The following is a 144179-nucleotide window of genomic DNA, read 5'->3' on the forward strand; positions in this document are numbered from 1 at the left end:
TCTTCACTAGTTGCTATTATTTACCTTCCTTAGACCCAGAAAAAGAGGGACAGAGTGCAAATCAGAGTGCTCAACCGGAGTTAGGACAGCTCCACTCTGCAGCCAGCTCAGCCCTTCACTCTGTGTGTGATGCTGGGCAAACCCCTCCCTGACCCTCAGACTCCACATTTGTCAAAGGAGGCAGGTGACTAGCTGGCTTCAGAAGTCCATCCCAGTCCCATCATTCTGTGCACACCAGTCTACTGACTCCATGGGCAGGGGTGTGGATCCTCATGTCACAGCTGCTGCTGGTGACTTTTCCCAAGGCTCCTCCTTTCTGGGTGTCGCCCCCCTGTAGGCTCTGTTTTGCAGCCAAGAGAGCTGTGTAGGAGTGCCTTTCTGCCTATCCCTTCTGGGTTCTCCCGTTCAGGATGTTTTTTCACACCTCCAAGTGCTGGGTGGGAGTGGACATCCCACATGTTTGGCTCTGATGAGACACCTTCTTTCCCTTCCATGGGATGCTTGCAGCAGAGGACCTAGGGATCGATGCTTCTCTTCTGACCCCTTGTGAGCTGCTCGGGGATGTCTCCACAGCAGCAATCCATCATCGCTGCTGGGTGAACCATTCTTCCCTGATTCCCAAAGGCCAGAGGAAATGACTCCTTTGCCAGAGCCTGTCCCTACACTATGAAGGAGGTGAAAAGATTGTGCAGACTGGGTCATGTTGCATCTCCTCTCTCGGCCTCAGGTTTCACATTTGTAAAATGAAAGGATTGGACTAGACTGCTCCCTAAGATCCTCCCAACTCGACTACTGTCGGGTGTGTTTCATTTCTGTGTTTGTTTCAAGTGCATCCTGGTTTTCTCATATCCTCCATGACCTGTGTACATTATATCTGCTGATTGGGACGTTAAACTGCTTTGAACGCCCTGCTGGAGGGATATATCTCAGCATACTGGGCTGGATGGAATTTTGGTGGAATAGCTTGGTATTAAAATATGGTTAATAGTGAAGTTTTCTTTATGAAGTAACACTGCATGAAAAAGACAAAACAGCAAAGAGGATGCACGCATTGGTTGGAACGGGGGGGAAACGTGTCTGACAGCGCTCCAGAAGGAAATCAGACATGAGCTGCTTGTTTTGTACTCAACTGGTTCTTTTGGCTGTAGTGTTACTTAAGTTAATAATTTCTAAAAATTGTGGCTGATGAGACTAAGGGGCCTTTCAAATTTCATCAAGGAGCCTGTGGGGCTTCCCTAAAATTTCATTAGAAGAGACCAATTTAAAGATTAACTCATGTAAGAGATGCGGTTTATCTAATTAATTGCAGCGGGCTCATGAGGTAACCTAGAGAGCGAGGTTCCTGGCAGCTGATAGAGACCCAAAAGGGAAGAGCTGAGGAGGAAAGAATCAGTGCGTCCATAGTCCATGTTCAGGGTGGAAGGTTCTCTTTCCAAGTGAGTCCCAGTAGTCCGAAAAGGGATGCCCTTGAAACTGAAACTCCTCCATACTGGTGGAATGAGGATAACCTTGAGATGACATTCAACTTCCTTTCACTTATTTAAAATTCATTAATAACGTTTTAATCAAATTTCGCTTCTGGGCAAACCTGCCCAACAGGAAGAACCACCCTGAGCAAATATTGCTGTTAAATTGCCAGATACATGTCCCAATACAGATAATGGGGTATGGTGTTTCTGATTTAAAGATATTTCACATGCATTTAACTATAATTTTTATAATAGCCCTGCAAGGTGGATAGTAATGTTTCAGGGTTACCATGGCCAGCCCTGCAGATTATGCATTGCACAACTCTGCACACGTGAATGGCATCTTCTAAAGTTGTATAGTACACATCCTATACTACTGTACTGGTTTAATCACAAAACAACAAGACTTCTACAGTGTCTTGTACTATTCTAAATACTTACACACATGTCAGCTCATTTAACCTGCATACCCCACATGCAAGGTGCCTGGGTTCAAAATATACATTGTGACTTGGGAAATTATTTTAAGACATCATCTTGTAGTCTCCAGGCCATCCTCTGCCTGTGACTACCATGCATCTGCCGAATGTGACTGTACTGAGTTCGTGAAACTGAGAAGCTAAGAACCCAGTGTTCAATCACCCACCAAGGCAGATGATGTGGGAGGATCTCTCTGGCCACCCAGGAAGCCAATCTCTTATTCATTAATTGCCAAGTTCACCATTCACCACTGCCCCTTATCAAGGAAGATGCATGTGTTCTACTGTTTCTGCAGTAAGAACATAAACCATTGTGAAAGATTATTGGTTGACTCCATAATAAGACTTAAGTGGGGGGATAATCTGACAACTACCCCTACCAAACCTTATATCTGAGGTGACCGACGAGGGTGACAAGACAATCTTTAGATCATTTGATTTTTAAGACTCACCTCTGGCTAGATTTAGCACATTGTGTCCCAGAAGAAGGCAGACAGCTTTATGTTGGTCCTTCGAGAGCCCTGGTCCTAGCTTCTCTTCTCACTCCCATGCTGGTATGATGTGTCTGTCCTACAAATGGCTGGAGGAATTATTTTGTGGTTAAATTATTTTGTGGTTAAATTATTTTGTGGTTAAACATCAAAAAATCTTCCAAGAAAAGGACACACCTCCAAGAAAAAAATGTATACCTGTTCATGGAATGAATAGAGAGGGTCATCACTCATTCCCTGGACATATACATGCGATGGGGGTTGCCCTCCCCGGCCCAGCTCCAACCTGTCTCCTCTGCTGCCCCTGCTGGCCAGCTGTCAGTATAACAGACACCTGCCTCCCTCAGCTGGGAGGGCTTCTCTGGTCTGTGTCGGCGCAGCCCCCTCTGATTCCAACAAATCTTGCTGTTGCCATAGTAACTCTACCCAGCCTGCTTGCTGCACATTTCTGAGGCAGATTGCATCCTGTCATCTTGTCCAAATGCCTGGGGCCAGCTTGATTTGGGAGGGAGGGGAGAGGGTGGGGTTTCAGTCAGATTGGACAACTTCATGTCCCTCAGCCACGTAGGTTTGGTGGGGAAAAGCAGAATGGCTCAGTGTGGTTTCTAATGCCCATTAGCCCTTTATATCCCATCCACACTGTGAGACATTCCCCCGCCTGAGTCAGATCCAGAAGTGTGAGGCTTGTGTCAAAAGAACTGAAGTAGGACCTTAAGAACAGAAAACCTAGTTCTCTGGGCAAAACTCCAAAGTCCCCCAGCCTGAGATTTTGTCTCTGCACAAGGGCAAAAAAAAAAAAAAAAAAAAAAAAAAAAAAAGAGAGAGAGAGAAAGAGATACAAAGGTATATAAAAATCATCAACCTTATTTATTCCCAAATGATAGTCTTCCAGGACTCTTAATTTTCCTTAAGTCATTTCCAGGATTTCTCTCAGGTATTGACATTAACCCCACTTTTTTCCCTCTTCAAATTAAGTATTTTGTCATAGTTACCTTGCTGAAAACTGAATGTATTCTTTTTGTTTAATCTCTCACCAGGATCTCAAACTGTTCTGACCCTTAATATATTAATGTACCCAATTCCTAACCACTCTTCAGAACCAACGCAAACCCATCTCTCTTCCTTGCCCCTCAAACGACTTCTTTAGGCAGGAGAAGAGCCTGTGGAGAGGGTGGCTGGCAGCCTTTTGAGAGGACCCTGCATAGTAGCTTCAGAGCTAGTGTTGGATGCTCAAAGTTGTAGTGCACAAATATATACTTCAAAACCATTTGAAATTGACATACATGCCTTTTTTTTAATTGTTGTTCTCACTGCGCCACATTGTCTTTTTGCACTCTGATATGTCACTAAGTAACCTCCTTGATCTGCAAAGGCGTTCTTGTTCGCACCCTCTGGAACAAGGACTAGTTACGCTTTGGTCAATGGCAGTATGTCTTGGCCTTGCTGTGAATCTTTTCCTGCACTGAGCTCAGTGGACTCCCACTTGCTAAATAAAGATCCATCTTTTGGAGCCAAAGTCTGAGACACAAGCTATTATTCATATGCAGGGTCAGATACTAAAAAAGTTTCTGCTTTAAATAGGGACAGGTTCTCTGTCACGTTATTAATACTCTGAGATAATTACAGGTCTCCTGACACAAATCCAGGGTAAGAATAATTTATTTAGGGACTGCTTAGAGTCCAGGCCAAGCTTCCCCTTGATACAATGTCCCCAGAAACTTGGGAAGCATTGTTACTGAGGCTGTCTCCCAGATACTGGCAGGCATGGGCCCCTGATGGACTGACCACAAGGTCAGGTGAGAGAGGTAGGTGGAAGGCCACAGCAAATTTTTGGAGGCAAGACACACAAAATTCACAGAACTAGACTCAGTAAATAAAGCTTCAGAGTCTGGAAGGATGAGCCAGGAAAGGAAATGCTTAATGTGTAGATAGCTCTCGAGAGCAGGGGCCCTTAAAGTGGGGTCTGTGAACTTGAATGGGGAAAAAAGTCACATCCCTCATTTGGCTGACTTCTAACTGTAATCTAGCATTTGCTTCAATTATAAATGCAGACAAACCGCATTAGAGTTAGTGGGAACAGAGACATTTCCGCCAATGGAAATCAACTATTTTCATCATGGTACAATTTTTACAGATACCTCAAAATAGTGTTTATATTTAGCACTAAATTCTAAATTATTTATTAAACCTCCTTCTAGATTTTATTTAATGGGTTAAACACATATATTGCTATATTCTAAATTAAAAATTTTGGTATTATATGTCATATATATTATATATTTGGATATATATATTTGATATACTTTCAATTTTATATATAGACACATACTAGTTTCCTTTGTAGTCCTATCCATTTTACTTTGTAAACATTATTATTTTTTTTATTTTTATTTACTTTGAAAACATTATTCAAGAAGGCGTCCCGTGCTCATCACCACAGTGGGAAGGGTTCCATGTCACAAGGAAGGGTAGCAACCACTACTCTAGAATTCCATTTAAAAGGAGAATTAATTTCTGGAACTTATAGGGAAGGCCAGACTGGGAGGGAAAAGACTTAGAAATCCAGTTTTGTTTTCAAGATTCTTCCTAAGAAGATTCTTTCCCTCTTAAAAAGAACCTTGGGAAGACAATGCTTAAACCATAGGAATAAAATTCAAATGGCAGCATCTCAGGCATTGTGAAGAGAGGTTTTAGTGGAGGGCTTTAAAATATCCCTGTAAAAATACAGCTCAGGCAAACGCCCACTCTGCAGGCACCTAAATTCTATCTCAGTTCAGGTGGGGGGTCAAAAGGGTGAATGAAGGATGGATATGGAAGGAAGTAACAAGGAAAGACCTTCAAATCACCCCATGGTGCAGGGAGGGGAGAGCATCTGTGAAATTCCCAAGTGTGTGTATCTCACAGTTCTCTTTCATGGACTGGTGTGGTGGGGACACTGGATTTCACCTTGAGTCCAGCAACCTTAGGACTTGGGCACCCTCAGTGTCCAGGAAGCCCCCTTCTCCTGCACCCCACCATACCCTGAGCCCCCTGAGAGCTCTCCTCCAGTTGACCTCAACATCTCCTCTCACTGGAAGTGCAAACAAAACAGATGGCTAGGCTTCCAAAGTTTGGCCAGAACATTCTGTAAAGAATTATTTTCCCAGCAGCAGGTAGCAACTTATCACAGAGTCATAAAATCACATTAGTGGACCACAATAAACATTAAAATAATAGGAAATAATACGTCACACCAGAGTTCGGTATTATCTTGCATGGCTGGTTTTTGGTTCATACATGTGTATGCATGTGAGTATTGGGTGTAGAGTGTGATTTGCTCCTCACTGCAGGTCACAGCCAAGAGTTTGAAAAACAGTGCTGTCACGATGCCTCTGAGGCCCCACAGAGAACCCACAGCAGTGGGAAGAAGTGTATGCTTACGTGATGATGAATTCAAGGACTTAATAATTACTTTAATGAAAAATGAGCATAGGGAAAATGAGCATACCAGACTCATGGGAATCCTGTATGGGGCTCAACACCACGCTCCCGTCGGGACCTCAGCTGACACAGAGCTCAGTAGTCTGCGGGGTGGTGCTGGGTGAACAAAACTCCACACACCCAGAGGCTCTGAGAATGACCTCATCATGGGGAACTCTGAGAAGGGAGAAGACATGAGGTAAGTTGATAGAACAGAGAGGGCAAACCTGAGAGTAGACAGAACACAGCCTCTGCCCTTGTTGTATTCATTTAAACTGGTGTCCTGATCTCTCAAATGGGAACAATTACACCAGGCTGGCTGATCCCATGGGGCTGGGAAAGCCATGTAGAGTGTTTAAGGCATCAGGAATTATTGCTGTCAAAAAGAGAGGTGAGTTTCTCCAGCAGAGATCAGAGATGGCTAGCAAATGTTTAGAGCTATTTGCATGACAAGGAGAGAAAGGGTGGGTGCTGGCTAGGCTCCAGGCAAGCAGTCCTAGAGCCTCTTCCTGCTCTCTCTCTCTCATTTCTTCGAGTACCATTCCAGGTGCCTACATGGAGGTGGAGTGGTCACAGCATGTGGTGGGGCCTGCTACCTGCGATGTGGACATTACAAGAATAATGACCAGTGCCAAGTCAGCTGCTCCTCTATCAGCAATTTGTCACCCTTCTCCGAAGTGGGCCCTGCTTATCACTGGTGTTGACACAGGGTCCTCACAAAGATGGGTGCTGATGTCCACATCCCCAGACCCATGTCATGGTGATCCCTGCTGCACAAGGAGTCTCTGGTTCATCACCTGCAAGGCCATAGGTCCCCTCAGGAAGCCAGGCAGAGGGAATATAAAACAGGAAAAAGAGTAAGAAGGGTGCAGAGGGAGAGGTGTGAGAATAGTCTGTTCTCACAAGAAAGAGGCTGACAAGGTGCTATGTGCTGACCTGAGTCCTCCCAAATTCCCATGTGGAAGTCCTGACCCTGACGACCTCAGAATGTGCCTGTATTTGGAAATTTTAGAAATCCAGTTTTGTTTTCAAGATTTGGGGGTCTTTAAAGAGTTATTTGAGTTAAAGGGGGTCATTAGGATGGACACCCAATACCACTGGTGTCCTTATAAGAGGAAAATTGGAACTCCGGGAGAACAGTCATCTACAAGCCAAGGAGAGAGGACTCTATCCTGCAGAAAGACCTCTCCTGCAGACACCTTGATCTCAGCCTTCCGGCTTCTAGGCCTGTGAGAAGTACATTTCTATTGTTTAAGCCACTCAGCCTGTGGTGTTTTGTTATGGCAGCCCAAGAAAACTCATACAGACAGCAAGTCCTGTGGTCAAGGGAGGATGGGTGCTACAAGATGGGTTGTGGGCTGCAAACCAAGGTGGGGCATACCCAGGCCAGTGTGCATAGAGCAGTGCTGCTCTAGACTTAGGAGAGAAAATGAACCAGTGTTAGGAGCTTGTGATTAGCAACTGTGCACTCATGGACATGCTGTACACATAGTCTATACTGTATACATATTTGAGACTAGGCGGGTCTCAGTGTAGGTCCCAGACCAAGAGCCTCAATAGCACCTGGGAACCTGTTGGAAATGCATGTTTTCAGGCATCCCCCAAATCCACTAAATCAGTAACTCAGCAGGGGGGTGTGGAGTGGTGGCCACCATTCTGTCCTCTAGCAAGACCTGTAGGTGATTCTGATACACTGATACACAAGTTGGCAGGACGACTGCCAACTTGTTGATAATGCACCAAGAGTTTATCAAGTTGAGTCATACAGAGAGTCGGGGAAAGTGATTGTCACATGACTCCGACCCATGATGGGGCTCCTGTGACATGGGGCTCCTGTGACATGCAGGTGGAAAGAAGAAATACCAAGTGGGAGAGAGACCACTTCAGTCTCCCAGCTCAAGTTGCTCTTGTCTCAAACAGAAGTAAGAGAGCTGGGGTGACCGCAGGACCTTAGAACTTGACTCATTCAAACCCCTCTCAATCCTTTTTTTTTTTTCCTTCCCAATCCTTTTTCTGACCAAATCTTCACCCACTATAAATACAGTCTTAAATAATGACACTGGTCCCTCTAAGATTTATACACTAGGAGGAAGTAGGGGTGGAGGAAGATAAGCGCAAGGACGTTCTTATTTAAGGAGGGCCTATGTTATGCCAAATGTCACAAGGTGGCTTATGAAGTGGCTCAATAAATGTTATTTTCTTTCTCCTTCCCTCTTATTATCTACTAGCTAGAAGCACACCACTATCTCAGGAGAGAAGGCAGTTACTCTAAAGCCACTTGTGGCTCTCTTTACATGGGACAAAAATGACTATTAAGACATATGTAAATATGGTTCTTTTACCTAATCTCAATTTTAAAGAGATTGGGGTGTAATGATAAACTAGTTTTTTTTTTTTAAGATTTTATTTATTTGTCAGAGAGAGAGAGACAGCAAGAGGGGGAATACAAGCAGGGGAAGTGGGAGAGGGAGAAGCAAGCTCTCTGCTGAGCAGGGAGCCAGATGTGGGACTCAATCCCAGGACTCTGGGATCATGACCCCAGCCAAAGGCAGACAACTAACTGACTGAGCCACCCAGGCATCCTGATAAACTAGTTTTGAAAAGGCATCTTCGGGGCACCTGGGTGGCTCAGTGGGTTAAAGCCTCTGCCTTTGGCTCAGGTCATGATCTGGAGTCCTGGGGTTGAGCCCTGCATCGGGCTCTCTGCTCAGTGGAGAGCCTGCTTCCTCCCCTCTCTCTCTCTCTCTCTGCCTGCCTCTCTGCCTACTTGTGATCTCTGTCTGTCTAATAAATAAATAAATAAATAAAAATTAAAAAAAAAAAAAAGAAAAGGCATCTTCATGTGAGGCTAAAATAATGCCATTCTAGAATGTAGCTTTTTGGCATTCTAGCTAGATTCAAGGATTCTGGAGGAATGGATGTTTGGGGAGTCTTTTTTATACTCTAAGTGCCCACAATCTGTGTGGACAGAGGCTGCAGGGACGCTTTCCCTGTTCTCAGTGATGTCCACCAAGTTTCCTGTAGCTCTAGAGAGAACATTTGAGTCCAAGGATTCTGGCAAAGGTCTGAAGTGCAAGCAGTGGACACAGACAAGGGGTCCATCTGCTAAGCACATAGGTGGCTAACTTGGTAATGATAATTGGGACTCCGGTTCCCTGTCAGTTTCTCCTGACTCTGTTGGAGTTGGACTCTCTCCAAAGGCACATTAGTCATAAGGGCAGCTAATGCCGGCTGGGCACTTGCTAGGAGTGTCACATACTCCACAACAAATTTGTTTTTTTTTTTTTTTTAAACTGCATTCCAGCTTTTTTCCTTGTTTTCCTTTTTTTTTTCTTTAAGTATGGAAGCTCAAGTATAAGACTGATGTAGATTTTTTGAAAGGTTTACCAAAAAATAAATAAGTAAAACAAAAAAACTTCTTTTGCATTTCATAAAAATTAACAGAAAAGCATTTGGCCAGAAGAGCAGAACAAAAATGGGACAAGGACCAGTGTGGACAGGACCATGCTGAGGGCCATCTCTCCTTTCTGCCAAAGATCCGTGAGTTAAGTAACTTTCTAGATAACACAGCTGCTGACTAGTCAAATCTGACCTAGAAAGTGTTTTGTAGACAACACAGTGCCAGTTGTCAACCAGCATACGGTGACTCCAGGAGCATGGAGTGGCATTCTGGGAAGGCTGGAGAGGAAAAGAGAAAGTGCACCAAGGGTCCGTGATGCCCAAAGGGACAAAGCAGGTTAGGAGATGGTAAGATTTTCTACCAAGTCCGGGTTGGGTTGGTGTGATTACTGCAAGAAGGGAGCTGTTGGCTCCCTTGAGAACCTCAGAGACCATGTGGAGGCATGGAGACAGAAGCCAGCATGCTCAGAAGTCTGAAGCTGAGCAGGAAGTAGAAATGGCCCACCATGAGGAGGCACAGGAGATGCGGGATTTATGAATGAGGAGGTCCTCTGGACTACTACCCTTTCTCCTACGAGTACCCTGGACAGAGGACAGGCTATTCTAGCACCCCTCCCCAGCCTCCGTAATTACGTCCAAAGGCTTCCCAAGCTCCTGCATCCCTTCACCATAGAGTCTCATGTTGACTGCTCTACTTCCAAACTTCCTTGACCTTCACCTCACCTTTTAGGACCTATTTTAATATCTAGTGTTTTTGTTCACTGTTGGGACCAGACAAAGGACCTTCAGCACATCACACACCTTGAGATGTCTCCTCACCGAGGGATCAGACCCATCTCTGTTGCTTTGTACACGCAAGATATCTGTGTTTAACTCCGTATGAAGGCCCGTGCTACCTCTTCATTTAAGTTCACAGTAATTACTTAAAACTACCTTAGGAGTTCTACCACCAGACGGACAGTTGGCTTTTGTAAGTCAGTGACTTCTTTTTTCTTTTTTAAGATTTAAATTTTTTTATTTGTTTGAGAGAGAGAGAAAGAGAGGGAGAAAGTGCAAGCTGGGGGAGGAGCAGAAGGGGAGAGAGAAGGAGGTGGAAAGAATCTCGAGCAGACTCTGAGCAGACTCTAGAGCAGAATCTTGAGCATGGAGCCCCATTAAGCTCAATCTCATGACCCGGAGATCATGTAAGTCAGTGACTTCTGACTTTATTTTTATAAACATCAATTTCCACCCAAAATGTAGTAGTTCATCCCTTTATTTCTTGCTTTTTTTCCCTCACAGACACTTATTGCATTGTCTTCTCTTACAACGAACCCACCTGCTTTCCCAAACCTTTACTCCGTTGTCAGTCTCCTTCATTCTACATGTTCACAGAAGCTCTGCCCCCAAACACCACAGTGTCCTCCAAGCCCAGTGTGGGCTGTGTTCTCACAGAGGTGCCAAGGCAATGGGTGGTCCACTTTCTCCTCACATCATCATGACCCCCAGTGCGTTTCATCCTTGTTCCTTAGGTACTTGAGCCTGGTCCTTCAACTGTATCCTTTCTTGCTTCTCTCCCTCTAGAATCTTGCTCCATTAACCTTGCTTCTTCAATAGCTTCGATACCCTTTTAAATGTTCTCATTCTCATGTGAATTTGGCCAGTTTTTCTCATGACTCCCACCAAAACCTTCCTTGAGCCTCTCCCTAATGCGACTTACTTTCTTAATCTCAAACTTGGCCTTCACTTCTCAGTTTCTGCTCACATCTTCATTCTGCTGTATCTTGGTATAATCAAGCTCTCAATCCCTCATAACTTCATGGAAACTGTTCTGGCTAAGTTCACCAATAATCTCCTAATGGTAAAGTTCAATAAATTATCCAGTCTCTATGGTCCACCCTGCTTCATTTGGTCTGTTGGTCACTCTTCTTTTCTGAAAATTGACACCATAGAATCACGTGTTATTATACAATTTATTGCTCCCTTGTGGTTTCTTCTTTCATGATCTTAGACCCTAGGGACTCTAAGCCCTGTTATAGCTGTGCACCACACAGCCACAAATGGTGCTAGTTTAGAAATGTATAATATATATTATAATATGTAAATGGTGTGGGTCTCCTCTTGCTGTTCACCACTTCCCATGAGGCTTGTGAGTATGCTCTGGTCCTGTATTCCTGGCAGAACCTGGCAGTGTGGACCTTTGGTTGAGAAAAGAAGGGAAGCTGAAGGGACACGAGAATGACCCATGTAAACGACCCTCTTGGTCAGACTTCAGTTCTCTCTTAAGATGTTCAGGAGAACAGAACATGTTCCTTTTCACTTGCAACAATGTTAGGACAATACTCAAAATACTATCCATTCTCTGGATACTGTAATCTTTTGAGGCATAAAGCCTTCTGTGTGAGCTGGGACAGTATCAAAATATTTCCTGGAAAGCATTTTGAGGGATAGCGGTAGAGACAAATGTCTGGAACTAGACAGTTCTTCCTGGTATCCTCCCCATGAGTTCTATTCTGTCCTTCTTCTCCAGCCAGAAGAGCCCTCCTGAAGTAGTGTTCCAGTATCTCAGTTACCCAAACATCTCTCATGGATCTTGTATTTCATGTGGCTCATGGTATAATGGCTTGGTCTCTTCTGCTTCCAACAGGCTTGTATATGCAAAATCACATTAAACATAATTCTCATCACATGCAGGGATTCTCAGTGACTGCCTGGGGGGAGAAAAAGAAAAAAAATTCTGTTGGTTGCTATTTTATATATATTTGTGTATATATATGTATATATACATATATACACACATATATACATATATATGAAGTATAAATAATTTGAAAAATCCAACTCCTTCTAACAGATTTGAGCAATGTGTCCATTCACCATACATACAGAGATTTATGTTTGTACAAGCATTTCCTGGAGATATTTTAACGAATGGTATCATCTCTGATAGCTTACGTGATAAAGGACAAAGATGAAAAATATGGGAAAAACATTTATGGAATGCAGTTGTACCTTGAGGGTAGATATCTCTTTGTCATTTCATAAATCATGGCTATCTTTGTTTACATTCAGATCCTGTTCTTGTGCGTGGTTCTTCTGAGCTTGCCTCTCCTAGCTATGATTTTCTATCTCCCTCAAATACATGTCTCTCTTATCCCAGTAGGACAGGAGACCCTACCAGAACAGGAGAAAAGCCAGGACCTCAAGATTTTTGACATTTGTTGGTGGCTTTCTTTCTCCTACCCCTCTGGGCTCCTTGTCTGCAGTCTCTCTACTGCCTTCTGCAGAGTGGAAAGTTTTAATATCCTTCATCTCTTTAGAAATTAACACAAAAATTCTGCTGACAAGACTTACCCTTTCTGAGGTTTAAATCACAGGGCTCGTGAGCTATGACAATGTAAATGAGCAAGATTTCCAAAAACTGATGAGTGAGGCTTTAAATGTCTCAAAGAAGCAAGTTGCCAAGTCCTCCTTAAAGACTTCTGTAGGACAAAGTAGATGGTGAATAGTTGCTTGCGATAGCATTCATGTGCATGTGCAGTAGCGGTGGGGAAGCTATCTTTGAAGAATAATTACTAAGCAAAAGAGCTGGGAGAAACCTTAGGAACTAATACACCAACAAAAGCATTTTTAAGGATGAACAAAACAGAGCTGGAGAAGGTTAGATCATTTGTTCAAGGACATGTGTCAACTGCAACTTATGTCTCCTGAATCTGAACCTAGCACTCTTTCTTATTTCATAAGGCAGTGGGGCACAAAATATGTAAGAATGATCAGGCACTGATCAGAAAGATTAACTTAGCTCACTGTGGAAAGAAATGTTAGGTGTCAACACAAGTCTATACATCTATTTTGGTCTACTTGCTGTCATTTGCTATTCTCCCGGACAGCTTTCTGATGGCATCATCTCCATTCCCTCTCCCTTCCAAAGGTTAACCTTACTATAAAAGGTTCATATTATTTAAGGATAAATTTAAACTTTATTCTAAGGAAGTGAATTTATGTAAATGTGGGAAAACTCTTAAGCTACATGCTGTAATTGCAAAGAGCAGTTAAAATCCACTTAGTCATTTCCACTTCTGGAGAAGATAGAGTAGACACACTTTTCTCTCTTCCTCCCAGTAAGTACAAGCAAATACCCTGGCTTTACATATAAAACACACATAAGTTTCCGAAAGGAAGGGAGCCTATGGCTGACCAACTAGGAAACTCAGGACTGGAGAAGCAACATGGCAGTGAATTCCCTGGGTTCACTTTTTGCCTTCTACATCCCATGTTTGAACTGGAACAAGCCATCAACTTGGAAATGTCAATGGGCACAGACAACAAAAACCCCCCAAGAAAAGCCTGTTCTCTTTATCCAAAGGACCAGGAAAGGGGAAGCCTGGCAAGACAGTAAACTTTTGAATAATAAGTGCTCAACTTTAGCCAAACACAACAGATAAACGGTAGCTCTACTCCTTGGCAGAGGCTGAGTGGGCAGTTTAGGTTTTTATTCTCTCCCAGAAGTAATAATGGGCTTCGACATTCACACTGGGTAGTGTCAGAGAAGGCCAAGTGGGGAGTTAAGATTTGCTTTCCTACCCAGGCAGTAATGAGCACTTCCATCCCATGGTGACAGTGGTGGCCACATGGAGAGTAGTAACAAGGTATCCTTTCCCCTCCCAGCTAAGATGGCATCAACTGGGAGGCCTAAGGGGGAGGCTGAAATCCTACCATCACCCAGCACTAACAAGGAAGGAGCCCCCTTCCATCTTCCCTCCCCATGTCAATGAAAGCTGAGTGGTAATGATGAGTAAGTGCCCCCTCATTTACCCACTAGCATGATGTCAGAGTTTTGCTAGAACAGGAGATCTTTTTAAAGAATATCCAGAGTTTCATAATATAATAGTAAAAAATACAAAATTTAATTTAAAAAAATCACTCATCATATCAAGAACCAGGAAAATATCAACTTGAATGAGAAAAGACAACAACATTGAGATGACACAGATGAGAAATTATCTGACAAGCCACCTATCAGTCACCACAAAAATAATTCAATAAGCAATTAGAAACATATTAAAAAATATGTTTGAAACATATAAAAAAATAGAAAGTCTTAGCAAGGAAATAGAAGATATAAAGAAGAAGCAAAAGGAAAACTTAATATAACTAAAATTAAAAACTCACTGGATGAACCCAACAACAGGATGGAGGAGACAGAGAAAATGATCAGTTAACCTGAAGATAAAGCAATAGAAATGACCCAGTCTGAGCAAAAGAGAACAACAAAATAGACTGAAAAAAAAAAAAAGAAAAGAAAAGAAAAGAAAAGAAAAGAAACTCAGAGACCTCTGGGCCTAATAACAAAAGATCTAACATTTGTGTCAATGGAATCCCAGAAGGAGACAAGAAAGAGAGTGAAGCTGAGAAGTTTTCGAAAAAATAATGCCCCCCAAATCCCCCAATTTGGTAAAAAACATAAACATACAGATTCAGGAAACTGTGTAGCCCCAAACAGGATAATCCTAAAGAATCCTTACCAAGACACATCATAATCAAACTTCTGAAAACCTGCAAAGAATAAATCTTGGAAGCATCAAGAGATAAATAATACCTTACTTACTGAATAAAAACAATTTGAATGACAATAGATTTCTTGTGGGGTGCTATAAAGAAGTGGCACTTCACTTTTCAAGTGCTGAAAAAGAACCCTCAACCCAGAAGTCCACAACCAGTGAACATAGCTAGGAATGAATGGGGAATCAAGACATTCTTAGAGGAGGGAAATGAAGGAAACTTATTATGAGCAGACCTATCCTAAAATAGAAGTTAAAGGGAGTTCTTGAAACGGAAAGAGAATTAACAAAAGATGAAATGTTGGAACTTCAGGAAGGAAACAAGAAAAAAGGAAGGAGTAAAAATACGTAAATAAAATACACTTGCCTTCTCCTCTTGAGTTATATATTACATTTAATGGTTGAAGCAAAAAATATAATGCTGTTTGATGTGATTCTCAATATATGTATAGGAAATACTTAAGAAAATTATATACAGGAGAGGAGAGGGAGAAGCAGAATTTCTATACTTCTATATTTCACTCAAACTGGTAAAATGATGACACCAGTAGATTGTGATGTCATGGTATATTATGTAATATCTAGAACAATCAATTAAAAAAACTATACAAAGAGATACATTAAGAAACACTATAGATAGAGGCGTGTGGGTAGCTCAGTCAGTTAAGTGTCCAACTTTTGATTTTAGCTCAGGTCATGATCTTAGGGTCCTGAGATCTAGCCTGGCATTGAGTTCCATGCTAAGTGTAGAGCCTGCTTAGGACTGTCTTCTTCTCCCTCTGCCTCTCCCCTCTCCCCGACCCCTTAAAAAATAATCCATTTTAAGCTCCACACCCAGCTTGGGTCAGACTGAGGGCCTGACTGAGGGCCTGACTGAGGGCCTGACGTGGAGCTCATTGTGACCTGAGCTGAAATCAAGAGTTGAAGGCTTAACTAACTGAGGCACCCAGGTACCCCTCAAAATGAATTCTTAAAAATGTTAAAGTAATTCTCAGGAAGTCAGGAAAAAGAAAATAGAGAAAAAGAGAACAAACAGAATATAAAAAATAAAATGGGAGACTTAAATCTGAAGATATCAATAATCTCCTTAAAGGTAAATGCTCTAGATATACCAATTATAAGACAGAATAGTTAACTAGATAAAAAGATGTAGCCCAACTATATGCTGTCTATAAGAAACTTACTTCAATAATAATAATAATGTAGGTAGGTTGAAAGCAAAAGGATTGTAAAAGTTATACCATGCAAACATTAATCAAATGAAAACAAGGGTAGCATTTTAATATCAGAAAAAGTAGACTCCGGGGCAAAAAAACTTACCAGGGACAAAACATGATGATAAAAGGGTCAGTATATCAAGAACATATTGTAATTGTTAAGTGTATAGGTCCAAAGAACAGAACTGAAAAATGTGTGAAGCAAAAATGGAAAGAACTGAAAGGAGAAATAGACAAATGCAAAATTACAGTTGGAGATTTCAGCACTCAGCTACCAACAGCTGACAGAACAACCAGACAGAAAACTATACCAGCTAGACCAGCACAGATATAGAAGTCAGTAGTGCTATCAAGCAACAGGAATAGACATTTATAGAACACTTTACTCAACAACAACAGAATATACATTTTGAAGTGCCCATGGAACAAATACCAAGGTATACCACACTCTGGGTCGCAAAAGTGACCTCAACAAATTTTTTTTTTAAAAATTGAAATCATCCAGACTGTGTTCTTCAACCACAATCGGATTAAACTAAAAATAAAAACAAGAAAATAAAATGAAAGTCTCTAAGCACTTGTAAACTAAACAAACATACTTAAAAAAATCCACATTTCAAAAAGGAAGTCTCAAAGCAAAAAGAAAAAAAGAAAAACATATATAGTATACACACACATTCTCACCCACACACTCAAACACACTCATGCACACACACACACACACACACACACACACACACACAAGCAGTACTGAAAAGGAAACTTATAGAACTTAAACTTTATATTATAAAAGAAGAGAAGTCTCAAATCAATCATCTAAGTTCCCACTTTAAAAACCTAGAAAATAAAAAAAACAAAATAACACAAAGCAAGCATGAGGAAGGAAATAACAAAGAAAAGAGCAGGAAAATCTATGAAATTGGAAACAGAAAAACAACAGAGGAAACCAATAAAAAAGCTATTTTTTTTCTTTATTAAGATTAATACAATTGACAGACCTCTAGCAAGACTAACAAAAGAAAAAAGAACCTTCAACTTACCAGCATCAGGAACGAAATATTGGCTATCACCACAGACCCTGTGGTCATCAGGGGATGCTGTGAAAATACTATGAACAGCTCACAAATGTAAATTTAACAAGTTAGTTGAAATGGACCAATTCCTTCTAGAGCATAAACTACCACAACTTTCCCAAAATAAGAGAAAAATTTGAATAGCCCCATTGCCATAAAGAAAATAGATTTTATAAGCTAAAAACTCCTAAAAAAGTATTCTCTAGGGCCAGATAATTTTACTGATGAACTCTACCAAACATTTAAATATCAATGCTATACAATCTCTTCCAGAAAATGGAAGAGAGAACACTTCTCAATTCATTTAAGAAGCCAATATTACTTTGATACTAACACCAGACAAAGACAGTACAAAGAAAAAAAAAAGTAAAAATCAGAATCCCTCATCAATATGGATATAAAAAATTCTTAACAAAATTATCAGCAAATAGAATTCACTAATACATAAAAAGCTAACCTCAAAAGGTTATGTACTATATGATGTTGTTTGTGTAACATTTTCAGAATGACAAAATTATAGAGATGGAGAACATGTTAGTGATTGCCAAGGGTTAGGAATGGTGTCATGGTGATGAGGGGTAGGACAATCATTGGGTAGCATGGGGGACACCTTTGTGGCAATGGAATAGTTCTAATCTTGACTGAGGTGATGGTTACACAAATCTACACACATGAGAAAATGACATAAAACTATGCTGCATTGTACCAATTTATTTCCTGGTTTTGCTACTGTGTTATGTAAGATGTAACCATTAGGGGAAACCGGGGTGGTGGTACATGGTACTATGTACCCTCTTTGCACTTTCCTACAGATCTGTGATTATTTTAAAATAAAGAGCTTCAACATCACTTTGTATCTCAGCCAGCAGACTCATCATGCTAGTCTCTGTGTTCACCCCATTGCTGTTTCAATGCCCTAGGGAGTGTCAGTTCCCACCAAACTTTTTCTCAAGTCTTAATATTCACAGCTGTTTCTTCCCCTTAATAAACTGGAACTCTGCAGCAAGGTAACAGTGAAGCTGTAATTTTGTCCTTAGCTCATAAAGTCAATATTTTTCCTTTCTCTTTTTGGTCTCTGCTTCACCATCTGGTGAGCCGAAACCAGAAAGGCCATGGAGAGGAAAGTGTTCTTGGCGGCATCAGGCCTGGACGTGGTGGCGTCTGTAGCCTTTCTCCCGGAGACGATCCAGAGCTCAAGCCAGAGTTCACATGGTTGGGTCTAGTGTCTCAGCTGTGTATTTGGAAGGTGAAGAAAAGCCAACATTGCTGGCTGGAGAGCAGATTTTGGGAGCCCAAAGTGTCAAAGCTGCAGACTGGAGATGGGCCTGAGGCAGATGGGAGACCAGGAACACCAGGTGCAGATCAAAACCCAATTACTTCTATAATCAATCTTCTTATCAGGGCCCTAATTGCTCTAAGGATAGATACTGAAAGTAGCAGGCTCCTGCAAGGTGATCTCATTTATTCCTAACAGGCACCCCTGAACCGTTTACATGTATGCAGCATGATACAAGCTAACAGAGCGCTTGCACAGGTACGAGTGCACGTCCATCTTCCAACCTATGTGCGCAAAGTAACCAGGGTAGAGTTAACAGGCTAAGTAAGTGGTCAAGGCCAGGGCTGACCACACAAGGAAGCTGCTGCTGAGGACTGGGGACAGCACAGACAAAGATTTTCCCCCACTTCAACCACTGCATGCATTCTGACCATGCTTGAGTGTTTTTTGGGGAGAAAGGCAAAAGGAAATCATAGTGGACTCACAAAGACTGACCTTTGGAATCTTTATTCCACTGAAAGCTGATTCACTCCCAGAGCTGCATTTGACCAAGAGGGAGAGCCATTCATTGTGTATTTCCACTAAAATAGCTTCTTAGAAGTCAAGCTAATTATATGCCAAGATATGTCTTTGATATCCTAATTCAGTCTAGGGCTCTCTTTTCCGTTATACCTCAAAGCCTGTCTCCACACTGGAATCCCATTGTCAGTCATCCCTCAGCCCTCAGCGCTGCTGTGCGGGTAAAGGAGGACACATGTATTATGGTTTTATTGGCTGCTAAAACTGGGTGATGGGAGAGCCCATCCCTGCCTAAGCATCCCTGGACAACTGGGACCTTTTTGTCAGGACGATTGACTCCTGTCAGCAACCTCATTACAAGTTAGACTCATCTCAGTGACCAGTGTTCAGTTTCTTCAACTTCTCACCTCAATTAAAGCTTCAGACTCCGTCTGCCCCACAGGGAATGAGCTTGTGCAGAGTCTGGAGAACTGAACTTAAAAGCCGCTAGGTATTGACACCAGTGAAGCAGCTTAAGCCAGTCTGAAGCAAGGCATTTGCAAAGCTTAATAATGAAACTCCAGCTCCCAAGAATAAGGCTGAAAGACAGCATCTTAAGAGACCTTTCAGAAACTCCTAGTATATAACTTGCAAGGATCACAACTACAAAACACCAAGTTTCTTTCAGCATTTTCAGCATATCTGCACATGTTTGACCTCAAAATTCTGAGACCGGGCAAATTCAGGAACATGAGTACCAGCACTTGTATGTAACACACACTCTAGAATTTATGAAAAATGCTCACATACACCACACTCCTTTGGTCCTCAACCAAGCCTGTGAGGGAGGCAGAACAGGCCTGCAAGTATAAGAACCTTGCCCATTAGCGCATGGACGCTTCACTGTCTTAGCGTTAAGTACTGACCTTTTCGTCTCCCCCTCCACCTCTGAGAGCAAAATGCTCCATCTAGTTCTTAAGGAAATACGCCACACAGTGAAACCAATAACTATCCATTTTTAGGGAGTTTTTTTTATATATAGTTTTCATTTGATGAATCATAAAAATCACTCACAAATACATTTAATTCCTATTATTTCTTTTCAACCAATATCACCAAATAATATAATGCACCAGTAAGACTCTCTAACTGATTTAAATTGTGCTCAGTGATTTATGCCTTTGAAAATACCTAGCTTTTCTTCTTTTTCTTTTCTTTCTTTTTTAAAAATCTTTTATCTTTTTTTTTTTTTTTTTTTTTTTTTTTTTTTTTTTTTTTTGTAGTTTTAGAGTCAATAGGAAGCAGAAGCCGAGAAAGTTGAGAGGAAAAATGCTTAAGTACAAAGCCTGGAGCTGGGTGGGCAGAAGTAAAATAGCTCCAGGCGATTGCTTAGTGCTCCTGGCAGCTCTACTTAATCCTAGGGAGTCCAAGGACACAGCATTTCTCCTATACCCAACATTTACCACTCAGCAATCTTCTGAATAATCACAAAAGTCAGGGGGCAGAGGCAGGGTGGTTAGTTAAAATCCAAAGTTCTACAATTCCTTTGTTAACTTTTCAGTAGGGAAAAAAAAAAATCTATACTAGCCATAATGCTATAAGCAGGAATTCCAAGTTCCTGTTCAATTGCACATCAAGGAAGTTATCACTCAATAAAAAGCATGCCATCTATATATTAGGTGTTATTCTACAGCCATTTCAAAGTCTCACTAAAATATTTCCTTTGTAATGATTAAATTAATAATTAAAAATTCAAAATTTGGGGGGCACCTGGGTGGCTCAGTGGGTTAAGCCTCTGCCTTCGGCTCAGGTCATGATCTCAGGGTCCTGGGATCAAGCCCCACATTGGGCTCTCTGCTCAGCAAGGAGCTTGCTTCCCCCCCCTCTCTCTGCCTCTCTGCCTACTTGTGGTCTCTGTCTGTCAAATAAATAGATAAAATCTTTAAAAGAACAAAAAAAATTCAAAATTTTGAATGGATAACTCAGGATTGAAAAATGGAAAGCATACAGGGAAATAATCTTCTTGACACTCGGTTTCCTGCCCCGGAGGACTCTAGCATTAACAGTATCTTTAGTATAGCATGGCAGAATGGAAGCAAATCTGTAACATATTCTTAACTTTTTAATTTTTTTTTACTAAATGAACATCGTTTTACAAATGGCAGTTTCACCACCACTTTTACCTTTTAACCCTTTACTTAATGTAGCTTCAAGATTTCAAAGGACCTGAAGGAATTCATCTTTCTCTCATGACTGTATAGTATTTCATTGTATGGATGCACCGTATTTAACCAGTACCCTACACATGGCCTTGTTTTAAAATTTTTGCTATTATAAACAATACTGTAATTAGTTGTCTCTTACATGCATCATTTTGGAACGCATATATCTTAAAGGTAAATTCTCAGAAGGGGAACTGCATTTATGCATTTGTAATTGTGATCAGCATTGCCAATCTTTTTCCCTTGCCAATTATGTGTTGATATCCAGCTTTCAATCTTTGCTGATTCTTAGCATCCCAGAATGCTTTGGTTTGGAGTTAGTCCATGACAAACTTTATCATGCAATGCAGTGCGTCGTGGCACAATTCATCACACATCTAAGAACCCACATGTCCCTAGGAAACTGAGCAGAATGGCCAAATCGGAAGAATAAATATGAGACGTAGCTCCGGTCTTTAGACGAGACTGGAAGCACTGCAGGTGATATTCTAACTAGAGCTTACTATGTCTCTGATTCGATCTGACAGCATAAATACTTCCAGTAATGCTTCAGTAGAGACATAAGCATGAGTTTTAAAACATGTCTCGAAATTTGCATTACATTTGCTTCAATTCTGGCTGCTTTCAAAGTTCATTCACAAAAGGCAGTGGATTCCAGCTCCCTCCTCTCAAAAGGTAAATGTGCCTCACTGTTATTTTGTTTGCGAAAGATAATGGATTGGTTTAACTGAAACACTCAATCGGTATACAGCTGCTCCAATATCAGGCAGAGTCCTAAATGTTCCATGCACGTGTCAGTATTTAAAATGCTCTCAAATTTGGGATGATGAACTTCAACATACATGCCTTAAGGCCCCAAATCTTAAGCAGACATTCCTGCCTTTCAGTTCATCTGTTTTCATCTGAAACAAGGATACTGTGGCAACAGCTAGCAATAACAATGTCAGCTTGTCCTTTCAGAGGAACATTGTTCTTTTTATATTGAAAGGATCAGGAGCTCTATAACAGATGCCAGATTGTGTCCAGAGGAATTCACATTTCTGGGTGTAACAATAGCTTACTCATGAATCCACAAACGAGTGCCGTAACATTTTCATTTCAAGAGTGACATCATCTAAGTCGTCTGCTTGTATCTGCCTTTCCTACACAGATACCTTTGTTATGAACTCGCTTGGTTTAGCTTGCATATCTTCTACATCACTCATAAGTCATTTTTCTAAGAGACCTGATTGTGGGGTATCAGCTTTGATAAGCTCGCACTTTCTCATGTGCTCTGGATGTATTCCTGCTGCATTTTAAAGATGTGAGCAAAACTATTGTCTCTTCAGTGCTCCCAAGGCTGGGGACAAAACAGTTTAGATGGTGTTGCCTTAGCTCTGACCCCATGTACTGATTCATCTAGTGGAGTCTGTCATGGTCTGTCACTCAACTGCTAAACAATGGGGCTGGGCACACAATCTTGAAATAATCTTTTAGACTGACTGGCCAGGTCTCTTTCATGTGGGACAGTATCAGAGGTAGTAATAAATCCAAATCCTTGGTGACAATATAGTTTTCTTTATTTGTTTGGTCACTTAAGTTTTACTTTGTTTTTCTTTCTTCACTAAGTTTTACTTTGTTTTCAGCCTCTCCATCCCTTCCCCCAAGATGCCTTGCTCCCCTCTCTGGAAGCAAATATCACCAATTTCTCAGTGAATCCTTCCAGAAACATCCTGTGCATACACAAGCAAGAGCATCCCTAACTCAAAGCATATGTAACGGTATTATAGTATTCTTTTATTATTTCCCCAGTGTCTGCCATTAGACACTCCTTTAGAGCAGGCAGGGGATAGCCCACAAGATTATAACATATTTTTCAAAAGTTACATGTTAAATCAATACTTTTTCTCTGAGAAAGAGCCCTTTGCTCCTTCCTAGGATTTTGTCAGTTCCTTGTATTATCAGGAATCCACTTATAAAACTTCTCCTAGCTGATATCTCCTGGGGAGTTTTGAAGCATTTTTATTATGAAACTCTTAGTCATATACAAAAACAGAACGTTTCAGTCACTATCAGCCTGTATTCTGTCTTGTTTCTGTTATCTCTTACTGTATTATTTTAAAGTAAATCCCAGGTCATAATTTATTCTGGGAAGACTTTTTCAAAATTGAATAAGAATACCCATTTCTGAGAGTATAATTCACTAATATCTTGCTTAAGCCTAGATAGAACCTTACTTGTGGTCAATCCCACAATAACTATCTTCCCTTCTCGATGTGGTCACTATCATAAACCTGTGCTTTTCAGCAGCTCTGTGGAGAACTTTTTATAGATAGGAAACCAAAAGGTGGGATGCCTGGGTGGCTCAATCGGTTAGACATCCTACTCTTGATTTCAGCTCAGGTGATGATCTCAGGGTTGTGAGATCAAGCCCCATGTTGGGCTTGGAGCCTGCTCAAGATTCTCTCTCTTCCTCCCCCTCTGCCTCTCCCCCACTACTCTCTGTCTAAAAAAGGAAGGACGAAAGGAAGAAAGAAAAAAGAAAGAAAGAAGAAAGAAAACCAGAAAGAAACCCCAAAAAAGATTAGAAATGAATATGGTGCAGAGGACCAAGAACAAGCCCATTAAAAGGTACTCTTTCTATGGAGATACTGGGAATAGAAGAGGTAAGGAATAATAAACAGATTCAGAAGAGAGGTTAGATATTTACACACACACACACACACACACACACAAATTTGAACTATGTGGACTCTATTAGGCAGGCTAGAGACAGGGTAAGAAGAAGTGATGCTTAAAGCTCTGGCTGGAATAAAGAAATAACATGTTTGGCTAAATGCCAACATGGGCAGGATGGGTCAGGGCCAACCTTCCGGCCTGAACTGAAGTGCCAATAACAATAGCACTAGAAACCAGCACACACATACAGTGCTTAAGCACTCACATGGATATTTAACAGAAGAGGTTTCGCAGGCTTAGTGAGACTTTACAAATAAGACATTTGTGCAGCAGAGTTTCTCCTTTTTATGACTCCTGGGAAGGTATGCACCAGAATAGAAATTGGTTCTATCCAAATTTTCAAGGAAAGTATTAGGGTAGGGTAACTCCTAGCCACACAAAGCACCTTAGGGGAAAGAAGAGTTCCTAGACTCTAGGTCATAGCTAAAAGAAAGGAAATAAAGGGCTACTCACCAGAAAGAAAAATCATTGATGCTGGCTGTCACTGAAGAAATCATTTTTGAAAGGAAATCTTGACTCCAGAAATGGTCTGCGTCTGGGAACAGGAATCCAGCCAAGGGATCCAGGCCCAGCAAGATAAATGTCCAGGTGGAGGGAAGTGAGAGAACCTGACTCACAGAAGGTCAGAGAAAAATAGTCTGGGAAAACATGCTCTTCTTTTCTCTTAAAATGGAGCATATTCACTAATTACTCTACATTGGACTTTGTAGATCTTAGACCAAAGGAGATTTCTTCCAGGTATGGAAAATGTACAGTTGAATCAAACCCTTGTTACTCTGGCATGTCTTAGACTATGTCAGATTCTGCCCTAGAGCTCACTGGAGTCTCACTAAACCAATTTCTAAGGGTGGGGAGTGGCTCAAGGGTAACCTTAAAAGAGAAATTATAGAGCTTGTTGCTGATTCAGAGAGCAATGGCATGTCTCCAATGGGACTATTTACTGGTGGTACCAAGCACTGCCTAACTCTGGACTAAAGTGAAAAGGGCAGACAAATATTTATTCATGGAAGAGACACTAATTATAAAACCATATTATGATCTTGTTAGCACAGCACAAACTATTCTAGCCAAAGGTATTTCATGACCTTGGCTTCAATATTGCATGAGGTAATTCTTCATCCTTGAAGTGTTTGGGAACAAAGTGAGGAAATTTGTATAATTTACCCATTCTTCCTTGCATCTATTTAAGTGCCTTGCTCTTTTTCAGTTGTGGATTTTGATAGCAGGCTTCCCCAGCATCAAAGCTGAATCAACCTGGAGTTTTCACCTGCTTTTTTCCTATAGGAAAATCATCCTCCAAGAGTCCCACATACTGTTCCATTCTCACGTGGTTTGGTGATTTTATGTGAGGTTCCACAACTACTAGTTGATGCTTATCGTCTTCAAAATGATAAGCATGGTTCTTCTACCTCCATCTTACTAGTATTAAGATTGGTACATATCAACTGTGTCAAACTGTTCTCCATGGTAGACACCTTGAAGTTCCTCCAGTTCCCTCCCAGAACAGTCTTTAACTTCTTCACAGTAGAGGCTAGGGACATGAAATATTGAGCCTGTTAGGTTCCAGGGTTGGAGGAAGGATAAGAAGTTCTTTTACTTACATTTTGCTACCTGAGCTGGGGCAGTTTCTGTGGCAAATTTAGCCTTCCTAGTTGGACAGATGCACATCTATCATGAATACCTCATGTTCCTCATCAACCTCACTAATGAGATTGGGGGGAAGTGACCATGGCTACCATGTTCAGTTAACTAGGCAGGCAATGTTCCAAATTTTCAAATGCTCCAATTTTATCTACAGTATATAGAGATGACGACAGACACTAGGTCATTTCCCTTCTCTTCAATCATTGCAGGCAGACCCCATTTATATTGTAAACATACAAAAAAGCAGGATTTTTCACCAGCCCACACAGTTCTTCAGTTGCATGCACTGACATTTTCTGAAGGTTGGCCTCTTGGGAAAGTTTTATCTGATGAAGCTTCTCTGTTACTTTAATGACAAATTCTGAGGTCATCCCAGTGGACTTTGGTATCTGACGTGACTTTAGAAACAACCATTGATTTGTGGGATCCAGAAGTAAAACCTGACCTTCCTTCAGCAGGCCTCAAGATTTGGGTATACTGGGGGTCCAAAAAAGATGTAACATCCTACCAACGGACACGGACATTGTGATTTTTCAGAATTTTCAATTTGTAGTCATTCAGTCAGACTTACCTGAATTAAGATGTGTAATGAAACTTTTGTTGCCTACAATAAAATATTTCAGCATGACAGTATATACTGTTCCCTTTGCTACCCTGTCAAGTGGCTTTTAAAAATGTTTGAACCTTTGAACAAATACTTTGTAGATCAACCTATGGGTCCTACAGTGGTACTAAATATTTGCAATCAAGCTTTCTACATTTTGGTTGTTTTAAAAACCAGTTGGGAAACTTTAATCAATACATTCAATGAAGTGCCAAAATACTTCAACTTCTGGCAAAAAAATGCAATGATTTAAAATAAAGCTTGCAAATAGGATGAAATAGAAATTTAACCCCACAAAAGCAAGAGAATAAGTCAACCTATCAGAGCGCTTACAATAGAAAAGAGTGACAACACTCAATATTGACAAAGATGTGGAGAAATTGAATCACTCCTATAACTGCTGGAGGGAATGAGAGCTCAACCAGTGCAGGAGATTTATTTTCCTTAACCCTTTTACTGTAAAATAATTCTAGGTTCACAGGAAATTGCAACAAACATGTGCCGGGATGTTCTGTGCCCCCTTCCGTCATCATCCCTCAGTGGTAACACGGTAAATACCTATGGTACAATATCAAAGCCCGGAAATCATCATTGGTACAAAAGCACTTACTCAGATTTCTGCAGTTTCACATCTGTTCATTTGCGTGTCTGTATAGTTTTATGAAACTTTATTACATGCAGCTTTGTGGAATCACCACCATAATCAAGATACAGAATTATTTCTTCACTGAAAGTCTGCTTTGTGCCACTTCTTTTGTAGTTACACCTGCTCTGCCATTCCTAATCCCTGGAAAGCATTAAGTTTTGTAATTTCAAGAATATTCTAGAATATTGGGTTGCCTGGGTGGCTTAGTTAGGTAAGCGTCTACCATAGGGTAGACCCATATGGTTGACCCATAGGTTGGCTCAGGTCATGATCTCATGGTGGTGGGATGGAGCCTCGAGTCTGGCTCTGCACTCAGCAGGGAGTTTGCTTCAGATTCTCTCTCTCCCTCTGCCCTCCTTGCCGCCCCCCTCATGCTCGCTCACTCTCGCTCTTTAAAATAAATAAAGAAAACCTTTTTTTAAAAAAAGAATATTCTAGAATGTGATGTCACCATTTTACAGTGTGTAGTCTTTCAAAATTATTTTTTTTCACTCAGTGTCATCCCCCGCTTGTGTTATCAATAGTTAGCTCCTTTTCATTACTGACTAGTAGTCCTGAATGTACTGAAGTTTGTTTAGCTTTTATCCATTGAAAGACATCTGGGTTGTTTCTATGTTTGGTGAATTTGAAAAACAAACAAACAAACTGCTATTAACATTTGTGAACACGCTTTTGTGTGAACATAATTTTTATTTTCCTAAAAGATAAATTCCCTGGAGTACAATGACTGGGTCATACAGTAACTGCATGTTTCATTTTAACAGAAATTGCCAGACTAATTTCCAGAGTGGATGTACTGTTTTACATTCACACCAGCAACGTATGAAAATCTATTTTCTCTTCATCCTGACCAGCAGGTGGTGTGATCACTATTTTTAATTTTAATAATTCTGACAGGTGTGTAGTAATAACCCATTGTGGTTTTAATTTTCATGCATCTAATGGCTAATGAGTTGCATATCTTTTCATGTGTTTATTTACCATCTATGTATCTTCCTCAGTGAAATATCTGTTCATACATTTTGCCCATTTTCTTTTTTTAAAGTATTTATTTATTTTAGAGAGACACAGAGAGCAGAGGTGGGAAAAGGCAGAGGGAGAGAAAGTCTTAAGTAGACTCTGTGCTGAGTGTAGAGCCTGATGGGGGAACTCAATCTCATGACCCTGAGATCACGACCTGAGAGAAACCAAGAGTCAGAGGCTTAACTGACTGAGCCCCCCAGGCACCCTTATTTTGTCCAATTTCTAACTGAGTTGATTTTTTTTTTCTACTGTTGTGTGCTGAGAATTACTTATATATTCTTCCTACAGAAAGTTTGTGGAATATGTGGTTTGCAAATATTTCCCCCCCACCCTGTAGCTTATCTTTTCAATTTCTAAAGTGGGTCTTCGGCCAAGAAAAAGTTTTTAATATTGTCAACATCCATTTAATCAAATTCCCCCTTTATAGATTATACTTTTGGTGTCAAGTCTGAGAACTTTTTGCCTCCTTCAGGTCTAAAAACCATTTTGTTTTTTTTTCTTTTCTAAAAGTTTTATGATTTCATGTTTTACATTTAAAGCCTTGATACATTTTGAATTAATTTTTATATAAGGTGTGAAGGTTAGGACAAAGTTCATTTTATTTTTGCCTCTGTATGCCAATTGCTCCAACATAATTGGTTGATAGGCTGTTTTTTCTCTTTACCTTCGTCAAAAATCAATCGGGCACATCTGTGTGGATCCATGTCTGGGTTCTCTATTTTGTGTCATTGGTCTGTGTCTCACTGTCCACTAATATGACACCATCTTAATTATTGTTCACATCAGATAAAGGGATTTCTCTCACTTCATTTTGCTTTTTCAAAATGCTATTTTAGCTATTCTCGGTCCTTTCCTTTAAATATACATTTCAGAATAAGCTTGGGAATTTGATAGGAACCACATTAAACTTATAAGATCAATTTGGAGATAACTGACATCTTTACTGTGTCGGGCCTTCCAATCCATGAGTATGTCATCTCTCTCCATTTACTTAGGTCTTCTGTGATGTCTGTCATCAGCATTTTGTAATTTTCAGCGTGCAGATCCTTTATCTATTGGATTTATACTGAAGTATTCCATTTTTTTTTGGAGCAATTAGAAATGGCATTGTGCTTTTAATTTTGGTTCTCACATGCTTGTTGTGTATACATAGAAAAGCTATTGATTTTTGTGTGTTCTCCTTTTAATCTGCAACATGGCGAAACCCACCCCCTCTAGGAATTAAAAAAAAAAAAAATTCCTTTGGATTGTCTACGTAGACACTTCCATCACCTGCAAATAGGAATAGTTTTGTCATTTCCACTCCAATGTACATGTCTTTTATTTTTTTGTCAAGATTCAATTTGTAAGTTCTATATTTGTGTTTGGGAATGTGTTGGCTTGTTTGAAAAATCACTGGCTGCAACTCTTGTTTTTAAATGGATGCATTTACAGCCTATATTAGAAAGTATTGAAATTGTGAAGCCTACAGTTCTGAAGCATTTAAATTTAGTGAAATATTCAAAAACATCAGAGACAATTTATTTAATCAATTTCATCTTGGAAAAATATTTGTTGAAGAAAGGTAAGCACTAGAGATAAAATAAAACATATTGAAAATATCTGGGGGTGATATTTGTGCATTTTTATTTCAAAAAATAAAATTTAGAATATCCTACATTTAGCAGATGTGCTCTGATCTTACCCAATATTTCAGCACCTCTAAAGAGTTTATTTTCACAATTAAAACTATGATGACCAACAGAGGAGTCAATTGAGCAACCCATTCCAAGTTCATTATCATAATATACAACTTTGATTGCGGGCTGAATATTAGAAATAATATCATATTGAAATAAATAATTTTTTCAGAAAAATACAGTGACAGATAATGGTTAAAAAATTTGTTAACAGCTGTGAATGTATACCAGACAATAGTTCTCTATGTTATTTTTAAATGTTTAACTGTCAGTTTAAAGTTTTCATTCTTCTTTCATGTAAATGGGTTTTATTTTCTAGAAAAGATGTCATTTTAAAAAGTTTAAGTAAAACAATTTTAGGTCCAACGATTTAATAAAAGTCAACATTGTTTCAAAAAGTTATAGGTTTTTAACTATTTTTTAAAATATTTTATTTATTTATTTGTCAGAGAGATAGAGAGAGCACAGGCAGGCAGAGTGGCAGGCAGAGGCAGAGGGAGAAGCAGGCTCCCCGTGGAGCAAGGAGCCCAATGCAGGACTTGATCCCAGGACACTGGGATCATGACCCGAGCCGAAGGCAGCCAGCCACTCAACCGACTGAGCCACTCAGGCATCTCTAGAATTTTAACTATTTTTAACATCTCCTTTTACCCTAAAAAAGGGTGCTGGTTTGGACATTACACTGCAATGACTACTTTGGTATAACCTAACTTTGAAATCATAGATACATTCAGCATCTTGATATTCTCAGGTAGAACTGATGATATAGGCACAAGATTAAGGAATTATCTGGTGCAAAAGTGGGATGGATGGCCAGAGTAGTCTCAATTAGGTGAAATTAAGGGGCTCACACATCAGAAGGAGCAGGCCTGGGGGTTGTGCTCTGAAGGCTAAAACCCTCTGCATTTGCAGGAGAGAGAGGTGTGCTATGGCAAGACGGCCATGCTGCTTGTTATGGAGTAGCAGCCTTGTGCAGAACTGCAGTACAGGATTGCAAATCCAAAGGGGATGAGAATCAAGTTCATTGGATGGGGTGAAGATGCTGGGGTTCCCAGAATCTGTTTCTGGGCTTTTCTTAGTGGTGACTAACTAAGTGGGTATGAACGCTGTCCCCAGTGCATCTCCAGTGAAGATAAGTCTGATGCTGCACCAGCTGCCAGGATGCCCCATGATTATTAGCCAGTGCATGCAAAGAGGGGGCCACCAGCCATCAGCCTGGAGTGTTCTTTGAGGAGTTTATCTAAGAATCCTCTGTCCTTGTGTCCAAATGAAGCAAAGATAGGGAAGATCCCTCTAACACTGAAGACAATAACTTAGAAGAAAATAGAGACAGGGATATTGAAACAAAGACAAAGAACCCCACTACTCTGGAATTTTATTTAGAAGACTGGGGAGGTGCATCAGTTTCCTGGTGTTGCTGGAACAAAGGACCACAAACTGGGTGGTTTCAAACAACAGAAGTGTACTCTCTCACAGTTCTGGAGGTCAAAAGTCCAAAGTCAAAGCCTCAACAGGGCTGTGTTTTCTGCAAAGCTTCTATAGGTGGAGCATCCTTTCTTGACTCTTTTAGCTCCTGGAAGCCCCTAATATTCCTTAACTTATGGCTAATCACTGCCTCTGATTTCCCATGGCCTTCTCTCTGTGTCTCTTTTCCTCTTCTTCTAGGAACACCAGTCCTATTGGATTAAGAGCCCACCTTACTCTGGTATGACCTCGTTGTAACATCCATTTTAAGACCATTTATCCAAATGAGGTCACATTCACAGGTTCCAGGTGCTAGAATCCCAGCATACCTCTTTGGGGGACAAAATTCAACCCACAACAGGGGGATTAACCACTCCAGTCACGATACTTCAAGAGACCCAATCAGTGCAGCGAAACATGTGATACACTCAGATTATGAGAACATTTAGCAATCTTAGGGAAATGGGCATGTAAACTAAATACAAAGGGAAATTTGAAATATCAGAAAAAGTTTAGTGAATTTGTGTTAGCCAGAAACATTTCAACAAATCCTCTCTTCAGATCTCTTAGAGGAACCTACCATGAAACAAACTTTCTCATTTCCAGAAGAGATTTTGAATATGTATATTCTACTGTTTGGGATGGATGTGACCAAAGCCCAGTTAAGATAAAATGACACTATGTACTCACATATGCCATTTGAAATACTTAATACTATTACTGACCTGAAAGAAAATTAAATGCAAGTCCAGTCATATCTTCATAGAATCAGGAACCTACTGGTCTTTGCTTCAGGAAATTTCCCTAGGAGCCATGAAGTAGTTCATATAAATATGCTGACATCTTTCAACAGCTGGAAGTACTCATTCTGGGTGTTAACACAGCAGGGAACAATCAGAACTGGAAGAAGAATAAGTGATTGGCATGCTGACACACTGCTGTAAGAATTGCAGTGGGGAACAATTACATTGCTCAAAGAACACTTCACAATTGGATAGGAAGGGAATTATGTCAGTGCTGAAAGACTTCACAGCCGTACTCCAAAACAAACCTGGAAATGCACATTATAGGTACTGGAAACAAAAGAACCTATTATTTTGCCTTCTTTTAGGTAAGTGGTAAAGTACTGGGAGGTGGCAGAAAAGATAATTCTAAAGGGCAATTTAGCCTCCTGTCAGCACCTGGGTCTTGCTAGTTGTCATTTTCAAATGTATAACTACCAATCCACAAAAGCAGGGCTAGGCTTTGTGCAGAAGGTTAGAATGAACTCAGTCTGATAATTCTTTCTCTTTGCCCAGAATGGTTATTTTACTTTATTGATTTAGGGCTCAGAAAAATTTCTGGCATCAGTTTGTAGTAAGACTTTTGGTGTATGGTTGAAGGAAAGGAAAAGTGAATTGGAGAAAATCGGAGGGGAAGACGAATCATGAGAGACTGTGGACTCTGAGAAACAAACAGAAGGTTTTGGAAGGGAGGGAGGTGGGGGGTTGGGTGAGCCTGGTGGTGGGTATTAAGGAGGATACTTACTGCATGGAGCACTGAATGTGATGCATAAACAATGAGTCTTGGAACACTGAAAAAATTAAATTAAATTTTAAAAAATCTGACTTTGGAACACTAGGTGAGCAGAACAAATTCAATTCATTGATTTAAGAAAGCCCCTAGGATCGTTGTGAATTTAAGTAATGGTAATAAGCAGAACACAGTAACCTAATTTACCGCTTCACTTCCCTCCCCTGCATCTTGTTTGGGTTGCTAAGCTCTTGCCTCTCACCTCTTGACCAACCTTCTCATTCCGCTGTGTGGTATCCCGCTGGCACCTGCGAATCACCTTTCTCTTTTGCTAGCTGGCTCCTGTCTAGGTTCTTCCACTAGGGGGCACTAGAGGGAGACTAGAAAGCTACTGTTGTGTTGAAGCTTGTATCATAATTTGAGTCTGGTTCTTATGACTGTCATCCCAGCAACTGTTTGTTCACCCCAGACGGTGGCAGTTGGTTCCACCTCTTTCCAGACTCCCAGAACCAACCTCACCACGCTCTCTCAGAGTCACCAGCCATGACAGCTGGTGTGCTTTCTTCAGATGTCTGAGTCTTTCCTGTGCTGCCCCCACTTGGGTGGCCCAGTACCAGCAGCAGCTGGGCAGCAGTCCCTGCTCAGAGATGCAGAGGCACCAGCACCTGCCTCCAGGATCTGTCAGCCAATTCCTTACACTCAATTCTTTCTGTGCTGAGTCTCTTTTCCTGACCAGGCCTTGACTAAAAGGCGTCTATATATTAATGCAGTTTCTTATATACTGTTTACTGACCTATTATATCTGATGTGTCTGTAGGTCATTTACGGTGTGCTTAGCTATAAGAAGTAGATGCATGCATATGTATTTGCTTGGAGCGTAAATGCATCATCACCCAAGCTGCTTGGCCTGTGCCTAAGGTCTCTCCCCTGAGATAATGCTCTAGAGTGTTCAGATACTGCCTGACCTGAAAAATCCTCATAGTAGGTATTCAGTCATTAGCTCGATCATTACATGATTACATTGCCTGCATCGGTGGCACAGCAACTTTTTAGATCATGGCTTTGAAGAATGCTTAGACTATCTTTTCTTTTTTTTTAGTTTTATTTACTTGTTTTAGAGGGGGAGGGGCAAAGGAAGAGGAAGAGAGAAACGCTCAAGCAGACTCTCCACCGAGCACAAAGCCCAACATGGGGCTTGATCTCACAACCCTGAGATCACGACCTGAGCCAAAACCAGGAATCAGATGTTTAATTGACAGTACCACCCAGGTGTCCTGACTATCTTGGATTCCTTGGGTATCTGTTCCAAAACTCAATGAACTATTATCTTGACATGGCTGAAGTTAAATATTTGAGACACTAAGAAAGCAGACATATTAATCTATATTGGAGGAAAACTGCCATGACAAAAGAAAAGGTACTTTATTAGCCAATAACCAGGGTGGGTCACCCTTGAATAAACATGATGTTGTGGGAGATTTACTTCTCATTTAGTTATAGCCAGACTACTCTGTGATTTAACCCAGGAGGAAAACCAGATAGAATAGAGGAAGCTTTGAACCAAGAATGTCTTCGGAGCCTCTTCTAGTGGCTGGTAAGATCCTGATTGAGCAGTGGTTCTTCTTGACACACAGGCTTGTGAAATAGCCAGTAAACTACTTGAGTAGGACATTTTTTACTTACAGAAAGAACTCGTGCCATCTCTAGTAGCTTTAATAAAAACAAACCTTATAAACTTGAACAATAGTCATGAATAAACTTGGATCAATCATATATGACAACCATAAATAGATTCTTTGAGATTGTAAGTCTTCTGCATTGAAGAGTGAACAAGCCAGACGAAAGCACTGGGAACCCAGAGGTTAAATGGGTTTTATGGAAATGGAAAGCAAATATTGCACTCAAAAAATGTCATGGTTAAAAAAAAAAAAGTACATGTAGTCACCAGTTGTGAGAATTTCATGGTTGTTTGAAGCTTTAGGTTTGGTGCCTCTTCGTTCCAAAAGAGCTCAAGTGCACAGAGATGTATCTTCAGCCTCCTGAAACACAGGACATTTTACTCTAGACAGACCAGATTTGTAGTAATTATAAAGAATTATATCTATATAGTGTAATTAATTCCTCCTCTTTGACATCTGGCTCAATCATTTCTACAAGCAACAATAGATACATCCGTAACCTTTCTGCTCTCTTTTCCACCCTGGGAACAAGGGCTTCTCTCTGATCAAGGTCAAAGGTAAGAGAGTGAATTTAAATAGTGAGCACTAAGCAAAAGGCCTCCTGTACTCCCATAAACTCTTGAGTTTGGAATGAAGAACTCTTCTGCTCAGCCAAGGCTTTTCTGGATCTCACCCTTCACCATCTCACATGATTGAAACTTCCCTGGTCTTCCCATCCCCATGTCTGCCTTCATCACAGGGAGAACAGAAAATTGCTCCATCCAATCCTATGAGTTCAAATGCTACTTCACAGCTCTTGTTGCCAGTCTTGCCATGTACAATATGTTACCTACCACCTGTACTCCTTGAAAGATGCTCTCACTTTGCAAAAAGCATCTCCATCCTGCTGGGGGCCATCCATAGTCACTTCGATATCCTATTGATGACTCAGCCAGCATCCTGGCTTCCTGGAGCCATGCCTCCGCTGCTATCCTCCCTGTTGCCACAGGCCAAGCCATAACTCAGACCATAACCTGGCCTGTGACAAATGTCTTCCACACCTCTGTGATGCAATCCCTAAGCTCCTCCTCCGACCCACCTCCCTCTCCTTCCACGCAATCTCAGCTCCAAACTGGGCCACTCCTGAGCTCTGAGCTATCCTCACTGCAGCTTGGCCCTTCCCAGAGTCTTCTTCCAGCCTCAGGGAGCCCTTATTCCTCTTATGCCCATGACCCACCTCCACTGGTCATTTCACTTTTGACAGCCTAGTAATTTTTCTTTCCCCCTTTTAGGGGTTTGGCCCTGAATTTGCTAAACCTGACTCCTGGTCGAGGAGAGCCATCAGCCTCTGGATACCTTCTGAGCTGGAAATTCTAACACCCGACATTTTCTGAGCATTCCTCATACATCTTCTTTCAGCCTGAACACCCCCATCTCACTGCTAGTGTCTGACTTCTTTAAGCCCTCAGCATGAGGCTGCAGACATATATTGAGCTACACAATTGCTTTAGGTACTTAAAGCTGGTCTACTAGTATATTCCTCGCCCCTTTCTCCACATCTGTTCCAACAGTCCTTAAGCCCAGAGTATCCCCACCATACCCTGCCTTCCATTCCCAAGCCAACTCTGCAAACAGAGCTAATATCCAACCACCTCAGACCTCTCCAAGGTAATGACTTTTAAGTTTCCCTGTTAATAACCTGATTTCCCAGCTCTCCAACTCAGAGGACACTGTACTCTCCTCCACCCACCCAAGAAAAGGAACCCCTCATTCTAGCCAATTTGGTTCAAAACACACATTTAGGGTCACCTGGGTAGCTCTTGGTTTGGGCCGCTGCCTTCGGCTTGGGTCATGATCCCGGGGTCCTGGGATCGAGTCCCACATTGGACTTCTTGTCCAGCGGGGAGCCTGCTTTTTTCTCTGCCTCTGTCTGCCACTCTGCCAGCTTGTGCTCTCTCTCTCTCTCTGACAAATAAATAAATTAAAAACAAAACAAAACAAAACAAAACCACACACACATTTACAGCTTCCTTCCATCTTGGAACTACGTCCAAAAAGTAGGAGCCATTTTGCCATCCTCCAATCACTGACCTTGCAGACGAACACAGTGTGTATTAAAATACAATCCCACACCTACGTGGTTACTGTTGGCATACGCCTGTTATAGATCCCTATTTTATAAGTGGCCTTTGACTTAAAGACCCCCTGACTAGGAGAGGAAATATTCTGCCGTCTCTTGTCCACTCAACATTCTGTCAACAAACAGGAGAGGGAGGCTGGTCTCATGAAAAGTTCTTACTCGCGCTTCACCAGCAGTTCCTTAGGAACTACACTGTTGTCTGCAGCTGAGGCCATGCCCCATCCCTGACTTCCTGTGCTTCAAACCTTGGCAGGAAACATAGCTTCCAGGGCCAGTCCCAGAAAACATTAGAGGGGAGGGGCATACTGCCGTGGCTCTTCTTAACGGGTTGGCTGCCTGGTCCCCTTCTTCCTTATCACAGGAGCCACTCTGGGGCCTCGGATCCCTGGCAGGGGCCTTGACCTTTGGACAACCCCTGAAAGTCATTAGATAGATCAGGGATTGGCAAATGTTGTAGGCTTCTAAGGCCAGAAGCAAAATTGAGGAAATTATGTTGGAACTTATATAACAGAGGAAAATTGCTACCTCACCCTGCCTTATCTGTCTGGAATAGGCCATCTGAGAGTGGACATACTTTGTGCCTAGTTGCCATCAATTGGAGTCAGCTGAAGATATTCTTGGGGAAAGGAGCACAGGCCCAAATAGGAGGGGCTGGTGATTCTGGTGGGCAGAGTTCTGGGTATCCCTGCGCAGAGAGTGAAGGGGAGACCAGCCAGCTCACATCACCTTGGATTTACTTACTAGAGGGGATTGACTGTTACCTGCTCCCTTAGTTCATGTCCTAGGGGCAAAATCAGTGCATGAGACCCTTGGCAAGGGGCTTGGACACCTGGTGCCAACCCCAGAACTCACCATGTTGCCCGGGTCCTTCCCAGCTGCTTGGCTGGCTACTGCTCCCCGCATCACTGTGACCTAGCAGGGCCTCAGCTCCATGGCTCTGGGACCAGCCACTGAAGGCATTATAGAATAGTTATGGAATTACCTGGTTTTTGTCACAGGGACTTACTTGGCTGCCCAGCCCTCGTTCCCCAACTCCCCTATTTGAGAACCTTGGTAGGCCCGGGCCTGTCATGCCAACCTCTAAACCACTAAGAGGGGAATCACAGTCTTGCTTTGGCTCTTTTCAGAGGGGACTGGCTATTGAGTACTCTATATCCCCAGGGTTACCCCAAAACCTCAACCCTTGGCAGTGGGCTGGGACACTGGTGAAAACCCCAGTAATCATAAGAAGGTGGTTCTCACATTATCTTGGTTCTTCTTAGAGGTGGTCGATTGCCTGGCCCCCCATTCACCCACCTCCCTAGCACCACTGGAACCACACCAGTGCCTAAGACTCTTGGCAAGGGGCCCGGATGGCTGCTGCCAGCCCCTGAAGCCATTAGAGACTCACTACAGGATGGAGGCTATTAAGCATCCTTGAAGGGTTCAAATTGAAAAGGGCTGTTAATTTACACACCAAGTTTCAAAGCCAGAGCCCTAAAAAAAGATGTAAAATATCTCATTGATACTGTTATCTTGATTACATGTCGAAAGGATGATATTTTGGATAGAGTGGGGTAAATAAAATATATTAAAATTAATTCCACCCGATTCTTTTTCCTTCTTCAAGATGCAGCTACTAGACAGTGTAAAATTATATGTACCTGGTTCAGGCAGGGCTGCAGTAGAGGAGTGACACTGTATTGTTGGGATACTTTTCCCACATCACTGTGGCCACATTAGGGAGTCCACCTTGGCCAGGATCATGGTCCTTTGGTGCCAGTCCCACAGTGATGAGAAGTCTCTGCTTTGCTCTGGCTCTGAGAGTATATTGGCTGCTAGACCTCAGGTTGTCAGATTTAGCAAATAAAAATGCAGGATATCCACTTATTTTTGAATTCCAAATATGCAACCAATAGTATTTTATTGTAAACATGTTCCATGTCATTATTGGTTGTTTCTCTGGAATTCAAATTCTGCATCCTGTGTTTTATCTGCCAACCCCACATTTTCGCTGTGTCCTCCCATCTCCAGGGCCACACCAATGACTCAGCTATCAGTAGGGGGCTTGGACCACTGGTGCCAGCCACAAAAGACCTTACAAGTACTCACTACATTGCCTTGGAAAATCTCAGAGAATCCTGGATGCCCACTCCTGTCCCTTGGACCACACCAACACCAGTCAATGCTTCACAGAGGGTCGAAGATTCTGGAGGCTACCCCAGAAGCTATTAGAGTTTGTTTGTACACTTCCTTTGTGTATATTGGCTGGTATGATGGACCCCACTTCCCTGGGCCAACACTAAAACCTTTATGTTGACTAGATTCTTCTTAGTGTATGTGACCTCCATTTTGCCCATGTGCCACCCATCACCAGATCACATGAATGCTCAGCCCCTTGATGAAGAGCTTGGACCACTGGTATTGGCTACAGAAATCACTGGCCTACTCTTGGCATTGCCTTTGCAGCTTTCTGTGTGTATTGTAGGCTGGCCTTCACAGTCCCCACTTCACAGCAATGGATGCCTCACAAGCCATTAGAAAGTGATCACTGTATTGCCTTGGTTCTTCTTATGGTGAACTGGCTATAGGGTCCTTCTCTCCCCCACCCCCACTGGTTCACGGTGCTTTATACCCTTGACAGGTGGCCAAGTATCCCTGGATCTCCAGGCATGTGGCTCATACAATATCCTCCTTTTTTATGGATGAGGTGTGGGGACAAGGGGTCAGCCTGCGGAAGGAGTTGCACATGGGCCCCAGCCATCCTGGAGGTCTCCTACTTGCTTCTGGCTGAACCCTTCCTTTCTTCAACTCCTCACTTCTCTGTCAGTGGATGGTGGACTCTACTGTGTGCTCTGCAGATAAGTCCCAGCCCAGCTGGCCAAGCTGGTCAGTCTCACAAGCCTTTGCAGGGGCTGCTTCTTGTTTTTTATGACCCAACCTTGCTCGTTGGGTGTTTTCCAGTCTCACTTCTAGTTTCTCCTTTGGATATGTGATGTCTTGATGATAAATGAGGGAGGGCACTGGGAGGGTGGGCACTGCACTGAGCCTCACACAGGAAGGTAAAGCACCTGTTGGGGTTGTAGCTCAGCCACAAAAGCCTTGTGCGGATCTGGAAAAGCTACTTCAACCTTCAGCCTCAGTTTCCTTCCCTGTAAATGAAAGCCTGTGTCCATTTGTGCTTTTGTGAGGATGAGAATGATGTCTGAGTTCTTGGGAGATGTCAGGATGTTATTTTACATATTTATGGTTTGGTATCAACTTTTTGCTTTCTGGTTCTGTTGTAGGAACAAGGACAGCCCCCACAGGCATGGTTGCATGCTAGGAGGGAGAGAAGATCACCCACAAATTCAAGACATATAGACTCTGTCTATAATTGTTTTTGGAATAGAAGTCAAGGTGGTGCCCTTTGCCTGATTTTCTCATATCTGGCATAGATCCCCACCTAACCCAATGACTTTGCTTCTATCCTACCTACCCTGAGTCTCCTTGTCCCAATTCTCAGGTGTGACCTATAGATTTTCCCATTTACCATCAACATTGAAGCCAACATTTTAAAGCATTAAGAGTCCCTCAGCCTTGGCTGTAACTGTTAGCAGACCCTGGAAATTTTGTTTTGGCCTGAGGAGTTTGGCCAGTCAACCAGGCTCATTTAAAGCATTTAATCATGGTGTTTCGTGTGTTATCACAGTGACTTGGTGGTGTGAGCTCAAAGAGCAGGTTAAGAGCACCTTTCCTCTGGGAAATTTCAGTGTGCCTACAGTCAGTGGATGGACACAAGATATCAGGGCAGATGTGGAAAGGGGGTGTTGGCCCCTGGACTCCACTCTCTGTCCACTCTCTGGAGTTGACAGAGGGATGCCTTTCTGAGCAGAGACTCATTTTGTCACTAGTGACTTGGTATCTGTGGTCTAGTGGGAAATCTCCCTATGAGACACACTAAAAAGTGTTTTTTGTTGGTGGTGTTTGTTTGTTTTATCCTAAAAGGAATGAACCCACGCACCACCACACCTGGTACTAAGGGAGATCAGGGCCAATTGATGGAGTTGTAGGGCTGTTGTACCAGTCCTAGGAAAGCATAGTTAGACCCATAATGAAAAGGGCCATGATGATGGTAGGTGCTAGTTGCTGATTTATTATGGCCCACCTGGGCTCTATAGCAAGAAGGTCTGGAACTTTCTAAAACTTTCTGAGATCCTCTGTGTGTGAAAATTAAAACAGAGTATTATCTGGGGCTACAGTGGATGCCAGCTGTTCCTGTCCCTCCCCACTTCCTTTTCTTCTCAGAGCCATGAAGAATAGGAACAGCTTGAAAGGAGGATGATGGATACCATGGAAACTTTAGCTGGGTCTCCAGTCCCAGATATGGAAGCTCTGGTCTGTCCTTGGTCTCTAGAGTTCTGTGTCCTCTAAGAAGGTCAGAGTAATGGACAGTCACTCCCCACTATGGATCCCCCAGGCCTGGGACTTGAGCCAACAAACACCAGGCTGGTTGGTGTACAGGCATGAGAATTCCTTTTTGAGTAACTCTCTTCACTAGGAGAATTCTGAAATTAAATGTGCTTGTCATTTGTAATGCAATTAATACCACTTGGCAAGGATAGGGACCAGGATGCCAACACCAGATAAGGAAGGCTGTGTGGAAGAACTCTGCTAGCCCTGGGATTCTATGAGCTTAATCCTGTTATTATTGTTAATATGTGTAATTTAAAATATCAATGATGCATATCAATAATGAGGATTTAGTTCATCTTTTCTAAATATATGGGTCACACATATATAGCGTTCCACAGCTTGCAAAGCAGAACTGTTGTAACCCTGGAAGAAACCTACTGAGTCATTTACAGTTGAGAAAACTGGCTCTCAATGTTGAGTTTCCAGCACCAGCCCCCAGAGCTGGCAAGTGGAGGGGCAGTCAGGGTCTAAGGGTTTGCCTGTGCCCTGGGTGGGGACCCTTTCTGGGATTTGCTCCAACTAGTCCACTGTGTGATCTTGAATGAGGAGTCATGTCCCATACCCACCTAACTCCCCAGGTCCCAACCCCACCTATCTCATAAACACCAGGTGATGGCCACCTTCCCACAGATGTGCCTGGGGCTCTGTGGCCCTCTGGTCATTCCTGCCCATTTCTTCTTGGAGTGTGGGTCCCCAGAGGCACAGGAACTCTTTCTTTAATTGAATAAGCCGCCATATAGTCAAAAAAGCAGGGGTCTGGGAACCAGGCCATTTTTCAGTCTTTTGAGGCTAAATCGTCACAGCCTTCAGTGCACTGCTATAGAAAGAATGTGTCCTTCCAAAATTCATACATTGAAGCCCTGATCCCCAATATGATGGCATTAGGTGGTGGGGCCCTAGGAGAGGCTTAGGTTTAGATATGGTCATGAGTGGGGACCTGTGGTGGGGTTAGTGTCCTTATAGAATAGGAAGAGACTAGAGACTTCGCTCTATCCTGTGAGGACACAGCAGGAAGGAGAACATCGATAAACCAGGAAGACGGTCTTCACCAGAATTCGACCATGCTGGCACCATGATCTCAGGCTTACAGCACTCCAGAACTGGGAGAGACAAGTGTTTCCTGCTGAGGCCACCCAGTCTATGGTATCTTGTCACTGCGGCCTAAACTGACTAAGACAGGCAGGGGCAATGCTCGCATATTTAAAATCTTATTTCTCAGCAATTTGGGGGCACTTGTGCAAGGCACCTAACAAGCTCGGGGCACATGGGTGATAAACTCTCTCTTTTCCTAGGGGATGTAGCCTTCTAAATCTCATTGCTCACATGTCAGGCCTTTGACACATCACCCAGAAAATTTCCTGCGTTTCTAATCTCCTGTGTTCCCTGTAGGTAATTGCACAGAAAACCTGTGCTGTAAGGAGAATTACAAGGAATTATACATCTCCTTTCACCTCACTAGGCTTTCTTTCTGACAGAGAAACAGGCATGTTTTCAGGATGGGGTGGGGGGTAAGGGGACAAGCCATGTAATTGAGCCGTACACTTTCCTCATCTCACTAAAAAATCACAGTGGGAAACTACCTAAGCTTAGCCCCAACAGAGGCTCAGAGCCTAGGGCTGATGTGGCCCTCTGAGTTCTGTCCATGCAGCCTCCATGAAGAGACTGTGGTCTAGATGTGGGACTTGTTCAGCTCATAACACTGGCTCAAGCTGACCTGGCTGTTAACCACCTTGGGCTCTTTCTGCTGCCTCATGGCTGAGAAACACCTTCTCTTTCCTAGAAAAATGATCAGTCAGGATTGGAAGGTTTGCCTAGGGCAGGACATCCAGTGAGCTGCTTTGCAACAGCAGGGGTGGAAACTGGGGCTATTTATAAATACTCAGAACATTTTATGAGCCCCCAAATGGGGATATGAGGTGTGACCATGGAACTGACATGTGAAACCAGGCCTTTCTGAGAAGCTGTAGCTGCATAGTCATCTTATCCTGGTTGGTATCTCCAGGAGGTTAGGGGTGATTGAAGGGAATCATGAAGGACAGATGTCCTGCCCTACCCATCCTGTCCCCATCCCTACCCAAAGGGTGGTCAGACCATTGGTCTGTTGGAAAGAGGATAAATGTAAACAAGGGGGTTGAGAGATGTCAATGATGTCAGAAAAGTTACAGCTCTGGGAACTTTCAAGAAGACATATAAGACAAATGAAGGTATTCCACAGAAATCACAATAGGAAAAAATAGCAGCTGCCCTCCGTGGCAAGCACTGTCCATGTACTACCTTACTGGGTCCTCATTAAAGCCTGTGAGGTTGATATTATCACCCCCCCCACCACACACACACTTTACAGATGAAGATACTGAAGTTCAGAGAGGTTGTCTCTGACTCGGCAAGTGTATGGCAAAACCAGGGTCCCGATGCAAACCTCTATGTCCCCAGAGTCAGAGCTTTTCCACTGTGGTAGAATGAGAACAAAACACGAGTTCTTACATCAGACAGGTCCTGATTCACCATATGCCAGCCGTGCGACCTTGCATAGGTGACTTCTCTGTGCTTTCATTCTGCCATCTGTAAAATGAAGATTATAAGATCAAATGAGATGAGACTTAAAAAGCACTAGGCGTAGTTCCTGGTGAGGGAATATGGAATAAATTCGTACTGCTGTTATTCTTGTTCTTAAACCTTCGTTATGGTAAAGGGCATCTGCAGCTTTGACCAACGTTCTGTTATTTGAAAATCTAAATGTCCTTGCCTGTGACAAGGAGCTATCTCTCTTTCCCCAGTGTACTTCCCCAGTCCTCCCCTCTCAGCAAAGGACACCACTGCTATGGACTGAATTGTGTCCCCTCCAAATTCATAGCTTGAAGCCCTACCTGCCAATGTGACTGTGTTTGGAGATAGAGTTTGTAGGAAGTAATTAAGATCAAATGAGTTTCTAAGACTGGGGCCCTAACTAATGCACTGGTGCCCTTAAAAGAAGAGAGACACCAGATCTCTCTCTCTCTCTGCCATGTGAGGACATGGTGAGGAGGTGGCTATCTCCAGCACAGGAAGAAAAGTCTCACTAGAAACCTATCTTGCTGGACCTTGATCTGAGACTTCCCAGCCTCTAGAATAGGTAAGCACATAGATCTCAGCTGTTTAAGTAACACAATAGATGGTATTCTGTTATGGCAACCCAAGCTGACTAATAACAACCGTACGTGAAGAGTTACACAAGCTAGAGTCAAGGGTGTCGTTCTAGATACTTTTTGTTCCCTCCAGATCCCACGTCATACAATATCATATTTTATCAATTCTGCCTTTAAGACCTTTCTCAAATCTCATTCCCCTTGGTTCTATGAAGCACTCTTATTATGGACTTTTTAAAAGATCTGTAAGAATAGAGGAAAAAAAAATATGAGAAAGCCAGTGAACCCATCACCAATCTCAACAATTGTCAGTACGTAGTGACTTAATTCATGTATGGCTTTAGCCAATCTCTCATTTTAGAGTATTTTGAAACAAACCCCAGACATCATACAATTTTACCTATTTATATTGGTATATTTCTGTAAAAGGTAAGGACTCCTTTTAAAACATGACCATCTTGGGACGCCTGGGTGGCTCAGTTGGTTAGGCAACTGCCTTCGGCTCAGGTCATGATCCCGGCGCCCTGGGATCGAGTCCCACATCGGGCTCCTTGCTCGGCGGGGAGCCTGCTTCTCCCTCAGGCTCTGCCTGCCATTCTGTCTGCCTGTGCTCATTCTCTCTCTCTCTGACAAATAAATAAAATCTTTAAAAAAAACAAAAAACAAAAAACATGACCATCTTACCAGTATCATGCTTGTTTTTTTCAACAATCTCTTAAGATATCCAGTCAGTGTTTATGTTTCCATAACTGACCTGGGGCAAAAAAAAATTCTTACAGATTGTTTGTTTGAATTGGGATTCAAGTAAGATTCATTTGTTGTGATTGGCTGACTTGTCTTTTAAATCTCTTTTACTTTATACGTTCTCCTACATCTTTTTATCTCGATCCAATTTTTAAATTAGTAATTTGGATCATTTGTCCTGGAGAGTTTCACACAGTCTGAATTTTGTTGATTATCTCCTGGTGTGATTTTTAACAGGTTCCTATTCAATGTGTGTGTGTGTGTGTGTGCTTAGCTATGTGTGCATGTGTGTGTGCACCTGTTCGCAGATGTGTGTATGTGTGTGCACGCATGTGTGCACATATATGCTGTGTGCATGTGTGTGTAGAGAAAAGGGAGAATGTCCTTATATGCCCCCATTTCAGTTGCTCCATCCTTTGCAGGGGGTGAGGAATTAAATATATCTTTTTATCTTTTGGTATCTAAAAAGGTTTGTATTTTTGTTCTACTTTCAATCCTTAAATAATGGGTCACTCTTAGGTTTCACTTAGAAAATACTTAAACTTTCACCTTCTATCACTCATTTTGTTGTTTTGAGTTTATTGATTTATTGGTGAAATTCGTTTAGTTTCTCTTCATCTCCATGCATTTCCATGACCCTAGTCTCCATCATTTGCTTTTCTCCTCTGAACAATTGCAATGGTCTCCAGACAGATCTCCTTGCATCTAGCAGGTTTCCTGCCAATGAGGTGTCCCCCAGCAGCCAGGCAGACCTTTTCCAAACAGACATGTTATGACACTGGCGTGGATTTCTCTTTGCACATAGGGTGCAATGCAAAAGTGAAGGCCTCTGAGGCCCAGTGTGACCTGGCCCCTACATGGTGGGATGAATGCACCTCTTGTTTCTTCCAGCTCATCACGCTGGCTTCTTGGTCTCTTGAGCACTTCTTCGTCCCACGTCAGGGCCTCTGTGCCAGGTGTGGGCCTCTGCCTGGAACGTTCCCACTCAGTGTTTGCTTGGCTGGCTGTTCTTCTTCTAGGTCCCCCCTGGAGTGGCCCTTCCTCAGTGAAAACTACCCTTGCTCCTCTCCACTGGAATAGAGCCCCCCAACCCCCACACTTCATCCCATAGCAACCTCTCCTTTACGTTGTGGCCCCTTCATGTTTGTGTGGACTTAATATTTGCCTTTACCACCAGTTTGCCAATTCCACAAGGTCTGAAGAAACCTTACTCACAACTTTCTCTAGTCCAGGGGTTGGGACACAGTAAATGCTCAATAAAAATGTGAGAATCCATTAATAGAAACAGTGTGCCGGGGGGTGAAGTATAAAGAAGAGAGAGGTGGGAAGGCACGAATTCCAGCCCTTTGCAGTCTTTGGGGAAGAAATTTCTCTGCCTTTGTTCCCTCTGGTGGTAGCGGGGAGGAGTTGGTCAATGACAAAACCAGGGGCAGTCTGGCCATGGTGGTGGGTCCTGATCTTTGGGATTATCTTGGGGTCTTGGTTTGGGATCCCCCAAAAGCTAATTCTGAGATGAAGATTTGAGTGTAAGTAGTTTATTTAGAGGTGAAGGACACTCCAGGAGAGTAGGGGGTGAGGCAGAGGAGGGAAATATCAATAAGGGGACTGTCATCAAGTCAGCTTCCCCCAGGGGTGAGAAGGGCTTAGTCCCATGGGGCTGCTCTGGAAGCTGGGGGAGGAGCTGGGACATTTATCCACCAATACCCTTAGTCACAGACTGATGGCTGCTCTCAGGTGGCATCTATTCCCAGGAACTTCTGGGCCTCTCAACAGGTGACAAAGTGGGCTCCAGCAGGTAGAGAAGGCCCTCTGGCAAAGGATGTGCTGAGGGGGTAAAGTCAGGGGACATTCCAGAGCACAGGCAGCATCCCAGAGACCCCTGTTACCCCACAGAACCTGGCACAGGGTCCCACAAGAATTACCCAGACAACGTGACTTCCCCATACCACAGACAGACATATTGACAGAGGCTGGACTGGTGGCCTTGGGAAAGACTGAAGGATGAATCCCACCTCAAGCAACAAAGAAGCTCTTGAGTTCTGTACACGCATCTGGTGCACCGGCAGGAGATCAGGTCAGGAGAATCCACCTGCCACACCCGCTTGTTCTGGGTGACTTCTGGTTGGGTTAGGGTCTCTGCTAAATGACAGGGGGGCACTGGGCAGATGATGATGACCAATTTGCACAGGCTTCACCTCTCAAAGCACTCTCTGTGCATTTGTGTTCCAACTGGCAACTGCTGGGGAGATGGGTGGGGAGAACCTGTTGCCCTCGTTTACAGATGAGGGAACCATGCAGAAGGAGAGGTAACTCTGCCAGGTCCTGTCCCCAGACACTGAGGGTGGCGCCTGACCCCAAGCTTCGGCTTCTTTCTTAGGGATGAGTATCTGCGTGGGTGGGTGAAGCTGTGCTGTAGGAAGGTAAATGGGGACAGGGAGGGGAGCAAAGATCACAGTGAGAATGCTGTGGCAGCTTTTCCAAAGCAGCGGGACAGGTGACATTCTGAGGAGCAGCCACAAGATGGCAGAGGGACTGCACACAGCTCCTCTCTGGTTTCCTTGGGGGCTGGGGGAAGGGGACCAAGGATGAAAGTTTGTTTAACATGCCTTGAGAGTCACGGTGACTCCTGAAGGGTTGGCAGGAAATAGAGGAGAAAATGCAAGAGACAACGAGAAACTCTGCCAAATACTGTGTGACCATGGGCAAGTTATTTGACCTCTCTGGGCCTCAGGTTCCTCTTCTGTAAAATGGTGGTTTGAGACTTAAAGCACGATATTAACACTCTTCCAGTTGTTTCAATGAAGGAGGCAGGACCACTGAGGGACCTTGGAAGCTGAGGTCATCTGTGGCTCAGGCTATGGATCCGGACCAGCTGGTGGCTGGCAAGAGGGTCACAGGTGACCAGAGGAAGATGGGACAATAGTGGTCTAACCAATGGCTTCAGGACAGGGTGAGGAGGGAACAGGAGAATGGTGGGAAATACACAATAGAATGTGGAGAGCAAGGAATCACTTAGAGGTGTCTCCCTGGGCATAATTCTCAGTTGAGAGCTGCAGCTAAACCACCTTTTCTTTGCCACCCTCCCCGACCCACACCCTTGCTGAACACCCCTCCACCACCTACACACTTCATAGCTCATGAGCCTGTTTATTTTCTTCATGGCTGCTATTGCTCATTTCTGCCTCCGCCCCCAGAACGTGCGCTCATGAGGGTACGGACTCCATTTTCGTGTTAATGCCGAGTCCTTGGTGTTTGGAACAGTTCCTGAAATATAGTGGTTCCTCAATAAAAAACTGCTGAATGAATGCAGAATGGGAGTGGTGGTGGAGACAAAGCCTGGACTAGGAGTCCAAGACCCAGAGCTCCCCATTGTGGCCACCAACGTGCTGTGTGATTTTCAGGAAACCTCTTCCCCTCTCTGGGCTTCACTTGGCTCACCCTTAAAATGAGGGTTCCATGATTAAGTATCTTAGAGACTTAGAGACAGAAGCTCCTTCCCTCCTGGTACTCAAGTCCCAGGCTTCAATCAATTCAATCACTCCCCTGTCGTGCTTCACTTGCCCCTCAAGGAGCCCCAGAGAGCTGATGGAGAAGGACCTTGTCCTACAAGCACCCTTTCAATCAACAAACATTCCTGGGGGCTTCTGTGTGTGAGGCTTGTATAGTGCAGACCAAGGCAGAGCGTACACTGGCCTTGCAAGGCTGTCACAGTTTAGTGGGCAGAGGTAAGAAATCCCAAGTCTTCTTCCTTCATTCCTGATGGTGGGAAAGGCCAAGTCCTAGAGGAAGAAAATTATCCAGGTGTGGAACCCTTAAAAAAGAAGACTTCTAATAATAGGAAGGTGAGGCCTGTGGGAACAGGTTGTCTGTGCACCCGGCTCTAGGGAAAATAATGCGCTGGGCAAACCAGACTTTCAGCTCCCCAGCCCTGCTGATGTGGCTCTTTGGGCCTGGTTCCTGGGAAACCCAGCTGGGTCTGCCCCGCCTGGAAATGTGTCCTACCCCACCTGCTCCCCTCATCAAAACAATCTGGCTCTGTGTCCCTTCCCTTTGGTGCCCTGCTTTGTGTCGTGAGATTAATCTGAGTAGGTAGAGCATATCCAAGGAGTTTAAGGAACTTACGATTTACCCTTCCAAAATAAGAACTTGAATTTATTTACCGCAAAAATCCCACAGAAGTAACTCTAATGGTAGAATTTCAGGCCATTGACATGTTGGGTTTGGGGAGAAAGGTATGAAGTCAGTTGCCGGTGATGACTCAGCTTCTCTCGTCCCCAGGCCTGAGAGCACAGGTGTCAAAGCTTCTCGAGAACCTTGCCGTTCAAAGTGCCGTCAGAAGCCACTGCATCAGTGCCCCCCAGAAGCTTGTTAGAAATGCCAAATGTCAGCCCCTCCCAGAGCCACAGAACCAGACTCTGCACGGGAGCCCCTGTGACTGCATGTACACAGGGTCTGGGAGAGGCTGGGCTGGAATGCCCCTTGGTCCCCGGGAATGCCCCTTGGTCCCCGGGAAGGATGCCACTGGCAGCCCCAGCTCTACCTCTGACCATCTCTGCATTCCCTCTGCAGGGACAAGTTATTTACTCGTTAGGAGGCAGGAGAAGGAAAAGCGCTGGGAATTCTGATAAATAAGAAGGTTGTTAGCGTAATGAGCCACAGCAGCTCCCTGAAAGAGCTCCCCTTGTGAGACAGGGTAGGCTGGCTAATGGGGAGCCCTCTTTAGAGTTGCAAGTTCCCTTTTCATCTGGTCTGGTGTTTGTTCACGAAGGAAATCAGGCCATCAAACAGCATTTGCAATGTTCTCCTAAAAAAAGATCTATAATCTGTGTGCAGACCCCTTCCCTTTACCCTTCAGACCCACACTCCACCCTTCTCTTCCTGCAAGGGGGGGCTCCCCTGTCTGGACTGCATCACCTAGCTCCCTGCCTTCTGGCTTCCAGGGGGTCCAGCGGACGAGAAGTCCCAGGAGGGGATAGGAAGGCGACAGGACAATGAGGTGGGCTTGTGCTCTCCCAGGGCAGCCCCCAGCAGAACTTGGCTTTCCAGGTCCTGCTAACTGCTCCTCCTAGCCCACTCCTTCCTGTCTGGGGGTGTTAGCAGCACCTGCTGGGGCCAGCTCAGGTGGGTGACCCTGCTCAGTTCCTGTCCTTAAACCCTGCCCCCACCTTTTTAAACAGTCCCTTGCTCCTCAAATCACCCAGTTTGAATGAGTCATCTGATTCCGTACAGACTCACTCTGCCTGAGAAAGGACTGGAAGAAAACACACCAAGGTGGGCTGCATCCCCCTTTCCCTTCCTTGGACTACCTGTTGGAGTCTGACCCTCCAGAGATTCCATTTTCATCTTCCTCGGTCCCCATGTGCACTTGAGGACTTCAAAGAGTGTGGAAGTGTATTTTGTTTCTAAACATTTGTCTCCTCTGGCTTTCCAAGCAGAGGAGGGGCTGCAGCCTGGGAGCCCCCCACCCCCAGGTCATGGGGGAGGGCAGAGCAGGAAGAACCACACTGGAGGGGGTTTTCATTGGCACAGTGCTAATTCCCCTCACTGTGATTTATGGGTCCTATCCTGGCGAGGGGGCATTAGCAGCAGATGCTGGAGTTATTGGCCCTCTGTGCTTTGCTTTGCTTTTCCAGGGAGTGAGACTCTTTGAAAGGCTGTGGAGTAGGGGCTCCCCCAGGTGCTCCCCTGCCCCAGCTGCCCCTGCACTGTTATCAGGGTCCTCACTGTCCTTGCTCTAACCATGCTGGCCCCCTCCCTGCTGTTCCTCTAGCACCAAGCACACCTCCCCCCTCTCCATGATCCCCGATACCCTTAGGGCTTGCCTATCCCTCACTGCCTTCAGTGAGACCAACTTGTCTTCCCTCCCCTTCCTTGTATACAGTGAGGACCTGAGCAATGATGGACATCTCAGCTGTCTACAAGCTCCACAGGGCAGGCTCTGTGTCTGATTTACTCACTGCTATATTTCCAAGCATCAAGAAGGCACTCAATGAAGTTTTGTGCAATGAATGAATGAACACTCTCTCTTGGTCACCTTGGGAAGTCTGATTTGCACAAGGTGGGCTGCTCCAAATGTCCACCAGCACTCAGAGAGGGAGCAGCTGGTCCTCCCGGGTCAGCACAGCATGACAGGTGACTGTATCCGTCAGCTACTTCCGGTGGCCTCAGGTACACTTGCAGCCAGACGCAGGCTCTTCTTCCTGCTCGTCCCTGCGCCCCTACACTGGTCCCTGTCTGTTGCAGGAAGCCTTGGGGAGCTGAGGGACACCCCTGGAGCTTTGGTCTCTGACAGTGCCTTATTCAGCCCTACATTGTATTCCTGCTCTAGGAGCTATAGTTGTGTCCCCAGCCAGGCACAAGTATCTCATCCTTGTTAGGAAAGATCCCACCCCTGTGAGAAATGCCTAGAACCACTGTAGGAAGCCCCCACTTTCCCCGATGGTCAGGGACCTGGGCTAATCCTTTCCTTCTATGGTCACAGAAGCTTCCCAGACATTGAGAGCCCAGGAAGGATGAAAAGCCTCAGTTTAATTCTGGAGGTCACCTGCCTTAGGAAATGGCACAGTTTTGACAACTGCCTTATTCTTCAACACTTGCAGATGGAGTAGGAGGCTTGGACAGAGAGCTCAGCACGCCCCAGCCACCATCCCCCCAGGGGGAGAGGGAGGGAGAGAGACTGGGGCCACAGATATTTGATATGGAAAAGACCTGCTAGGTCATGGAGTGGGTCCCCTGGGGAAGACGTGGCAGCAGGAAAACCCCCCCCCCCCTGCTCATTTCATGCTCTGGCTGAGGGCAGGAGCTGGAGATGGGAGCGAGTTGAAATTAGATGGGAATTTATTTAAGGTCTTTAAACATTCCTGCACTCAGGGGGCCTCAAGAGAACCACAGATCATCTCCTCCACAGCCTGCGTGGGAGCCACACAGTGACACATCAGGCCCCTGGGCCGCCCCAGCACACAGTTGGGGAGAAACCTGCACCCTCCCACTCTGCCTCACCCCAGAAGGTCTCTGTTGGCATGTCCCAGGGATCGAGGGGAGTCATACCTCCCCACCTGCCCTGCCTGGTGCCTCAGACAAAAGATATGAGGGGCAGTGGCTGGTGTTATCTTGCTCATCCTGTGCTCCAGGGGAGGGCTAAGCAGAGGACAAGGCTTCTCCCTGCATTCCCTGAGTCTGCCTTAGCAGCTTCTTTCCAGCCTGGGGTCACTTTTTCTACTAGGTAGTGTTGCCTCGCATATTTCTTTAAGATACTTCCCTCAAAGTATCCAGGAACCACTTTGTAATATCTCCAAGGAGGAAATGAAAAAGGAGTACATTACTGTGCATAGTTATCAGCATGGGCTCTGGAGCCAGACTGCCCGAGTTCAAATCCCAGCTCCTCCACTTACCAGCTGGGCGACCTTGGGCCAGTCACTTAACTTCTCTGGGCATCAGCTTCTGTACCTGTGAAAGTACAGATAACATCAAGAACCATCCAGGAGGGTGGTTGCGAGGATGAAATGTGCTAAGATAATCAAAGTGCTCACATAGGTCCCTGACACAGAGGGAGGGGTTGACAAGGGTTACCTATTATTTCTTCTGTCTGTTTAACAGTTTTTCCAGGGAATCCTGCTGGAGATTGGAGAGCCACTGTTGGACAGATGAGCAAGTATGAGCATAAAGCTCCTCAGGGAAGGCCCTGGAAAGGTGGTGGGTCTACCATCTAACTGCCTATCCATTCATATATTCATCTGTTGTATGTTCATTCATTTGACATCTTTCAAGTGCCTGAGCCAGCTGGGGACGAAGAGATGATGGACACGTGGTCATTGCTGTTCAGTGCTCACACTCATGCCCACACATAGATAGGGAGGCTTGTGTCCCAAGCTCACCTTCCTTCCCACCTGACCTGGAGGCTGCAGCTCTCCATCCAGAGGAAAGACAACCATGCAATTGACTATTTGCAGCTGGGTGCAGGGAGTGCTCATGGAAGCACGCAAGCCACAGTACAGAAGAGAGTGCTGTGCCTACAGTTGGGGGCCCCTGGGGGACCGGCAGGATCAGGGCATGTACCTCCAAGGGCCTATTTTTGAAACCCAAATGACAGGTCAGCATTTGGAGGGCACTTATTGATGTGAGAATCATGGGGTTCACTTCCAAGTGTGGGCTCAGGAGCCGGAAGGCTTGGATGGACATATGGACTTCCTGTGTCCTGACTCTGCATCATTTAACCTGTCTATGACTCTGTTTTCTCATCTGTGAAGTGGGGATAATAGTGGTAACTTCCTTAGAGGGTTATTACAAGGATGTATGAGTTTTTAAATGTAAAGCTTCGCATGGAGTGCTTGGCACTTAGTGAACGCTGCCTACATTGAAACTACCGCCATGACAATCAGGAATGCTTTTAACTTAAATACAGAAAATCCACTAGTCATGGCATGAGGAGTAAGGAGGTTATTTGTGCTCCTCGGCAGGAAGCTTGAAGGCAGGAGGTATGGTGAGTAGCCTCTGATTGCTCCTGGTAACCCCACTCCTCTTTCATGGGGTGACCCCACTCCTCATTCTTGCCACCCCACCCCTTCCAGGGTGAAGCTAGGAAAAGACTGTGCCTTCTATCTTGGGAGCTCTCTGGCCCATCCTCAGACCACTAGCTGCCACGCCGTGAGGATACTCAGGCAGCCCATGGAAAGGCCCAGGTCATGGGAAGACGGCTGCCAGAAAGAAACCAGTGAGTCTGGAAGCTGATTCTTCAGCTCTGTCAGGCCTCGAGCTGAGATGACTGTAGCTCTCATAGTTTGACTACAGCCTCATGAGAGACCCTGATTCAGAGGCACCCAGAGAAGCTCTGCCCAGATTTATGAATCACAGAAACTGTGAGAGAGAGAGTGTGTGTGTGTGTGTGTTTTGGGGGGTGCTTTATTGTGCAGCAGTAGATAACTTATACAGAGGCCACCCACCTCAATGTTGCCATCAGAGACCCAGACCCCTCTGTCTTTCCTCTTCTCTTCTGTAGCTTGAGGCCTTCATCCTCAGGGTTACAAGATAGCTTCTGTTTATCCAGATGTCACATCTGCATACTAAGAAGAAGGCCTAAAACCAGACAGTGGGGAGATCTGCTGGGCCTGTCCTTTTCACAGAAGCTTTCTCAGAGAAGCTGCCCAACAGCTTCCAAATACATCACATTGGTTAGAAGACCCCCATGGCCACCCTGGTCCCGCAGTGAATGGAAAGGTAGACCAGATGACCTCTCAAGTTTCAGAATACCAAAGTTATACCTGAGAACCCAGCAAGGGCTATTCAGGCTGGGAGAGAGAAGGTGAGTCCCTTGAAGGTAGTGACTATATATCTCAGCTGTGATTCCCAGGGCCTAACCCAGCACCTCAGTAGTTGGTACCCAAATAAGATTTTTTTGAATGAATGTACTAGGTGATAAACCTTCAAAGGCAGGGATTGTATCTTCCTTGTGTTTACCCTGGTGCTCGGCCAGGCTGGTAGCTTAGGATATGATTGTGTTACGCTGATAGCACACAGAGGGCAGGGAATGTACCTAGTTTTTATGTGCAGCTCTGTGCCTGGCCCACAGCCAGGGACACAGAGAGACATGCTTCAGGGTTTGCTGAATCGTTTAACCCTCTGGCTGACCGAGAGCTCTGGTGTCGTGTCTCCTCCATGGGGAGACTTGCTTAACCTTATGATGCAGTCTCCATCTGAAATGGGAACCAGGAGCTTCACCTTCTTGTGAGGGAATGGGCATGCTTGCCCCTCCAGTGGTCCTGCCCTTTCCTGGCTGAGATTATCTCTACCTGCAAACAGGAAGATGATCAGGAAGACTGCTCCTGGCTACCTCTGCTCTGCCCTGAGGGATTTCCTCCTCAGCTGGGGAAGGAGAGGTCTGGGTCCTGCCAGGACACCTCACTCAGGCCGCCTTCACTGTGCTCTCTGTGGGCTCCAGAGCCCAGTGTTGGAAAGTGCTGGGACAGAGGCCCCTGGTTCAAAGGAAGGTCCTTTCCAGGAGACAATCTAAGGAGCTCCTCTAGCAATGATGCTTCAGTTGGGGGCACACCTAGATATGCTCAGAGGTGTCCTAGCAGCAAAGCCCCTAATGCCCTTTACTCCCTGAAACCCATGTCATTCCCCTGTCTGGAAATGCCCTATGACCCCTTCCAGTTTGCTTTCTAATCTGTCCCCACCCAAAAAAGGGAAGAAGTTGCCTTCTGAGTAGAACTGGCCCTTGAAAAGTGTTTCCATGTCAAGAGATGTGGGTCAGACCCAAGGAATATTCCAGAGGTCCATCATTAGAGAATCATTCATGGAGCCACCATAGATCCTTTCCCCTGGATGTCTATAGAACAGGAAGAAATCTTCAGCTCCTTAGAATGCAAGGGAACACACGTGGTGAGGTCCAGACAGCCCTTCCCCCATGGCCCTCTGTCCCCAAGTGCCAGACGTTTTTATTCTTTGGTGGTATATTCACTGCTCAGGTGCATCCTGAATCCAGAATGCTCTGTCACATCATGGATCGACAGCACATAGAGATGGTAGCCTACGTCCCCCCAGCTGGACAGGAAGCACCTCGAAGGCAAGGGCTGTTTGGTGTTCATCCTGTGGCTTTAATGCTTAGTGAGCTTTCCATGTTAAGCACATGAACCTTCGAAGAAGTGGATGGTGGGGCCCTCAGGAGACATTTAGATCCATCCCCTTGCTTTGTAAATGAGTTAATAGGGCTCTTTGTTGTCAAATGAAGGTCCATATCACCATCAGCCAGTAGGGAGAACAAGCAGATTTTTATATGTGGGCTGAGTCAGGCCCCACATCAAGTGATTGTGAAAAAGGGAGTGCGTTGCTCAGAGACACACCTGACCACGTCAGTACCTTTCTAAATTAAAAAGAAAATGAACGATTATGCCATACACTTTGGAGACTCTTCTTCATCAGCAGAAGTTTAATATTTATAACTTGTGTGTTACGTATCACCATCTCCATTTATTGGTAAAGAAACTGGGGCTCTGTTAATACTGTGATGGGTCTGGGCAACTTGGAGAGCTGGCTCCTACAGTCTAGTGGTCCTGGTCTGGAGGGCAGAAACTGAATTCACGTGCACTGTACTTGCTTCCTGCTTTGCTGGAACAAATTCCCACAAACCTGGTGACTCAAAATTACACAAATTCATCATCGTAGGGTTCTGGAGAAGTCTGCACTCATGGTGCCAAGGAGCTGTGTTTCTCTTGGAAGCTCTGGGGAGAATGTGCTTCCTTGCATTTTGAACTTCTAGGGAAGCCCTGACTCCTGCCCCCTTCCCTCTCCTACTCCCACTCTGACTTTCTGGCCTCCCTCTTTGAGTGCACATATTGTATGGAGCACTGGGCGTGGTGCATAAACAATGAATCTTGGAACACTGAAAAAATTAAAAAAATAATAATATTTAAAAAAAGAACCTTTGTGATCCTTTTGGGCCTATCTTGATAATCCTTCCTCTCTTCCCACCCTCTCTCCTCTCAGTCCTTCTTTTTTAGGGATAATTGAAATCAGCTGGGAAGCAACTTTCCCCTCAAGATCCCCCCCCCCAACCCCGAGCCCATTCAGAGGAGTCAAATCCAGAACTGGACACAGAATGTCGAAGGAACCAAAGGAATAGTCCCTTTAAGTCCCATAGGCATCATCTAGCATAGTTCTAGAATTCTGAGAAATTCTGGTGAAAAAGGGAAGGAAGGAGGGAAAGAAGGAAAGGAGGGAAGGAGAGAGGGGAAGGGAAGGAGGGAAGGAAAAAAGCTCAGTGGGCTGAGAGACTGTGTGGAGACCCTACAGCCCGCTTGCATGCACTGGGACTCATGATGGATACCACCCTGCAGCTAATTTATTTAACAAAACTTTATTGAGCACCTGGTGCTGTGCTGGGCACTATGGGTGAAACAAAGATAAATAATAGATGGGGCGTGCCCTCAGGGTGCCTTCAGTCTAGCAGGGAAGTGCGGATCTGAACACAACTAATTTTCACTCAGGGAGAAGGGAAGTCGGTAGCACCCCCAAGAGAGAAGCATGGATCCCAGCCCTAGGCCTCCAGGCAAGCAGCCTGGCACTTTGTCATTATTGATAGGTTTTGCTGGGATGTGAAGTGTGAAGAAGTGGGGAGGGGAGGGTGGGTCTGCACCCTGGGGTGCACCTGGGGCCCACTCCCTTGGGAAGGGACTTAGTAGCAACACTCAGTGGTCACTCAGCAAGTACTGTTTGAGGGTCTCCGGAGAAGCAGACCCTGGCTGTCTGGGGACAATAAGGTCCCTCAACAGCCCTTGCATTGTTCCCAGGCCATCTGCTTCCTTTCTTGGTGCCCAAGCTGTTTCTGTGCCGGGAACAGTCATGGGCACACACTTACCCAGAGGTGTGTGCACCACACTCACACTCACAGACACACGCAACGCACACTCTGTGTCACTGCTACCACTAGGATGTAATAATCACAGCCTGAACGCGGTGCTCTCAGGGCTGCCTCTGTCACCACCCTCCCTCTCCCCGCAACCTGGCCGCCCCCTCCCCCCACTCTCTCTGGTGGGGGCAGGGCACAACTCCACACTTTCCTTCTTGCCTTCCTGTCCTGTTCTGCCCCCGAGAGCCTGGGCGCCTCTCATTGCTTCCCTCCACCTCCTCCTTTCATCTCCATTTGTACCCTGTCTATTCAATCTGCCTCTGTGTCTCTCTCCACTCCTCCCTGGAGTGCTGTATGTGTGTGTGCACGCGCGTGCATGTGTAAGAGAGAAAGAAAGGACAGAGGGATACCATTCCTTTTAGGAGTTTTCCTCCTTGATTGAGCTATAGTTTCCTGCTAAAGAATCACAAATGTAGCAGAGCCCATTTCCTTCGCCTGGGGAAGCATGATGCATAAATCCTGGCAGGATGGGGCCAGGATTGCTGAATGAGGCAACAAAACCCCGCCTGCCTGCCTGCGTGTGGCTTCCCCATACACCTGCTGCCACTGCTCCCCGCACTGACTAGCTATTTGCTTGTCCTAGGGCCACATCTTAGCCTCACAGGGACAAAGCACAGGCCAGCTCTGGGAAATGCTGATGCCTCCCGGCCTAGGCAGAACTGGAATTCCCCTGTCCTTGAGGAGGTCACAAATCAACATGAAGGATGGAGGTTGGCCAAGAGGCTGGCAGGGCTCTGGGTCCTGGAGGGGGTAGGCCTGAGGACCAGGGAGGGGGGAAAAGGCACTTTTCATTCCTCTGGGCCTGTGTCTATACATCTACTAAAATCACTTGCCTGAAACAGTACTTGTCACACCTCTGAGAAGACTGCATGAATTACTGTGGGACTGGAATGAAGTTAATAAAGCCCAGGAAGATTATACAGCATTCCTGAAGCACAGAGCAACTGGGTCATCTGGTAGACTCAATTCCATATCTGCCTTACTCTTTCACCACTCAAAGCACAGGAGGTTTTCTGGGAAGGGAGATGCTACAGCTTGGTATCTGGGTGCAAACTTTGCATACTGGCCCTGGTAAGATGAAATTGCCTAAATAAATTCATTCTCTTTGCTGGAGGCTGGGGCTTTGAGAGGCCCAACGGCGCTCAGGCTTTCAGTTGTCTGCCCAAGGCTATGGGTTTTAGAAACCAGATCCTGAAACTTGTTCTCTCATAAGGAAACTCTCTGCACTAAGCCTCAGACTTTCTCATTGGAATAGGCATGATAATTTATCTGCTTTCTTTAATTTATGCAGAGATGTCAGAGTTTTGAATTTATGCACAGGTATATCAGAGGCTATTGTGAGTTTCTGTCACACAATGATGGCTTTCCATGCACACTTGATGTAAGAAAGGCTGCTTGACCTGGGTGCAGGTAAGACCCCTGGGAGCAGCCCTCAACCAATAAAGGATGAGGATTGGTGGGTAAATATCCCAGCTTTCTCACCTCTCTGGAGGACAACCCTGAAGCACCAGCTACATCTCCCAGAGGTCCAACCTGAGAGGAAGCCCTGGTATCCCCAGGGTAACCTGCTCTCTGGAGTACCTTGTGCTGGCTTTTTCCATTCCTACTCTACATCGGGTTCTCCTGAGATCGATGCCATATAATCCACAGGTCCTTGAATTGGGTTCAATTTCTGGGGGAACTCAACCAGGACAGTCACACTGAGGAGAAAAGGAGCCAGAACTCAAACCCAGGTCCATCTGATTCCAAAGCCTACACACACCTTCATTATCTCGCATATCTGTGACCAGGAAAACCGTACCCGCTCATATGTTTACTTTATGTAGGGCAGACATGCATTACACCAAATCTACTCTTTCTCTGAGGGTTTAGAAGTCACTTAATACAGTTGTAAGAAACTCTCATTTCCCTTTTGTATTGCAGGTGCTTTCTGGTATTGGTTTACAGCTTGCTCACAAGCTAACCAAGTTTCACTGAGTCTCTCTGCTCAGCTAACTAACCACTCTCACCCTCCAGGCAAGAGAAGGAAGCGTCTTCCCAGTCCCAGCCCTGCTCAATTGTAGATGGTCCAGAAGGACACACCTACTTACCTCCAAGCATGTTAAAAAGCTTTTTTGGGTTTACAGGAAGTGGAAGTAAAACAGTACAGAGAAAAGAACTGAGAGGTGTTTGTTTGCTCCTCTTGCAGAGGAGACAAGTTGGGGTGGGGGGAAAGGTATGTGAGGTGTTAGCCTAAATACAATTCCTTAAAAGCACATGACACTTGATATTGACTCACATTTTCATCAACATTGACTCCCTTCAAGTTGGGGCATATATCTTCCTGCTTCTCTAAGACTTTTCCCTTTCACCCAGCATTTGCAGCAGGTTCTGGGTGGTAACATGAACCTTCCCAGTTGGGTTTTGCCCGGCAATTTCTCAGAGTCCATAGACAGTTACCCAATGTGGTTGGGCAGCCTCTGGTTCAAGGGCTAAAGGCTCAATGAACATTTAGAAATTTGACCCGGAGAATTGGCCCAGGGAGGTCAAGACCAATGGTGGAATCTGGAGAGGAACTGATACCTGGAGTAGAATTCCTATTAACTACTTGTTATCCTTATTGGTCATGACCTATCCTCTGCTGGGACATTTGAAAAGACAGGCACGTATACACACACCGGTGAATACAGGTGGATTTCTCTGTCTTAGGTCTCACTTACAAGATGAGGCTTTCTCTTCCCTCTCCCTATTTTATTCCACATTTTCAGTCATTTTCCCTAATGAAACTATCAGGCAGAACTAATCCAAACATCGGCTTAATTAATCAACATTTGGCAGTCTATAACTACACGCTCCAGTCCAAATTGCTTGTGACAACTTTCTTAATACAATACCAAAACATCTACAGGGAAGAAGTGGCTCTGTCAGCTGGCTGGAGAGCACAGATCTTCAATTTATCTAAATATATTTTAATAAAGTTGCAATAACCCTTCAGTCCCCCAGGTATGACAGGGAGCGTTTTGCCACCAGAAAATGTCATTATTTTATTTTTAACTTAGTTGGGAAAACATAAAATGCCCTTGTGAAATAGATGTGTTCTTACCAAGAACTGCCCCTAGATAGAGGGTGAGTTCATGCCCCAAGGGTGCCTGTAGGTCAAGTGTTCAGACCAACAGAGCCCCTGGGGGCTGGTGCTCTGGCTAGCCAAGAAGGTATACGCAGCCAGAATCCTTCTAGAAGCTATGATTCTATTTTAGATACTGACCTCCCAATAGGAAGAAGAATCAGAATGAGATTGATAATTTTTCCTGTTTATTTACTACCTCAAGGTTCACAGAATACTTTCATGCACCTGGTCTCATTTGGTCTTATAGTATCCCTGGGATATAGATAAAGGAGGAATTTGTTCCTTCCTGTCTCATTCCTTTATTCAACACCAGTACACCTTAAGTACCTACTGATGCTAGGAGCTTGGCTACTCATTAGAGACTCAGGGGTCAACAAGATAGACTCTAGTAAGCAAGGTAGATGTGATCCTGCTCCACTAACCATCTGAATTTACCTGTCCAGCTCTCCTACTGCAGGCGGACCTGCAGGGACTGTATGGTCTGGGGTACCTGCCCTCCTCCTTCCAATTAGATTTGGCCAATGGAAGGCAGGACACTGGTGAGATGGTAGAGGCTGAGGTGCTCATCCCCCAGCTCTCTTCCTGCTGGGCTGTAGACTGGCAGGCTTTGCTTTCCTCCGCCCGAGGCCAGCTCTCATTTCCCCTAAGTAAAACCACAGCTCTCTCAGATTCCAGCAACCAATCTCTCCTCTTGTCCCTACAGGCCTAGAAGAAGTAAAGGCTTTATACTCTTCCTACCCCAAATCCTCCAAAATCAATGACCCCACTAGAAAACACCAGGCATCTCCTGCAGGACTCTGAGTGTTACATGTAACTTCATGTAACTTATAGGCTCGTGGTCATTAACCAAGTAATTGCACAAGTAATTAATTGCAATCATCATATGTGCTACAAAAGATGGGTGCAATGTTTTTTGAAAGTATGTAAGCAGGCATCTGACTTCCTCTAGGTAATCAGAAACAATTTGTCTATGGGGGTAATATTTAAGAGAATGAGGAGGAATAGTTATGACGATTTCAGGTTGGGTGGGGTGTGCAGTGTTCCAGGCAGAAGGAATGACATGTTTGAAGAACTGAAGGCTGAAAAAAACTTTGTTTTAGAAAGACGTTGGGAGGCCACTGATGTGTATGGCCTTTAAAAAGGCCAGATGTGATCATGGCTGAAAGCTCCTCTGGGTTAAGGGGAAGGCAAGGAGGGTGGAAGGAGATAGAGTCCAGCTGGGATTTAGGGCTGGGGTGAGGGCACGGAAGTGAGACACTAGGGCACAATATAGAAGGAAGTGTTCACTCTCAGGGCCATTCAGGTGGAGAGGTGGCCCTGACAGTGATGTCTCCTTAAATTTTGTACCCTAGGTGCCTGACTTGCTTCTCCCTAGTCCTGGCCTTACATAGGGAATTCTGAAAATGACACCAGGAAAGGAAGAGTCCTTGGTAAAATTGAGGACAAGAACTGAAAAGGTGTCTTGAGCAGAGGGGCAAGTTTAAATGGAGATAAATTCAAGGGGGCAGGAAAACCAACAAAAACTAGGTTTGAAGCAAGGGAATCAATGCTGAAGTTCAGAAGGCACAGGGGAGACAGAAGAGGGGAAGATTCTCTACCTAGCTGGTAGGGTAGATCTGGGCTCACTCTCCTAAGACATCTGTAACTTTGTGTTGGGAGAGGGAGTTGTGAAAAGCACTGAGCTTGAGCAGGCATGTCCCCCTTGGCCATGACCAGGAGCACTTATAGGCAATTTCTCTTTCCTGCTTATATTTTGTAAGAAACAGAGCTGGTACTAGAATCCAGAGCTCTTGACACATGGCCCAGTGTTCTGGCTAAGAGTACTATCATCAGCAATGGCCCAAGATCCCAATAATTACCTTTCCTGTGCATCTCAGATGGGTGCCCTGCCAGCCGTCTGGCCCTTCCAGCTGCACAGAGCTCCACCAATTGCAAAGGTAAAGGGAAGAGACCACACACACAGGACCACCCCACTTTTGGCATCACTTTCAAGTTGGGGTGGGGGTCCCCAAACCACACACCTTTTTGATAATTTACTAGGAGAAGTCAGAGAACTTACAGCTGTTGTACTCACAGTTATAATTAAAGGAAAAGATATAGATTTAAACCAGCCAAGGGACAGAGGACACGAATTCAGGGAAGGGACCAAACATGGAGCTCCCTTTGTCTTCCCCCTGTGAACTGGTAGACAGCATTACTTCTCTGCCATCCATGTGTGACAAGACATCTGAAGTAAAGACAACCAGGAAAGTGCACCCAAGCCTTGGGGTCCAGAGCTCTCAGGGGCTCCATCACACACTGCCTGTGAAGCTGACCTTGTTTCCAGTCCTCAGGAGGTATAACTGAAACCACATGGCCCAGAGCCCCCATCATAAATCTCACACTGTTACACTGCCCGGTGGTCAAATCTCCTGGCAAACAGAGACATTGCTTTCAGACATGACAATCTGAGAACTAGTAGCCAAGGGCAAAGGCCATACCTTTCCTTGTGTAAAGCTAATTCTTCACTGCACATTAGCCCCTATGGAAGACCACTGTGTATCTGCCAACAGCTCTCCAGGTCTATGGGAAGCCTTGTTTAGACTGTAAGCCCATAAGCAGGCTTGCGTCAATTTCTCAGATGATAGACAAAAGACCTAAGGATACATAATCCAATTTTTAAGAACATAGTTATTGTTTTGTTTTATTATAAAATTAACAAATGCACATAGCAAATTTTTCTAACAATACAGAAATGTATAATACAGAAATTTCCCTATCATACAACATGATCCAGAAGCGTATATAGAAGAGAAAGTTCCCCATAATTCAAGAAAAAACTGTTCCTAAAAATTTAGTTTACATTTTTCCATTTTTCATGCATATTTTAACATATAAATATGTAATTACTTTTAACAAAAATGATATACTATATATAGTGTTTGCAGCTTGCTTTTCTTCTTAATGCTATATCATAGATATGACATGAAAATGTCACCACATATAAATGAACGTCATTTTTTCAACTGCTGAATAGTATTTCACTGTGAATGTACCAGTTTATTTAATGGCTGAATAGTATTCCACTGTAAGTGTACAATTTATTTAACCAATTGTTTATTGACAGGTACGTGGGTTATTGCCATTTTTTTTCTACAGCAAACAATGCTGCAATGAACATCTTTGTACATATGTAATTGGGCCCTGTGCTAAAATTTTTGTAGGGCAAACTCTTAAAAGAGGAATTTCTGGATTAAAGGATATGTGCATTTTGCAATTTAATAGATCTTGCCAAATTGTACTCTGAAAAGCTCATCCAATTTATACTCATATTAGCAATGTATAGATTTCTGCCCTCTTTGCCAACTGGCTGTTATTAATCCTTTACCTAAATCCAAATATTTAAAGTGAAACCAGCATTATGCTTCTCATTCCTAGAGCTGGATGGCAGCCCACTTACTCCTCAATGTCCCCATTGGGGGACAGCTATTTTAGCCCCTGTCCCAACCCATAAGGATTGGGTGGTAGGAAATTTGGGTGGCCCAAGAAAGCTGAACTCTGGAGGAAAGCAGTCCGATGGGACTGATTTAATGTTTTGTCCATGTAGACACTTGGTTTGAGGTTAAACATTTGAAATTTACTCCCCTGGGTATGCCTAATGTCCCACAGTTTTTCCCTAAGTTAGATGTATTAGCTTTTTATTGTCACATAACAAATTACCAGAAATTTAGTAACTTAAAAAACCATGAATCTATTATCTCACAGTCTCTATAGGTCAGAAGTCCAGGAATGGCACCACAGCTGGGTTTTCTGTTTAGGATCTCACCAGGCTGAAAGCAAAGTGTGGTAGGGGCTGCGTACCCATCCGAAGCTGGGGCTCATTACCTGTGGTCTTACGACTGAGGTGTCTTTTTTCTTGCCAGCTCTTGGATCCTACAGGCCACACTCAGGTCCTTGCATGTGGGCCTCTCACAATATGACAACTTCTTTGAGCGCCAGCAGGAGGGTCTTGCCCTGGTCTGCCATGAGAGCGTCTTATCTAAAGTAACAGTAATCACGGAAGTATCTCATCATATGCCCAGGTCCCACCCACACTCAAAGGGGAAGGGATTATGCAGGGTACAGAGCAGGGGGTGGGAGTCTTGGAGGCCTCTTTGATTTCTACCTACTGCCTTAGCTAACATGTGAATGGATTCTGTTGCCCTGGGCTCAGGGGAGGGCCTGGGGAGAGCTGCAATCCCAGGTGGACCTCCCTTTGGCAGGATAATTCTAGTTCTCTTCTATTTTTTTTTTTTTTCTTTTATGTGGTTACAGTGGAATGTTTGTGATGGGCCATCCAATAGTACCCTGAGGGGTGTCTGCTGGATCTCACCTCCCTTTTCCTGCCTAGTCCCTTCACATAAAGGGATGGGATCAGATAGCTATGATTATTCTACAAATGGGGTGGGTAACAGGCCAAAACAGAGCAATCAATGTTTCCCTTCTGAAAATCTGGAATGAGGATTAAAGATACGCATTCGCTGTGGAGGTACAGAAGCTGGGAGGATCTGGAGCTCATACAGGGGCAGCAACTTTATGCCACCTGCACAGAGAAGAAGGAAATCAGTCAGGAAAGAAAAACTAGAGACTAAATGTAACATGTGAAGAGAAGTAATGATAGAGTGACCAATTCACATGGTTTTCATGGGATTGAGGACACTCCCAGGACACAGCACTATCAGTGCTAAAAGCAGAAAGTTTCTGCCAAACCAGGATGAGTTCTGTGGCCCCAGACAGGGACAGCAAAGCTGCCTTGAATCCTGATACTCCAGCCCTGGGAGAAGCCTGGCTGGGTTTCTTGCCCTGAGTCCCGTGGACCACCCCATAACCTCCCAATGCCTTTCTGTTTAAAGTGGCCTGAAAGTTTAACTTGTGGGAAGACCATACTCAGCCTCCCTTGTCATCAGAGTGATCCCATGTGACTGGATCCTCTTCAGGGAGGAGATGAGCAGATAGGATGTGTCATTTCTAGTCCTAGGCAGTTAACCCTGAGCATGTGAGTTCCATTCAGGCTCTCCCCCACTCTGTGGCTATAAGTGAACAATGCTGGGATAGCCATGTTGAGGAAGGAACTGCTCAATCCTGATTACAGTCCGAGAGCTTCCAAGGAGGGCTGTTGGACCTCAGAGGGCTTTGTGTGAATGAGAAATCAAACTTTTTATGTTAAGCCACTGAGATGTCAGGGCTTATTTGTCTCCCCAGCAGAGTTTTCTGACTACTATAGTGGGTTTCTTTTACTTTCGACCAGAAAAGGATTTTACTAAGACAGCTCAGGTCACCACTATCCTCCGTTTTAGAATGTCTAAGAAGGTTCTTATTTTGCTTACCTGTAGAACAATCAGAGATGCTGACCAATCCGCACCCAGGGCCAGAGTGCAGAACAGAAGCTGAAGGATGAGAGCTGACTTTGCTAAGGTTTCTAGTTCCCTGAGCCAACTTTAAGGCAATCAGAAGATAACAGACATGAGGATCTAAGCAGACAACCCCTGGTAACAAGAGCAGGGCAGTCAGCAAGGCAACTTCACTGCACTTGGGCCAACTGAAGAGACCAGGGTCCGGGGTCTGAGGACTGGGCCAGGCAAAGGTGGACACTTGGAAAAAGACCCACCTGGCAGCAGAAATCCTAGGTACTCATCTGCCCAGTACCAGCTGCTTAGGGAAGGTGGAACTTGGTTTCCAGATCATAATACTTATATCAGACAAACTCCTAGAAACATGTACATTACCAAAACTGACTCAAGAAGAAGTAGAAGATCTGGGGCACCTGGGTGGCTCAGTCATTAAGTATCTGCCTTTGGCTCAGGTCATGATCCCAGGGTCTTGGTATTGAGCTCCACATCGGTCTCCCTGCTCAATGGGAAGCCTGTTTCTCCCTCTCCCATTGCCCCTGCTTGTGTTCCCTCTCTCATTATGTCTCTCTCTGTCAAATAAATAAATAAATTCTTTAAAAAAATAATAAATAGAAGATCTAAATAGACCTACAACGAACAAAGAGATTGAATCAGTAATTAAAAACCAACCGACAAAAAAACCCAAAAAAACTTCCAATAAAGAAAAGTCCTGGAATAGACACTTCACTTGTGAATTCTACAAACATTTTTTTAAAATATTTTATTTATTTGTTTGACACAGAGAAAGAGAGAGAGAGAGAGTGCAAACAAGCAGGGGGAACAGCAGAGAGAGAAGCAGACTCTCCCCTGAGCAGAGAGCCCGATGTGGGGCTTATTCCTAGGACCCTGGGATCATGACCTCAGCTGAAGGCAGACACTTAACCGACTGAGCCACCCAGGCGCCCCTCTACAAACATTTAAAGAAGAATTAACACCAATTCTTCTCAAACTCTTCCAAAAAATAAAATAAAATCAAAGAGGAAGAAAAAGAGAGATTGAGGAAGTAATACTTCCTAACTCACCCTATGAAGCTGATACTCCCCCCATACCAAAGGCAAGCAAAGTCAGCCAGTGTTCCAGTAGGGGGAGCTCACACCCACAGTCTGCTGGGTGAAATGGAGACCCTGGGCTGGATGGGCACCTGGGACAATCAGCTCTGGATTCCCCCAGGTCCCCCACCAAGGGCCCTGTCTTTACTGCAGGATGTCCCTACAACCTCCCTCTGCTTCTCTTGGTCCCCCAACCCACTATCTCACCCACTCAGCAACAGGCATGTACCATAAGTGTTGACATTCCTGTTGCTGTTCTAGCTTTCCCTTATCCTATTCAGTCCTTCCCACACAATGCACACAAATCACCTGAGGTCTTGTTCAAATGGAGACTGGTTATTCACTACAGGTTAGGGTCTGAGACTGCATTTTTTTAAAAAATTAACATATAATGTATTATTTGCCCCAGGGGTAAGGTCTGTGAATCGTCAGGCTTAAACATTTCACAGCACTCACCATAGCACATACCCTCCCCAATGTCCATAACCCAACCACCCTCTCCCTCCCCCGCTCCCCTCGGCAACACTCAGTTTGTTTGAGATTCTGTATTTCTAACAAACCCCAAAGGAATGTCTATGCTTCCAACCTAGGGCAAGATTTTGAGTATTGAGGGTCTACAACACCCATCCCAGAAATGCCTTTTGACCCCAATTTACATGGTTGTCTCATGGAATTCTGGGTAAGTCATTTCTAGCTAGGGAACCCTGGGTAGAAAGACTATTCAGCCTGTGCCAAGGGAGAACCAGGATCCTGACTTCATCAGGGCAGAGGCCACTGCACACCACATACCACACATACACACGCACACACATGCTACAGCAGCCCCTAATACCCCACATACCACAAAGAGTAGCACTTTTAGTACCCCCACATACCATACACACACATTCATAAACACACAACACTCCCCAAATCCCCACATTCTCCCCCAACACACACTAATGCTCCAGAACCCAGTATACCATAAAATACACATATTAACACCTCCTAACACCCCCACATAACCCACAACGTGAGCAGGTTTGGTGACACACAAGACCACACTGTGGAGTATGAAGCACTTTCTGCACCAAATGCTTCCAAGCAGAAGACAGCCTTTTGCCTCAGGAGGGGCTGGAACATTGGGTGAAGGCGGAGGCGGAGCAAAGGAGATCCTGATGGGCCAGAGGGGAGTTCAAACCAGAAGGAAGGCGGGCTAGAGGCAAAGGGGTTGCTCTGGTACCTCTGGCCTCTGGTAGGCACCAGCAGCAGCTGAAGGAGCTGCTGGACAACAGCAGGTGTACAGGGCTTATGAGACATGGTGATCCTAATTTTACAGATGAGGAGACAATGGTGACTAGGTGCTAGGTATCTTGGTCCTGATGGCAGGAGTCATGGATCCATAGGACCACCCAGAAACCACATTACTGCTCCTAAGTCTGCTCAGAAACTGGGGAGATGGATGCAGAGTCCACTGTGTGTTGGTGCCTTCCCACCGACCAAGGAAAATAACAGGAGGGTGACAGGGTTTGGTCTGGGGAGGGTCTGCTGACACTGATGTCCTAGGGTTATGAGGGAGGGAGTCCTCTATTTCTCTGTGGAGAAGGTGACCTGGGTGATAGGATGACAGAGGTCACAGCAGAACTGCTGCTTCAGCTCCTTCTGTCCCCTCCAGAGTGAACCAGGGAACATGCAGAACTGACAGGGAATGGAGTTTATGAATGCCCTTGCCTCTAGTCATGCACTTGTAAGAATTTGTGATGCTAAAGGCACTCAGAAGGGACAACCATTGTCCCTACTGAATATGCTTAAAGCATGAGGGATGCTTGCAGTTCACCCCTGGGCCCAACACGTGCACACACACACACACACACGTGCACTTTTACATGCATATACACATGTACACACATCACAACTTCTCTCCTATCATCCCTATATCTTTCATTCCCTTTCTTCACTTCCACCCCCAGCAGACAGACAAAACGATAGATATTTATTGGTCCACAAGGCCACAGATGCTGGCAGCAACCAATATCTCACTTGAAGAAAGAAATATAGAAATCTTCAGTTGTCAAACTCCCAGCCAAACCAGAATCATGCAAGCTCTAGGATTGGAACCAGAACCCCACACTCTTTAGCTATGTGGCCCTGGACAATGTTTCTGTCCTCTCGGAGAGTCAGCCTCCTCATGCAGAATACAGGCAGGGCAGTCACTGCAGGGCTTATACGAGGCTTGGTTGAGGTTTCATATGGGAAAATGCTTGGTAAACTCAAGTATGGTATGAACATGAAAAGTCTCCAGTGACAATCACAATAGCTCACTGCTGACATCATTAATGGGAACAAACGTCCAGACTCCTGGAGGAAACATGATACTTGCAAAGGTATGCCCATCAGTGGACCCTTCTTAGACTGATCCCTTGGTGGCATCCCAAGCTGACCACTTCACACAGAAGAGCATGTAATCCCCGCTCCATAATGCCTTTCCTCACTGCAGTTTCCCTCCCTGGAGGCAGGCACTGGGCAGGTGTTGTCACGTTCCTCTCAGGGATTACACTAATTATACAGTTATCTCCTTGGCCAGGATGTGTGGCATCTTCAGCCAGTGTGGCTCTCACTATCAGCTTCCCAGGCCGGCTGCCCCTCGTGGGCATCCAGCCTGTTGTTGTTACAAGCCCCAGAGGTGTTATTCTGAGAAAAGGGACAAAGGCAGCTCACACAAATCCCTCTGTAGTGCTCACCTAGCAAACGTGCATTGAGCATTTGCTGCTCATCAAGCTCTGCACTAGGATCCGGGATGTGTGATGGGAAAACACAGTCCCAATGCTTAAGGAACCCCCAGGCTGGAGAGGGAAGGAGATGTAATGCATGTGCTGAGGACCACAGCAACTAAGTACCAGTGTAGATGGCAGTGTCACCAGGAGGGGCTTCACAGGAGGGGCCATGCATAGGAGGGACTTGAAAGGGGAGCAGGACTTTGTCAGATGCAAAAGGATCCTAGCGACAAGGAGAGGACTTCCAGGCAATGGGAAGAGCACGTGCGAAAGTGAGGGGCATAAGGGAACATGTCATGTTGAGAGAAGAGTTTGAAGCTTGGTCTGGCTGGAACATCAGGTCCATGGGGCACTGATGTTCCAGTGTTTACGTGGTCAGTGTCTTTATACATGTCTGTCCTGGTCTTCAGCTCTTTGAGGGTAGAAATTGTGTATTTCTATTTCATTCTGGGTGATTCAATAAACATTTACTGAGAATATGTTCTATGTAGGCCACTCTGCTTTTTCATAAGGGGAGGTCAGAGACTAGGTCAAGAGTAGGTTCCTGCCCTATAAGAGCTCCTAGTCTATCAGGGGAGATCAGCTCAACTGTTGGGGACAACGGAGCAAGGCAGGACGCCCAGGAGCCTGAGTGGAAACACTGAGGGTCTGGGGTGTCTGAGGTGCGGTGGGAAAGAGATTAATGTCAACCAGGAGGGATCCAGGAAAGTTTACAGAGGATGTGGTGTTCAGCTAGCTCTTAAATGTCAACAGGAAAGATGGTGGGATGTTTATCTTTATAAGTGTAAGGACTGGCATATGGGAAGTCCCAAGGTATGAAAAATGTGGGTCAGTTCTGGACTAATGATGAGATTCCCATGGCAGCCATGGTAGGAATATAGGGAGAGAGAGAGAGGGAGAGAGAGAGAGAGAGAGTGAGTGTGTGTGTGTGTGTAAGGAGGAGAGGGAGTTGAGAAGAAGCTGACAACTTCCACTATAAAACATTCACTGTGGGCCAGGCTGTTATGTATTATATATATTTGCAAGTTTTACATATATTAACTTACAATCTTCCTAGTAGCCCCATGAGGTAGATCGGTAGATTTTATTATATTCCGCAAGGAATCTGAGGCACAGAGAGGCCAATTAACTTGCCTGAGATCCCACAGTTAGTAAGAAGCAGAGTGAGGATTTGAACTCAGCTATTCTAGTTCCATGCTCTGAACACTACTCTCCTCAGATGGTGATGATAAAATAAAGCAGATACTGTTGGTTTCTGCTTACTGCCATTACCCTCCTCTCTGCTGACAGAGAGTTTGTTTGGCTGTCTACTCCTCCCCACAAGATTCTAGGGTAAACCTTGACTAATTTAAACGAACTATGGTAATCTCGTAGCCCTTGCCAGTCATTGGTTCAGAAAAGGGCATATAACCTAATCCTGACCAATGAGAGAAAAGAATCCTGCTGGGGGATTTCAGGGAAAGATTCTTTGGTAATGAGAAAACACACCCAAGATGAAATGACCTATCTTCTGTACATGATGTTCTCATGTTTAGAACTGTAGCAGTCATCTTACAACTAGGAGGGGAGCTAAACCAAAATGCTGAAGATGGTGAATTGGAAAGATGCAGAGAACCTATATCAAACCATGAAATATATCAGCCTGGGCAGTCCTGCTCTGGGGTATCCTGTGGCAGAAGATCATTAATCTTCCTGGTTAAAGCCAGTTGTTGTGAAGGTTTCTGTAACCTGTTGCCCAGCACATTCTGGGATGCTTATGGAGACAGGCCATGGTCAGGTTTCCTCACAGAGCCTACTGTGGTATCTTGCACACAGGCAGTGACAGCCAGGAGAGAGGAGCCTCCCAGATCGTTCAAATCACCAATCATAGCTAGCTACTCCAATCCAGCCCTGGACAGTGCTCCCACCCTACAACAAAGCAGTGACTGAAGAGGTGGGAGAAGGGGCAGGGACCCAGCAGTTCTGGGGGCCAGGTGTGGCTCCACACTGAACCCACTCTGTAGCTGTGGGGAAGTCACCCCCTCTTCTGAGTCTTAGATTTATTATCTGCAAAATGAACAAGTTGAATTAAACATTCTTTTAAGACCCTTCCAGCTTTCTGATTCACTAATGAGTTGTCATTTGTCTAAACCCATTAAGCTGCTTTACTGAAAAAATTAAGTGGGCGATGGTGGTGGCTAAAGTGGGGGGTGGGGGATGGCTAGTTTATTCCAGGGACTGCCTCTGTGTCATGTGACAGGCTGAGAAGAATGTTTTCTCTACAGAAATGGAGTAGAAGGATTTGGAATTGTCCATTTTCACAAAGATCAGGGAGAGAGGCAACGGAGAGATCCTGGAGTGTGAGGTGGCTGCTTACCACGCTCAGGCACTAAGTTGGCTCTGAGGACCAAGGAAAGAACACGGTTCCCTTCGTTACAGGGCAGGAGTTGGGAGAAGGGAGGGTAGGCACTGGAGAGCCAGCTGCTGTGGTTCTTTGGTCCCTCAGGCTAAAGCATCCTGGAGATGGAACAGCATCACCAACCCTGTGCAGCTAGAAATACAGGATTGCTTTAGGCTGTAACATCTGCTTTACATTCATGTCCAAAGCAACCACTAGGCTAAATTTTAAGATGTAAAATATTTATGCAGAATTTCTTCTTCTCTTTCTTTTGTCCCCCTGCCCCGCCCTATCTCTTGGATTCAGTTTCCTGATCTTGCTTTTTGGATGCCACTCCTCACCCGTTCCCACCCCTACCACTCGATTCTGGGTATTCCACCTGGCCTGTCCTTCCTGAAGAGCTCTCACATTGCCTTTTCCTATTTTAAATCCCAGTTTACCCACTGCTCTATTTTCCCAGTAGAATAGCCTCAGATTAAGCCTGGTTCGACAAATTCACACTGAATTGTGAATGACTTCTGGCTTTTTGCTAGAACTACCTATTTCTTTCTTTCTTGTTTCCTTCCTTCCTTCCTTTTTTCTTTCTTTCTTTCCTTCCTTCTTTCTTTTCTTTCCCTCCCACCTTCCCTCCATTTCTCTTTCTTTCTTTCTCCTTCCTTTCTCTCCCTCCCTCCCTCCCTCCTTTCCTTCCTCTTTCTTTCCTTTGCATAAAAAGTTTACTAAATTGAATTAATTTCTAATTGTCAAAAATGTTGGATACCATAACAAAAGTGAAGAGACTGTTTTCTGGCAGGGAAGAGAAATTTGGGAGGAGGTGGGCATTGGGACATGTATTCAACTTTCTCTTTTATGTGTCTACTTTTTGCTAACCTCAAAAATATCCTATATAGTCAGCAGATAAACTTGGCCTCTAGAAGCGATAAGTCCAGCACGCTTAACCTGACAATGTTAAAAATATCCTAAAGTCGAAACACGCACTGCTCTGGAGGTGGAAGGAAATGGGACTGGGTTATGGTAATGTATGTCATGAAGCAAAAAAGGATGAAACTGTGGGAGACCTGGCTTGTCTATGCTGTACTAGGATTTGGACAGACCTCAGGGCTTATAATAGCTACCACACACCGAGGACCACCAGCCACTGCTCTGAAGTCTTATGTGCATTATTTCGTTAGTCCTCTCTGACAAATCAGTGAGGTAGGCACTACTATTAACTCCATTTTACAGATGAGAAAACAGAACCACAGAGAGTTACGAACTTTCTCGAGGTCATGCACAATAGGGCCAGGCTTTGTAGCCAGGCACTGTGGCTCCAGAACCATGCTCAGTACACACAGTGCTGCCTCTTCTCATCTGTGATGTGGGTGGCCTGTCCCGTACCCCTCATGTCCTTAGTCTCATGCTGACTCATTGAGGTTTAGGGGCTCACCTTTACCTAAACCTTTTCCTATCCATTCCCTTCACTTGGCCTGTCTCATGCTCTATCCAGCTTGTCTCATGACATGAAAATATAATTAACCAATGACAAAGTGGATAAGGTGAGTGTTCTACTTCAGTTATTAAATTAAGTATTTTCTGCTTGTTTGTTCCATGTCTAGCAAAAGGCTAAATACCGTGAGGGGTAAAGAGAGCAATGCTATATGGGTCCCTTCCTCAAGGAGCTCGTAGTCAAGTTCAAAAGATAAATGTAAGTAAGTCTAATGTTGGATAGAAAGGGATGTGAGCCACAGGATAAGTTAAAAAAAAAAATAGAGAAGAGGAAGAGATTAGAGCCTGGGGGGTTGCTCTGGAGGTGGATGATGTAGCTTTGAGCTTGACTTTGAAGCCTGAGTTGAAGAAAAGAGCAGTCCCACTGGCAGAAACAGCATGAGCAAAGGCCTAGATATAGAAAGGCACGAGCAGATTGGAAGAACGGAAAATGACCCCGTTAGGCGGTGCACTGGGAACAGCTGGCAGGGAGTAGGGGTTGAGTTTTGCCGAAAACAAAGTTTGGATACAGACTGGAGTCTGGAGCGATTGATTCTTCCCTTCTAGGTGCCATATGCACAGCTGTGTGCTGATGTTCTGACCACAGCACTTTTGATCTTTGGTTCTCAAATTGGGTTCTCTCATCTACAGGGGTGTGTGTGGGGGTGGGTACCCCGCAGTGCGCTGGAAGGACTAAATCCACAGGGTGATCAGGGTCCATATTCTTGGAGTAATACTTTTATTTGTTGGATCGTGTTTCAAAACTTCACTTTCATATGAAAACAAACATGGGCAAGTTAATGGCATGAAATAACAGCACTTGCTCAGACACTTCTCCTGTGAAGGAGACTTCACATGGGCTCTTTGGGGCTGCATTCAGAAGAGACAGTTGAACTTTAACCACCAGCAGGAGCAGCAACCAATCAGAACTGGAGGAGGGTCTTGAGGACCCTAGCAACACCCGGGTTAACCCTTTATTTGTAGGACCACTGGGAGGACTGGAACCCTAAGAGCAGGGGTGGGTAGCGGCAAGGGGAGGCACGCAGGGGCTCAGGACAGCATCCATTTTCCAGCCGGTAGGGAAGTATGTCCATTCTCTACCAACCAGCTGGATGTCCATCCTGTCTACCTTCCCAGGAGCCCCAGGGAAACCACTGGCTTTCACTGTCCGTTAAGTCAATATTGGGGAAAACTTGGAGGAGCAGTACTTTGACCCGAAGAATGACTTCATGTGAGAGCTAGGGATCTGAGGGTGGAGAAGAGGTTTTCCAGGGTGCTGTGTGGCTCCGGGGGCCCCCAAATCACAACATCCAAGTGACCATATGCCTAGGCGCTGCTGGCTTGGCCTGCCTGAGGGTATATCCCTCACTAACACAACCAAGGGAATCCCCGTCTCTGAAAGTGTCCCCCACAACACAGTCTTCCCGTAAGAGAGCACAGCGTACCATGCCCTAGGCTTGCCTAATTTCACCTATAAGTATTTTTCTCACAAGTGCTTTGGAAGAAAAAAAAAATCACCCAGACTCTTAGCAATACATCAAGGATACTTGAATGCATTTGAAATATAATGAGTATGCAGCCATAAAAGACATGCCTCATAAGAATCTTTTGAAAGAAGAAATAAAACAAATGATCCTGCCTTTGTATCTTGCCTCTCAGAGGCGGCAATGAGTCCCTTGGTGCTCTCCCCAAATCACAAACTCAGGTATAAATTACAATTAGTAATTAAGTTCTTGTGCAGGAAGTGCCATCGTTAATGTTAAGCAGGCAACCCTTCCACCTTTGGCTTGGCTACTTCAAGCAGCTCCTGTTTCCCCGGGCTCGGTGGGGAGGCAGAGGCGCCCAGCCCTTCCCAGCTGGCACAGCCCCATGCCCTAAGATAAAACAGACAAGTGCTGTGGTCTTTCCTCTCAGCCCTTCCTGTGGCCACCATTGACCAGGTGACTCAGTTCTGGCCAGTGACATATAAGGAAGAGTCTGCAGGGGCTTTTAGGAAAATCTTTGCTCTTCTCCTGTAAAGGGAGAGATAATGAGCGGGTGCTTTGGCCTCCCCACTTTTTTACTGTTCTGGACACTCCATGACAGGAGAATGGGATGCTGGAAACGATGGAAGCCATCTTGTGAGCATGCGTGGAGATATGGTTGACACACTGGAAATGGCAGAACCAGCAGATGGAAAGGCCTGGATCCTTCTTAATGTGGATGTGCTCCTGGCCCACCCCAGAAACAACCTTCTTCTGCAGGCTTTATTATGAAAGAAAAGCGCTCCTATTCTTACCCTGCTCTTACTCACGCCCTGTGACTTGTGGCCAAGAGCACCCTCTATTAGTCAGGATAAACTAGGCTCTCTGGCTGTCATACACTAATTCACAAATCTCAGGAGCTGAAGCACAAAGTGTTCATTTCTGACTCCCCGTAAGGCCAGTGAGAGTCGGGCAGCCCTCCTCCAGCTTGTGGCTGTCAGAGCGGACCCCCAAGATCACTGAGCTGAGGGAGAGGGGGCTGCACAATCGCGTCAGCTGTGGAAAAGGCCGGGCCTGGAAGGGACAGACGTCACTTCCGCACCAGGTGCTGTGCAGTGGGGCTGAGACAGGAAGTCCACCAGCGGGTGCTTGCAGTACTGTCTCAGCTGTGCCTCTAGTTGGGAATTTAAAAGGAAGACTCGACAGTCTTTTACACCACAGCATCCCCAGTGCTCAGAGTATCCAGTGCCCAGGAGACACTAAAGTAGTAAATAAATACATAGACTGTCTTAACATATGAAGTCACATTATATGTGTACATACGTTAGTTATATTAGTATTTTTTAATTCATGAATCGCCCATGTCCTTAAGAAGCTTAGTATCTAGCTAGAGTCGAATGAGTAGATGTGCTGGCCTCCCATTGTGGCAGAGGCCCTTACAGAGGCAGCAGTTCTGTGGGCACTGGGGTGAGGGGGCTGAGGCTAGCTTGGCCTGCAGAAATCAGGGAAGGCTTCAGAGAGGAGGTGGCATATAGCCTGGAAGGATGAAGGATTTGCTGGGGAAAGGTGGTGAAGTGGAAAGCCTGAGATTCCTGAAGGAACAAACTGTGAAGAGGCCTAGCCAGTCTGGGCAGAGTCAAGACTCTGCCTCTCTGTGGCAGCAGGATAGGAAGAGGGTGTGGAGGGGCAGGTTTTAGGAGTGGGAGCAGAGGATCTAAGGGTCTAAAGCAGAATTTCTCAGTCCTGGCTGCATATTAGACTCATTTGGGTAACTTAAAAAGAAATTCCCATGATCAGGTTCCCCCCACAAACCAGTTAAATAAGATTCTCCCTGGGCTGGGGCGCCTGGGTGGCTCAGTGGGTTAAGCCGCTGCCTTCGGCTCAGGTCATGATCCCAGGTCCTGGGTTCGAGCCCCGCATCAGGCTTTCTGCTCAGCAGGGAGCCTGCTTCCTCCTCTCTCTCTGCCTGCCTCTCTGCTTACTTGTGATTTCTCTCTGTCAAATAAATAAATAAAATCTTTAAAAAAAAAAAAAAGATTCTCCCTGGGCTGGAGCGTGGGCATCCATAATTCTTAAAATCCCCGTGTGATTCTAATGGGCAGCCTGGGCCGAATGCCACTATTCCAGAGGTGGGCGGGGGGCAGGTTTGTTTGTCTTACTCAGAAACTGAACCGCAGCTCTGTTGGTCAGGCCTTTCTTTCCTCCCTCACTGATCTCCAGACTCCCTTAAAGGAAGTCTTTTAAGATCAGATGGGGGTAGGGGCGCCTGGGTGGCTCAGTGGGTTAAGCCTCTGCCTTCAGCTCAGGTCATGATCTCAGGGTCCTGGGATCTATCCCCGCATCAGGCTCTCTGCTCAGCAGGGAGCCTGCTTCCCCCCCCTCTCTCTGCCTGCCTCTCTGCCTCTCTGCCTCTCTGCCTCTCTGCCTACCTGTGATCGTTCTCTCTCTCTGTCAAATAAAATAATAAAATCTTAAAAAAAAAATCAGATGGGGGTAGAAAAGAGTTGCCAAAATATTCCTTTGTCATTAATTTTTTCCTTCGCACATTGTTCTTCTCGGCCTGGGTGGTCCCCTTCTCCCTTTACCTGGAGCATCCTGGGGTCTAGGAACAGCTGTACTGGCAGCTGGAAGGAAATTTCTAGCCTCTGGAGGCTCCCAAGACAAAGACAGGGCAGATGCCAGCCTCCTTTCCTGATTAATTACCAGGTGTAAGGAGGACCAGCTCCACCCAGAGGTGGCTCCCAGACCTCGGTCTGTGTACAAACAGTCTCTGCTCCCATGCGGGACTTCCTGCCTTGCCCCTAGAGCCCCCAGAGCAGCCCATGGCAGAGGGCATTCCTATAAGTTTGACCAACACTGCATTGTCCACGTTGGCCTATTCACTCAACAGATACCTAATGGTTCTCCCATTTGCTAGACTCTGGCATCCTGGGACAGCATCCCCCTTTTCTTCTTTAGCAGCAGCTTCTCTGGGCAATTTGCCTCCTCTCATCACTCTGAACATGTTCCCAGAATGCAGACTCATTTTACTACCAGCCCACAGTGAATTTGTTGCAGGAACAATTTTGTAGAGTGCCTTCGAAAGCCAAGGAAGAGTGTGGTTTGTGTTTGCTGTTAGGTGCAGCAAAGGGCAGCATCTCAGCCCCTGCAGCTCCGTCTGGAATGTGGTCTGGGGTCCTGCTAGTTGCAGGGCTCGTGGACTAAGGCTTTAGTGTTAAGGCATTGCTGTTCCTTTGGTCCTCTTGGGTTGCACCTTTTTCAAAGATTGGGTTTCCAGCTTTTGAATGATCTCTGTCCTGGCATGCATTCATTCAACGTATGCACCGAGTGTCTACCTCATATGCATTTGCCTATTGCTATGGGCCGAACATGCAGACACAAATGGGCCCTATATGCAGGTAGTTTACTGTCCTGCAGGAACTGACATGGCGAAACCAGAACTAGCCAGCCGTGTGTCCAGCATAAGGTCACCTTACCTTTTGGATAAAGCTCACTCCCAGTGCAAACTAGACCAGCGGTTTTTCAAACTTGGGTCCTTGGAACCTCTGCGGAAGATAAGGGGCTTTCTGATGAGCAGGGTCTGGTCCTCCTCTCTCCAACTACGGCAGTTTCTCTCCTATCTATTTTATGTGCTGGAGTTCAGTATAAGATCCTGTGATGGTTAATTTTGTGTGTCAACTTGACTGGGCTGTGGGGTCCAAATATTTGACCAAACATTATTTTCAGTGGTTCTGTGAGGGTATTTTTTTTTAATTTTTTACTTCTTTTCAGCATAATAGAATTCACTGTTTTTGCAACACACCCAGGCAATCCGTGCCCTCTCTAATACCCACCACCTGGTTCCCCCAACCTCCCACCCCCCGCCCCTTCAAAACCCTCAGATTGTTTTTCAGAGTCCATAGTCTCTCATGGTTCACCTCCCCTTCCAATTTCCCTCAACTCCCTTCTCCTCTCCATCTCCCCTTGTCCTCCATGTTATTTGTTATGTTCCACAAATAAGTGAAACCATATGATAACTGACTCTCTCTACTTGACTTATTTCACTCAGCATAATCTCTTCCAGTCCCGTCCATGTTGCTACAAAAGTGGGGTATTCATCCTTTCTGATGGAGGCATAATACTCCATAGTGTATATGGACCACATCTTCCTTATCCATTCGTCCGTTGAAGGGCATCTTGGTTCTTTCCACAGTTTGGCGACCCTGGCCATTGCTGCTATAAACACTGGGGTACAGATGGCCCTTCTTTTCACTACATCTGTATCTTTGGGTTAAATACCCAGTAGTGCAATTGCAGGGTCATAGGGAAGCTCTATTTTTAATTTCTTGAGGAATCTCCACACTGTTTTCCAAAGTGTGAGGGTATTTTTTTAAATAAGATTAACATTGAAATTGGTGGACTTTGACCGAAACAGATTGCACTATTTATCATGGGTGGGCCTCACCCCATCAGGCGAAGGCCTTAATAGAACAAAGACTGACCTCCCCAGCAAGAAGGAATTCAGCTAGCACACAACCCTCAGACTTGAACTTCAGCATCAGCTTTTCTCTGAGTCTCCAGCCTGATGGCTGAGCCTACAGATGTTGGTCTTGTCAGCCTCCATAATCACAGGAGCCAATTTCTTAAATACCCCTCTCTATTTATTTGTTCATTTATTCATTTTATGTACTGGTTCTGTCTCTCTGGAGAACCTTGACCAATACAGATTTCACCTGAAAAAGTTCACCTGCTCAACAGAACTTTAAAAACGACAAGTCTAGAAGGGCTTAAGATTCTTCCTATTTCCACTTGTTTGTGATGCCGTGTCCTGTCCTGGCTTTACCCACTGCTGTACCTCAAGTCTGGCTTCTCCATCCTTCCTCTGATCTTTCGTGACCCTCTGACCCTTGGATGCAGCTTCCTTCCTGGTTCCAGATGTCTGCCTGGTTGGGGCTTTGTTGTCTGACTTATAATAATTACAATTTAAATGTGTCTAGTAGTTCACTGTTTCCAAGTATGTTGCAAACATTCTCTCATTTAAGCTCCACAATACCTATTTTACAGATGAGGCTGCTGAAGCTAGGACGGCTTAAATGGCTTGCCCAAGGTCACACGAATGGCCAACAGCAAATGCAGAGCTAAATATTCTTGAACTCAAAATCCCAGGTATTTCCCTCTGTACCATGTTGGCACCCCATTTTAGATGTTACACCAGAGGACTCTAGGCACTTAATATTCCTCCAGCAGAGGGGGGCTAAAGGCTCCACCGCCAGGGAAGAGAATGACTTGCTCTCTGATTTCTGGAATGAGTGGGTGGAAGACCCTTGCAATAGAGAAAAGTGACCTCAGACGAACCCCAGCAGCTGCCTGTCAAGCCGGCATCCTCTGGAGTTGGCCAGGTTTCCCGGCACTTGCTGGCAGAGTGTCCGTGATTCATAGCAATGTGGGGACTTTACGAGCCTGTGATAAAACAGTAATCATCAGCTGTGAGGTTGACATGAGATTATGGAGCTGCACAGTTGAATTGAGTTACTGTGCTTTCCCGGGGCTGTTCATGCGACGGCAGTGTTGACCTAGTGAGGTATCAGTGGCTGCGGGGCTCTGAGTGGAATCTTGCCAGGATGCCTCCCCTGAGATGGGGACTGGAGTGGGAGTGGTGACTGGAGTGGGGGTGGGGACCAGTGTGGGGGTGGAGACCCAGGTGGGGGTAGGGACCCAGCTGGGGGTGGGGACTGGGTTGACAAGCTCCTGCCTCTGAGTTGTAACTTCAGAGACTGTGTTGTTGTCACGTGTGTGTGTCTGCGCACGCGTGTGTGGCTGCCTCAGAGGCACAGGGTTGAGTTAGCCATTCACCTCCATTCATGGGATGCTGCCTTCTTCTCAGAGGCCACAACTAATCTGTGGGCAATTCCTTCAAACTACACTCAGGCTCTGTGGGGCCCTTCTCACCAACTTCCCCGACATCACTCTGCCTGGACCCCCCTTCATCCCTCGTGTAGTTCATGGCAGTGGCCCCCTATTGGGTTCTCTGTCTCTCTGCTGCCCCACCCCAGTGCCCATTCTCAACACAATGGCGAGAATGACTTGATTTAAAGTTCAGTCTCTTTTCTGCTCAAAACCATTCCGTGGCTCCCCATTTCCATCCGTGTGAAAGCTGAAGTCCTCCCAGTGGCCCACAGGGCCCTGAGTGGTGGGATTCCTAGCAAATTCCAGCCCATCCTCTCCCAGCACTTGTTCCCTCCCTCACTGCCCCAGCCACGGTGGCCTCCGTGCTCCTCTGTGCTGTTCAAACACATCACATCAAGCTCACACCATCTCTTCCAAGGCTCCATCCAGGCTGGTGCCCCTTCTGGGAGCTCTTCCCCCAGATTTTCACATGGCTTGTCCCTCACCTCCAATGCTTAGTGAGGCTGACCTGCACCTGATTTAAAATCACAACACCCTCCCCACTCCACCCCGACCTCCCTTACGCTGCTTTTTCTCTTTCCCCATAGAACTTTTCAGCTTCTAACACACTAGGAAATATCTATATATCTATATATCTATATCCATATCTAATTGATTATTTTTTATCTCCCTAATAGAATGGAATCTAGATAGCAGGGATCATGTTTGCTTTGTCATTGATGTATATCAAGTATACTGTAGGTGCTCCATTACTGTTTATGGAATGAATAATCAAAGGGCTGCATTTTTCCATCAGACCAGGGACCCTTTGAAGGCTGGAACTATGTTTTTTCCATAAGACCGGGAGTCCTCCTAAGGCAGAGATAGTGCATTCCCCACTAAAGATCCCCTTATTTCATTACACTATGTCCCTTGGCCCTGCCCTCCATCTAAGACTTTATAAACCATAGCCAGAGAGAGGAAGGAAGGGAGACAAGTCTCCCCATAGGTGTGGGGTGTGGAGGTCCTGCCATAGCTGCTGGGTTCCTGTGGTTTCCCCTTGTTGATCTGATGCTTCCTACCAGCCTATGGAGCTAATGCATTAGGGGTGTTGCTTGGGACCCCCATCCCTCTGACCTCTCTTGTCCTCTGGGTGGGCCAGTTCTAAAGTCAGGATCCCTGTTTTGTTTCTTTCCTGTGCTTTTATGGAGCATTGTGGAGCATCCTGTACATTTCCTGGAAAATCTGCCCTCCCAGCCAGTGACTGGAGACTCCAGGTGCTGTCCACACTGTCCACCTTGTCCTACCTCCTCCCCAGCCTGCCTGGGTCCTACTTCCTTCCACTCGGTTCACCCAAATGGTGTTTGCCTCTTGGGGCCAATTCCCAAACACTGCCTGACAGTCACTTGGTTCTAGAATGGATATCCCTCACCTGCTTTGTCCTTGCTAGCCGCTGGTATCAAGTGTCTGAACCCATGGAGGCCATGCGCCATGGTGGAGAGCACTGACTGGCCAGTTGTGACATGCTCCTTTCCAGACCTCCAGCTGGGGGGAGCGTGACTAACATCATCGTGCCCCCAGCCTTGTCTGAGTGTGACAGAGCTAAGACTGGCCCACTCCGGGGGTGTGGAACCACTGTGACAGGGCCACTTTGTCGTGGGGACACTGACAGCCTTGCTGAGCCTTCTCACCTGAGTTGCTGTACTCCCTGCCAGGGTCAGGCTGTACCCCCAAATGCCCAATCGTCCATTCCGCCCTCCCCAAATCTGGAAGCTCTCCCAGGCTCCCCTAACTTCTCCATGTGTTTCCCTCACAGACACTGACCTCTCTCGGAGTCCCCTTTGGGGACAACCTAGATTGATACTCCTGCCTTGGACCTTGAAGCCAGGCAAAGTTTCATAGTGTGGCTTCCCAGAGTTTCTGCATCTATAAGTTAAAGCCAGGAATCCCTACTCCCAAAAGCTGATGGTGGGATAATTAAACAATTGGGTGTAAAGCCCCAGTTAGGGGCTTTCCACCCCTAAGCTTGTCTCCTGCACCTTGCCTTGTTTGAGCTGATTCCAGTCCCTGACCTGGGCACTTTCCCTTTGCTGCTAGTGACCTATCTAACCTCAGCTCCTTCCATCCTGCTGGTTCCAGAGCCTCTGGGGTCCCAGCCCAGCAGGTCCTTGGCACTGAGTGTCCTCAGGTCTCTAGGGGTGCAGGGTCCCTCTCAGGATGGCAGCTCATCAGCCTCCTGCAGAAGAAACAGAGCCTACACAATTTACCCACATTGTGGCCCCGCCCCATCCCACTAATAGGTGTTTTAGAAGGAGCTTTTCCACTTGAAGCCTTTTTTTTAAATCCTAAAAGGGAAAATTACTTGCTTAATTTAATTTGTTTAATATTCCTGTTAAAAATGAGGTTCAATTAAGATACCCAGAAAAACCATAATGTTCATTTAACAGAAGAATGAAATTTGAGTTCCACAAATGCATTTTTTCTCTTCTCTGTTTTTTTTTAAATGCAAATCCAGTTAAGTGAATTACTGATCTTTATTAGATGCTTTAATTACAGGTTGTTAATGGAAATATTACTGAAATTAAACTCAAATGTGTTAACCAAAGAAAAAGCTTTATGTGTCACTAAAATAACCAAATTTCAAGACTTTGTCGATATGGTCAATTGAAAAACCACCTGAGAAATTATCCCCTTAACCGCGAGACAGTGACAGACTTTCAGTGTAGGGCTGGTCTCTCTGAGGCCTGTGGTGAAGGGACTCCACCCTTGTAAGACAAAAGCTTCACACATGTGGGCCCACTCTGCACACACGAGTGGGCAGGCCCTGCACAGAGCCCCAAACCACCAACTCTGCAAACGTAGCAACAAGCCCTTTATGCACGAGGGCACGAACACAATCTGAACACAGGCACCGTACGAACTCTGCTGGGTCTGGAGATGCTGTCTGGGAAAATCCTGAATCTCTCCATATACTTATGCATCAAAGCTTTCCTACATTTCCTTCCTTTGAGCACAGTGATATGCCTCATAAACAAGGTCCGGCCCTGATGAAACAGGCCAGAGGCCCTCACGATCTCCCCCAAGGTCTGGAATGCTTGATTCCCAAGGGATCGGTGGGGGTGTGCTCTGCAGCCCCCTTCCGTCCTACTTCCCTCTGGTAGATTTCTCTTGAGGTGGCACTTCATATAGCCTTGTCAGCTGTGTGGGGGGAAACCATGTTCCTCCAGGGTGACACAGTCTCGGGGGATGAGCTAAGCACCATATGCCGCTGGGCCTCCTGTCTCAAGACAGCTTGACTCATTTGACAAGAATTTGGGTCTCTTTTTCACTCTGATGAGCCAACCAGCTCATTCTTCACCTTGTCCCTACAGGCCATTCTGTCCTTTCAAATTGGGCTTCAAGTGTGACTTCAAAATTTCCAATGAAAACTACCCTTGACAGGGGTGCCTGGTCTGACTGCTGCCAAAATGCTTGTGGCATGAGGTTTTGAAAGCAGCCAGCCCCGGGCTGGGGTTTCTGTACCCCTGCTCACGGGTAGCATGGTCTTGAGAAGATGGTTCACCTCCCTGAACCCATTTCTTTAATTCCGAGAAACGGAATTATTGTTGTTCTCTCCTGCACTCCTGACCCTGCCCAGTGCCCTCCTCCCCTAAAATCACCCTTCCACCCCATGCTCTACCTTCTCTCCTCTTTGTCCTGAGAGCTCAGTCAGCCTTCCTATGTCCCTGTCCTCATGTCCCATTCAGTTTTCCTCAGTCAGTGTTCTAGCGACAAGTAACAGAACCTATCTGGCTAGTTTAAGCAGAAGAAAAAGAAAAAAATGGATCCCGGGTATCTTCTAGAAACTCTGGGGAGGCCAGAGAAGACATGAAACCTGCATATGAAGAGCAGTGAAAAGCTTCACCAGTGGCTCCACTAACCTTGGATGTTGAGGCCCGAGCTGTGGCTGACACCACTGACCATTGGCTCTGGACACCAAGAAAGTCTGGAACGGCTGACTCCAAAGTGGACACCTCCCTGCCATCCCAACCAGAAAGCCTGTTTCCTCACCTTGCTGTTTTCCACATCTAGTATCCTATTGGCGTGGCTGGTTGGTGGAGCCCAGGATATGTGGCTGGCGTGCAGTGACAAGGGCAGCTAAGAAAGGGACCTCCCCCTCCGGAAAGAGTGGGTCACAGGTTGAGAAATTTATCATGTATAGGAAGGGTGATCAGGGCATGCTGGCAGGCATGACAGGCATGTGTCTCATGCTCACCCACTGACCCTGGGGTCTCCGTCTTCCAGTGTTCCACTGAAGTGCTCTGGGGAGACTGCCATGTTGGGCATCTTCTTTGTCCCTCCATGTCTGTCCACCTTCCTCCACCCTCCTCTCTGCCGCAGAGGCTGAGCTGCAGGACCTGCATCTACCTGCTGCCTTACCTGTCTTCTGGTTTCAGGCTGAGTGGGGCCAATAGGGAGCCTTGGCTGGAGGCTGGAAGGAGGAGGGAGAGAGATCTGGGAATTTATCCGGCCAACTTCCTACCTGTGGTGTCCCACTAGGCTTGCTGTGTCCCTCTGGCAAATTTCTGATCCCATCAGACAGCCCTCTTCACTAGGACTCCCTGTCTCCAAGTTTGTGAACTCCTCCCTCTTCTTCGTCCTCAGCCCAAGAGGCTGACTGCTCAAGCTCTTCCCTGCTATCCCTCCCCAGCCACTGCACTCTCCCAAGGCTTTCCCTGCACCAGGATCTACTGTGACCAAGACCCTCTGTTAAAAAACCCTGAAATTGCCCAACTCAAGAGTGTTCTTTCTTTCCTGCTAGGACCCCGAAAAGGACCATGGTGACTTTCACTTTGCCAAAGCCAGTGGACACTTCTCAGCCTTGATCTTCTTTGACCTCTTGGTTGCATTTGACATCAGAGTTCTTCCTTCCTCAATATCCCCTGCTTCCTTGGCTTCCAACTCCCCCTTTGCCTAAGTCTCCTTCAAGGGCATCTCCTCTTCTGTATGCTCCTGAGCGTGGCTGTTCCCTGGGGTTCTGTTTATGGATCCCCTCTCTTCTTCCTTGACAAGATCTCTATATATGAGCTCATTCACCCTCTTATTTCTAAGCCCACCTCTTTGCTGATACCTTCCCATTCTATGTCTCCAGTCTACCCCCGGGCTTAAGTTCAAGTACGTATTGGGAGCATCCACCTGGATATCATTTGAGTATCGCTAACTCAACAAAACCCAAACTGATTTGTCATCCTCTCTCCCTAACCTGTTCCTCTCCATGTTCCAAAACTTACTGAAAGGCACCTATTCAGTCTCCCAAGACAGCAGCCCGGAGAACAGCAGGTTCTTCCTTCCTCCTCCTAGGGATTTCCCATCTTGTTCCCTTCTTACATATTTCTTGACCCAGTCCTCTCTTTCCCACCCCTACTGCCAGTGCCTTGATCGGGAACCTCATCATAACTTGGGTGAAATGTATCAGTCCTCCTTCACAGATTCCTAGGTTGCAGTGTATCCCAGGGAAAGCTGCTGCCCTCCTCATAGCCAGTGTTAAGATTTGAGAATGTGACCTGACTACATTAGATTCTGCTGAAAGCCCCTCAATCCTCTGGAGGATTGAGTCCATGCTCCTTAGCTAGCCCCACAAGCCTCTTGTGCCCTTACTCCTGCCCACTTCTGCAGTGTTTCATGCCACTGCCTATCTCCAAGCTCATGCTCTCATAAACTGGTTGACTTATAATTTCAAACATAGACTGTGCTGTTCCATACCTCCATGACCTTGCTTATGTGGTTTCCTCTAAACCAGGGTACTATTCTCCCCGTTTCCTCCCCTATCACCTGCTCTGCCTTCAAGGCTCAGCTTCTCAGTCCTTTCCTCCTGCTGTCCCAGGTATGGGGACCATGCATTCAATCTTCACATTTATCACTTATAGTGCCTTTTTTCTTTGTGCCCATCACCCCTGCTAGGCCATAATTTTCCTGATGGCAAGAATTGTCCCTTAATCATTTCTAGCACTAAGTGTCTGGCACATAAATGTTTATTGATCTGAATTGAATAGAAGGTATTGGATCATCTGAGTTGCAGAGCCTCTAAAAGCCCTGATACCCTGAAGTTCTTGGGGACAGGATCTACAAGAAGACCTTCCTGCTCTTACTCAAAAGTAGTTTGGGTTTCTCAGACGGGGTCTTGGGAAATTAAAGAATGTAAACTTCTCCTCTCCAATGAACAGCTCTTAGAACGGGGGATAGCAGCACGTACCTGCTCGTTCTTTCCCCTGGCCTGGGAATTTACTTCTGCCAGAGTTAGACCCCCTCTGACACCCTCCCACCTTCTTAGTACTCTGCTTCTCCAGCCTTCCCTCCCCTTGGGGTCTCCTCACTGGAAATTGTACACGTTTTCAAGGTTGAAAGAGGCATAAAGCATTAAGATCCAGAGGAAGGGCTTAAGAGTCATACAGACCCAGCTTAAAATCTTCTTACCAGCTTTGTGACCTTGGCAGTTCCCTGACCTCATGAGCTTGTTTCCTCATCTATAAGATGGAAGTGATAATTATAACACCCAGATCATGGAGGTTTTGTAAGGATTAAATGAGATAATGGACGTCAGGCACTTAGCTCACAGCCTGGCTAGAAGGCTTAATTCAAATCCTGCCTCCCCTGAGAAATCTCTGGTGACTCAGAGCCAGCCCACAATAGTTTCCCTCCTCGGAAGGGTGTGACTGAGTCCCAAATTCTCTTTCCGGCATTGAATCACTCTCCCATTTCTGAGCCTTCCTCATCCCCCACGTGCGAGCCATGTGTTTGTTGCCTGTCTTGGCTCCCCCACTAGATTTTAAGTCACTGGAGAACAACGATCATGAAGGAGATAATTGGAGCCATCGCAGGCAGTTTGATGGGCACCTTCCCTTCTTCCCTTCAACCAAACCCCTTAAAGTATCCAGCACAAGGCTGGGTGTGTGCCCTGCTGCTTCTTGATCAGACCTGGATGTCTCCAACAGGGTGGAGGAGGCAGGGGAAGAGGAGGAGGGGGGACAGCTGTGGGGACCATTTGTGGGGTAAGTGGCCCTTTTCTGTCCTAACACCGAGGGGCTAAGTATTTCCTAGAAAGCCTGTCACTCAGATGAAGCACAGAGAGGCTATCCAGGAGATAAGCAGGCAGCTTCTTCTGCAAAAAGATGCCCTGACATGGCCCAGTTCCCAGAGTGAAGGGCAACAGCAGTCTGCTGTTTACTCCGGAACAATGCCAAAGAAATGCCAGTTTCATGAGCTGGGGCCCACGGAGCTAAAGCTAGTTATGTCGCCTTTAGAGAAAGTCAGAAGCTGGGCAAGCTTGCACCAATACCCACCTGTGCACTGGCCGGCGCCTCTGTGTTTCTGCCTTCGCGCTGGGTCCTAACGCAGCTGGAGGAAGATACTTCGAACACCTAGCACACGCCGCTGCCTGGCTGGAACAGCTGCACCCCCGCCCCCATCCGTGGGGGCAAAACCACTGGCCAGAGGAAGGCACGGGCCTGTTTCAGCAGGGCAAAACCAACCCTGGGCTCCTGCCAAACCTGCGCCCCCGCCCCTGGAGGTAGACCCCTCCTGTCCTTTCCAACGCCCCTTTCTGGCCTGGGCGGAGCTTGGAAACTCGACCCTCCCCTACACCCCCCCCCCCCCCCCCCCCCCCCCCCGCCAAAGCTTTGGGCTCCTCCTGTTCCTGGGTGGCGGGTCATTTCAGCCGCACTTCCACCAACAATCACAGCACGCGCCTGTCACGCCTGCGGCGGCCAGAGCCTCCCACGCGCCTTAACTGGGTGTGAAAAGTTAATTCAGGTACAAACGTGAAGGCCTAATGAAAGGAGAGTGCGGCGGATTAATTATGCCCCTTTTTGCCAAGGTAACCGCACGCACCCCCGCAGCCCTGCCCCAGCAGCAGCTGGTGCCCCCGCCCCTCCACGGTGGCCTCTCTCCACCTAAGCGCCTAAGCGCAGCCCGCGGACTGGGGCTGAAGAGGAGAAGTATTCGTTTTAATTACGGCATTTGGGAACAGAAATCTGCAGGGGTAGTGTGTGGCAAATAAATGTGTGGCATGTGCGGGCCTCTTGCCAGCCAGTGAGTCAGGCGTCTCCACCACACCTCCGCCAACCCTCCGGTCTTCTTTGACCCTCAGCAGCGTGTGGAGGGAGATTTACCGAGCTACAGGACGCGCTCCTACCCTTAAGGTGCTGGATCACAGTCGGGACTTAGTAATTGTTCGTAGTATTAGCTTACTGACCATGTCCTATGGGCGAGGCATAGTGCTAGACACATTATAGGTTCTTCAAATTTCATCATGTTCACAGTGCTATGGAGTAGGTCTTCTTGCTCCATTTTAGAGATCGGGAAACAGACTCAAAGAGGAAAAAAGTAAATTGCCCATGGTTGCATGGTCTTTGATCCCTGTTCTGGCTCTGTGCTTTTGTGCTGCCTTACTCTACTGTTTGCTCTTTAAGAAAGACACAGTCCCAGGGGCGCAAATAAACAGCCCCAAGTCATATAAGGGAGTGCATAACTCTGCAGAGCAGACAAGAGGAGATGCTCGGAAGTCCTAAGTAGGAAGATGGAGCAGGCTTGGGTGGGCAGGGCAGCTTCCTGCTCTGAGATGGGTTCTTAAAAAGCATGAGGGCAGGCCTCCTTATTTCCCCACCTTAGTTTCCCTCTCCCCCTCTCCACCTTGAGTTCATCCTGGGAATTCCGCATTTCTTCTGTGATGGCAGAAGACAAGCCAGCCCGTTCCTAGGACCTGGAGGAGGAGGCTCCACCTGATACACATTCTCCCATCCAGTTGGGGCGCCCCACCATAGAGGGCTGTCCCATCCTGCCATGCTTGAGCAGACATGACTTCCATGCCCGGCTTCTCCCTCTGGGAGCTGAGGGAACAGAGAGAGTGCTGATGAGTCTGACTGACACTGCAGGCTATGTCTGGGGAACAGAGCTTCTGTGTCTGTTAGAATAGGAAATCTCCAGGGACTGCCGAATCAAGGGACTTTTCTCTCCACAGCTGCATTTGTGTGTTTCACTTTCATCCAGAGAGCGGACAGGGCTGGCTGCAGCTGCTCAGACCCTGCATGGGAGTCTCAAGGGCGGCTGCCACATTCAGCGGAGGGACCTCCTAACCTGGAGAGTCACTGAATGCAGGTGGTGAGGGGTGGTGGTGGAGGAAGGACAGCTGCGGGAGTTCACAGGCTCAGAGACTTCAGGAGATAAGCTCAAGGTCACGGAGTAGATCAGAGGAAGGAGAAACACAAATCTGCATTTCTGGGTTCTCAACACAGGCCCTTGGTTCTGATGAATACCATGTGTTTCCTCTTTGGGTGTGGCTTCAGCCCAGAGAGCCCACAAACAGGACAGAGAGGCAGAGGAACTCACCTGTGACAGGTGAATGTGGGCAATGCTGATCGCTGAGGCTTGCTGAGGACTTTGTCAGGGGCCAGGCATGGAGAAAAGTGAATTCTCTGTGTGGGAAGATTACTGGCATTATCTTTCATTTCAAAGACGTAGAAATTGAAGTTTAGAAAGACAGGTTGACTTGCTCAAGACCACCCAACTAGCAACTGGTGGGACCCGCATTGGAAATATGAAGAGTAGAGGGCATCTGGGGAAAGCGGTGGCCTGGGCTTCATGGAGACAATATTTATGGGGCACCTCATGTGTGCTGGGCAGATCCTGCTGCAGATACAAGCCGGATGGGATCCCAGTCCATGCAGATGCCTAGAGTTTAATAGGGTGGCTGAATGCACCTCCCATGAGACGGGGCGGGGGCGCGTGGGGAAACAGACATGAGTTCTGCTCAGAAATGAGGTCCCTACAGTGCTTATTCTCCTCTCTCTACAGGATAGGGTCACCTGTAGCCATGCAAGATCACTTGCAATGTCATGGTCCCACTGCAGACCCACAGAACCCAAACCTCGGTGGGGAGGAGTCTGGGCATCAGCATGTTTTATAAACCCTTTAGGTGATTGCAACTGAGCATAGGTTAGGCCCACCACTGGACAGCCCCTACCACCGCACTTGAACAAAGCAAATCTTAAACTAAAGAATCTGGGGTGTGGGGGCACCTGGGTGGCTCAGTGGGTTAAGCCTCTGCCTTCGGCTCAGGTCATGATCTCAGGGTCTTGGGATCGAGCCCCGCATCGGGCTCTCTGCTCAGCGGGGAGCCTGCTCCCCTCTCTCTCTCTGCCTACTTGTGATCTCTCTCTCTCTGTCAAATAAACAAATAAATCTTAAAAAAAAAAAAGAATCTGGGGTGTGTTAGGACCACCAAGACTGCACCTTGGAAAGTAGTAGGGTCCCTCAAGGGCAGGAGTAGAAGGCAGAAAGGGTTGCTGGAGAGACTGCAGACACACGGTCAGGGGCTGCCCCAGATGACAGAATGATGGTGGCAGAATGACAGGTTGATGTGAATTATCTCAAGGCTCCTGGCTGTCATCTGCCTGGGAAGATTTTATTTATTTATTCTGGTTTCTAAAGAGGGTCCTTTTACTAGAGTGTCTTGAGATTTGGGTGTAAAATTTAAAGCCCTAATTAAGTACATAAAACATTGCATGGAGCAATTAGAGTGGGAGGAAGTGGCATTGACAAAACCTCATCAGCCGTGAGTATTTGAAACTGGGAAGAATCCAATTTACTGGGCAGTAAGTGCCTTGCCCCTCACACTGAAGGTCACACTGAAGGCCGTGGGTGTCTAGGGGCCTCCACTCCTCCAAGCTGGTTGTTGAGAGATGATCTGTAAACTTCAGGACCCCCAGTCTGAGGGGAGACACCACCCTGCCTTTAGGGATTTCTTCATCAAATGTCCAGGTGTGCAGCGAGTGTCTACACATGCATCTGTGCAAAGTTGGTTTCTTTACAGAGGAAGGCACGGGTATGAGTATTTGAGGTTATCCACAGTCCCGCTGGAAACTCTGTATGTATAGGTTGGGTCTCAGGGTTTTAATCAGATGTGTGTGTCATCCCTTATATATTTGTGATTTATAAACATGCGTCAAAGAGTATCTTTCTTCAGCATCTATCCCTCCCAGATAATGGTCAAAAGAGACCCAGAGGTCTCTGTTTACCAATGACAAAAGCTGATAGTCATAGCATTGTGTCAAGTACTGTTTCAAAACTTCCCATACCATAACTCATTCAGTCCTTACAACAGTCCAATGAGATGAGGACTATTGGCCTATTTTACAACTGAGGAAACTGAGGTACAAAGCCTAACTCCCTGGAAGTTGCAGGGCTGATGAGAGGCTGACCTGGGTGCCAACCAAGCTGTGCTAATCCCAGAGCCCTGGCACTGGAGTAGGGCACTGCCTGAGCCTGGCATGTTGGGTACAGTCCCACTGGGCACTCCCTGGGACTCCTGATCCCCATGTAGACCCTACCCAGCAACTGTGCCTTCAGTTTGTGCACAGGGAGTCTGGGTCCTGGTCCAGACACCAGCTCATGGTGTGCCCTGAGAAAGCCCTTCTGCCTGTCTGGGCCTCGGTCTTCCAACTGAAAGAAGAGAGGGAGCTGAGTTAGATTAACCAATGGTGAACGCAGAAACATGGCAGGCAACTCTTTTAAAACATGGATTCCTGAGGCCCTGCCATGGGTATGCTGATTAGGGCAGGCTCGGTTGGGGGCTCCAGTAGTGCTAGAGGATCCTAGGGCACTTTCAAGGCTGCAATGAGAATGATGATTCCTACTGTAGCAGACCTTAGCAGCTAATCTTTACTGAATGCTTATCACGCGCCCAGACCTGTGCTGTGTGCTTCCAATGACTCTCATTAAATCATCACGGTGATCCTACACTGCTGATGCTGTTTGAAGATAAGAAAACAGAGAGAGATGAAGTGGCCTGCCAAGGTCATGAGCCAGTGATTACCATAGCTGGGATGTGTACATAGCTGGCCTGACTTCAGTGCTCACTTTCATGTCCATGAGAACACACTGGCACTTGGCTTGTTCAGCTCCCTGTACCACCATCCCCAGAGTCTTGATGAATGGACAGTGGGCAGTGTGACCTGGTCTCCAGTGGCTTGTACCAGGCTGGGCAAGGTGACTCCAACTAGCTGCTGCCCTGCCTGGCCAACACCTACTCAGAGAGTCTCTCTTGAGAATTTGAACTGAGACATCAAGAGGGACCATTTGGATAGTGTCAAGACCTGGGAGGATAAGATCAGAATTGGCCCTAAAGTTGGCACCTGGCAACTCAAAGGTACATCGACACTGAGTTAATGGGGACTTTTTCCGAGGAGGCTGGTTTGCAGAGAGGTGGGGAGAACAGATGGACAGAGAAGAGAGACCAAGAGATGAGAAAGAGAAAGACATCTCTGAATGCCTCTCTAGGTCCTTGAGGCCAGCCTGCGCTACCCACAATGAGCATTGCTCTTCGCCAGTGTCTTCATGATAAATCCTGTCCACTTTAGCTAACTCGGTGGGTTTCTGATGCTTATAGTTGAAGTATTCCTTAAAATACTTGCCCCGGCTTCCCCGCAAAGTTTTTAGGATCAAATCACATAATGGATGTGAAAGGGCTGGTGACCTGGAAGGAACTACACCAATTATGAAATATCTGGAAAGCACTTGTAAGCTTACGTATAATCAACGGATTGCTGCAAGAACTGAGACAGGAGGACTTACTGCGGGGGCAGTTTAATTAAGGGACCACTACAGAGGAAGTGGCTGTGCAGTGATTTGCAGGTATGGGATATGGAGGGCAAGAGAGAGAAGGAAGACCCTTCAGGCAGAGGAGAGAGGACAGCAGCCAGTGGTGCATGTGGGGGAGGGAGGGGTGGCAGGGCGCTGCCTTGGCTGCTGACCAGCAGGGATTGATCTGGGGGAACTCTAGTAAGTGGATTTTTTTTTGGGGGGGGGGGTAATGTGCTGGCCACCAGCAAGCCATTGGAGGTTATTGGGCAGGTGTTTTTGGAAAGACAAAAGCCATCTTAATGGAGTAGTCAAAGAGGGGAAGGGAGAGACTCATTAAGAAGCCAGTGCAGTTTCCAGAGGGAAAAGCTTTAAGAAAGAGAGATTTCCTGCATGAAGAGTGACCAGGACTAGGTCATAGGTTGTGCTCACTGAATGGGTCACTCCATTCATTCATTCACTAAATGTTTCTGAGCATCTGCTGCACTTAGCGCTGCTCCAAGCGGACGTGATGTGGAGCCACCGGACTGGGCGTGGTCAATCTGGCTAGAGAGATGGGCATTTATATAACAATAATACAAACTGATACGAGATTACGAGTGGTGAGAAGAATCTGCTACAGGGGCTTTGCCAAATTGGGAAGAGGGTGGATGTGCCATAGGGAAGCCTTAGGGAATCCCAGGAAGTAAGGCTCTCCTTGTGATGCAGTCTGAGGAGAGCTTTTCTAGGTGAGGAGCAAATGAGAAGACATTCCCAGTTCTGAGGACAAAGGCTGGGAAACTGATCGAACAGAGTGTGCAGGGCAGGGCATCTTGGTAAGGGAAGGGGTTGGGAAAGCAGGTGAGGCCTTGCAGGCCCTGGTAAAGATGCTGCTCTTGATCCTGAACGCAGTAGGAAGCCGTGGGAGCATTTTAAGCAGGGAGGGGCATGACTGGATTTGTGATTTTAGAAGTCCACTCTGTATGGAATGTGGAGAAAGGATGGGGGTGGATCAAAAGAGAATTCTAGGAGGCCAGTGAGGAAGAAGCATTGGAAACCAACCCTGATTATCTCAGCCCCAAAGGATCAATTGGAATGAGTCAGGGGACTCACAGAAAGAGAAGGCTCTGGGGACCTCAGTGACTGTTTTGGGTTTAAGCCCCAAGACTCTCATTCCCCCTTCTCAGCATGTTCTTGGGGCTCTCTCCATGCTAGAGATATGGCTGGCAGCTGCTCTGGGGTCATATCTTTACATTCTACCCAGAGAAAAGGGAAAACTGGGGAGAAAGTCCCTGGGTGGCATACCTTGTGACTTGGAGAGGCACTGGGGTAGGAATTCTGGGGTTAACAGCCCCACAGGAAACAGACAGAGACAGAGAAAAGCCTTTCACTAAAGGAAGGAGTGAGACTGAGAGATCTTGCTGCCAGAAAATGCCAGAAGGGATGTGGCTCAGACCAAAGAGAAAATAAGTGTTAAATGTAGAAACTATTGCTATAATCTACATGGGGAAAACCCTAGCCCCAGGAATAGTTTTATCTTTGGAGGAGGATGGAGAAGGAGTCACAACATTTATGAAGTTATAATGTGCCAGGTTAATTCACTTGGTTACTTTCCCTATCTTCACTATAGCACTGTGATGTAAGATCCATTTCACAGATGAGAACACTGAGGCTCAAGAGAGCTAGGGTGGCTTGCCTGAGATCACACAGGCATGCAGCAGCAGGGCTCAGAGTTGATCCTGGCAGTTTGGGGTTGACCCCAATTCCCATACTTTCTTGTATCCTGTGTGTTGTGTACCTAGGAAGTGAATTTGGAAGAGAAAATAGTGTTGCCCATTAACCCTGACTTTTTAACCATGGGGAAGCAAACCAAAGAGAACAGCTTTGGTGACAGTTTGAAATCCAGGCTGCCAGAAAAGGCGAAGGGTTCGGGACAGATCTGGAGGTTGAAAGGTCATCCTGGGAGACTCCAAGGCATGTGGGTTCCCCATTAATGTGGATCTCCATGAGCTGTTTACCTCCATTCTCTTCTCCTCCCCCCAGATGTAGACTGGTTCACTTTTTTGCTGATCTCCTAAATGAACAAAAGATCCAATTGCATGATTTTTCACAACTCATATTTTAGGAAAGGAAGCAAGATGATTTTGCACAGGTTAGGCACCTTCCAATTTCTTAATCCTTTTTTAATTCCTTGATCAACCTGGTTCAGCTCCATGCAGCTGGCCCCTAGGTAATTCGGGAGAAAAGCTGTGTTTTCGGGAAAAAAGCTGTGTTTTCAGGAGTTAAGCACCAGCATTGTGTTTATTCTTTAATGTGATCAACTGTGCTGGCGTCTGTAATGAGAGGGACAGGCTCACAAAGAAGTGATCTGCCAGGTACAGAACTCAAAGCCTGGAGTCTGAATCTAGAAATAATGCAGACAGAGGAGGGGCAGAACAGGGCCCAGGCTTGGGAACAGAGCCAGGAGGAGAGTGGGGCTGGTAAAGGGCCCCATGGCCTGGGAGCCCCAGGCTGAAGCAAAGATTGCTCACATCCCAGCCAGGGTTCAGGCAGCAGAAGGATGTCACATTCAGACTGTCACCGCTCCTGGACATTGCACAGGAGCGGTGACAGCAGCCGCATTCCCACTGGTAGGTCTGAAGAGCCAATGGGAGGTCACAGTCATGGGGACCCAGAGGCATGCTGTGTGGAGGACCTCCTGTTGGGAGCTGTGGCCCTACAGAGTGGGACCTGGGGAACAAGCACCCCAATCTCATCTTCTCCCTCCCCCAATCTCTTGGTGGTGTTCTTCATTGGCCAGACCCAACTGGAAGCCAGGAGGTGGGAAGCCTATTGAGGGCTCCCACATAGAGCAGCCTCCTGTGGTGCAGGCGGTGTGGGTAAGGGGAAGGAGGGGAGCGGAGTCGAAGTGTCAAGCAGAAGCTGTTCAGCACAATTCTCTCCCATCATCCTCTTGGCCTCTCTGGCTCTACATTTGGCTGTGGGCTGTGGAGAAAGAGCAATGGGTTGGTGCGGAGAGGGCCAAGGTTCTGCCAGTCTGCTGAGTCTGCCCTCCTTGTTCCCTGCACACCCCACCCGGCTAACCACATCTCCATGTCCTTACTTTCTCCATACCTTCCTCAGGGCTGATTAGGCAACGGGAACTAGGCAGACAGATTGAACCTGGTTTAAATGTGTGTCTCCTTCATGGTTCATACAGAGTAAAAGCAAAGTCCAGCTTCTTACACCTGCTTTGAACCTCAAACGAGTTTGGACACAGCTCCCCTTAGGAGAGAGGGGAGGAGAATCACCTGGTTCACATGTGCCAGGCCTGCCTTGTCTTGACTCTCATCCTTCTCAGGGTCTGAGAATCTGCTGAAGTAGGACATCATTGAGACATGTTACCTCTCACTGTTGACTCTTCTACAGTTTAGTGTGTACCTGTCCTTTCCTGTCCCTTCCTTCCAGGAAGCCTTCCTGGGATGACCCCTCCTGAGTTGTTTGCCTTTATGCCACAGCCCCTCCCATTCACAAGTTCGGCTTGTTCTGGATATGGCTCTGGCAGGGTGGGTTCTGGCCCCTTGGACTGTGATCACCCCGAAGGAGAGTCTCTTTGGAATGGTGCCCTAGCTCTTCCTCAGCCAACGGCACCAACTCAGTCAATGTCTCTGAGAAGCCTGTGCGGTTGGGGTAAGGCAGGATGCTCTGTAGAGACATCTGTCCAGACTCCAGAGAAACATTGCTGAGAAGTCAAACATAATATATTCGGGATCCCATGGCTCTGCGAACAGAAATACCACCGAGCCAGGGTCCAGTTGTTAGGATTTTGGAAGCTGAAATTGTTAGATTTGGAAAGAAGCAAAGAAATCACCCATTGTTATGGTTTACACCAGGTTTTGGCTACAGATTCTTTTGTTTCCCACAAATGTAATCTTTCATGTATTCCCATAGATAACATAAGCAGTAGCAGCTTTGGTTGAAGTGAGAAGGGGTTGGAGCTCCACTCACTCAGCCATTGATGGTCCTGAGGCCTTAGAACCAAAGGCTCCATGTAGCACAAGGCCAGTGCCCTGGGTTCATCCAACCCCAGTGTGAACACTGAGGCTGCAGAGGGGCCACTTGCCTGAGCCCTTAACTGGCAGTGTTCCAGGCCAGTGCTCCTTCCCTATGCCAGTCCTCAGGAGCCACATGCCCCAAGGAGCCTGCCTGTGGGTTCAGAGCACAGCCCATGGAGCCGGGCCTGGCCTGTGAGGAGTGCAGGACATCTGGGGTCCAAACAAACCTTTGAAGCATCTCCTGACTTACCCCACCTTATTAAACCCCAATTACCAACCAATCCGGTTGCCAGGAAACCCAGGGCTTTGGGTTCCAGAGGGCCCAGTCCAGTTCCTTACTTGCTGCTGGATGGGTGCCTTCCTTTCTGACCTCCTCCTAGGAGTTCCCAGGTGACCTGGCCGCTCGGCTCTGTCTGGGCTCCAGCGTGAAGTTCAATTAGCATGCTGGACCAGTGCTGGCTGGCTCCACATATTATTTGCACAGGTTAAGTATTCCTGATAAGGCTTCTCAAATCAGAGGGCTGAAATGAACTTAATTAGAACTCAGAATACTCAAGGTAGAGATAAAAGTCAGCACGTCTAGGTCTCTGAAGCAACAAACTGGGGGTGGGGAGAGGAAAAAGAAACAGGTAAGGGAAACTGGTCCCAGGCCATGATGAAACCCTTGCTTGTCTGGAACAGAAAGCAGATGGGAGGTGATTCTAGTCTTTACTCCAGAGTCCTTCTTCTCCCCCTTCTTCTCCCCAGAGCATCCCCTGGAAAGCTGGTGTGCAGTCCTTACTCAGGGCATGGGCAGCCCTGGGTGCAGGGGAAGAGGGAGGAGCAGAGGGACAGGGCTGGATGGCAGGGGAGGAAAGGAAATTCAATTTTTATTAAAATTTAGAGTGACCAGCCGCCTGCCTCTTCTTCTAGCGCCCATGACTTCTTCGAGGTTGGGGGAGGAAGTGCTTCATCACAGATGACAGTCATCCCTCACTGTTCAGGGCTTTACAGTTTACCACACCTACCTAATTTGTGAGGGGGATACTCTTTCACAAATATGAGAGCAGTGTGTTGTCATTTCCCCTACTAAGCCTCGTTCTCACGCAGCCTTCCTCCTTCAAGGCTGAGCGGTGAGTTTGTCATGGCAGCAAGGGAGAGGGTGGGCCTGTTTCGAACAGAGACTCCTTGATCCAGAGTGCTCCAGTGGACTGGTGGGGTCTATTGGGCCTCTAACTGTGATCCTGGGCAGATAACTTCTCTATGCCATGTAGCCTTTCATTGACACCCAGGGCTATACTAGTGCCTTCTCGGTAGAGTAGGTGTGAGTGAGGTAAACACTGTCTGCTGCATAGTAAGTGTCCCATACATGGTAGCAGGTCTGGAGGACTCGCTCTGAAGACTTTACATAAGGGATGCCCATCACACAGAGTGGGGAGTCCATTGGTTCTTATCCTGAGGGCTATGGGGAAGGAAGAGAACTGGAGATGGGCAGGAAGGTAATAAGACCCACATTTGATTGTTCTCCAGGCTGAACCCCCAAGGACCAAGGCATGCTGGATTCATGGAGGAGACACCGAGAGCAGAAGAGATTACAATTTTCTCATTTAGAACTTGAGAAGGGCCTCACCTCTCAGGCTGCTCCTGCCCAAGGTGGGGTGGCTATCCTGAAGGCAAACAGAGGCTGTGGTACAGATAGGGGAGGGAAGGCATGGAGTTGGGTCTCCAGACACTTGAAGTTCTGTGAGTCTGGTTGGGGAGTTTTCATGAGGTTCAGAGAAGGCTGCAGGGCAGGACCTCAGAGGGTCCCCACCATCACTGAGAGGCAACTGGGACCAGTTCTATATAGAGTACTAGGACAGCCCAGCCTCGATGGAGTGGAGAAAGAACAAACCAGAAGTTTATCAGCCTTGCCCATTAGCAGTGGAAGTCCTGCTGAATACCTAGGGGAGACCACACCACCCCATCCCAATGGACACCAACCCACATACATCCAAGGACTGGCCTGAGGCCAGATACATCCTCCCCTCCCAATGCCATACAAGCACTGCCCATCTATGTAGGTGCCTGTTGGGAGAGCCAGCGGGGAAGGAAGACAGAAAACTGAGAGATCAACACTCTGTCCGCAAGGACCTGAAGAGTTTCTTTAAAGACTGTTTAAATCATTGAATCAGACCTAGATCCCTGTATTGGGCTAACACTTAATTGCCCTCCTTCCCCATTAGCTGCAGAATAGGAGAGCAGAAGACAGCTCCAGTCAGCTAATGGAAAATGAAAAAAAGTGGTTTCTCGCACATCTGAGTGTACTGTGAGTATGTCTGTGACCTTGCCACACATATATTACCTTGTCTGATTCCCGTATGTGCTAGAAAATGTCCATGGCTGGTCAGCTTAGAGTGGCCATGTAGTCTGGGATGACAGAGGCCATGGTGGTGTGCCCAAAGTCATCTTTATTATCGCCAGTGGCCTCTGGCTCCTCTTACTAGCATTTCCTTCTGTGCTGGGCTCTTAGCTAGGCTGAGTTTGGTGAATGAGTAATTGAAGGTCATTGCAGCATAACTCAGGGGGAAACAGCTCAGGCTGTGGAACCAACCAGACCAGACCTGGGCTGAGACCCCAGCCCTACCACTTACAGATGTGTGACCCTGGGGAAACAACCCATCAACCTCACAGCTGAAGGTGAGATTTAAATGTGTGTGCAGAGCATGGCACCATACCCTGGGTATAGTAACTCCTCAATAAAAGGTACCATGTTTCTGAATGAGTAAATAGGCCATTTTCAGAGATTAGGATGCATGCATGGATCTTATACTGAAAGCCTATATAATGTAGCATTTAAGAGTGAGGGCTATAAAGCCCAATGGCCCAGGTTCAAATCCTGTCCTCATCACTTACTGGCTATCTATCAATGGAAAAGTTACGGGACCCTTGACCTCAGCTCCCTCATGTGCTTCTGAGAAGGAGGATAATGATACCCACGGAATAGGGTTGCTGTGAAGATTCAATGAGCTAATCCCTATAAACCTCTTGCAGGTACCTAGCACAAAGTAAGTATCCCAGAAATGCCAGCCATCATTTTTATGACAACATGCCAATAGATGTCATTCTATGCCATTCCCATGCCTGGTGCTGCTCTAGGTCCTGTGTGGGATATATGAGCAATGTAAGACATGACATCTGGCCTCAAGGAGCTCATTGAGGAGCCCAGATGTGCATCTCCCAAGCACCCATGCTCGAGCCTGGATTATGGACAGGAGTGACACTAAGGTAACCATGTGCAAACAGCTTAGGCCGTAGGGACTGGAGGGTCAGCAGAAGGAGGACAGAGGACTGAGTAGGGCTTGGGGAGGAAACACGGTGCCTGCAGGTGCATGGGTGGGCCAGTGCACTCTTCAGTTTTCACACATCCAGTGTCTGGTCCCTGTGTGTCCCCTAACAGTTGAGCCAGTGATGGTGTAACCGACAAGGGCTGCCTAGAAGTCCAGACACCTGCTATCTTTTTCGGGACTTCATCTTCTGAAGAGCAGGTGACTTTGGGCAACTCACTGGCCTCTCTGAGTGTCAGTTTCTTTAAACGTAAGATGGGAGTAACAGCATCTATCCTTCCAGCCTTACAGAACCACAGCCAGAGTAAAATAAACCAGGAACGAAGGGCCAGGCAGGTTGCTATGATCTTTGTATGACTCCTTAGAGTCACTGGAGAAGGACTCAAAGCTGTGACCCTCTAATGGAGGAGCTGGGAACCTTTATCCCTGCTTTGGGGAGGGGACGGTCCATGTAACTGCAAAGGCTTAGAGACTTCCTTTATTTTTCAGTTTTAATTTCCCCAAAGCCTTGACATTAACCATGGGGCAAATAGCTGACATTTGTGTTTTTCCTGCATTGCAGCTATCTGCCCCTGGATGTCCCAGCAGGTGAGCACAAAGGCCCCAAGCTAGAAGCTCCTCAGGGGAAGATGATGTTGTAATCCGTTCCAGGACTATTTGTTGAGTGGTGACCTTTCTTCTCTGCCCCCATGAGATGCTGGCCTAGAGGGTCCCATCTGCTCACCCCTCCTCATACCATGCATGCCTACTCTCCACCTCCAGCCCCTCTTCTGCTCATCCGCCAACCCAGAAATCAAACTTAATCACCTTGCATCCAGCTTCTGCATTGCAATAGTTGTGGTAGGCTTCTGAGGAGGAAAAAAAAAAAATCCAGCATTTAAAATATTGAGCCACTCAGAAATAATTATTCATGAGGTTTTTGTGCATGCATTAGACTTTTCCCTCCAGGCTGAGGGCAGCCTGCTGGAATGAACTTAGCCACAACTTGGCCTTTCTTTCCCTGTTTTCTTTTTACTTTCTTTCTTTTTTTCTCCCTCCGTTTATGATTCCTCAACACATTCAGATTGAAACATTAAAAATGCTCATCAATAGGACATGGACAGGGCCATTCAGAACTCATCAACAAAAGGCACATCCTAATGGGCAAGGACCATTCAGATGGGCTGTCCTGCAGAATGTGCTCATACCTGGATGTAAGTGTCTAATCTGTTGTGGGGGAGACACAGCCCTGCCTCAGGAGCCCTAGTCTGAGGGGAGAGACACAGTCCTGTCTTCAGGGAACCCCAGTCTGAGGGGGGAGACACAGCCCTGCCTTAGGGAGCCCTAGTCTAAGAGGGGAGAAACAGCCCTGCCTTAAGGAGCCCCAGTCTGAGGGGAAACTCATTTCTGCCCTCAGAGAGCCCAAGTCTGAGGGGGAGAAACAACCCTACTCTCAGGGAGTCCCAGTTTGAGGGGAGACATAGACTTGTACTCAGAGAATCCGCAGTCTGAGGAAAGAGAGACAGCTCTTGCCCTCACAGTGCCCCAGTCTGAGGGAGGAAAGAGCCCTGCTCTCAGAGGACTTCCTGTCTGATCATAGGTTGCATTCTGATCTGAGAGACAATTCTCTCAATCACAGTGACTTTTTAATAGGAAAATGTGCTTGAGGGTTCCATTTTCAGTGGGGAACTGTACTCATTCATCCATCCATTTAATAATATTTATCAAACACATGTTGCACTTCTAAACTAAGCACTGATAAGCACTGGGGAATTCACCTAAAAGACTCAATCCTTGTCCCTCACAAACACCATCTTATTAAGGAGGCAGATACGTGAATGTTTTTACAATCATCTATGATAAGTGCTGAAAGCAAGGTGAGTCCACAGTTCTGGGAGGAAGACAGCTTCCTTGGAGGAGCTGGCATGCCTTTATATTCAAGTTCCCTGTGTCTCCATTTTGTTGTGGAGTCCTGAAAAACTATAGAGATGGGAAGAAAACAGTGTGGAATATAGACTATCTGAATCTCTGTACTGATATTTTTCACTCATCTATGAATTTGTTCAATAAATATCATTGAAGACCATCTAGATTATAGTATTATATTAAATTTAGGGGCTTGAGAGGGGCCTGGGCATAATTCCTGCTCTCAGGCACCTCATGGGTTTTAGATTTCTCAGAAATTCTCATTTGATATTTTCCAGAGTGTTAGAGCAAAACTCCCCTGCAGGTCACCTGACCCCTTCCCCACCTCAGTATATTGGTACCTGGGTGAGACCCTGACCTTCCTGGGAGATCCATCTGAAACCCACTGCATGTACCTGACCCCACCCCACTCTTAAGACATCTCTGCTTATATCTGATCAGCTTTCCTCCAACACTCCTCCTGCAAAAGTATCCTCTTCTCGTTTGGCGGTGTTGTGGAGTTACTGTCCCCTCAACCTACTTACTCTGTCTTTTTGGCTTTTGCTGTACTGCACACAGGTCGGGCATCTCTTTGGTTTCTACATGCTAAAAAACCCTGAAAATGATGATCAGAAGATAGGTTTCCAGGCATCCAGAATCAAGATCTGTGAGACACTCCTTTCATCGGTCAGAGTTGTGTCACTCAATGGGCTCTGGGGAGATGGGGGTGCCAGGAGACGGTGAACCAGCAGCATGCTTTGGGGATTGGAGCCATGGCTTTAGGGTCTGACAGGACTGCCCTAAAATGGTCAGGGTGAAATGGTCACCTTCATGAGACCTGGAATGTGAGAATATTACTCTTAGAAATAGCCATCTTTAGAGCTGATAGAGACTTCAGGCATAGCCAAGTTAGCTATGGCCCAAGCTGCTAGAATGATCCTCAAGACAGAGTGGCTGAGGGGAGTGCATGGGATAGGCTAAGGACCAGTGGGTAGTCTGACAGCCCAGAGTCCAGGCTGTGGGCACATCTCTGCACCCCCCAACACGGGCTTTTTCTGTCACTGGGTCCAAGAGGGTTGCTCCAGTGGGGGTCAACCTCCTGCCTGTGGAATGGATTAGGAAGAAGTAGAGAGCAGGCCTGTTCTTTTTTTCAGGATATGCCCTGGACAGTGCTTAGGCTCACACTTCCACTCTTAATCCAAGGCCCGAACTTAGTCACCTGACCACTGCTAGTTGCAGAGAGTCTGGGAAATGTAGTCTGTAGTTGGGCAGCTATCAGCTCCTCTAAAACTTGGGCAATACCAACACCAAGAAGAGGGAGATGGACACTGGGACACAATTTGAAGTTCCTATCACAGATAAAGGAAGCATGGCAGGAAGTTTCATTTTCCCCAAACATTTTGGATGCCTTTTTGTTCGCCCTGAACAGCAAGATTAGAGGAAGAAGCACCCAGAGCTAGCAGGTCAGAGGCAGAGAGATTTTGAATTGCTCTAGTGCTGCCTAGGAATGGGATGAGTCTGTTCAGCAGGCAGGGCTGAGGCAGGGCTGAGGCAGGGCTGGTGCCTGCAGCCTGCACCCCAGTGACAAGAGATGAGCACCATGCCGCAATAAGCTCAGAGCAGCCAAAGTGCTCACAGCCAGTCCGTCCAGGATTCTGGCCCATTGGCACTGCCCTGGCCTAGCATGTGCCCCACCTCTAGCATGCACCTCTCTATACCATTTCTACACAGAATAATGGCTTTTTGCAAGCATGTGCCTGAGGGCTTGCTCCCCTGGAGGGCACTTGGGCCTCCTCATGAGCCAGCAGTGCCAAGAAGTTACCCTGGGGAATAGCCCCCAACCAATCATGAGTAAGTAGCAGTTTGTGCATAAACACCCAAGTCTAAGGCATGTCCTACACGGTGTCCCAGAGCTCTCCAGAGATCAGCCCCCCAGTTGCCCACTGAAGTAACATATTCCCTGCGTTGCTTTCCTCTCCTGTCTTATTTCCTCTCTTCTCTATGTGCACTTCCTGTTGTCACCTCCCACCTGAACCACTTGGCCTGACGTCAGTTGTCTCAGAGTCTGTTTCTGGGAGAACTTCAATCTAGGCACCCAGGTGATCAGCCTTCCCTGCTCTGTCCAGGTAGAGAGAAGACCCTACAACCAAGAGAGGGGTAGGGTGCAAACCAGGAAAGACAGGAAGTCATGTCTTATTGTCACTGCATTCCCGGCACATGGTGTAGTACCACGCACAGGATGCAGGGTGGGTGCTCACAAAGTATTCAGTCCACTGAATGAATGTAGCACACTCTGTCATCAACTTGCTGCATGACCTTGGGCAAGTCATGTCACCTCTCTGAGCCACACATTCACCATCTACAAAGAGGGGATAATAACATTACCTACTTAGAAGAAGAAATGAAATAAAAGCTGTGAATGAGCTTTGTAATTCTAACGCCTTGTGAATTATAAGAGGTGAAAGATTGGAAAGCTGCCTCTAATCCTCGTGGCGGCTTTTCAAAATGCCCAAGTAGGAACATTTTAGTGGCAGAAAAACAGCATCAATTTTCTCATTGAAATTCTTTTATTCAACAAAGTAAATAATCTTCTAGTGGAAGGAATATGCATTATATTTTCTATAGGATTCATTAAAGTTGTTTTCATTTTGACTTAAAAACATCAGTTTGGGAATATTTATTCTGAGATCGTTCTGTGCAAACAGAAAGCCTGCTCTTCACTAATCTTCTCATTTGATGGCCGAGAAATGGACCAGGGGCAGCTGGACCTTTCCTAGGGCCACAGGGTTGCTTAGAAGAATTCATTCATTCTGTAAATACGTCATGGGCACGAGGTCTACCCAGGCCTGTGCTGCCTATGGCTGGGCCTTAGTGAGCCCAAATAGACATGGCCCTACCATCATGGAGCTGTTAGTCTTATGGGGTGAAGAATGAACAGAAGAGCTGCACTATGAGCTGAACTGTAAGTGGTCTCACAGGAAAAAAAAAAAAGTCTTTCTCCAAGAACTAAAGGGGTGGCACTAGTGAAGTTGCAAGTGTCAGAGAGAGAAAATACCCAGGGGAAGACTGCTTGAGCTGAAGTCTGTGACATTATCTGGGAGGAAAAAGGAAAGACAACCTTTTAGAAGAGACAAAACATGCAAAGGTCCTGTCGCCTGAGGTGGTACCTGGTGGGTTTGAGGAAGTGAAAGGGGATCGTGTGACCACAGTGTGGAGAGTGAGGTATGAGGTAGAGAGAAATGAGGTTGTAAAGTGTCCTTGAAGACCATGTGTCCATGCTAAGGTCCAAGAGTGGAATCCAAGTTTAATTCATTTTTCCCTAATATCCAATGATTATATTATGAAAAATCTAAATATACAGAAAGTGTGCACAATGGACACCCAGATTCTACAACTAGCATCTCACTCTATTTGTTTGTTCACATATCTTCCCATCTATCATCCCTTATCCACCTCTTTTTTTTTTTTTTTAAGATTTTATTTATTTGTCAGAGAGAAAGGAGAGTGAGCGAGCACAGGCAGACAGAATGGCAGGCAGAGGCAGAGGGAGAAGCAGGCTCCCCGCCAAGCAAGGAGCCCAATGTGGGACTCGATCCCAGGATGCTGGGATCATGACCTGAGCCGAAGGCAGCTGCTTAACCAACTGAGCCACCCAGGCGTCCCGACCTTATCCACCTCTTAATCCATCTGGTTCTTTACGCACTTCAGAGGAAGTTGCAGACATCTGTGCACTTCAGCTCTAAACACTTTAGCATAGCCCAAATCCTTATCAAGACACCAAACGTGCCATCACGCCAGAAAGTTCCTCTGTTCCCCTTCTCAGTTAATCCCTGCTCAACTTCCAGGCTGCAACTATTCCAATGTTTTGCATCATACCTTGATTTTGCCCACTAGAACTACATATATAATGGAATCAGTACATAATCCCTTTTTGAGCAATGCTTCTTTCACTCAGTCTGTTTTTGCACATATCAGGGGTTCATTTCTTTTTTTTTGTTAAATAGCATCCACGAGATTTCTATATCACATGCTTGTTGTTCATTCTGTTGTTAATAAGCATTTGGATCACTTCCAGTTTTGAGTGATTGTGAATAACACTGCTATGAGCATTTTTGTATATCTTTTTGAGGATGTGTGTTTTCACTTGTCTTGAGTAAAGACCTGGGAGCGGAATTGTTGGGTCAGAGGGCTGATGTATGTTTCATTTCCAAAGTGTCTGTACCATTGTGTATCCCCATCAACAGTGTAAGAGAATTCCAGTTGTTCCATAGCCTCATCTGCACTTTGGGTTGTTAGCTTTTTTAATTTTTTAATTGGTAGTTATGTAATAAGAGTTCATTGTGGCTTTAATTCATTTTTCTTTGATGGTTAGTGATGCTGCTCACGTTTTCCATGTGTTTACGGGCCATTTGCATTGCTTTTTGGTGAATTGTCCATTAAAATCTTTGACTATGTTTTTTAAAAGTGGATTGTTTATCTCCTAATCATTGACTTTTAAGAGTTCTTTCCATGCGTACTGCATCTGATTGCTTTGTCAGATACAACAGGAATTAAGTATTCAATAAATGTTTGTTGAACCACTACTTATGTGCCAGGCAGTGTGCTAAACATTGGACAATGTGAGGTCTGTCTTGTGGAATGCTACAAGGGGTCTTCTGACTACCAAGTCCAGGGCTCTTCTTACTACATTCAACTTTTCCTTCAGAGGGATGGCTCTGGGCTCTCTCTGTTCTTGAAATCCTTGAGTGAGCATGAAGGGCTTCAAACTGACTCCTCAAACTCAGATGACCTGTTTTTGAAACCCAAGGGGCAAGTCATCTAACTTTCCAGGGTCTCAGTTTACTCATCTATCTAAACAGAACAAAAAAAGTCTACCTCCTGCATTTCCTATGAAGAACAGAGGGGGCACACACACCAGGCATACAGTAGGCCCTCAGTCAATGTTCATTTCCTTCTTTCCCTTTTTTGGGGATAGGAATCTGTCCTAATCCTAAATTGACTTCAGCAAGGCTTATTCTATCCTTGCAGGGCTCTCATGGGGAAAAATTATTTAGTTTAAAAATGAGATGTTATCAGCAAAGGAAACAGCAAAACCAAAAGACAACTGAAAGAATGGGAGAAGATATTTGCAAATGACATATCAGATAAAGGGCTCATATCCAAAATCTATAAAGAACTTATCAAACTCAACACCCAAAGAACAAATAATCCAATCAAGAAATGAGCAGAGGACATGAACAGACATTTCTGCAAAGAAGACATCCAGATGGCCAACAGACACATGAAAAAGTGCTCCATATCACTCGGCATCAGGGAAATACAAATCAAAACCACAATGAGATACCACCTCATACCAGTCAGAATGGCTAAAATTAACAAGTCAGGGAATGACAGATGCTGGCAAGGATGCGGAGAAAGGGGAACCCTCCTACACTGTTGGTGGGAATGCAAGCTGGTGCAGCCACTCTGGAAGACAGCATGGAGGTTCCTCAAAAAGATGAAAATAGAGCTACCCTATGACCCAGCAATCGCACTACTGGGTATTAACCCTAAAGATACAAATGTAGTGATCCAAAGGGGCACTTATATCTGAATATTTATAGCAGCAATGTCCACATAGCCAAACTATGGAAAGATGTCCATCAACAGATGAATGGATAAAGAAGACGTGGTATATATATATACAATGGAATGCTATGCAGCCATCAAAAGAAAGGAAATTTTGCTATTTGCGACAACATGGATGGAACTAGAGGGTATTATGCTGAATGAAATAAGTCAATCAGAGAAAGACAATTATCATATGATCTCCCTGATGTGAGTAAGTTGAGAGGCACAGTGGGGTTTTGGGGGGTAGGGAAGGAAAAAATGAAACAAGATGGGATCGGAAGGGAGACAAATCATAAGAGACTCTTAATCTCACAAAACAAACTGAGGGTTGTTGGGGGGAGAGGGATAGGGAGAGGGCAGTTGGGTTATGGACATTGGGGAAGGTGTGTGCTATGGTGAGTGCTGTGAAGTGTAAATCTGGTGATTCACAGACCTGTACCCCTGGGGTTAATAATACATTATATGTTAATAAAAAAAAAAGAGAGAGAGATGTTATGATGGTGCTGAGAGGGGAGTCCTTATTCTTTCCAGGGCTGTGCTCAAGAGCCCCTGCTTTCCAGCACTGAAGAGGTTTCCTAGGTTTGCTAATGGAGTCTGTTTTTAATGGGCTACCTGATTTCTCTCCATCAGCTAAGGACTGAGGAGTTACTGGCCTGGGAGTGAGAATACCCCACTCCCATGTGGCCCCATCCCTAACCTGCTGTGTGCTCCAGGCACTATCTCCCCCATTTTCTGTTCCCCTTCTGCTGTGAAATGGAACAAAGAGGGCTCTATGGTCTGGTCTCCTCCAGCCCAAATATTCTGTGCCTGTGACTTTCTCATGTCCTTGATGGATACTGGACCACAGCTGGAGACACAATTTCAAACAGAATTACCATTCAGTCAGCAAGCATTTATTAAGCATTTTTGTGTATTCTCATGTTTTGAAGAGTACTATGGGGAGGGAGGGGGTGGAAGCACAGGGAACTATTATATGCTACATCACAATGTAAAGAGTCCCAGTCAGACTAAGATTAAAAAAAAAAGAGTAAAGGAGGAAAAAACCATTAATGTTCTTAAAAAAAAAAAAAAGAAAAAGAAAAAATTAAATAAATAAAAGGAAAACAAAAGCAAAACACCTGCATGCTTAGTTACCCAGCTGCTCCTGCTCTCAGTTTCCCTTCAAACCAACTTCTTAACCATTAAGAACTGATGATTCTCTTGACTCCCTCAACTGCTAAAATTGGGACAGTCTCACCTCCTCTTTTATTTCTGCCTAATTAGAAAACATATCTCTGCTGATTGACACCTCTTCCCTGTAAGGGTTTTGAAAGTTTGTTGTTGTTGTTGTTGTTTTTTTTCACCTTCTATATTGGTGAGATAAAAGCCAGATCTCTTCTCTAATTTATTAATTTGGTAAATCCAAAGCTTCATGGGAGGGATTTGTGCAAACTGTGGGTGAACAGACAGCAGACACATGGTGGCAACAGGAGACAGGCGGTGGTGCTGGGAAGGGCTTTGGTCCCCAGGTTCTTGGGTCGGTCCCAGGAGGCAGCACTGCATAGTGCATCAGAGCTGCCTGTGTCACCTTCTAGCTGGAAGATCTTGGTCTCATTGCTTAGCTTCTCTGGACCTCAGCTTTCTCATCTGTAAAGTGGTGCTGGTGATGACACCGACCCACCAGAGTGCTTCAGAACAAAACATGGCAGTGTGAATTGTGTCCTGCATATCATAGGCTCCGTGTCCACATTAACTGTTAGGATTACCATGCACACCTTAGCTCCTGGGGAACTGTCTTGGTAACCAAAGACATAGGGAGGCCCCCTAGATCCCAGCCACTTGGAAGCACAGGTCCTCTGGAGCAGATAGACACAAGAGGCAACCTCAGGATCCCTCTCTCAGGCCTTCTTCCTTGGGATACTTCTCTGGATTTTCCCTGAAGCTTTATCCTCAAGGGACAATTTCTCCAACATTCTTTCCCTTCAGAAGCTCCTGGTCTCCATTTATATGTAAATTGGATGCCTGGGTTCAAGATGGCAACAGAGTTTGTTGAATCTGGCTTTTTACATTTCAAGGGATGCTGAAGAAATACCTCCAAGGAGAGAGATGCAATTTTTTGCCCAGAATAAATCTTGCTCTTGCCAGCCCCATAACCCTCCTCTGCCCCATTAGCGGGTGCTAGGCCTAGGGGCAGTGATTTCTTATTCCAAAGGGTCTCCCCAACACTGTTCCCCAGGGGCTTATTTAACCAGGCCCTTGCCATCTTCTATTTGCCATCTTCTAGCAACACCTTGCAGCCCTTCTAGCAAGGGCTGGCACTTTCTACCTCTTTAAGCTTTTTTTAAGCATGCCGCGAATGCTTCCCAACAACAGGGACAGGCTAAAAGTCAGCCTGGGGCAGAGAAGCCCATAGCATTGCCCTTTCCTTCCTCCTGCAGGCCTTGCCTTCTCCCAACCTGGCCTGTCCTGAGCTGGAGGGAACGGGGAAAGCAGAGATGCATGAGAATCGCATGTCACATGTCCGCCCGTTGGCTAACCACATGCTCACCTTCATCATCTCCTTTTATTATCAAGAAACTTCGGAGGAAATGCCTCTAGCAGACTAACTTCCCAGATCAGGAGGCTGAAGTTCAGAAAATGTAAGAGATCACCCCAAAGCTGATGCCGGAAAGCAGGGTGCGTTCCTCTGCTGTGGGGGTGACAAGACCAGGATTTGGCTCTGGAACTGCGGGACTTCTCATTACCACTGCTCTCACATGGGATAGACTCCCCCTAAGCCACACCCAGCTGAGTTTTCAAATAAGTAAGATGCCTGCAAAACCTAGAGAACATAAAATTCTCTTCTGGGTGCAATTTAATGTGTTTTGGAGATTCAAGAAGTATACCGGGTGCCAAAGTATTTGGCAATTTAAGACCGTCACTGCCGTGCTGATTGCACAGAAGGTGAGCAAGCTAGTGCGCAGCCGCGGTTTTGGGACAGAGGAGCACGTCCTGGAAGGTTTCCTGCTCGGTGGCGGCTTATCTTCCTATGAAAATGGTGATTGGATTTCAGAGTCAAAAACGGCTGAAGCTCACAGAGGGTGTTTCGGACATGAAGACTATTTGATTTTAGTCATCAGTCAGCCAGATAATAGCGAGTAGTAATAGCTACCACTGAGCTCCCATGCTAAGCAGTTCTCAGATACACATAAGCATATAAATAACACAGTATCTCATTCAAAGCACTGGAGCCTGGGAGTTAGGTATTTCCCGTTTTAAAGACAGGCACATAGCTGCCCAGAGATGTTAAGTGGCCCGAGGTCACATGACTGGGACCTGGGGGGATGGAACTCTGGCAATCTGACTCCAGAACATGCATTTTAGTCCCATTCTGTATTCTGTAGCTTGTGGCTGAGCCCTGATGGGAGCCACATGATGCTGGGTGCCTCAGAAGCAGGAGCTCCACTGATGTATGTTCATGGCCCTATGATGTGGGGCATCTGCGGATTTGCTGAAGATCATGCCTCAAGTCAGCTTGCTCCTGCCTTCAGGACCATAACGGCAGCTGCTGGTGATAACAAGTTCACACGTGGTAGTACATCGGAGGAGAGACGGGTGAATGCAATAAGAAAGGAAAAAGCAGAACACTAAGGGTTCAAAGGAAGGAGTGACCATCCATTTGGTTGGAGGTAGGGGTGTTTCTCAGAAACAGCTTCAGAAGCAGGTACTGCCAGAGAGAAAAGGGTCATCCTCTGGGACTTGGCACATATCCTCTCTGTTATTCTCTTCTCTCCCCACTCCACATCCTCTGCAGTCTCCACTGAAGGGTTTCTTCCTTGGGATGGCCTTGATTGAATGCTTGGGTCAGGATAATTACTCCTTTCGTAAGGTCCCAGGCCCCACACATCCCTATACCTAATATTGCTCGGGATTGCCCACGGCTTCTTACCTGAGGGCCTGTGTGTTCCCTGGGGCCAGGAGGACACCTGGCTTGTCCTGCTCTGTACTCAGCTTCAGGAGAGGGTTGGACAGTCTGCACCAACTGAGAGATTACAATGCTCCAACCCACTGTGCCCTCAACCAGCCAGATGAGCTCTAAACCCAAACGCTGGAGCGGCGAGAGATCCCGTGTTTAGATGACATGTTACCAGCAAGTGGAGCTTCCAGGGAAAAGAAAGGACTGTGCTCACAATGAAGCCCTGGATCATTCCCAACAGCACTGTCTTTTAGAAAAGCAGACTCCTAGGGGCACCTGGGTGGCTCAGTTGGTTAAGAATCCGACTCTTCATTTCGGCTCAGGTCATGATCTCAGGGTCATGAGGTTGAGCCCTGCTTTGGGCTCTGTCCTTAGTCCAGAGTTTACTCAAGATTCTCCACTTCTCCCTCTCCTTCGGCCCCTCCCCAGTTCTCTCTCTCTCTCTCTCTCTCTCTCTCAAATAAATAAATAAATAAAAAGCTTTTAAAAAGAGAGAAAAACACAGATTCCCAGGCCCTCTCAGTCTTGCTAGTCGGAATCTGCATTTTAACAACATCCCCAAGCAATTTTGGTATGTGCATGAAAACCTGGGAAGGCACCAGGAACTGTAAACAGAGAGGTTGAGTCTGCTGTGAAACTCTTCATGGAGTCTGCTTACCGCAGGCACAGCACACAAGGGTCAAGTTCAGGAAGGTCATGTCCGAGGAGTGTGCTAAATCCCAAGGTTAGTGTCCAGGAGTGGGAAGGTTGGAGCTGCAAGAAATATCACCGGTGATCCCACGACGAAGGTCACTCACATCCTTCTTTCCCTCTGACCTGTGCCCTGGGCCTTCCCCAGCTGGGAGTAGCCGGGCATGCAAGGGTGAATCCACAGGGTCTGAAGTCCCTTTTGGGAGAATCAGAGCTGAGCCTTATCTCTGCTTGCTGTGTCTAGTGCTGTCCCGATTCTTGTGCATGAGTCCCATATCTGTGTGTGTCATGCATCACTTGGGAGTCTGCACACAGTCTTCTTTTTTCACATGCAAAACACTTTGCAGAACATAGGTCTCTACTGCAGTCCCTCTCCACTTATGTTAGACTTAATTATTTAAATTGAGTCCATTAGTGGTTCTATATTTAACTTTTTAATTGAATGAATTATTAGTCTATTAATAAATGATAAAGTTTAACAGCTGTTAATGAGCATTCAAAATAGATAAATTACTTCACTCTGTATCACAATACCAATATTTGCCCATGAAACAGAAAAGTTGTCTGTATAAGAAACCCTACTCTTTTGACCTGGTTCTCTTTCCTGTTAACAATTAATTATTATATTGCATAAATAAGAAAGAGGGGGAAACAGAGATTGCATATGTGCTATGAACCCATTTTGTGTCTTCTCCAGCTGCCTCCTGTTCCCCACAACTGGGGGGGACAACGAATAGTCCAGGAGGGTTGCCACTGGCTCCGTGGCTCCATACATGAGTCAAAAGTAAATCGTCCATCACTCTCTCTCTCTCTCCAGGTGTTCCTTCCTGCCCCCAAAATGTTGCTAGTGGAGCCTCACATAGAACCAGCAAAAGTGGGGGATAGAGAGATAGCTATGCACTGACTATGAAAAGTGTTCAGGAAAATACTGTTACTTTTATTGTATAGCGAGAGTAATAGGCATGTAAGTAAAAATATTTTATTCCGCATTTCGATCATTAAATTTCATTGCCGTACCCCGTGTGTTTTGTTATGCAGACTGATGTCTGCTAAGAATGAGATTCTAGAATTGCCTTTTCAGTATGTGTGCTTCTGAGAGAGATTCTGGAACACAGTTTTGGAGCTTCCCCTCACGCAAAAAGCTAATGCAGGCACAACTTGGAGATATTATGGGTTTGGTACCAGGCCACTGCAGTTAAAGTAAACACAATAAGACAAGTCAAATGAATTTTTTGGTTGCCCACTGTCTATAAAAATTATGTTCACACTATACACACTATACTATAGTCTTTTACGTGTGCAATAGCATTATTTCTAAAAAAACAATATACATATCTCCATTTAAAAATATTTTATTATTAAAAAGTGTTATCATCTGAGCTTTCAGGGAGTCATAATCTTTTTGCTAGGAGAGGGTCCTGCCTCGATGTTGTTGGCTGCTGACTGATCAGGGTAGTGGCGGCTGAGGGTTGGGATGACTGTGGTAGTTTCTTAAAATAAGACAACAGTAAAGTTTGCCGCATCAATGAACTCTTCCTTTCACGAGCGATTTCTTTATAGAATACGATGCTGTTTGATAGCTTTCTACCCACAGTAGAGCTTCCTTCAAAATTGAGGTCAACCCTCTCAAACCGCGCTGCTTCTTTATCAACTACATTTATGGAATATTCTAAATCCTTTGTTGTCATTTCAACAATCTGCACACCAACTTCACCAGTAGTAGATTCCATCTCAAGAAACTACTGTATTTGCTCATTTGTAAGAAGCAATTCCTCATCAGTTCAAGTTTGATCATGAGATTGTAGCAACTCAGTCCCATCTTCAGACTCTACTTCTGATTCTAGTTCTCTTGCTATTTCCACCACATTTGCTGGTACTTCCTCCACTCAAGTCTTGAACCCCCTTGAACTCCTCCCTGAGGACTAGAATCCACTCCTTCCGAACTCCTGTTCATGTTGGTATTTTGACCTGACCCCATGAATCACAAACATTTCTTTTCTTTTTTCTTTTTTTAAAGGTTTTATTTATTTATTTGACAGGGAGAGACACAGCAAGGAAGGGAGAGGGAGAAGCAGGCTTCCCGCTGAGCAGGGAGCCCGATATGGGTCCCAAGACCCTGGGACCACGACCTGAGCAGAAGGCCAATGCTTAATGACTAAGCCACCCAGATGCCCCTACAAATGTTTCTTTTTTTTTTTTTTAAAGATTTTATTTATTTATTTGACAGAGAGAGATCACAAGTAGACGGAGAGGAAGGCAGAGAGAGAGAGAGAGGGAAGCAGGCTTCTTGCTGAGCAGAGAGCCCGATGTGGGACTTGATCCCAGGACCCTGAGATCATGACCTGAGCCGAAGGCAGCGGCTTAACCCACTGAGCCACCCAGGCGCCCCATGTTTCTTAATGACATCTACAATGATGAGTTCTTTTCAGAAGGTTTTCAATTTACTTTGTCCAGATCCAACAGAGGAATTGTTATGGCAGCTATAGCCTTATGTAGTGTATTTCTTAAATACATTTTGAAAGTCGAAATGACTACTTGACTCATGAAATGGATGCAGAATAGTTGTGTGAATAGGCATGAAAACAGCATTAATGCCATTGTCCATGTCCATCATAGCTCTTGATTCACCAGGTATGCTGTCAATGAGCAGCAACATTTTGAATCTTTTTTTCTGAGCCACAACTCTCAGTGGGCTTAAAATATTCAGTAAACCATGCTGTAAATAGATATGTTGTCACCTGGCCTTTATTGTCCCATTTATAGAACATAGGTAGAGTGGGTTTAGCATAATTCTTAAGGGCCCTAGAATTTTCGGAATGGTAAATGAGCATTGGCTTCAACTTAAAGTCAGCAGCTGCATTAGGGCCTAACAGGAAAGTCAGCCCATCCTTGGAAGCTTTGAAACCAGGCACTAACTTCTCTGTGTGAATGTTCTACGTGTCATCTTCTTCCAATAGAAGGCTGTTTCATCTGCACTGAAAATCTGTTGTTTAGTGCTGCCCCAGTCATGGATGATCTGAACTAGATCTTCTGGAGAACTCTCTGCAGCTTCCCCACCAGCACCTGCTGCCTCCCTTTGCACTTCTGTGTTATGGAGAAGACTTCTTTCCTTAACCTTCATGAACCCACCTCTACTAGCTTCAGACTTTTCTCCTGTGGCTTTCCCACCTGTCTCAGCCTTCCCAGAACTGAAGAGAGTTGGGGGAGGCCTTGCTCTGTATCAGGCTTTGGCTTAAGGGAATGTTGTGGCTGGTTTGGTCTTCTCTCCAGACCACTAAAATCTCCTCTGTATCAGCAATAAGGCCATTTTACTTTCTTACCATGTCTGTGTTCACTGGAGTGGCACTTAATTTCTTTCAAGAACTTTTCCTTCATGTTCACAACTTGGCTAACTCTTCGGTGGAAGAGGTCTAGCTTTGGGCCTGTCTTGAGTTTTGGCATGTCTTTCTCACCGAGCTTAATCATTTCTAGCTTTGATATAAGGTGAGAAACCTGAAACTCTTCATTTCACTTGAACACTTAGAGGCCACTGCAGGGTAATTAGTTGGTCTAATTTCAATATTGTTGTGTCTTGGGGAATAGGGAGGCCTGAGGAGAGGGAGAGAGGCAGGAGAACCCTGGCTGGTGGAGCAGTCAGAACATACTTAGGTGTCTGCAGTGAACATAAGAGTACAGATACCTGTTAGAGCTAGTGATTTTAATTCCTTTGGATAAATACCCAGAAGCAGGATTGCTGGATCACATGTTTGGGTTATTTTTTAGGTTTTTGAGGAAACTCTATTCCATTTTCTATGACTGTGCCAGTTTACATTCCCACCAATAGTGAATAAGGAATTCCTTTTCTCCACCTGGGGGAATCCCCCTTTAAAAGACTTTTCTAAAAGCCCTATCCAATGACTTTCCCTTAGAGTTCATTGGCCATCCCTACCTGCAAGAATGACTGAGAAATGTCACCTTGTTTGTTTGTTTAGATAGCGTATTTTCACTCTAAATAAACTGTGATTCTGATAGAAGGGACCCTGGATAATTGTTATTGAATCTCTGTCATGTAAACAAAGGCACAGAATAACTCAGGCACCTGTTCCAGGTCCATTGACTCGGGTGGAGGTTGGTAGATGACAGGGCATTCCTTGAGGTCCTGGCTGCTTGGGTAGAAGAAAGGGACCCTTGTGCTTTGTTTTCTTACTTTCTGGATGGAGTTAACCTCAGAAAGTAGGGATGAAGGATGTGGATGGAGGTTATCGTGGTGTCATTTTAGGGTGGCTCCCTTCCCTCTCAGACTCCATATGAGTGCTCGGGTCCCAGAACAAGTTTTCCTGTTTTAATCTTTTATAAAGTGTGGATGCTAATATGACTCATAAGGTCACAGGAAAGAGTAACAGAAGAAATTATTAGTATAAAACTCATAGCAAAATAATTGGCACATGGTAGATGCTCAAATATGGTAATGGCTTGTTATGATGACGATATATGTGTGAGTCACATACAAGTGCAATTTTGTGCATGTGCACATGTCCCATACAAACACATCTGTGTGCATATGCATGTGCACATGACTGTGCATGGAGGGGATGGCAGGACGGATGGAATGAGAGATGCTGGCAGGCTATGTGTACCTGTGCCTTTGGTTCCTTGTGCCCTGTTCTCTGCTCTGTCACTCAGGGGGTAGAGCAGAGCAGGTGGGACAGTGATGGGCTGGCTTCTCACAGAATTGAGTTTCCATGGGAGGTGCTTTAACACTAAAAATTCCATAGTCTAGTTTTGAGGGCAGTAGGCAAAAAGAAGCTGGGTTGCCAAGCAACCAGCCATTAACAGGAAATTAGTTGCTCATCTCCAAATGTCCTGTCCCATTTCCATTCCACTTCTCCCATTTTGCCAAACAGAAGCACACACACAGGCAGGCACATGGACATACAGACACACATACACGCAGACACATAGCAATATATCTGAGTGCCACCAGGAACTTCTAGAGAATTCGCATTGCTGTGCTCACCACCAGCTAACAGACAGGTCAGAGAGTCCCCAGCCACTCTTCTACCTGTCTCTGCCTCTCCTCCAGATGCTTCCTGCCCTTGCCCATCTTCTCCATCCATGTCTCAGCACTATTTATGCCCTGGGCCCTGATGTGCATGTCTGTGTATGTTCCTTCTTTCTCCTGCTCAGACTGGGAGCTCCCCAAAGACAGGAACCACTTCCCCTCCAGGGGGCTGGAAGATCTCTACAAATGGTGGTAGCCAGTCTCTCAAATCTACCCCAGTCTGATCTCTCAAATTGCTCTCAAACTCTATCCCAGACCCTACCCTCAAACCTGACTTTTGGCTCACATTTCTTGCTTCAGGACCATGGGCTGCACCTGTTGTCAAAGGGAAGGGGCCATCTCAACACTGACTCAGGGTGTGTAAGTCATCAATGACCCACATGGGGGAAGGAGAGGGAGCAGAACAACCTTGCTCATCTCTCAGAGTCAACAAAGCAAGACCGGTGTCTGGGGGCTCTGGTCCAAGGCTGCTTCTGCCTCAACTCCATCCCAGCAAAGAAGGATGAAGGGGAGGGCCCTCTTAGGTCACCTGGTATTTCCTCCATTGGGGCACTTCCCTTCCTTGGACCCATCCTGCCTTGGTTGTTGTAGGGGAATGCTAGAGTACTCACAGATACAAATCTATCTGCAGAGAAATCTCAATACACAGGGTCACCATCCCCAGCCTGAGCCCCATTTCTTGAAATTTGACCTTGAATCCTGAGGACCATTCTCAAACCATCTCTCCCTCCATACATCCACTGATACAGACAACTGATATTCAATTAGTGATGCTATTTGGGCCAGACACTGTGTGAAACTCTGCTGTGATCTTCCCTACCACCAGAGGAAACATATGGCCCAGGGAGAGTAGTAGATATGTCAATAATCAGGTACAGTTGTTACATGCCCAGAGGAGTCACATGAAGGGCTATAGAGACCCAAGAAAGTGGTGATTCAATCTATGGAGGTTGGGTGGGGGTGGAGAACAGAACCAAGGAGCAAGTGAACTTTCAGTTGGGCTTTGGTGTATGCGTAGAAGTGTGTCACAGAGAAATGTTTGGGAGAGTGTGAGAGAGAAGGCATCCCAAACAGAGGTAATAGTCTGAATACAGGGGCTGGGTATTTATAAATAATCACCTTTCAGGAATCTGGGGAGAGTTTTGCTATGTTTTGGAAGTTAATGTTTAAAGAACATGGGATGGGAACAAGAAGGTTCAGTCTCCAACTCTAACCCTGATTGGCTTGCATTCTCAGATAATTCATGCCACTTCTCTGGGCTTCAGCTTTCTCATCTGTAAAACAAAGGGCTTGGGTGATTTCTGAGGTTTTGTGTGCCTAGTGTTCATCTGATGAAGTGGAGAAAAGGAGGTTCAGGTGGGTGTGGTCCGTGGCTGGAGCTAGTCTGCACACTGGAAGGCCTTCCTCCTCAAGTATTGACCTTCCCCTCCAATGCCTTCCTGGGGTCACCAGACAGTGCAGACCACTCTGAGAATTGCAGTGAACTTTACAGAAAATTGCCCATTTCGAAAGATTTGATTACATTTAAGATCAACATGGGAGGCTTTTCAGCAGGGACTGGCAGGTGTCCTGGGGTAGAAGGACAGGCTGGGAGGTGTCCTGGAGATTAACAGGTAGTTCTGAGGCCACCTCTCTCTGAGAAAGTCCTGAACTGGGAGAGTAGTAATTGTTTGTTTCCCTAAAGCCCTGGTCTGGAAGGACCATTATTAACCCTCAGAAGAGGAAGGTATTCCGCCAGCTGGAGGAATGGCTTGGGTCTTCAGCCCCTCCTATGAAGCTCAGCTTCTGTATGAGCAGAGCAGGGTGCTGCCCAGACATCTCTCCTGTCTCAGCAAAGCATTCTTTCTCTTGCCTCCAGGAATGCCCCAGAAAGCTGAGAAAGGTCATGTCCTTAACACAGGAGGGGGTGAGTCTGTTAGACTCTTGGAAGGTCACTATAAAGGAAAGATCAAGGAGGTGTCCGGAAGGGAGATGAGAGGGACCCCAGGACAGGCTGATGGCTTGCTGTTTCTCCGGGTGAGTCCTCCCCCCGCCACCGCCCGCTCTTCACCCCACCCCTGCTCCTTCCCTGGGGCTACAGGAATGCTCAGAGCTTGCACAGAGACCTTTGGGCAGCCCCTCCCACTACCAGGCAGCAGGGCTTGTGAAACCCACTGACCCATCTCAGCCTTCCATAATCATGACTTCCAATGCCCTTCAAGGCCTCAGGGAAGGGGACACTTCTGCGGTGACAGGAGTAGGGACAGGAGAGCTTGACCTCTTCCCCGTCTCCCGAGGGTGGTCACTGCTTCCTGGCCTCAGGCTTTGAATCTTCTTCAAAGCGTTTTCTTTAATGTGAAAGAAATGTAATTTATTTGTCAAATCAAAGGCTCCTTAGCTGTGCAGAAGCTGCTTAGCCCAAACATCTCTGCCTTGGGCAGAGCAGGGGCCTGATGACTTGCCATGGGTATGCTTGTGCATATTTAATTTAATTTATATTTATGGAGCTCTGGGCTGTCTGCCTATGTGGGGCCTGTGTGCTTGACTGTCCCCTTATGCGGGCATTTCTGTCTGCAGGCAGACATGCATATATGTGTATGTGGCATATGTCTGCATGCCAATGGCCTCCAGCATCTGTGCTCACACATCTAGGGCGGGCCTGGCTGGGGGATTCTGGCTGGTTGGGGCCTCTATGAAGATGTCAGGGCAGGGCAGACAGAAAGCCTGTGCCAAGCACCCAGACCACACCAGGATCTTCAAGAAGCTCTTGAAGGCAAGGTGTTCAGGGAATGGAGAGTAGGAAAGGCCCAGGTCTATTGAGATACAACCTCACCATTGTTGAGGGACTTCAGGAGTCCAGGGCCTCTCTCTGCTCTCCATCTGGGCAAAGGATTTCCACCATAGCCCCTTATACCTTATCATGAACCCTGCAGGTACATTCCAGCCTTCTTGCCCCATTGGGACAGGGGCTGGCAGCTGGCCGGGGAGGGAGGAAAAGGATAGGGATATGGGGGGCTTCTTGGGCAGCTGGACAGAGGAGAGGCTGAGCAAAATGGGGGCCTGCACATTCCCTTTCCCAAGAGGGGTATAGACAGTTGTGGGTGGAGCCCCTGGACTATATCCTCAAACCTGGGCATCCTCTAGCCTCCTGGGAGGCTTGATCTGAAGACAGATTGTATCTAGAGGGACTGGGGATGTGGAACATGGAGATGATATGGACTGAAAGACCAGCCATAAAGGAATAGTCTCATCACTCAGAAGGGAGTTGCATTGTCAATTTTTATCGGCTCCTTAAAAAGAAGAGGCAGGTTTTCTACTTGGAGCTGGCTGGGAAGCCAGGGCTTGTTGAAGGCTTCAGGGAAGGTGTCTTAATGAATTTCAAGGGAGGCATTTGGTGGAGTTGGGGAGGGGCCAACCCATCTCAGCACAGGAGGGGCAGAAGGGGATTATTTTCTGCAAAAGGTGGGGTGAGGAGGGCATCTCCCCTCTCCTGATGCCCCTCCTCTCCTCCCTCCCCTCCTGAGCTTCCTCTTCCCAGGGTCCTTTGTCTCCCTGGTGTCTCCATCCAGACTCTCCTAAGCTCAACTGGTCAGCGTCTCACTGGCTCTTGAGGGACCACTGTATGCCTAGTTCCTCTCAGTGATGGCATGCAAATGTTCCCCTGCTCCCTTCCCTAGGATGGGCAAGGAGGCACTGCCTGCTTCCTGAGGTTCCCTCCCTACCTGCCAGCTCCCCTCTCAGCGAACCTGCAAGTTTTCAGGTTTGCTCAAGAATAGTGTGTAATTAACATTCTGGGCTGGTCAGTGTGCAGGTAGCACAGGACTCTGGGAACCAAGGTGGGGGGATCACTTGCTCGCATTCCCCTTCTTTCCTTCTCTCTTCCCCCCTCCACCCTGATGTGCATGCATCCACACGTATGCTCCTTTTCTGCATCTTTCTATTCTCCTCCTTGTTACCTCCCTCCTTTCCATCCTGCTCTTCTGGACTCCTGCTGCCTCTCAGGCTCTCATTGTTAGTGTTTTTTTCTGCTTCCTGTTTCTCACCCTGGTGTGTCTGCCTGCCTCTTTCTCTCCAAGCGTTCTGATCTTGCTTTCGGTTCCTCTCCCTGTCTCTCTTCAGGTTTCCCTCTGTCAACCTGTCTCCATCTCTCCCCACACCCCACCCCTCCCTTTCAGACTGTAAACGTTCAAATACATGAAAAAGGCCAAACCCCATGTGCCTGGCAGTAGAAAGTAACTTTTCAACCCCAGGAGCATGGCAGAGACTGTGTGGAACAAAAGGTTCCCAATTACTGCCTCTCAGTGCTTGGGTTGACTGCTCTAAAAAAAGAGGAATTCCAGGCAGGAGAGGTAGGGAGGCTTTGGTGAGGCCATGGGGCTGGAGGTCAGGCAGCCAGAAGTGAGTGTGAAAGAGCCCTGAATATTTTCTTGGCCCCAGGATGCTCAAGGGGGATCATTTTCACCCTTTTCCTCACCTGACTCCAGATTCAGAGCCCAGGAGTTCTCTCCATCTGGGTCTCTGGTGCATGTTGGTGGCCACACCCATCAGAACCCCTCCACACCCATCAGGACCCCCTCCCATGCCCATCAGGATCTCCTCATGTCCACTGGGATCCCCCCATACCCATCAGGACCCACACATGCACGTAGACCATCAGACTCCCCACACCATTGCAGCCTTACAGCCCCCCAGGCAACACTCCGTGATGGATGACTGTGGGGGAAGTCACCCCTGGAGGCTCCAAATTCCCTTCTTATCTCAGTGAGGATCTGTCTCCCAGGAGCTAAGCAAAACCATGCTTTATTCATTTCTATTCCTTCCTGCTTTTTCATCTTGTGGGGAGGGGATGGCAGGAAGGAGTTTTCCAAAAGGAAGACCTCATCTTTTCATATTTACAGGGACCATGTGAGGTTTAGGAGAAGCTGGCATGGATTCTTGAGTGCGACCTCTGGCTCTCCCTTGTGACCTTGGGCAAGTTCTGTCATCTCGCAGAATCTCGGTATTTTTGGGTGTGAAATGTGGTCTTAACTGGATCCATCTTACAAGATAATCATAATAGTGTCTATCTGAGAGAGAAGTAACGCCCATCCCAAGGGGCCAATTGTTAGGAACAGGTGCAGTTGGAGATCTGCCAGACCACACACACAGTGACCATCGGAGGCAACAAGTAACATAACTTGCACAACAGTTTTGCAGTGTCACACCTGAGTCCATCCAGGAGGTCCAAGTGGCTTCCGGCAGGTGCCTCTGGCTTATTTACATCCATTTCTGAATGAAAGGCAGACTTGGGGCAGCCAGCATCTGTAGCAGGTGCTGTTGGTGCCCACCTGCATCCCCTCAGCCCTTCACATCTCCCTGCACCGGCCCAAACACCAGGCAGCAACACCAGTGACAGCCTGAGGGCCTCTGCACAGTCTGCTGGGGTGGGACAGACATGCTGGAAATTGTGGCCCCCGGAGCAGCCCTCCACGGCTGCCAAAGCTGGTGGATACATACCTCAGCTCCCCGACCCACAGGGAGGAAATCTGGGAGGCTTGATACCACTGTGTTACATGAGGTCCCCTGTGGGATGGAGCTCCAGCTTCCACTGTGTTAACCCGCTTAATGGCACATCCCTTGGGGGTTCCTCACCTTCTCTGTCCCTCTGTTCCCTTTTCTCCCAATTAGCTCCTTATGTCACACCCTTGTTTCTACAGAAAACCAAACCAAGATGGAGGATACTGCGCTAAGATTTTGGGTCTCAGGGCCTTGGGCTCTCTTTCCAGCATTGATATCACTTAGCTGAGGGTCCTTGCCTCTCAGCCAATGTTGATCTTCATTTGCTCATCTAAGAAATGGGGCTACTAAAAATTCTTTTCTACCCACCTAGCGGCTCATGGGAGGATAAAATGAATTGATGTAAGGAAGAAAAAAAAAATGTAAACCATAAAGCAACATAAGGGGTTCCTGTCGTCATTAGTGTTTTATCTTTCCATGCAAGCTCAGCATCAAAAGTCTTTAAGAGCGGAGGGCTCTGGGCTGTGTTCCCCTGCACAAGATTTGCTGAGCCCGTCGGCCGGCCCCCTTTCATCCCGTGTGTACCTTCCGCACTGTGATCCCACATGCTCCCTTCACCTGCTTCCCTGACTTTGAAGTATTTAAAGCAGCTTTGGAATTCCTTACCAGAGGCCTTGTCACATTATTTTCTTGGACATTTGACTCTAAGTTTGCCTCTGACCTTTCCCTGTGATAAATAATTAACAATAAACTGTAAATATATGAATAGATCCTATACACATAACCTGGCCTCCTCCTTTGCTTGGCCTCTTTTCTCTTGACTAGTTAACCATGCCGAGGTTTTTTTTTTTTTTTTTTTTTTATTCCTTTCCAGAAACTAGTCTTTTTGATCCTCAGCACACATTTTTCCTGGCTTTCAATGAGGATTTTCTTTATTTTTTTTTTCAATAGTCTATGCTTTTCTTATGCTTTAAATGTTTTTAACTTTCTTTTAACCATTCCTTTTGACTTTTCCCCTTTAACACACGCTCTCATTTTCCCAATTCCTTTCTACAAGAAATGAGCAGTAGCATAATGGGTATTTTCCAGTTCTCTCAGCAGGGGGTTGAACTTCGAGGTGCTGGGGTCTGAAGGAGGCAGAGCTTCACCCACAAATGCTTTCTGCCCAGTCCTTACCCTTCTGTCCAAAAGAGCCCTGCCCCCTCCCGACACTGAACACAGCAAGCCCAGTGCCTGTATGTGACGAGCGCCCCTAATCTCTATCACCACTGGGGACTTGCTTCACGATGCCATTTTATCACTCGCACCAGCTGCCTGCACTAGCCTCCCCTCGCCCTTAATTAATTATACCCCGTGCTGTAAGAAGCCATCTCCCTCCCAATGACAGCCTTCAAGCCCTGTCAGATGAAGAAGCAAAACCCTTTAATCTTACCTGATGGCTCCTCTTCTTCCTTATCATTTCCCCCCTTCCTGCCAACCCCGACCCCTCTGTAGGTCTGCTTGCATTTCTGGTACAAAGCCGTTTCATGGGACCTGGATCCTGCAGTGAAGTCAAACCCCAGGAAGCAGGTTGTGGGGCCCACTGCACAGGGCAGGGAGCAGAGGCAATGTGTTTTGGTCGGGAGGGCCCAGAAGCCTGCGTCAGGAGGCATGGGGATGGCTCACATGAGCCATCTTTCGGTTGGGGGAGTGGTGGTCTCCAGAGATCAGAGATAGGCTTTTGGTAGTTGTGGTGAGCTAAGGAGAATGTACCCAGGTTGTGCTATTGTGTTACACACAATGAGAGGCTCTGCAAACGGAAGCACAGACAGTAATGGGTTCTGCAAACCATGATACAGACAGTGATGCCAACGGTGATAAAGCTTGGCGAAGAGTAGCACAGAATGATCAGCTGTGCTTTCATGGTGCCCAGGGCGCAGACACCATAACCCTCACTGTGGTGGGCTCTAAAGATGGCCTCAGGCAGCAAGGGGCACTGCACACAATGGAACCAACAGTGCCAAGCTCTGCAGACCCTGTAGCTGTCCCCATGCAGACTCTGCAAACAGGGACCTTGGCACTGAAGGGCACTGCACACAATACCTATAACAGTGACAGGATCTGGACACCCACAGAAACTCTGGCATCAACACTATAGGCTCAACAAACGAACCAGGAGGAATGGGCTCTGCCTACACCAGGCCACCAAGAGAGACAATGACAGATCCTTGCAGACATCTACACAAGCAGGACTGACCTCTCACAACCACACCGAGCCCTGCAAATAAAACCAAACTCCACAAATGACAAACAGTGCCACACTCTCTAAATGGTGGTCCCAGCAGTGACAAGCTTTGCAAACAGCTCCAAGCTCTGTAAATAATGACACACGGTGCCCAACTCTGCAAACAGCCAGTGGAGCGCTGCAGCCGGGGTGCAGTCAACAAACTTGGGGGGGGTCACAGCTGGTTATTTCAGACACGGGTTCCGAGGGCCACCATCCCCCATCACCTCCTTCAGCATTTCCCGTCTGCTGCTCTCACTGTATGCACAGGTTCAAGTCTCCTTCAGTTTAAAAATCCGTCACAGGGGCCGGCTCTCACATTGTGCCCTCCACTCAGGCCCTGAGGCTCTCCCCTCCTGAGTTTTGTGGCTGAGCTGCCCACTGCTCCTCAGGCTGTCCTTGCCCACGATGACTGGTTTGTGGGATCTGCCACCATTGCCTGGAAGCAGGACAGGGAGGGGAACGATGACCCACAGGGCATGGTGAGCATGTGCACATATTCTCTACTTCACTGTAATCCCGTGAGAAGTGGGACATAAGGACCCAGAAGCACACAGCGCCCCCCCCCCCACACTTGCCAGGGTGAAAGTTCCTGCACGTTGACCCCACGTTGGGATTTGTGTCTATCCCACTCAAAGCTGATGAGTCACTATAATGCATGACACAGGAAAGCAGGTAGGTGTGCAGACTCTGGACAAAACCTGCTTGAATCCTGGCTCCGTGGTCTGTGGGAAATTATTTAACTTCTCTGTTCTTTGGTTTCCTTTTCTGAAAAGTGGGGGTCATCATCATCCTTACCCCACATCGTTTTGTTGGGGGAGAATGACGGGAGTTAATACATGTCGCCTGTCCACAAGATATTTTCCAGAAACACATAACCTCTCAGCCCTGAACTGCTTTCGTGTCCCCAACCTCCCCCTGGTCCCCTGACTTAATGCCACACCCATCCTTGTTCTTGGTCAAATGTACCAGCACACCTCCCTCTCTTTGGAGCCCTGAAACACACTGTCCCTTCTGTCTGGAGCGGGCTTTTCCATGTCCACCTGGCTCACCTCCTCAGGTCTCCGTTCGAACATCACCCCTTCCCTGTCAAAAATCAGACCCTCCCTAACTCCCATTCTCCCAAATCCAGCTTTATTCTTCTCTGGCATTCATCACTGCCCAATGCCCACCATTATGTAAGCCCCAGGGGGCATGAGGCTCAGGGGTGGGTTGCAATAAATAGGACAGATGCATGGGAACCTCACCCCTGGAGGTGAACAGACATAGGGGCTGAAAGATACAAAACCAAAAGTGTCCAGGAGAAAGCCACAGCCCCATTGCTGTGAGCACAAACAGAACATGGTCAGATTACTACCTTTCAGCTTACCTGTCTACCTGTGACACAGTCCTTCCTGCTGCCTGCCAGATAGGGCTTGGGCTGGTACAGAGGAGGAGGCAGAGGAACAAGAAAAAACAGGTAGAGGGGAGATGGAACATGCATGTGCGGCCCTCCTGCTCTGAGCCTGGAAACTGACTGCTACCCTTCTGGCAAGCTCCCTCCAGCCCAGGGGACTGCAGGCCCCTCCCCGACTTCCAGTGCTTCAGATGTGCAGAAACCCATCTCAAAGGCCCTGAGTGGAGATGTCCGGACAACAGAGAGCGAGGTTGCTGCCAACCCCTTAGATGCTGTCAGCAGGTAATCTCCTTCGGCACATTCGTCATTGAAGGAGTGGGCTCTCCTCCAGGCCTGCAGTTGATATCCTGGGTCTCTAGTATGTCACCTGCACATAAAACACACTAACCTTTTAGGCATCTTGATGGCCGTGTGAAAATCACAGTGTGCTGTATCACCTAGCCCTGTTATTTTCGGAGGTTCCTCAAGTCTGGGTTGGTAGGGGGCTCCTCCACTCCTTGCAGATCCAGCCTCTTCCCATCATTGGTCCCTGCTTTCCAGCCGGCAAATGCTGGGTATCCTCTCCAGGCATGAGTGGTGCTGCTTTCACCTGCTCAGACTTTCCAGAGCTTGTTGGAAAGGATCAAAGCCTTCCTGCAAAAACTAATGGGGATAGATTTTAGACTCTGAAAGAGTATTTTAAACCAATGAATAAGCAAGGACCAGGATGTGGGAACAAGCGAGAAGAAGCAAGAGATGAACACCAAAGCTTCCGTCGGACCATGTGGGGATCAGAAGAATGAGGGGCTAAGCAGACCATCACTGCAGGGAGAAACCCACATGGTCACTGGTCACACTGGTTAAGGGTATTATGACATCATCCATGAGGAGGCCAATTCATTCATTCACTCGCTCGCCCATTCATTCATTCATTCGTTTGTTCATTCATTCAATAAATAGCTACTGAGCACCTGCTGTATGCTGAGAATTGGCAGCAAGGTTTATGGGGCAAGCAAGACAGATGAGAGGCTCACAATTTACGGGACTGATTTCAGAAGACCCTGTTTTTCCTTCCAAATCTATATTCTTTGCAGATATTCACCTGAAACTACACACTGTCAGGGTATACATGGGCATCAGTTCAGCATGTGCAAGTGGCCAGTGCCAATTACACACTCCTGTGTGCTGTTTCCTTTACAGAGTCTTTGGTCGACTTCACTAAGTCTTGAGTTAGAGAGACTTTAGCTCCGCTTGTACACATACACCTGAAATGAGCAGATGGGCATGACTATCAGTTTGTCATGACTAGGACTCTGACATCCAAAATGATCAAGTCAGGGAAAGATCCTCGACCTACACTTGCCCACAGACACACACATTGACACACAGAGACACACACTTTCACACACAGAGACACACACATTCACCCATAGAGATATGCCCATTCGCACACACATTCACACACATTCATACACACAGGCACACACATTCACACACAAACACAGACATTCACATTTACACAAACAGACATATTCACACAGATAGACATATATATTCATCCACAGAGATACCCACATTCACCACAGATTCATCATGGAGACATACACATTCATATACAAACACAGTCACACACACAGACATACACATTCACCTACATGGACACACACATTCACACACAAAACAGACATTCACATTCACACACACAGACACATTCACACAGACACACACATTCATACACACCAACACCCACACATTTACACGTAGAGACATACATATTCACACACACACACACACATTCACGTACATTTAGCCACATAGACATACGTATTTACTCACAGAGACATACACATTCACCCACAGAGACATACACATTCGTACACACAGACACACATTCACGCACACACATTTATCCCATGGACACACACATTCACACATGGGACACAGGCATACACAGTGACACACACAAACACATTCACACATAAAGACATAGTCATACCCACACATCCACACTTCTACACACAGAGACACACACATTCTCTCTCTCTCATTCTTGCTCTCTCTCTCTCTCTCCTGCAGATGGCTATGTTAAACAGGCTCTTTTCTGTCTGACAGTGCTACAGACAGGAGGCTTAGGGACAACATGGCTAGGAGACGGGGGCTCCTGGCTTTGCCAGTTGGATGCACCTGCCCAGACCCAGGGGACCCTGGAGCTGTATCTTGGGCTGCTAAAATGGCTTTAGGAGATGGTGGTGACCATGCCACTGCTCTGGTGGCCCATGACCAGTTGGCATCCATGGTGTAAGCTCCAAGTCTCAGGTCAGCCTGGCAGCAGTGGTGTCCAAATTTGGATCACTTTAGCAGCCCTCTTTGGGTGTTATTCTTGAGTGTGTAGCCCCAAACCTGGTTTCTAGGCCCTTTAGAGTCTATGAGTAACCAAAGATGCTTTTAGTAAATTCTTTTCCTGTTTAAATCAGCCAGAATTGGTTTCCATTGCTTGCATCTTAGAGCCCAGTCTCATAGTGTGTGAAGTGTTTGGCTGGGTGCCTGGAACACACATAGCAGGTGCTCAATAAATGTCAGCCACTGGAGATGACAGGCACGCAACTGGGGGGTGGGGCAGGTGCGGAGGAAGGAACTGTGAGGGCCACTGCAGCCCTCAGGGCAGAGCATCAGCTCTCCCACACCATCTCTCCATCAATGGGGCACCAGGCTGCTTTTCTCTTCCCCTTGACTCCCTGCCGCTTGCCTGCCTCCAGCCCAGGCAGGGTCGGTTTATTTGTGCAGCCCAGATGCCAAGAAATGAGGGGAAGAGTGTGCATCAGGAGAGGCGGGGATGAATTCTGTTAAGTGGCTCTAAGTGGGAGCCAGTTTCCTGCGGGATCCCAGGCACCAGCTTATTCCCCGTATCTGCCCCCCGCCCCCACTCAGGTAAAAAAGCTTATCTATATTTGCTGCTTGGCTTCACCATCTTGATCTCTGCCCAAACACATTCCAGATCAATGGGCTTCAGAAAACAATGCAGGGGTACGAGGAGGCCCATGAAGGCAGAAGACTCAGGGAAGACTGCCAGAGCCTGTGGGATCAGCCTGTCCTCTTCCTGCTTCCTGTCCCCCAGTGACTGGGGGTGACTGGGCCCTCTCTTCAACCCTGCCCTCTTCCCATGGGAGATACATAGCACCTTTACCAGGAGGGCTGTACGTGGCTCTTTGGTTTGGGGATGGCCCAGAGGCACCAGCGGAGGGTACAAGAGGGGCTTTGCTGGATCTGGACTGGTCCAGCTGGAAGAAGGAACATGAGGAACTGCCCATGGCCAAGCCCAGAGGGGGCACACATTCTGATCACACAGAATCCGTGGGAATGGGCTAAGAAAGTGCTGAAAATTTTGCTAGCTTGATCAAGTTCAAGAAGAATCCTCTCGTTGTCTGTGTCTTGGAAGTGTTCGTTAACCTCTGGGGGAGAAGCATGAACTAGTTTCCCTGTGTCGTCAGCCCGAGCATGTATTTTAGCTGCTACTGTCTCCCTCATAGGTCCTTCTGTGACTGCCGTTAGGCAGTGGTGACTGCATTTGTTCAGCCATAGGATCCTTCACGCCCCTTTGATCCTGTCTCTGCTTGGCAACACATGGGGAGGGTTCTGTGTCCCTGCCCTGAACACTCTTCTGCTCTTCAGTTCCCTCGCCCCTGCAGTCTGTAGCACCATGGATGGGAAGGCAGGGGCCCAGCTGTGCCCTTGAATACCTTCTCCCAAGTGAGACCTGGGCAGACCCAGGGCCTATGGGACCCGATGGGAGAACCTGGCTGTGTTCCCATTGACACAAGTCTTTCCCTAATGGGCCAGAGCTGTGAGAGTAGGAAGAAAAGACTCTGTTCCTTCTTTCAACTTAGTAGCTGTTCTTTCTCTGCACAAGACAAAAGCTCTTGGAGAATTACATCTTCATAAGATGTCTCCACCTGGTGATGCCTCTCTCAGGCTCCTTCCCTCCTCCTTGAGGTGACCTCCTTCTTCAGGCCATTTCCCCACTCTTCCCTGGAGAACTGTCTCCCCTCTCCAAGAAAGAAGAGGCTCCCCCATCTCCAGCCTCAGCCCTCTATGTCAGGATAACCCTCCTCTTCCTTAACCAGGCCTTGTAGGTTCAAGCACAGAGGATAGTCTCTGGTTCAGTAAGAGAAGGAGATATGTCTTTTATAATCTCTAGTCTCCATATCTTTTTGATTCTTCTCGTAACTTACTAATGAATTGGGTTGCTGTGGTTTTTTGTTTGTTTGTTTTGCCCTTTTGTATGTTTGTTTGTTTGTTTTTAAGAGGGCTCCACACTCAGCACAGAGCCCAAAACAGAATCTGACCCTGAGATCAAGACCTGAGCTGAGATCAAGAGTCTGACACTTCACCGAATGAGCCACCCAAGCACTTCTTGACTTTCTGTTTTATAGAGATTTCCACTATCCAACTTTTTTTCTTGCATCCCTATGGTATCCTTTAATATGTTCCTTTGTCTTCTGTGATTCCTGCCAATTGGAACTTAGATCCACAAGCTTGAAATAGATCTCTTTCTCTCCCTCCTGCTTTCCCCCCTCCCTTCCTTCTTTCTCTCTCTCTCTTCCTTCCTTCCTCCCAATTTACCTCATGAATAATGTATATTCATCCATCAGAAGATACAAAAATCTGTCTTTGTTTTTATGGGTTTTTTCCTAAAGATACTATTTATTTATTTTAGACAGATAAAGAGATCACACAAGTAGGGGAAGGGACAGAGGGAGAGGGAAAGAGAGAATCTCAAGCAGACTCTGCATTGAGGGGCCAGCCCAGCATGGGGTTTGATCTCACTAACCTAAGATCTTGACCTGAGCCAAAAATAGTTGGATGTCCAACTGACTGAGCCACCCAGGCACCCCTGTTTTTGTGATATTAGTGGCCTAATGAGCAATGTCTGGATCCATTAATTCATAGGGATTGCAAACTGGTACAATCTTAATTTTATTATTCTTCCTTCATTTATTGCTGGTTTCTTTATTTCTTAGCTGGATTATGTCTACAGAGAGAAACTTTCCCGGATCTACCTTCTGGCCTCAGTGGACCAATGTATGTAGGAAACCTTCCCAGACCTACCCTAGCCAGCACACTCAGCTTTCCCGCCCAGGTACTGGGTTAAGAAAGAACCCAAGGCAGGAAAAGGCTGGAGGTCACCTAGCCTATCTGCCACCCTCCTCTGCACCAGTCTATCTGATTGGACCTGAGCAAGAAGGGCTCTAGCCCTCTTGCTCTCAGGAGCCTCTAGTCTGAGATATCAATACTGATTTTAAAAGTAGAATTTAGAAGTAGTAGTGTACTTTCCCATCATTGTGTAAGATCACCCCCATGGGGATCTGTCTGAATTCTTAAGATGAGGAAATTGTCTTTACACCTAATGCCATTGCTCATTCGTTCTGCTAAATACCAGGCACACGCAACCACCTAAGTAGTAGAATTTGGAAAGAACAGGAAGGAAGGGGTGGTGATGACACTGTGCCATTGAAAAGCAAATTACTTACAATTAGACTTTAGACATCCTTTTTCTTAACATCCTTTTACTGGGTCTCACTGTCTGCCATTCCCATGGAAAGCCCCAAACTCCCAACAGTTTTTGGAATAACTTTTCTTTGCCTCTCCTGACCCCCTGTCCCTGACCCGTGCCTCCTGTTCCCAGCTATGCCTCTTCCCCAGCCCCCAAGAAGAAGCTCAGACTTGAGACTGGGTATTGCCCCCACATTGGGGCCTTGTCTTCAGTCCCAATCAGGACAGTCTCCTCAACAAAGAGCCATTTGTCTGCAGGGGAATTATGCTGTCCCAGCTGCTAGGAAAAAGCAGGTCTAGTCAGTTGGGGGGATTAAATAATTTTGTATTTCTCTTTATGTTTTAAGAATAATGAAGAAACTGAAGCTCAGACCCGCCCAAGGTTTCAAGGGTCATTTTGCCTAGGGCTGGGGTTCAAGTAAAGATCTTTAAGCTGCAAAACCCAAATATGTGTCTCCATCCTCCATGCTCATCCACCCATCACAGTCTCTGGCACCTCTCCGCAGGGTGAGAGCAGATATTCAGCCTATCCAAGAACCCGCCAGGAAAGACAGATTTATTTAACGGGAATCTGAGGCTGCATACAACACCTGGCTCTTATCTCTGTAGTTAAACAGGACTTTTTATGGAACCTTTAAAAGCAAGCTACTTGGGGCATAGTTAATCGTCAAGAGTGCAGACTTTGGAGTCACACAGCTTCAGTTCCAATACCAGTTCCACCACTTATGAGCTGTGTGGCCACGGGCATGGATACTGCTTCACCTGCCATGCCTCAGTGTCCTCACTGAGCAACAGAGATGATAACAATACTTACACCATAGGCCTCCTCCCAGGTAATGGCTTAAGAGGCTGCAGCATTAGCATCACCTGGAAGTTTTCAAGAAATGAAAATACTCAGGTACCTCCCAGACCACACCCCCTGAGTTAGAAACAGTCAGGACTTTGCAGCGGTCTAGGCCAAACATGCCATCTAAACAATGCACATGTACATTGAAGCTTGAGAACCATTGCTTAACACATGTGATACACTTGGAATGACCTGAGACAGAGTAAGTGCTCAGTAAACATGAATGGCTTGTTACTATCATTATCATTAGCCAGAGGTGTTATTCACTACCTGGAGGGTCTTGGGTAGATAAGGTTAGCCTGCTCTGGAGGAGAAGAGCTGAGGACCCTTTTCATGCTCAATTAAGTGTTCCGGGTCCCTGTGGACTAGTCTATTTTGTTCTGTCCATTGCATAATTTCCAGCCCCAAGAGCAGTGCTCTGGAGATAGCATGGACCCCACAGTTATTTCCTGGATAGATGTGGCACATCTCTTCTCACTCTCTCTCTTCTCTTAGTCTGCCCTTGAGAAGAGGAGGGGACAATGGAAGCTAAGGAGTGGACTTCAGCACCTACTGGAAACTCCTTGCCTAAAGGGAGACTTCTCTGCCTACACTGGGCTTAGTGTACATACCTCCTTGTTTTTGTTTGCCAATTAGAGTGTGGTGAATCCAGGAGGAGGGGGCTGTGCTACCAGTTCTTCTGTTTATATTACAATCTATCAATAAGAAAAGTTCAAGAGATGGGGCACCTGGGTGGTTCAGTGGGTTAAGCCTCTGCCTTCGGCTCAGATCATGGTCTCAGGGCCCTGGGATCAAGCCCCACATTGGGCTCTCTGCTCAGCAGGGAGCCTGCTTCCTCCTCTCTCTCTCTGCCTGCCTCTCTGCCTACTTATGATCTCTGTCAAATAAATAATAAAATCTTTTAAAAAAAGAAAAGAAAAGAAAAGTTCAAGAGAAAAATGGATAAAAAACTTGCATACTTCCCAAAAAAAGGATAGTTGAATGGCTCAGAAGCAAGAAAAGGTGCTCAACATCATTGGTCTGTAGGGAAATGCATATTAAAACCACAATGTGATATCACTACTTACCTACAAAATTGATCAAAGTGAAAAGATGGAAAATCCTGGGTGCTGAGGAAGGTATGGAACATCTGAACTCTCAACCATGGCTAGTGTGAGAATAAAATAATAATACCAGGGGCACCTGGGTGGCTCAGTAGGTTAAAGCCTCTGCCTTCGGCTCAGGTCATGATCTCAGGGTCCTGGGATCAAGGTCCACATCGGGCTGTCTGCTCTGCAGGGAACCTGCTCCTCCTCTCTCTCTGCCTGCCTCTCTGCCTACTTGTGATCTCTGTCTGTCAAGTAAATGAATAAAATCTTTTTTAAAAATGATAATACCATTTTGGACAAATGTTTGCAAATGGCTACCAATGCATACCCTATGATTTGGCATTTCCACTTCTTCATATTACATATCCAACAGAAATGCATTCTGAAAGACATATCTAGAGTGTTCTAAAGCACTATTTTTCATAGACCTGAACTGGAAACTACACAAACAAAACATGTCTGCCAAGAGAAGAATGGATAAATCAAATGTAGTATATTCACACAGTAGAATATTAGACAACAATGAGAGTTAAGGAGCTACCATTACACTCAATGATGTGGCAGAACCTGATGAACATACCTTAAAAAGAAAGAAGCCATACATGAGAGAATATGTGTATGCTGTTTGATTCCATTTATATGGAGTTCAGCAACAGACCAAACAAATGTAGTCGTTATCCTGGGGAGCACAGTATCTAGAAGCAGCACAAGGGGGCTTCTGAGGTGCTGGTAGGGTATGTGGATCTGAATCCTAGTGACACTGATGTGTTCGGTTTGTGAAAATTAATTGAGATATACACTACCAAAGCATGCACTTTTCTGCATGATCATTTCAATAAAAAGTCTCTTACTATTCTTAAAGGAACGGCCCTGTGGAAGGGAGAGGGTCCAGAATTCCAGACTAGGACCCTGAGCTCAGACCTCTTTAGCATTCCACATCTCAGTGTCCTTATCAGTAGACAACAAGGAAATCCAGACCCAAGAAGAGAAGGAAACCAACCAAGGTTGATAGGCAGTGGTTGGCAGGGTTCTTACCTTGGTCACATATAAGGAGGTTGCTGAGGCCATCTGCTTATAGAATCAACTGAATGACGTCTGCAGAGGTATTCTGTACCTGATGGCATGGTGGAACTTTGTGGACTGCTATCACTAGCATTCTCTGAGCCAGAGATACATCTGTGGGTTTCTCCATTACCGCCCAGCTTCATGCTCATTCTTTCCAATGACACGCTCTCGTTCTTTCTTGAAAGTGATTACAATTCCTAAATGAGCACACAAAAATAAACCTCTTCATTAACCAGGGGAAAAAATGTACCACCTGAGTGGAACGTGCACCAGAATGCAACAGAAGCAGAGCAGCATATGCTGGACTAATTAGCCCTGTCTCCACAGATGGATGTGTTCAGCATAGTGGTTGTGTTATGGGGTGAGGTAACTGAGAGCTGTCCTGTTTAAGGCAGCATTTCCAAAGGCCATTTTTCAGAACGCCAGTCCCATGAGATGTTAATTGGTGCCATGAGGTGATAATTCCATGCTTAAATATATTTTGGGAACTACTAGTTTAGATATTACTTGTTCTTTGCTGCATGACTTCTTGGAAACTTGAATATACTAGTGAGTATAACAAATCACCAAGACAGGATCAAGTAAGTAGTATATCTCTTATTTGATTATTGGATCCCTTTTGATATGTCAAGCACTTTATGAAAAGTATTTCCTAAAATCCACAATGAAAAATATTACATAAACTCAATCTTGGTACAAGAGTCAGGGAACCTGGCTTGCAGATCCAGCCTGGTTATCAACCAGCAGGACACTTTAGATAAGGCCTTCTTTTAGCTGAGCCCCCAGGTAACTGGAAGAAAAGGACTTGAGGAAAAGCAAGAATATGGATATGCCAGAGAGGGGGAAGGGTGTTCTAACCACAGTCTTACTTCTTTTTTTTTTTTTTCCATTTAATGCCATGTTGTTAGGCAATGTGGCTTCATTATTTATACATGGAGCAGAGGCTGTTGATCTCTTACCTAAAAGCTGTTACCCACCTTTCTTACTAAAAGAAATCTGATTTTCACCATGTAACATTGAGCCCAGTGAGAGGGTGAATCCTTTTTTTTTTTTTTTTTTTTTTTTTTTTTTTTTGGTCTAGGAGTAGCCTTACAAATCAGTTCTCGCCAGTGAGATACTAAGGGAAGTTTCCTTGGAGCTTCTGGGACACTTTCTTGTCTGATGAGATGGAGCCATTCAAGGATAAACACTCTTTTTTCATCCCCTCCCTTCCTGATTAAAAAGTGGTTAGGTGGGGCACCGGGGTGGCTCAGTGGGTTAATCCTCTGCCTTTCACTCAGGTCATGATCTCAAGTTCCTGGGGTCATGATCTCAGGTTCCTGGGATTGAGCCCCGTGTCAGGCTCTCTGCTCAGCAGGGAGCCTGCTTCCCCCCCGCCTCTCTCTCTGCCTGCCTCCTGCTTACTTGTGATCTCTCTCTCTCTGTCAAATAAATAGATAAAATATTTTTTTAAAAAGTGGTTAGGTGACTCAGTCAGTAGAGTGTCCAACTCTTGATCTCAGGTCTTGATCTCAGGATTGTGAGTTCAAGCCCTGCATTAGGCATGGAGCCTACTAAAAAGAAAGAAAGAAAGAAAGAAAGAAAGAAAGAAAGAAAGAAAGAAAGAAAGAAAGAAAGGAAGAAAGAAAAAAGTGATTAGGGAAGAATGTGATGGTTGGAGGTGTGGCATTCATCTTTTGACCATAAGACAATAAGGATGAAAACCAATAAACTGAGAAGGCATAGAAGTGGGAGGGAAAAAACCTGGCTCCTTGATGACATCACTGAATTGCTAAACTAATATTCAAACTACCTACCTCTGACTTCTTGTCAAACCAACAATAAGTGCCTTCATGGTCTTAGTTACCATTAGTTTGATTTGCTTTTACTTGCATTCACACAGAAACTTACTGGAAATATCTGTGTCTATTTTTCTTTCATTATTCTATTTTCTGTTTTAAGGTGAACTTGTGATTGATTTAATAGTGAGATAGGAGGCTCTGATGCAAAAACAGACAAAACCCTGAGGTCTCTGTGACTTAACCCAATGACAGCTTATTCCTCACACTATCATAGTCCAATGTGGGTTAGATAACTCCATTCCAGCTAGTAGATCTGGAACACATGGCGTATTAGTCAGGTTAAGCGAGGCTAGGCTGCAACAACAAACAATCTCTGACATTTCAGTAGTTTAATACACAAAGATTTATTTTTGGTTCCTACAAAGTCCATTATGTGTCCATTGGTGCTCCAAAGAAGTTCTCTTCCAAGCAGTGACTCAGGGATCCAGGCTGCATTTTATAGATCTAGTCTCTGGAAAAGGTGATTTCCAGGTTGCAGAAACTAGAAAAGAGAGAGCTGAGAGTCAGGCACCAACCTTTAAATGTTTCAGCCTGGAAGTGATATCACTTCTCTTTATAGTCCAGTGTCTAAAACTAGTCACACATCCCAAGTTAACTTCTAGGGAAGCTGGGAGATACGGGAGAGCATATGGATGTTTGGTGAGTACTAACTGTCCCTGACACAGTTTAATAACAACTTTTAAAATAACCTTGTCTCTGACTGAGAGTCTGAAATGTGTTAAATGGAGGCTGGGTGCAGGGAGAGGTGGTGATTGAAACCTCCCTGACTCTACTGAATCCAACTTTCAGAAGCCAGGCCAGGTCAGGCCCTAGATTCAAAGTAGCACAGAGAAAGAACCAGCTTAAGACCCAGAAATCTAAGTTCAAGTCACTGTGTTCCTATCAGCCTCAGGCAAGCCCTTTCTCATGGGCACATCTAATCTATAAAATAAGGGTTTTGACCCTGATTAGTCACTCTGGCTATGCAACAAGTCACCCCCAAACCTAAAACAATAATTTTTTAAATTATTATTTCTCATGTTTTCCATGGGTCAGGAATTTAGGAGTGGCTTGGCTGGGTGGTCAGAGTCTCTTATTTCCAGCAATTTGAAGGTTTGGTTGGGGCTGAAGATCTACTTCCATGGCAGCTCACTGATAAGGCTGACAAGTTGGTGCTGGCTGTAGGCAGGATATCTCAGTCCCTCTCCACGTGATCATCTCCACAGACCTGCTTGAGCATCCCCATGGTGTGTGGCTGGCTTGCCCCAGAACAACCAATCCCAGCCACCAAGATGGAAGCTGCATGCCTTTACCACTTTGAAAGTCATACATCAACACTTCATGACATTCTCCAGGTCACACAGGCTCATCCTGATTCATTGTAAGAGGGGACTACAAAAGGGGGTAAACACAAGGAAGAGAAATCATTGAGGATCATCTTGGAGGTTCATTTCCTAGACCCCACCTCTAAATTCTGACATTCTTTGCCTACAATCCAGGACAGTCATTCCCCCTCTCCAGAGACACCTCTCCCTTCAAGGAAAGTGTAGGTGAGACCAAATCTTCTTAAGGTTTCTCAAAGCACTCCTGCTTCAGGGTGCCTGGGTGGCTCAGTTGGTTGAGCAGCTGACTCCTGGTTTTAGGTCTGGTCATGATCTTGCAGTCGTGGGATCAAGCCCTGCATCGGGCTCTGTGCTCAGTGTGGAGTCTGATTCAAATCCTCTCTCCTGCTCACTCTCTCTCAAAAAAAAAAAAAAAAAAAAAGATTGAGAGAGAGAGAGAGAGACAAAGACAAAATGTTTCTGCTCCAGGATGAGAGATTTTCTAGGAGAAGTATCCTAAGAGTAAACTCATTTTTTAATTTAATTCTTTCAAGTGTGACAGGCACAATTTTCATCAACCCCCTCCACAGATTGGGACACGAGGCCTAGAGAAATTGACTTGTCCCAGCATATATTGAGACTGATTCCGAGCCAAAGCCCATGTTTCTAATACCTCCTGGAACCGGGCTCAGCTCCAGAGAAGTGGCTAGCCTAATCCCTTGCTCCTGTCCAGCCTTGAGCCCAGGTGCCCTCTCCGCAGCCTGGGAGGGGGGCAGGTAATGTCTTCCTTACAGAGAAGCATTGGTGGGACCCCAGTAGCTGTTATTCCCCATCAGTGCTTCTTTCTTCTTTGTTTCTTTCACAGATCCCACCCCACCTGGAAGGGTGTGCACCCCAGGAACTTTCTTAGAGATGGGAAGTCCCTTCATCCTTTTAATATTTCTAGCGCACATTGAGCTAATGGTGTTGGTGCGAGAACAAAACAATGCATCTCTGCTTAAGGAAGTGATAATAGAGTTTGATATGTCTGAACAAGGAGAGATTTCTTTCTGAGCTTGTGTAGTAGGGCTTAGCTGTGAAACTGCCCTTTTCTTTAACTGCCAACAGCAAGAAAAAAAAATCTCTTGACCACAAATTTATTAAATGCTGTGGACTTAGATGATTTAAAGTTCATGCTTCTGTTCCTGATCTGCCTATTGCTGAGAAGCCCAAACAAAGACTTAACCACCTCAGCAACTTGCCTGCATTTGAATAAGACATATGGGCTCCAGGTCTGAGGACAGGAGGGGGACCAATGGGTCCTGAGCAGCTCCCAAAGGTACTGCCATTCCTCTGCCAGGGAGGGACTAGAAGAAACAGCGAATACCCAGAACCGGCATTACCCCCAAAGCCCATTTATTCAGTCACCCGTGTGTCTATGCCCATGGTTACCTAAAACAGGTGTGGGACACTGGGTGTGAGATCATGTGCTGGGGGTGCTGTGTGTAACGGTGGGCAGCCGGAGTGCTATGGTTGAGAGTACAAGCTCCAGAAACGTGCTAGAATATTGGCTCCACTACTTACAGCTGGGAAAGCCATGTGGGTTTTCTTATCTATGAAATCAGGATGACAATAATAATGTCACCTATCTTCAAAGGTTCTTTCAAGGATTCAATGAAGTAACCCTTCAAACATTGCCCCACATGGTGCAAGCACTTAAGATGAAACCTACTCTTATTTCACATGTTCTGGGCATATATCTCTGTAGACTCAGATTTGGGATGGACATGCATGTGTGTATGTTTTTCTACATCTGTGTACAGTGTGTGTGCATGAGGGCATCCATGTGCAGGGGTGTGTGTAAATTCAGTGTAATTAAAGACAAGGAACTGGCTGGCAGTGTGGGAATCACCCCTTCCTAGGCAGACTGTGGCATCCATGCCTTCCAGCTAAAGAGTCCACCTCCACCAAGGGGGCTACAAACATGCTCCCCTCCTTTGCCAGGTGAGGGTGGGGAGCACAGACAGACAACTTCACGATCTCAAGGTCAGAGGCAGAGAATCAAAGTTTCACCGAGTAGTATAATTAAACCTCTGTGGTTTCATGGAGAGCCAAGGAGCCAGGGATAACTCTGGCTGATTTCACTCCAGTTCTTGCACTTTTGGACATTGGGTGGGTTGGCTAGTTCATTGCACCACTGGCCCCCACTGGGGCTCCATCCTATCCCTGCTCCTTGAAGGTTGGGGCTTCAGGGCCCTGGGATCAAGCCCCGCATCGGGCTCTCTGCTCGCAGGAGCCTGCTTCCTCCTCTCTCTCTCCCTGCCTGCCTCTCTGCCCACTTCTGGTCTCTGTCTGTCAAATAAATATATAAAATCTTTGAAAGGCTGATACACTTCTGCCTGCTTCTCCTGGGTGGATGGGCTCAACCTGCTAGATGTGTCAAGTCCCTACGGCATTTTCCTTAATATCAGCTGGTTCTATCCACCCTAGCCCCTTCCTTCTTTTCTTTAATGGGACTGTAATGCCTGGAGTCACAGAAGCCATCTTGTGTCCATTAGACTGAGCAGGGGGATGAGAGCCAGCTTGTTGGGGAAGGGGGAGTGAAATGAGTCTCTGATGATAAGACTGAGTAGCTAAATCAATACCAACAACACCTGCCCCTGGTTACTTGCTATTTAGGGAAAAAAACCCTCCTTTTAATTTAAACTATGTGGTTAGGTTGCCTGTTAATTGCAGCTAAGTGCATTTCTAATGATACATGCAGTGAGTCAAAAACAAGCTGTCTGTAGAGATCTGCCCTGAAGAGCCACTGGATCTTCAGGGATCCTCTACCTGTTTTTTTTTTTTTTTTAAAGATTTTTTTTTTTATTTATTTATTTGACAGAGAGAGCGAGATCACAAGTACACAGAGAGGCAGGCAGAGAGAGAGGGGGAAGCAGGCTCCCCGCTGAGCAGAGAGCCTGACTCGGGGCTCGATCCCAGGACCCTGAGATCATGACCTGAGCTGAAGGCAGAGGCTTTAACCCACTGAGCCACCCAGGCACCCCCCCTCTCTACCTGGTTTTTAACTGGAGTGAATGGAAGTGGCTTCACAGATATGGTGTTTGAGAAGGTCCTCATCGCCTATAGGACTTCTCTCCTCATCCCTCCCTCTCTGTAGGGTGAGAAGTAGTCTTGGCTCTCAGCAAACAGTATTCTCAGATTTTTGCCATCTTAACCCCATATTGTCAGATACTTGCCCAAAGAAAGATATTTTCCCTAGATGAAAAAGAAATGGAGAAGATCACTCCCGTGGATTCAACCTTGGTGTCTCCGCAATGTCTTCCATCTTCCCTCAGCAGCCCTCTTTCCAGGTCATCCTTAGAGATAATAAACACATCCCCAGCTTACCATATAGGGTGCAAGGAAAAACCCAGAATAAAATCACCAAGTACCTCAGGAGAGAGGAATACTAAAGCGTGACCCATAATAACAATTTCTCACATTTTCCAGTAACCCGTTTACATGTTCCCAGCTAATCTCTGAAGGAAGATTTTTAATCCTGTTTTCTGGGTGAAGACCTTACCTGGATCCAAGCTGGCAAATCGTGGGTGCTGAACAGAACTTTGGAGCTGAGCTATATTGTTTGGTGATGTTCTAACCTGTAACCAAGCTCCCTGGTGACTCTGGGGTCTTTAGCTGGGAGGGAAGTGAGAAAGGCTGCGAAGGAGGGGCTGCTAGGAACCCCATCCTGGCTGTAAACTGATTCGCCTTATGTTTATATGCTTTTATACATTAGGAATGAGGTTTCTGGATGTTGGCTGCATCCATGGAATGCTCAACTAACCAATAACCTCAAGCTAACACTTGCGGAACTCTTAACTGTGTTAAAAGCAGTTCCACTGCCATTTGAGTTGGGGGAATATTCTTATTCTGCCCATTTTCCAGGAAACTGAGGTTCAGAAATGTGACGTGTCCTAGCGAAAGTAACAGCTTTCAAGTGACAAGGATAGGGTTTAAACAACAGGGTTTCTAGTTCAAGTCCCCTAGAGGTGATGGCTCCCCCTTGTGGAGACCCCAGGCTATGGTAGAGCTAGAAATCCTGGAATGAGGGAACACATGGCCAGATGGGAGAGGGACAATCTGAAAGGGGGACACCCAAGTCCTACTCTGAGAGAGTCCAGGGACTTCTGAGAGGGCCAAGAGGACAAGAAAGCCCCCAAGAGAGGAAGGGATGTCTCAAGGGGAAAGGCTGTGTCTGTGATAGCCCCATGCAGCTGCCTGCTCTAAGCCTAATGCGAGAGGCAGAGGTAAGGCAGTTATCCTGAGGGCTTCCTCAGCGAGGTGAGCCAGGCCAGTTTTTGAAAGAGGAGAGGAAATAAAGAACAGTATTGGGGGCTGGGGAAGGTTAAGAATAAAGATTTCTTCCCAGGAAGAATTCTGGAGAAGTTTGCCCCTGGCGGGGCCACCTGTTCAGGCTGCAAAGTTCTGCTACATTTGGGTCTGTCTGCTTACTCATAGCTCATCTCCCTGGCATGAGAGCTGTCCATTCATCTCCAGAGCCAGCTCAGCCTCAGGCTCAGTGGAGCAAGAACAAGGACAAGGGCCAAGCCACCTGTGTCCATCACAGCTGCATGGCCAGCTCCAACTGGCTATGGAAGGAAACCTTGGAGGAAGTGCAGAGAGCTGGAGCAGAGGTGGGGTTTAGAGCTGGATTCTGAGTTCCCCCATCACTTGGGAACATTGTCTCCCCCATCAGACTGGGAGCTTCCTGGGTGCAGAAGCTGTTTCCCCCATCAGATTGGGAAGTCCCTAATCAGCCTGGGAGTTCTCTATGGGCAAGGCTGTGTCTCCCCCATCAGGTCAGGGGTTCTGAGAGTCCAGAGATCTATTTTCTTCCAGCCTTAGATGTGAAGAAGGACAAATAGTACCGTCTGTAGTGGGACGGGGTGGGGAGCAGGGGGCTTGTCTGTCTGGGCTCTGCTCTTCCTCCACCATGCTATGATTTAAGGGACTTGTTGCCAGCAGACTGTGTTTTTGCTCAAGTTCTCTTTCCTAAAAACAACATTGGAAAAACTCAACATTATCTACCCTTCCTCACTCCCACCCTCAATTTCTCCGCGGGGCGGATGAGAACACAAGCTTCAGTATCATGCTCTGATTGGCTTATTAGTTGAGGCTACTGCCAGTCGGAACAGAAGCGAAGGGCCGGTCCAGGTTCCGCCACAGGGATCCTGGGTAATGTAGTTCCTTGCCTCCTCCCTGCCTTCATGGAAGAAAAGGGCTTTAAATCTCAAAGTAGCTTCTGTGGGAGGAACGCTTCTATCTTTTTCAGAACTGATGGGAGTAATGGTATCATTGGAGTAATACGAACAATTTTCTTTATAATCTAGCACAGTTGAATGATCCCCTGAAAGAGCACGTTGTTTTGGTACAGATCTGCAATGCTGTTTCTGATAAGATTCTGCCCCCTCTCTGCTCGTGGAAGTTGCAGCTCCCTACTGGGTGGGGCTGGGGCTGGGTGGGCCAGTGGGCTGTGGTAATCAGGAGAGGGCTTGTGCTTTCCCTGGAAACGTCACTGTAGTGGTGCACGGCAGGGCTTAGTCCTCGCATGTCGGCCCAGGCTGGTACTTACTTGTTTACAATGAGATCTACCAGTCCACAAAGAAATGAAAAAACAAAAAATATGTGAGTGACTTGTTTGTCCTAAAGTTAAAGGCATTTAAAGGATTGCCCTTTGGTTTTATTTTTTTTCCTACTTTTTGATGTAAAAATGGGTGGAGATATGTGGGGACAAGGGTGGGGGCTCGTGAGTGGGGATGCAGGGAGAGGTCTCCCCTTTCATGGATCTCAAGGTGATTGCTTATGATTGCTTATTCATAAATACAGTGTCCAAAAGTCAAGATATGTTACTAATTATCTGTA

At 46.1% G+C, this 144179-nt stretch overlaps 2 long non-coding RNA genes across 2 annotated transcripts; both read right to left on the bottom strand.

The window, feature by feature from the left end:
* Positions 1–2411: 2411 nt before the first annotated feature.
* LOC125103291 (uncharacterized) lies at positions 2412–87947 on the bottom strand. Its single transcript, XR_007128341.1, has 3 exons — positions 87722–87947; positions 43130–43207; positions 2412–2637 (listed from the first exon to the last, which is right to left on the bottom strand). It is a non-coding gene; the product is annotated as an uncharacterized LOC125103291 (long non-coding RNA).
* LOC125103290 (uncharacterized) lies at positions 10567–24720 on the bottom strand. Its single transcript, XR_007128340.1, has 3 exons — positions 24295–24720; positions 12631–12758; positions 10567–11983 (listed from the first exon to the last, which is right to left on the bottom strand). It is a non-coding gene; the product is annotated as an uncharacterized LOC125103290 (long non-coding RNA).
* Positions 87948–144179: the final 56232 nt, after the last annotated feature.

Source organism: Lutra lutra, chromosome 6, assembly GCF_902655055.1.
Source record: "Lutra lutra chromosome 6, mLutLut1.2, whole genome shotgun sequence".
Classification (NCBI taxonomy): domain Eukaryota; kingdom Metazoa; phylum Chordata; class Mammalia; order Carnivora; family Mustelidae; genus Lutra; species Lutra lutra.